The sequence below is a fragment of the Tachypleus tridentatus genome, chromosome 13 (genome assembly GCF_004210375.1).
Source record: "Tachypleus tridentatus isolate NWPU-2018 chromosome 13, ASM421037v1, whole genome shotgun sequence".
In the NCBI taxonomy this organism is placed as follows: Eukaryota; Metazoa; Arthropoda; class Merostomata; order Xiphosura; family Limulidae; genus Tachypleus; species Tachypleus tridentatus.
The window spans coordinates 71,303,163-71,447,341 of NC_134837.1; the positions used below are offsets into that span (position 1 = coordinate 71,303,163).

The 144,179-nt window shown below is 32.4% G+C and overlaps 6 protein-coding genes across 17 annotated transcripts in view; 4 read left to right on the plus strand and 2 right to left on the minus strand.

Annotated features, from left to right (window-relative positions):
* Nucleotides 1-2,076: 2,076 nt before the first annotated feature.
* LOC143236191 (putative flavin-containing monoamine oxidase A) lies at nucleotides 2,077-36,177 on the plus strand. Of its 5 annotated transcripts, none has more exons than XM_076474482.1 (12): nucleotides 2,613-2,747; nucleotides 11,209-11,286; nucleotides 12,078-12,165; nucleotides 14,624-14,801; nucleotides 18,400-18,672; nucleotides 19,937-20,026; nucleotides 20,175-20,268; nucleotides 20,540-20,640; nucleotides 27,114-27,299; nucleotides 31,910-31,996; nucleotides 34,199-34,299; nucleotides 34,949-36,177. In XM_076474482.1, exons 4-12 carry the CDS (start codon nucleotides 14,640-14,642, stop codon nucleotides 35,217-35,219), a joined length of 1,365 nt encoding a protein of 454 aa, XP_076330597.1. In that variant the 5' UTR covers nucleotides 2,613-2,747; nucleotides 11,209-11,286; nucleotides 12,078-12,165; nucleotides 14,624-14,639; the 3' UTR covers nucleotides 35,220-36,177. The 5 variants fall into 5 exon arrangements, with proteins under 5 accessions (XP_076330595.1, XP_076330596.1, XP_076330599.1 ...); XM_076474483.1 differs by lacking the exon at nucleotides 2,613-2,747 and adding an exon at nucleotides 5,052-5,177; XM_076474480.1 differs by lacking the exon at nucleotides 11,209-11,286 and having other exon boundaries at nucleotides 2,077-2,747.
* A 1,833-nt stretch (nucleotides 36,178-38,010) lies between these two features.
* Nucleotides 38,011-57,014, minus strand: LOC143236193 (ADP-ribosylation factor-like protein 6-interacting protein 1). Its single transcript, XM_076474485.1, has 6 exons — nucleotides 56,863-57,014; nucleotides 53,243-53,391; nucleotides 51,803-51,922; nucleotides 46,814-46,931; nucleotides 42,914-42,998; nucleotides 38,011-39,776 (listed from the first exon to the last, which is right to left on the minus strand). Exons 1-6 carry the CDS (start codon nucleotides 56,923-56,925, stop codon nucleotides 39,661-39,663), a joined length of 651 nt encoding a protein of 216 aa, XP_076330600.1. The 5' UTR covers nucleotides 56,926-57,014; the 3' UTR covers nucleotides 38,011-39,660.
* A 16,104-nt stretch (nucleotides 57,015-73,118) lies between these two features.
* On the plus strand, nucleotides 73,119-88,492 carry lwr (ubiquitin conjugating enzyme lesswright). Of its 6 annotated transcripts, none has more exons than XM_076480613.1 (7): nucleotides 73,119-73,257; nucleotides 74,840-74,908; nucleotides 76,162-76,245; nucleotides 76,791-76,863; nucleotides 79,241-79,350; nucleotides 85,415-85,494; nucleotides 87,893-88,492. In XM_076480613.1, the coding sequence occupies exons 2-7, from the start codon at nucleotides 74,843-74,845 to the stop codon at nucleotides 87,957-87,959; spliced, it is 480 nt and encodes a 159-aa protein (XP_076336728.1). In that variant the 5' UTR covers nucleotides 73,119-73,257; nucleotides 74,840-74,842; the 3' UTR covers nucleotides 87,960-88,492. The 6 variants fall into 6 exon arrangements, with proteins under 6 accessions (XP_076336728.1, XP_076336731.1, XP_076336732.1 ...); XM_076480614.1 differs by lacking the exon at nucleotides 73,119-73,257 and adding an exon at nucleotides 73,288-73,442; XM_076480615.1 differs by lacking the exon at nucleotides 73,119-73,257 and adding an exon at nucleotides 73,517-73,674.
* Nucleotides 88,493-98,334: 9,842 nt separating this feature from the next.
* LOC143240851 (uncharacterized) lies at nucleotides 98,335-106,209 on the plus strand. Of its 3 annotated transcripts, none has more exons than XR_013021999.1 (3): nucleotides 98,335-98,507; nucleotides 102,792-103,970; nucleotides 105,228-105,364. XR_013021999.1 is itself a non-coding variant. In XM_076484030.1 (3 exons), the coding sequence occupies exon 2, from the start codon at nucleotides 102,820-102,822 to the stop codon at nucleotides 103,900-103,902; it is 1,083 nt and encodes a 360-aa protein (XP_076340145.1). In that variant the 5' UTR covers nucleotides 98,335-98,507; nucleotides 102,792-102,819; the 3' UTR covers nucleotides 103,903-103,914; nucleotides 105,228-106,209. The 3 variants fall into 3 exon arrangements, 2 of the variants coding, with proteins under 2 accessions (XP_076340145.1, XP_076340144.1); XM_076484030.1 differs by having other exon boundaries at nucleotides 102,792-103,914; nucleotides 105,228-106,209; XM_076484029.1 differs by having other exon boundaries at nucleotides 102,792-106,209.
* LOC143240850 (integrator complex assembly factor BRAT1) lies at nucleotides 104,500-124,141 on the minus strand. Its single transcript, XM_076484028.1, has 10 exons — nucleotides 123,800-124,141; nucleotides 119,225-119,527; nucleotides 116,390-116,804; nucleotides 114,127-114,231; nucleotides 113,050-113,263; nucleotides 112,471-112,621; nucleotides 110,221-110,303; nucleotides 109,513-109,717; nucleotides 108,474-108,652; nucleotides 104,500-106,093 (listed from the first exon to the last, which is right to left on the minus strand). The coding sequence occupies exons 1-10, from the start codon at nucleotides 123,960-123,962 to the stop codon at nucleotides 105,224-105,226; spliced, it is 2,688 nt and encodes an 895-aa protein (XP_076340143.1). The 5' UTR covers nucleotides 123,963-124,141; the 3' UTR covers nucleotides 104,500-105,223.
* Nucleotides 124,142-136,781: 12,640 nt separating this feature from the next.
* The window catches only part of LOC143236180 (uncharacterized), a 14,422-nt gene continuing 7,024 nt past the window's right edge, over nucleotides 136,782-144,179 (plus strand). Inside the window, exons 1-4 of the mRNA XM_076474467.1 lie at nucleotides 136,782-136,884; nucleotides 139,140-139,283; nucleotides 139,553-139,720; nucleotides 141,359-141,694. Coding sequence (XP_076330582.1) covers nucleotides 136,782-136,884; nucleotides 139,140-139,283; nucleotides 139,553-139,720; nucleotides 141,359-141,694 — 751 coding nt within the window. The remainder of the gene's footprint in view (nucleotides 136,885-139,139; nucleotides 139,284-139,552; nucleotides 139,721-141,358; nucleotides 141,695-144,179) is intronic.

The window sequence follows — 144,179 nt, forward strand, 5'->3', positions numbered from 1 at the left end:
TACACTGCTAAATTAGGGACGGCTAGCACAGATAGCCCTCGAGGAGCTTTTTGCGAAATTCCAAAACAAACAAACAAAAGAAATAAATTTGATATTAAATAAATAAACAGTGTTTTAACTCCAAAATCTAATATCTTTCATCTTTATATTTAGTTTAAGATTTCAAAGTGTGGCTGTTGTTTTGAATTAAGCACAAAGCTACACAATGACCTATCTATGCTCTGCCCACCACGAGTATCGAAACCCGGTTTTTAGCGTTGTAAGTCCGCAGACATACCGCTGAGCCACTGGGGGCAAATGAGAACCCCAGTGTTGCATTTCCCGGTTTTACCGTAAAACCGTTAGGATATTGTTTGTTTTGAATTTCACGCAAAGCTATTTGAGGGCAATCTTCGCTAGCCGTCCTTAATTTAGCAACTCTTTTACCATCGAATAGTGGGATTGTCTGTCGTACTATAACGCCCCCACAGCTGAAAGAGCGAGCATGTTTGGTGTGATGGGGATTCGAACCCGCGACCCTCGGATTACGAGTCGAACGCCTTAACCCATCTGGCCATGCCGGGCTCTAGAATGGTTAGGATATTTTCTTTGTTGTCACAAGTAACCACACGGAAGAATAAAAAAGAACAATGAAGAAAAAATTGTAATATCAGTTAATCATAATTTATAATATGTGTAGTTTCTGTAAACAGTGTTTTTGTTTATATTTTTATGTGAAACAAAATAATCAAACCTTATATAATTCTTTTCTTCAATGCCATTCTTTTGATTAAACTAGATAGCTTGATCAGTTTTAAATTAAAAAAATGGAAATTATACTTTAATGTATAACTTTAAATATGTTCTAATAAAGAAGAATAAGCCTAAAAAAATTATGTAAAAATAAAAAGGATCCCAGGTTACAAGCTATAATTTGGGATATAAAATAAACCCTAGGTTTTTGAGGTGAATGTTGAGTTAGGACCGAATTTGCGGTGGGGATACACCGCCTATCAGTCTTAACCTCCGTTCGCCAGTCTCAGATGAAGAAATTCATAAAAAATAAATGATAAGAAAGTAATAATAATAAAATAGTCGAAGGAAATAGAAGTTAAGAGACCGAGATGTGGGTGTTAAAGCTCACAACATCCCATATCTATATCACCCTTCACTGCCTGCACACAGTTGTGGTGAATATGGCTGCTCTTCACAGTAAAGAAGAAGAAAAAAAACAAACTCGAAGGAATAAGGTACTTTTACTCGGGGTAAGTAAGATAAACTATCTCCTGAAATTGGCATTCTGTTCATGTTTTGCTTGAATGTTATGTATTAATCTTCTAAACATAACTTTAAATATATATATATATATATATAGCGTAGTTTTAACTATATATACACTCTGAACATTTACTGTTTAAGTTGGCAATGACCAGTTAAAACTGGGCACATTTTTATGCTGAGAAAACACTGTTAAACACTTTTATAACCTTCAAATCGAGTATTGAACAAAATTACGATGTCATAATCTCCGAAAGTACACTTTCAGTCGGATAAGACATATGTATTATAAATACAGTAGGAATGAAAAATGCAAACTGTTTTAATATTATAAGTTTACTTAGGAACGATAAAACACATAAAAATTAATACACGAGCTCTTTGTGAATATCCTCATAGTTTGAATTTAAATTTTTTGCAACGTTAACAGGCTACGCGTAATTAATTTTAACTTTAACTAGCTATCTGCAATTGTTTTTAATTAATGCCTTCGTTATTAGTAATTAGACTCATAAGAAGATAATTCGTAAAGATATTTAAATTAAAAAAAAATCAAGCTGTGAAAGAGTGTAATATCAACAAATGTTAAATTTCATCCTAATATTATCTTTAACGTCTGTTTTATATAAACTCTGGGACCGGTAATTTATTAGAACGATAACTTCACCATTAAATTGTTTTCTCAGCATATAAAGTTGTCTAATTTTAAGGTCAACTAGTACTACACTAAATACATATATCAAGAGTTCTAGTTTAGTAAGCGTCTTAACACACCGTGTTAGGCCCGGCATGGCCTAGCGCGTAAGGCGTGCGACTCGTAATCCGAGGGTCGCGGGTTCGCGCCCGCGTCGCGCTAAACATGCTCGCCCTCCCAGCCGTGGGGGTGTATAATGTGACGGTCAATCCCACTATTCGTTGGTAAAAGAGTAGCCCAAGAGTTGGCGGTGGGTGGTGATGACTAGCTGCCTTCCCTCTAGTCTTACACTGCTAAATTAGGGACGGCTAGCACAGATAGCCCTCGAGTAGCTTTGTGCGAAATTCCCAAACAAACAAACACACCGTGTTTAACACGGTTGGTGATATGTTATGTTACGGTTTTGATGGTTTGTCGTATAGAGAACATTTAGTTGCTTAAAGTCGTTGGAATGCGGTATTTGTTTATATACTTGTTTATATGATGTATCTCAGTAGGTAGGCAACTGTAATTTAAGGACGTTGATTCCAAATAACACAATAAACTTTTGCATTTGGTGCCAATCACTATTATTACTAAACTTATCAATTTTAATATCAAACAAGGACAAGGGTGAATAACGCACGATCACGCTAATAAGTTATTTAGTAATTAGTTGAACACAGAAAAATGGCGTTGGCAGAACAACCAGAATTTGATGTCATTATTGTTGGTGGTGGGATTTCAGGTTTAAGTGCAGCGAGAGAATTATTAAAAAGAGACAAAGATTTGAAGGTTTTAGTTTTAGAAGCGAAAGGTTAGTAGTACCAATACAGTATTCTTACGTAACTATGAGCCCTACTAATAGTAGACGCGTTTTTGATCTGGTTTAATTACGTATTTATAATGCTAATACTAGGAATAATGTAATGGAAAATCAGCCTTAAAAATTACAATTATTGTGAATTGTGTATACCAAAAATAATAATAAAGTAGGATGTCAGGTAGAAGTAATAACATTAATATAATTTAATGTTTGTGACACCTGTAAAAGAAAGTAAAAAAGGCAGTGATGTTATCCAGCGCTAATATTAATAATGGTGACCGGAAATAGTCACAGGAAAAAAAAAATTGTTTTAACACCCAATCGCAATTTAAAGTGAGACCATTAAAACACTTTTAAGCTGTTTATTTATTACAATAATAGCATGATGCATAACACTATATGAATAGTACATGACATACATTAGTAACACAACTTACACAATATCATGGCATTATGTGTATGTTGAGTGATAGTCTCCATTAATATTCGGAGTATTATGGTTCATGATCAATGATTAGTTTAACTTGACAAGTATATTTATATATAATTCAAAGTCAAGTGAACTTTTTAGATATATTTCAGTTCAGTAATTATATGAATGAATGGAATAATTCAGTAATTTCACTTTTATGAACTTAAGTTTTAACATAATTTTTCAATTATGTAATAATTTTCAGTAATAGTAGTAATACTAGTAAAAATATTAAGGCAAAGGGCAAAAAAAATGGTTCTGCAATTATTTGTAGTACTGCTAAAAGTATTAATAATACTAATAGGGTTAATGACAATAAATAGTTTAACCAAAACATTTTGTCTATGTCAAAAATGGCGAAGATAGCTTAAAGAAACTAGGTATAACATAATCTTAACACAATGTTTAGGGACAAAAAGGAACCTATTGGTCTATCTCAACTGGCTCATCTATTAACCTAAACTAAAGGTTATTTTGCTCCATCTTGGTCATACTATCCATTAAATTAAACACCAAAACCTCAAAACCAGTTCTTGTCATTCAGATATATATATTAAGCTTGTCCTGAAATTAACTGCATCCATCACACCCAGAGGTAACCAGTTGCCTGCTTGTAAGATAAAACTTTTAGTTGAAGGTGATTTTTATCCTACTTAAAATTGCATCCCTCAAAGGCCCTACATCAATCCTAATATTTTACTTATCATTAATGTATTTGAAGACATCCTTACAATTTATTCTTATGTTTTCAGCCTTTTTTTTTTCCCTAAATTTTGCATCAGATCAATTCTCTTGATCTTTGGTAATTTTGCAAATCTCTTATCGTTACAGTTAATTTAGAATTCCAATACGTATAGGACTTTTCTTAACCCAGGGAAGTATATATTCCAGCTACAGTGGATGGGCTAATTTTATCCCTTGTATTCTTTGTGAAAAAAAAAAACATCTTAACTTCCCACAAGGAACATGAATATGTAAGTTACTTCACATAGAGGTTACTCTTACTGGTGGAGAGGTTTTAACATGGAACAGTGCAACTCACATTAAAACACATGAAATTAGGCTAGTAACATGCAAGCCTCGTAAATAGATACACAAAGAAAACAGCTATTCTGTTGCAGGTGAATATTAATTTGAAACATAGTCGGTGCATAAATTTGGATGTAAGTGTGTGATGTTGAGATCAAGTAAGTTTATAAATGTAGACCATGAATATCTTGGTATTTCTGTTTTAACATCATTTCCAAACTCAACTTTTTGCAACAGTATATAAGTGGTTAGTTTATAGAAAGGTTAAGGAAGAGCTTAGCATTAAGTGTACTGGACCTCAATTTAGTTTTCACTAAAAATTTAAAAGGACTCGCACAACAAATAATGAAGTTATAACATTAATTGGTGATGGAAAATTATTCTTAAACTTTTTAGTTAAGTTTAAAGAAGTGGGTGATTTTCTGTTGCTGTTTTGATAATCAATGAATATTTTCATTTCTACTCACATTCACAATAAGTAATCCCATACTTCCTGTGTGGATTATATCTGATATATAGCTGGCTAGTTAGTCAAATTTATTAACTAGTTAATTGATAATCTGATTTATTTATTGCATTAATTAATCTGTTGCTACAATGCTACTCAAATCCTGTTAGCAAGAACAGAAAAGCTTAGCCAGTTGTCTTCCCTCTAGCCAACAGTTTAAACTTAGTGGTTCATAGCCTTATAAGCATGGCCATATCAAAGACAGGATGGGCAAGTTTGAATAGTAAGTGTAATAATAATAGGAAACCATAATTTTGATCACCTGATGATTTTCATGACAGTTTGTGCCCTCATGGCCCAGCAGTATGTGTGCAGACTTACATCACTAGAAATTGGGTTTCGATACCTGTGGTGGGCTTAGCACAGATGATCCATTGTGTAGCTTTGTGCTTAATTCAAGTCAGTCATAATGGTTTGTCATAATTTCAATTAATGAAGTTAAGTGTAATTTCAATCTATGATGGTGAGAAAACCCACTTGTAGAGAAAAAATATATATGTAAAAACAGCTGGTGTGGGTTGAGAAAATGTTTTACGTAGAAGAGAGAACAACGTTTCAACCTTCTTCGGTCATCGTCAGGTTCACAAAGTTCTCTCTTCTACGTAAAACATTTTCTCAGCCCATACCAGCCGTTTTTACATATCTAAGTGTAATTTTTGCATATAAGTGTAAGTTTTACATATCTAAGTTTAATTTCAGTTAATCCAATTTATTTACCTGACACTTATTGATACAGTTACTACACATAGGTAATTGATTATATCAGTTATTGCATTAAATCATCAGTTCTACTTGTATAGATAAAATTTTAAATTTTACAAACTTCAGTTCATAATTATGAATGTATTTTTGTGGTAAGTATGACAGCATGTGGGCTTATATTTACCAAGGTAAAGGTGCTCTTTCACATTTGATTTGGTTTGTGAGGGGAATAATATTTGGAGAAAGAAAATCACACATTTGTTAAAAAATTAGAAGATTACCAGCTATGTTTGGAAATACTATGACTACTATAAAGTCTGGTGGAATAGCAGTGGGTTTCAACTTTGCAATGCTAAAATCTGGGGTTTGATTCCCTGTTGCAGATATAGCAGACAACCCACTGTTACTTTGATGTAAAGCAAGCAAACAAATTTAACTATAAAACTTCAGTTTGATAACCAATAATAGGTGATTATCACCTCTATTTACCACTTGGTACTTGATAATATGTTGAGCCAACAACACACAGCACTAATGTTTTAGAAAGAATTTGAATATTTTTTTAAAATATAAAGAGGAATTGTTAGTACTGTAATTGATTAACAAAAACAGAAAAAAAAAAGGTTGTAATGATAAATGGTTGATGCATAACTTTGCATGTTAGATATTTCTATGACTGGATTTTTTACAGTAGGTGTCTTTAATTTCTTGGTAATAAATTTCAATAAATGAACAGCATACAGTCTACTTGTTTTAAAGTAATATATGTTCAAAATAAGTCAAATGTATGTACAAAAATTAGTTGTGCTATTTGTTATCACAGTTACATCCAGAGCTTTAAACAATTGTCTGTTTCTCACCAGAAAGAGACAATTACTGTAGAACACCATCTGATAAGACAAGTTTTTCTTCTATATCTGTGTTATTACTATACAAACTGTGAAACTCATATTAGAAATCACCCTGTATGTTCTTTATATGTAAACTCACAATCATGCAGTCTAACTTCACTTTTGAACTACACAACAGGTGATATGTAAATGGTTGTATAAGCAAACCTCTAATAAATTAATGCTTTTAAAAATACTAAATTAACATTGCTGTTTTAAACTCTCTAAATCATAACTCATATTAAATTTAAATGGAACAGTCATGTATATCTAACAATAAGCCCTTCTTCAGGAAAAAATGTTTTCAATGTTTTTTACACTATATACAAAGACTGTTTTCAGTTCATGTACAAAGTTTTTTCACATAGTCCACACCAACTTCCAGTTCTATTGTTAGTCCCTGTAGCCTTGGTAGTAGTCTTGATCTTGTATTGTACAAGGTTTATCTGTGAAGACATCTGCTTAATGGCACAATAAATCCCATCTCCATGCAGTGGTTTTATATCTAGTGGGTCATAATTTTCTATGTCTTTGTCACTGTCTTTTTGTTCTGTGTCTATGACAGCTACACTTACCATGTCCACTTGTGCCTCAGTATCTGCACCTGTTATGTCTTCTCTTTCAAAGTACATCTTCATCAGTTTGGCATGGTAGATTTTGGTCTTCCCATCCAGTTCCATGTTATTGTCAGTTCTGTTGACCAATTCCTTTATTTCAAAAGGTCCTTTCCACTATAGGGTGAGTTTATTGTGGTTTGTAAGTAACAGAACTAAGACCTTCTGTCTGACCTTGAAACATCAGTTCTTGGTCATCTTATCCTAGAAATGCGTTTGACTGCCTTTAACTACATACAAACTCTCTCAAGTGAATTAACAGGTCTGCTCCAGTTGGTTTCTAAGGTCTAACACATACTTGCATGTGTTCCTCACTTTCAGCTTTTCTCCTGTGTATAGTTCTTTAAATATCTGCATTGTACCTTGTACTGTTCTCCACTACAATAACTCAAAGGGTGAAAACCCTGCATTTGTTTGTGTGGCTTGTTATTAAGTAGACAATATTGTTTGAAGCTACCCATTTCAGTCACATGGTCTCTTTTGGCACCTCTTCTTCTTTAAGATTCCATTGACTCTCTTACAAAGTCCATTATATCTGGGTTTGAACATTGTGGTTAAAAGTTGCCTAGTGCTGATGAATCTACACAATACTTGCAACATTTGTGAGGTAAACTTGGTTTCTTTGTCACTCACGACTTCTTTTGGAAAGTTTACTCTGCAGAACACTTCCAGGAGGTCTTTTGATACTTTCTCTGTTTTTGTGGCTTCTAGTTAATGTGTTGCGTAGTGGACTATAATCAGGTGTTAGTGGTCCACTCAAACCCACAGCTACTCTGCTGAACAGCCTTTCTGAGAGAGGTATCTCACTAAATGGTACCTTGGCTACCTTACTTCTATGTATTATCCTGTGGCTGATATCATATGATGTACAGAATCTGGTTATATCTCTGAATGTCTCTGGACAATGGAAATTACCAGTGATTTTGTCTATTCTTTTTTGCTTGTTTAACTTCTTACATATAACTGAAATGATAGATCCAATACAGCACTCTCTTACAGTACTCTATTCTATAAGACCCTTTCTCTTTGTTTTGTACTCTGCTTTCTCTCAGGCATTGTTTAAAAGTGTCTGGAGTAAAGAGTCTTTCTTCTGTACTTCTTTAGTTCCTGTAAACCCACATTTGGGATGTCACATTTTAAGACTTGCAGGGGCTTGATGTCTTGCTTGCTTTTCTTGTACTGTAATGGTGACTAGATGCTTCATCCATCTTCTTTCTGTCTGCTTCCTCCAAACCTCTACTACCTGTTATATGTAAAGACACCAATTCATAAATAGCTTCAAGGTCTCTTTCACAAAGTATAAAGTGTCTACCTTTATTTTTGCTCTGGGAAACTTTCTTATTATTTCAGCAATCAAAATATGCAGAGATGTACCTATCTAGTAATCTGGTCATCAGATACTAGACTAGTTCTCACTTTTGCACCAAGTACCTTTTGGGTCTTTCACTTTCTTGTCTTGACATAGCCGTCACCTTCTGGTATGTTGTGATTTGTTGGGACATCTCGATGTGTGTAACACACTCCAATCATCACTGGCTCTGTTTGCTAACTTGAACTGACCATCAATTATGCACTGTTTAATTACGAATATATGGCACTTCCTTCTTGTGGTGAATTTTATGAGTTGTATGTATTCTGTTTTTATGGCAGCAACATCCATGGTGATAGTCACTCTTTTCTTGTTTGTTGCCAGCACCAACTTTGCAGATAGCTCCAGCTGCTTTATGTTAAGATTTCTGCTGTTGCTTGTTGGTGACAGACTTATGCTCATTTGCAACATTTCCCAAGTTATAACAAGTTAAATATGTTAAATTCTTGTTACCTTTGGTGGTATCCTCTTTTTGGTTGTCTTCCCCTTGCTTTAAATTTAACAGGTTATTCTTCGACTTGCTAGTTATATGCCTTGGGCTTATATTCTGTATACTGTTCTGCCAGCTTGATCATCTCATCTACATTTTTCTTTTGGTGCTCTCTCCTTTAAGAACAGTAATATGACAGTTGAGCACATGATCATGGACTGTTCATGAATTAGTAAATCTGCCAGTCTGTTAAAACTATTTTCACACTTGGCCATGTTAGTCCATCTTGTGAAGTATCTCTGTAGATGTGCCATAAATTGAAATGAAATAGAGTTTCTCCAATGTCAGGTTTGACTTCTCAGAATTTCTAGTGAAACTTTCATTAGTGAGTTCATAAAATTTCAGCAAAGCCACTTTTATCTTATTATAATCTATGTTTTTTTCTGATGTCATACTTGCACACACTTATAGGGCTTTTCTTGTGAAAAGTGGGCTGAGAAAAACTGTCCAGTGATTTTTGTCTCTGTTCTGAATGTGTAGATCTTTCATATCTCTACAGGAAAGCATCCAAATCATTTTTCAGTTCATCAGATTTTGGCAGCTTGGGTTGGCTTGCCCTGACTTCATTGTTATTCTTGGGTCTTTCATCCTTCTGTTGGGTGAGTTTTCCAATCTCATTTATGCTCTTATACTATTTCCAGTTTCTTCTCTCTCTCCTTTTCTTCTTTCAGTTTTTCTTCATCTTTTCATTGTATATGCTCTTCTCTCTCTAATTCTTGTTGTTTAATCAACTGTATTAGATTCCTATCTTTTAGCACAAGTTGCTCACCTCTATCTATTTATCAAAATCAGTCAACGTGATTATATAATGTGATTGTAATTTCTACACTATTTTCACCACAGCTACAGTTGTGTGTATAAAGGCTAATTTCCACTGTCACTTGTGTCTTCTTTCACTGCCATTTACTACTGTATAATCCTAGTTGGCTCACCAATGTCTTATTATGCTACAGAAAGCCCTTTACAACTTGTATTACTGTAGTTTCTCTCTTCCTGCTGTAAAGTAAACATAAAAATTGGGTTTAACACTATTTAAGTTTTTACTTCAAAAATTAAACTTTGTTTTATTTTACCTTCATTCTGTTTTATGAATTTTAATAATTTTACTTTAATTTTAACTTTTTACCATGTGTTTGGTGCAGATATCATAGTTGTTTTGCACCATAAAATGCCAAACCAACTAACCAATTTACCAATGTCAAGTTTTTATAGTAGATGTCTGTTGTTGAAATGATAGCCAAATGTATGTACAAAAATTTGTTACACTGTTGGTTATCATAATTGTATCCAGAGCTTTAAATTATTATCTCTTTTCTGTAAAAGTACACATGGGTAGATTTAGTTAGAACACTGTTTGAAAGGACAAAATATTCTTCTCTGTCTGTATTATCACTATACAAGCTGTGAATTCACTTTATAAATTGCCACTATATGCTATTTATGGCTGAATACACAGACATGAGAATTAACTTCTCTTGTACGTTCACTTTCACAAACTTTCTTCCTCTTTCTCTCTCTACATATATACAGGCAGAAAGTTTGTGAATATAGGTATATACACACATGCACATTGCCTGACTGAGGCCCAGAACCTTCTATAAACTAAGAAATATTATGATGAAATAACACTCACTTGAAGAAAGGAGAAAATTCATAAGGTTTGAGTAACATGATGTCAGTTCATAACAATGGAACTATGCAACAAATGACTCATAAAAGGTTATGTAAGCAAACCTCCAATAAATTATCACTTCTGAATGTACTAAATATAACACTTATGCTTTAAATTATCTAAATCACAACTCTTCTATTAAATGTAAAACAAGTAGTCATGTATATCTCACACTGCACTACATGGAGAGATAATATTTGGCTAGAATATAATTTAAAGAGGGGAAAGTTATACCACAGTTCAATCCAGAAAGAAATCCTTGCAATGAATGTTTTGCAAGTTTAATTTGTGCTGTTGAGGTTACATACCATGCCAAGAGTATATCTCCTGTGGCACTCATGTACATTCTTCTAAAACAGTGTGTGAAATATGGAGGTACCAAGAATGTTAGGCAGATAATGATTCCAAAGATGCATAGCAGAGGAAACTGGAACAAACATCTCAACTTAGTGCTCAGTTAGAAGGCAACTTCAAAGCAAAATATTGACAGAGGACAAGAATATTTAAATATTATACTATTACATCAGGCCAATGTTCTAGTTCTTTATCTCACAATTTACTTCGATTTCTGGTTTGAACTGTTAAACCCTACCAGTTAAAGAGGGTGCAATACATAATTGAGGCAAACCAAGTGTCAACTTTACATAACATTTGCTGTGATACCTAACAAAAGATTATTTCAAATTTATGACCCTTCTTTGTCCAGGTTAGAAGAATGTTGTAACAGTACGAAGACAAATTACCTGATCGTACCTGAGTAAAGACATACATAAGTCTGGAAAAGGTACAATATATTTCTAGCCATAACACTTCTTTTTGCATTCAGTTTGATCAGTTTTAAACTTGATGGTCACTTCAAGTATAGTTATTTTTTCCTCATAATTAGAGGATAGTTTTACCTCATATTGCCGTTCACTAGTGTATAAGATACACATCCTGTAAATACAGTGTTGTTGGGGACTGTACTGGCTACTAAGTGTATTGTTATCATCTTTTTTGCTTTTGTTCTGAATATTTGTTTTTTAACAAGTTGATTTATTCAGACCTTAACTTACATCAGTGTGAATTTGATGATACTGGTATTATGTAAGTTGTAAGTATAATGATACGTTGCTGTTGAAACTGATCCATTAACTGCATTTATTCAGAGTATGGTGTCACTAAAATATAATTTGTTTAAGACATAATACATTATAAAATCTTGGTTCTTTATTTATTTATAATGGTGGTTTTTACAAAAACAGCAATTTAAATGTAATAATAAGAAATTGATATTTTTTTTGGTACAAAGATGTTTGGAGAGGAAATAACATTCTGTTCTTATATGACTGTATTAACTTGAAGTGTTAAAAATATGAGGTAAGTGGAAGTTTGTAAGTATGTTGGATCAGTCATTCAGTTGTTAACACAGTTGTCTTTGGGTTCACAAACATTTCTTTATCATTAGCATGTAAAGTCCTTTTCTGTTAGTAATTTGTGTTTAAGATGTATTACACAGGAGTTATATTTTCTTAAGGTTTGATTCAAGATCTGTGGCTATAATTGTTGTTATTGTCACATGAAACCTTTTTGTAGATCGTGTTGGGGGGCGTACACTGTCAACGACTTTGAAAACTGCCTCTGGTTATGACACTTGGGATTTGGGAGGTCAGTGGGTTTCCAGGTAAGGAACAAAAGTACAGTAATTGTCACAGTTTTATGTTACAAATTGTGCGAGTTCACGTTTTGATATATGTCTACCATAAGCAATATATTTTCTATTAATGTAGCTTCACAGACATGTACAATCCCATTAAGATATAGAATAAAAGAAAAAAAGAAGTATCCTACAATTATGTTTTTCAGATAAACCAGTGATAAACATTAATACCAAGATAATCATACAAAAACTAGGGTGGGTGGGTGGAGGATGCATACATTTTTAATGTATCTTAAATTGGAATGAATCAAAATATTTGTAAAACAATATTTGTTAATGGAGAACTGCAACCAAAACTTAAACCTGTTAACACTAATAATCATTTCTATATCTCGGAATGTTTGTTTCCTCTCTCAAACAGACCATCCAATGGAAGGTTTTTAAATCCTTAATGTAGAACATGTGAATCAAATAATTGCTAGCTTCATGTATTATTATCTGTAATCCAAAGATAGATACCTAAAATTGTTTATAAACCAGATATTTATTTAAAATCATGAATAACAAAAGGTGGGGTTTCAGACAGGAAACACACCTTAATGTTTACCTCTGAACTTTGAGTTAGTCGACTCCCAGGTAGTGTTACCTATCTGAAAACTAGTTAATATTGTACATGAAAATATGAATAAAATTCACTATAAAGTTATTATTGGAGAAGGTCTCTAATTTGGACTTAGTGAAAATGGGACATTTTTAGTTTTAACTTTTGGTAATAATGTACTTTTTTCATTAAGGGGAATTAATATCAATTTTTTAAGGGGAAGTAGTAGGAACTATATTTAAATAGCAGTATATAAAATAACCCTTTGGCCAAGTCTGTGGCTGTTATGGAACCCAACAGGTTATATAACTGTTAAATCATTTATGGACATGTTTCACTTGACAGTAAAATCATGAAGGAAACTCACATGAGACTTTTACAAGGTTTCAGGATACAGTGTTCACATTTGTTTTCTTTACTGTCAGAAACATTGATAGGTTATTAAATGTTGCATCGTCCAAGCGTTTGAGTTTTAAATGCAGCCTACAGGATTGGTTGACTAGAAAAAGCATGAAAAGACTTCATGCAGTTAATTGATAGAGACTTGGATAATTGGGTTAGGAAAACTGATTTGAATGTTAGAAGTACAAGTTTAGAAAATTGAATTAAAATAATTGGAGTTAGAAATATTAACATTGGAAGTCAGTATCCAAAATTATTAAGAAGAATAACTAAAGCTGTGGAATAACGTGTGTAGTAACTTAGAAGTTTCATTACTAGGAATTAAATTTTTGTAGGATAGATATAGTGGTATGTCTGAAAGGGTACTTTATATATTTGTTACTTTGTTTTTTCATGGGTGAAGGTCTGGTCTCTGTGGATTAAATGCTTTTCTGTCACTTTACTTGTATATTTTTTGGCATTCAAGTTTACTGACAAATTTGATAACAGCTGATTTGGATTATTTTTTAAGCTGTTTAGATTATCAGAGAAAGACTATCATTTACTCTAAGCTTTTTTTTTATCACAAAGCTAGGGACTGTCTTCTGGATCACAATCTTTTCCACTAAATTTGTTCTGTAGACAAATAGTGATACAGAATTTTCTTTGATTTTAATGTACAGTCATGAGTACATGATTATACAGAAGGGCACTCAGTAAAGCACATACCTCCATTACCCAGTGGTGATCATGTTTGGCTCTCAAGAGATACAAAAATGTGTTTGTACGTCTATAGTTATCAATGGACATGGACCGTTTTATGCAGAACAATGAGGAATAATATTCTACATTAAGTCCACCAAGTTTTATTAAAATCTGATTATGTCTCATTGAATTATAGAGTAAACACAGTGTGGAAAATTGGTCCCTATCTTAAGAGATAGGGATTTTTTTTTATTTACATGACTTTTGATGTAACCTTGACTTTCCAAAAACTAACCACTTCTTAGTTGGGTCATAGTTCAAATTTATATCAACTTTTGTTCAAATTCATTTGGCCATTGCTGATAAATCTTGCTGACAAATACACAGGAGTGGAAACGTAAGCTTTGAACATTTTCATTGGTGGAGGTAACTAGTCATTTCATGGAACTGAAATTTCTCAAACCTGCTATGATGGCATTAATATAAAACAAAGCATGCTTTTATCTGGATTAGGTGATGCTTGAATCACAGGAAGAAATATGTGGACATATCAAGTATCGAGTTTATGCTTTGTTTTCATTCTGTTTTATTTATTTATTAGTATGAGCAAATAATAATGAACATTTAAATGGTAGGAATATGTTTAATTTATAATTAGAATATTATTTGTTTTAGATGATTTTCTTCAGTAACAGGGGCTCATTTGCATATTGACCAATTTATTAATATTAGCAGTGAAATAAGAAAGCAGCTTTCTATCTCTCTTTAATATAAGTATTTTGTTTTGTTATACAGCACACAAGTTAATATCATGGCTCTGATCAAGGAATTAGGCTTAGACACTTACCCACAATATTCCCAAGGTACTAAGATAGTACAACATGGCAAGAGAGGAGGGATAGGGACATACCAAGGAACTATTCCAAGGTTATCACTTCTGTCTCTGTTGGAGATTCATTTCTTCATAAACAAGGTGCTAATACATTCTTTTCTCAGACTTAATATACATATGCTTTAAAGGAGCATTGCAGCTTTTGTTATTATTTCTTTAAATTTATATATTTATTCACTAGCAGATGTAGTATTTGTTTTTGTGTAGTTTTATAATAAATTAAAAACAATATTCAAAAATAGTAATCTCTATTTTTGTGAAATGTATTTTAAATATAGGTAACAAGTTATAAACAGAGTTCAAAATGAGTTTTTAATCGTGTGAATAAGGATGCTATTCTTAAGTTAATGGCTTCTGTTTTTAACACTTTAGGAGTGACCTGAACTTCCTATCACACTGTATAACTAATGCATTTCACATTGTATCATGTCACTGCTTGACCTGAGTACCTGCAATGGTGACTCATATAGAATGTGATTTCACATTTCTGTTAGTTACGTATACCAAATGTTTTAAGCTAGTTTACCAGGAAAATAACCACAGTTGGAAACAGTGATTGACTGCTAATTATTTTACCTGTCACCGTACAAAAGATATTCATTGTTTTCTTAATAAACATGCTTTTATTTGCGGAAGGGAAAAAATGTACATGCAGTCAAAAATATTTTAATATATTTTATTTGTTTTATTAATGTAATATAAATTTTTTACATATATAGCTGTGACATCATAGATTTGATCTCCAGTTACCTAACATTGTGTAAAATGATTGATCCTGTGCCACCAGTGGTCCAATGGCAAGGTGTCAAGACACTTTTACTGCCATTAATTTGTTACTTTTTCCAAACTGACACAAACTGAACTGTAGGTGTAACTGTTTTTTGGACCCAGAACTAATTATGAAACACAGAGTGCATGTATCATTTGTTTTCAGTGTACATTTCTACTAGTAAAGTGTGGCACTTGTAACCTGAAAATAAAATATTCTTGGCATTTCAAATTGTATCTAAAAGTTTACGTCATGATGTAACATTTTTCTTATTACATACTTTACTAAAAAGATGTTTAAATTGTTTTAAACACTATCACATTAATCATAAACTACAAACAAATCTCACCACCTTCATAATATTATGCTTTGATGTGTTTTACATTTTGACAGTAAAATAGAAGGAGTTTATAGCCAGTTGCCTGTGACACTCATAAAAATGTTTGGTTTTCATGTACATCAGATTAACTTGTGGTGTCTGCCTCTGTTGGTCAACCAGTTTCTGAAACAGTCTCTTACTGGTACTCTCTAGATGCTGGTTTTATTTTTGAAGTGTGATTCTATTCAAAAATAGGTAGTTGATACCCAACAAATAGTTATATCATAGGAACATTTATCTCATTAGAGTTGTTGATACAATTTATATATAGATACAGAAGTTTTACCAATGGTTTGTTCCAAAGTTTGACAGTCTTGTGTGTAATTTATTATTTGTATTACTAACATTGTCTTATTTAAGTACTTCACATATTACAGTAGAGCTTTTTAAAGTTGTGAAGTGTGATCAACTAATTGGCAGGTGGCAAGAGAATACAAAATAGTTAATATCTGCCTGTCTATTTTGTTATTGTTAAGTTGTTGTGTTATGATTGCATATAATGTTTTTGATAAAATAAATGAAGACAACATGCAATACTCAATACTCATCTTCTTTCACAGAATAATTAATTTTAACAAAATTACTTTATTAGAAATTTCAACTTTTTCTGTACAAAAGGCATGTAATGTTTACTGAAAAGTTAAATTTTGTAAAGATACATATATCACATCAGACAATCTGGTGATACAATCACATAGTGGCTTCACAGTATGGAAAATTGTATCACTGTATCCACAAACCTTTAGTATATGCCATGTATGGTTATCAAAGCTTTTAATGGGAGCAAACTTTTGACTATCTTCAGCCTAATAAATAATGGTATATATACAAGTTCATGGTTAAAATGCATAACCAACAGCATAAATGTTTATTGTTGAGACAAAGTCAAAGTAATGAGAATGTAAAATATTAAATTGGTAAAAAAGTAAAATGAAAATATTTAGCAATCAAAAGAAATTTGAAAAGGCATCAAAACAATTTGTTTCAAATATGGCTAAAAACTTTAAAATTTTTTACTATTTCTGTGTAATGTATACCCATTTTGTTTTTATTCCTGTATAAGTTTACCATTATTGAATTGTTATTGAGTTACAATAACTATAATTTTACTGTTATTTACACCATAGCAGGTTTGTATGCAATAGTTTTATTGTTGCTTATGCTTTAGTGAGCTATACATATGTTACAGTTCTACTGATAGTTGCACGATATAGATTCAACAATACTTACATTATGTTATGTATACCATAGGTCTACTGTTGTTTATATCACAGAAGCTGTATATACCATTATTTAACTAATAGTTACATTATGGTGAGTTGTGTATGCTGTTGTTTTACTGTTAATTACACAATGATGACTTGTGTATACCATTGTTTTACTGTTACTTACATTATTCTGAATTGTGTATACCATTGTTTTACTGTTACTTACATTATGATGAGTTGTGTATACCATTTTTTTACTTGCAACATAGTATGTTATGTATACCATAGTTATTCATTTATACACATCATAGGATTTTTATATACTATATTGTTTTTGTTTTGCACCATGGTGAAATTTGCATGGCACAGTTTTGTCATCATAAAATGTCAAGGTAGCTTTTATTAGTTATTGCACTGGCTAAAACATACCTTAATATAGTGTATATTTAGTGTTAATTAATTATAGGATTGATATTTCCAATGTACCTAATCCATAATGTTAAAATTAAGCTTTCAGCTTTACTTTCTTGTATTTGTGTTCTGTGTTCATTTTAACAACTAACTTGATATTCAACTCCAGTAGGTTGTCTTATGTGATCCCAAGTATGTGTAACTTGTATCCATTGTTTGATTTCTAAAGATCACAAAGTGAGTAATTTTTGAAGACAGGATTGCTGTCACTCTGGGTTTTAGTTTTCTTCTGTGTTGGTTTATGAAATTACATAGGTCTGATGAGTTTATTTAGAATATTTTTATTTAAATGTTACTTTTTAGTTCTGGTCTGTACAATTAATTTACTTTAATCAGAAGTTTGTGTGAAATATTATAGTAACAACCATCATATAATATATACATTATTTCAGTAGTTCTTTGTTAAATGTTCATACTTAAAATGCAATATTAATAAAACTTTGTGTAATAGATCTGTGTCTGGTATATGGTTTCTGAAAGGGTATTATATTACTTTTATTAAAGTAAAATATAAATGATTTATCAGAAATAGATTACTTCATAAGTTGAAAGTTGAAGCTTGGCTTTACTTTAGGGTTGATCCTTTACTTCTCTATATGTTTAAACATTTTCTACTCTTCATTTACTTTTCATGACTTTATGACTTTACCAGAACCTGCTAATCATCACCAGCACAGTAATAGCACCTGTTATAGTGAACTTATTAAGTAATTTTTGCCATCTATTCAAAGCTGTCACGTTGACTATGTGGACTTTTGAATAAATAAATTAGAATTATTTGAGCAGTACAACCATTTTTTTCCCCATAAATCATAAATATTTGTTTTTAACTAAGTATTAATTATTCTTTAGCTGAACAAGATTTCCAGAGATTTTCCAGTTGATAACCCTTACCTATATCCTGAAGCACACGCTCTTGATGGAATGACAGCAGAGACTTACATACACCAGCACTTGTACACTCGAGCAGCTAGGGAAGTCTCAGAAGTTGGTATTGAAACTGTGTTTGGTGCTTTGTCAAGAAGTTTCTCAGCCTTACACCTTCTTAGATGTTCTGCATCAGCAGGAGAAATTAATCAGTTACTTGAAACGACAGAAGGCTCTGCTCAGGAGGCAAGGATCAAGGTGAATTTTAAGCGAACTAGGAATACTGTCTAAATGAAATTACTAATTACTTTTCTTGATTAAGAATAAACTGGTTTTAAGAAAAATAAATCATCCAAAGGAAGTATACTAAGCCTACATTTATTTGAAAATTGGAGTGTCTTAGCAATTTATTACAACTGTTAACCCTAAAATTCAGGCATTTGTTTAAATCACTTTGCTAAGCTAACATCTGTGTAGTGGCACTTTTAAAGAATTAGAACACTGTGGTGACATTAATATTCTTCTAATTAATGAATAGATAAAATTGTAATGCATACACTATTATAGACTTTATTAGTTATGGTCAACAGCTATTTTATATATAAACTAGCTAAAGCTATGAGGGTTCTGCTTAGTAAAGAAAAGAGGACAGTAGAGTATGTTTTTTAAATTATTTCAATCTTCTCTCTCTCTCTTTTTTTTTTTTTACAAGAGAGCTATTTACATTTATCAGTTTACTGTATATTTATGTTCTTATGTTTTTCAGAATTTTAATTATAGGTTCATATGGGTATAATTAGTAAAAAAACTTCTGTTTGGTTGTTAATATCTATTCTTCATCAAAACATGAATTTCAATGAAGAAAAGATGACATAGAGCCCTTTATCCCATGATTTGCTATTTCTAATGCAGCAGATTAGTTTCGCTAAATTCACGGCTCATCAGTACTACTTGGTAGAGTAAAGCAATACCAAAATTAAATATCAAATTGGGCCTCATATGGTGATAAAACACGAGCAGTTTGGAAAAGCAAGTAAATATAGTAGTCATCATGTTAGAGTGAAATGCAAGCAGTTTGTTTGGATGTAAAGTATAGTCATTTAGTCACTGCTAAAAACCTAAAATATTTTAGGCATTAAATATTTTCTGTATTAGTGGTGAGTAATGGACTATAAATCAAAGCAAATCCTACTTACATAAATCTTATGGAGTGATATATTGTAGTTTGTTAAAACTGTTATAGTCTTTTTTTATTTTATTACAGTATAAACATTTTGTGCTAGAACACAGTATCTCAAATGTAAGGATACAAAAGAATAAAATGAGAGTTGAAATGCTGATTTAAAATTTGCTCGTGTGTTGTTGTTAGGAACACTGAACTTTTTAAGAGTTATTACATATTTGTTACCTTTCGTATCACTCAAACTGTTCAGTCAAAATTTAAATCACACATTTAGCATCTTGTACAATTAGAAGCCAGTTAGAATACTTTCATGCATAATAAATAGATTTCTTTTTTTAGGGTGGAACTCAACAAATTTCAAACCTGATTGTCAAGGAAATTGGAGAAGATAAAGTTCGTATTTTAGAACCTGTTACAAAAGTTTATCAGGTATGATTATTTTGATTATGGATTTAGTAGTGAAATAAAAATTTTGTAATTGTTGGTGAGGTATATAAAATGGCTCAAATTGTACTTTTTGCAAATAGTGTCTTTGTATTTGTTTTTAAAAAGTTAAGATTTATTTTATCTCCATCAGATGTCACAGGAGGGCTACGTAGAAGTTATTACTCAAGAAGGAGTAAAATACAGTTGTAATCAGTTGATAATGGCAATTCCTCCTCACTTAAGTGGTGAGTTTTTATCAAGTCATAACATTATTTCCTTTTTGTTTGAGTGGTGCATTTTTGTCAAGTTATAATTGTGTTTCCTTGTTTGTATGGTGAGTTAATTTGATTTTTATAAAGCATTTGTAAATATTTAAAATTTTTTAACTGATGAAGTGAAGCTATAAGTTCGACTCCCTAAACAAATAAAACAGGTGATATTTATCAGGTTAAAATATAACTTGCTTTCCTTAAAGATGCTCTTTAATATTGTTAAAGAAAATTCTTTTTTTTACAGCAAACATCAAGTTTGAACCACCTCTTCCATTGACAAAGATGGAACTTTTTAAAAAGATGCCTATGGGAAATATTGTCAAGTACATAATCACATATTCAAAGGTTGGAATTGTAATTATAGAACATAACTTATTTGTCTTTAGTGTAGTCTGATTGAGTTACAGAATTCCTAAACATTTTGAACTTCTCACTAAAATATTCATAAATTTTCCACAGCAGTCCCTCTTAGATACAATTAACATATCTGCCATAATAAAAAAATTATTTGACAGGAAGTCATAATTGAAAGGATCAATGATGAATGGCTAAATTCAAGCTGTGCCAGTTGCTGTTGCCAAAGGTTGAGCACGATGGTTTATGTACTGTATAGGTAATCAGATGACATAGCAGATTGGTATAATAATAATTATGATGGATAACGGTTCTGTAAAGATAACTTAAATTTGTTTTGTTTGTGTTTTATATTGAATAGTTTATTCATCAATCCCATTTATTTCGTAATTCACAACATCTCTATTTCATAAATCATACATCTATCACATTCTCATCTCATACATATAAGATTTGACAAATTGTCACTGAATCTATTTCATAAAAAGAAATATTCCATCTTTGTTTGATTGAACAGGATGACTTTGAATGTTCATGAGTTTGGTAGATATGATATTTATAAGTATGTTGTTTGTTTGTTTTCAGCAAAAGTGAAATCAGGTGTTTATGTTTTTGCTTTTCTTGAAACATTGTCAGACAGAATCTATTTTTTATCTCAGAACAGCTGGTATGGGTATTAACACTTTTACTGATAACATGAAGATGATCTACAAAGGTCAAAATGTTGTTCTCTCCTTATCAGTAAAAGTGTTAATACCCATACCAGCCGTTCTGAGATACATTTTTATTTCAAGTGTGTTTCTTGTCATCAAGTAGAATCTATCTTTGTACAAAAATGCACGTTATGTGTCATATTTAACTGCAGGTTAACTACAAACTGGGAAAATTAGTTACCTAACTCGTGCATCACATAACATCTCAAGAAAGCTCTAATTCTGACTGCTGATTGAGTGATGAGGGTTTGGGTCATGATGTCATTTTCCTGTCCAATTGCACACTACTTATCAAAACATTTGTGTCAACTGCTGTAATCAAGAACTAACTGCTGTTGGAAGTAATTATTTTTCTTTTGATGTTGAATAATTGAGATAGAGATTCTCATATTTGGAAGAATTTCAAATAAAATATGAAAATTTCCCGGCCCTTGCATTCTATTTCATTGTGTAGTAGAGTATATAATTACTCAACCATTATGGATGTCAACAAACCACAGTTGAATCACCAGTGATTCAGATTATAGTAGATATGTGTACATGTAACATCGAATAAATGAACGTGAAACAAGCACAAAATGTTTGTATTTTTATTGAAATGAAGAAAAGATGCTATAGGAAGTTTCTTGTCTGACTTTCTCCTTATAAATCATGGTCATATACCATGTTTGTCAGGAAGTCAGATCAGTGTAAAGTCATTCCGTGCACAGAAACAACTTTCATTTAAAAGGAAGTCATTATTTGGAAGGATCATATCTTCCAGGGCCTACTTTACAAGTAAAAATTTTAAGAACTAACTTGTTGACATGATAGTATCATTGTTTAGTGTTTATGTTTGCTGTTAGGATGTGTTGTTTTTTAAGGTGAAAAACATTAATGAATAAGGTGTTGTAAAAGTGAAAATAATATTTGTGTAGAAGTTTCATGTTTGTCATGTCACTGTTGTATTTACTATTATTATTATTTTTAACTTAATATTATATGTTTGTTTTTAAAATTAAGGGAGAAAAATACATAACGTTAAAAGTGTGTCAGTGATGGGATATCAGAGATGTTTTGTTAGGTACAGCTGGTTACATTACTTATGTGGTGGAGCTCTTGTTCCATGATAGACATGATGGGATATCAGAGATGTTTTGTTAGGTACAGCTGGTTGCATTACTTATGTGGTGGAACTGCTGCTCCATGGTGAACATGGTTTGAAGAATTAAATTGTGTTTGTTTATCAAGAAAAACATTTTAAAGTTATTATTGGTGTGTTTGTGACTAACGTGGAAAACAGGATCTCTGTTATCTAGATATACATAACACAGAAACCAGTTTACCATCATAGGGAAGGATGTAGGTAAATAACACATTAAAACTCTATTAATGCGTACGATAAGAACCAGACCAAAGGATAATATGACACAAATTAGGGTAAGCTACAGATTATAGTATGGAAAATTACATTTGTCTTAGGTTTTAAGACACCTGAAGAAGTTAGACATGCAGAATGATAGTGATATATCCAGTTACATGTCTTGTTTTTTTTTTGCAAACAAACAATAGAGATATGAGTTCTGAAGCTTATAGTATCCTACATCTGTGCCACTTTTCAGTGTCTGCAGCAACTTTTGGAAAGTTGATTTGTGTAGAAAATAAAGAATAGACTTGAATCAGCAGGTTATTAAAACAGACCACATAGAGTGATAAATAAAATTTATCTCCTACAGTAGGCTTTCCAATCCCAAAATAGTCTTAAAGTTAGTGAAACTATTAAAGAACTGTAGATATGAGGTCACAAAGTTATATTGTTATACTGAACATATAGTATTCCCAGCCAGAGTTCTTAACAGTATTACCTAATGTCCACTCTTAACAGCCTAAAGTAACATAACTAAGTCCATCTATGTAGATGTGACGTGGACATAAATGATTACCAGTCAAGTAGTTCAATACATTAAAACAACCAGGAAATATATGAAGTTTAACTAGTGTTATAAATAATGTCAATTATAGGTTTACAATAGTTATTTTTTGTTAAAATTTAAACAGAATATTCATATTTTTGCAAGAAAATAAAATTATATGATTTTTTTAAGGTAAAAATGCTCAGTCCTACCAAATATCTTATGAACTAAAAGGTTAATATTAGTTTATCTTTATTTAAAAATGTTTCAATATTTTAGCAGCTAAGAGAATATTACTATGAAAAGAGTGGAAATACATAAATTAAAAGGAAAAATTGTTTCCTTTTATCAAAAATAATATTACAAGAACCATTACAAATTGTAGTATATACTTTTAAATGAAGGACTTGAAATACAGATGTAGTTCATCTCTTGAGTGATCACCAGGTTTTAAGTATGTGTACTTACTTATGTGTGAATTACTTTTACTATTCAGAACCCAAGACATGTTTTGTAACTCTTCACATTATAACACGTAACTTTACGTTATTAGCTATGTTCATGAAGGATATGTTTTCATGCCTGTCAACAACATTTCTCAAATGGCTGAAAGGATTTAGCCAATGACTCAGTTTAGAAGTGATTAAGTTTTGAGGGTCAACATCACAGCAAGGTCATAAAAATCCAAAAACTGCTTATCTGCTTGTATAGGGACCAATGTTTGCTCCATAATTCACTAAAAAATTATTAGATTTTGATAAAACTTGGTGGACTTGTGTAGAACACTATTCCTCAATATCCTGCTGAAAACAGTCTGTGTACACTAATAATGATGGACATACAAACTCATTTTCATATCATTTTGAGGGCCGAATATGATTGACACTGATTGGTGGAGTTATGTATTCTTTTGAGTGCCCTCTTTAATTATAGTTTATGTTCTCCTTGTGTAACTTTTTTAACTATATATGTATGTGTGTGCGTGCGTGCGTGCATACATGTAAAGCAAAACTTGAAAAAGAACATTCCGTTTATTAGGAGGTAGAAAAGTGCTAACAGATTTTCTGGAAAAAATTACTTTTAAACATTCCTTTGACTGTTATAATAAATCAATGTTAAATATTACTTTTAATTATATCATCTTACAAGACTATAGTTGCTTGACTTTGGTTCTCACAGTTTGGGAACAGCACAGGATTTTATATTTACCCCTCTCTGTTCTGAAAAAAAAACATTAAGTTTCATCTCAGTGCTGTAAAACTACAAAATGTGTAAGTTATTTTTAAAAGCAAATCTTGGTGACTGCAAATAAATAATGGCTGAATGAAATGCAGTGTTCCAAACATTAATTAGCATTTCACATGTTCTTGTTGCATCTTTAGTAGATGCTGTTCAACTAGGTGGTAAGTGCATAGAAAAAAATTTTCATTTTGGAAAGAAATAAACAAATTAAATATTTAAATTGAAACAAAAAAACAGTTATTTTCACATCATTTTTTCAAATTCTAGTCATTTTCAATATTTTTATGGTCCTCATGATTCAAATGAATCAGTCAATGTGTGTGTGTGTGATAAACCAGATAATAGCTTTTTTCTCCTAATACTTAACCCTTGTTTTATTTTAATATTTTTGCTTGATTTTTAGTGTGATGGATATAAGAAACCTTTTAGGTCTTTCTTTTAGTGTGAGCAAAAGAGGATTAAAAACAGGATTTCATTTGACTGCTCATGAACCAGTTTTAGAGGATGTTGGATAGAGACCTAGCCAATATTTTGTACTTGATAATTGACACTTGTTTCAGCTCATAACCTTTAAGTGTTCTGTCCTCCACAAGGTAGGTCTCACAAGTCTTCAACATATTAAGAAAGAGAAATTGTCAGTGACATTAGCTGGTAATCTGTTAGGGTGGAACCTTTGACTGAAAGCCAACTTTTATAGTAATTCTGACTGTAATTTGTTTCCTTTTTGGATTTTTACATTTAAAAATGCTGTGAACTTTTAGTGTAGTGTCATCTGCTAAACACCATGTTGGAAGTGATTTTATAAATGGGGTGTGAGGAGAATCAACTGATTTAGTGTTTGTCATATGCAATATCTTTGATTTACATGCATACTTAATTTATGTGATATCTGATTTACATGCATATTTAATTGTATGTGATATCTTTGATTTACATGCAAATTTAATTGTATGTTAATATATTTATGCAAGTCTTTCAAAATGACAAAACAGAAATATCTTTGAAAGACATCCTGAATTATCACAACATTGAACAACTATTTAAAAATGAAAGAGTTGATTTATACATGATGTTGACAGTTTGATTATTAACTAAACAAAGAGAACTGATAGTTGTGCATGAAGTGTTTGGTTTGTAAACTGGTCAACTTAAAAGGTCCTGGAAAACTGCTCAGTGCTCCTGTAAAAGTTCTGGAATTTTGTTAACCCAAAAGTGTGGGAACAATTACTTTAGCAATAAGAAATAAACGTAACTTTAGTGAGGTTTGTTTATCTATTAATTTTTACTAAAAGTAAAAATTACATGCATACTAAAAATCTTTCTCTTTACTAGTTATAAGAACTTTAAAGAAGAAATTAATAGTATGTCATCAACATTATATATCCAGTGTCAACAAAGTATTTTACTTATGTGGTAAATTGAAAGACTTACCATCTATCTATGGTAAATTGAAAGACTTACTGTCTATCTATGTTAAGTTAAAAGATTTACCTATTGGTAAGTTAAAATACTTACTGTCTCTGTGTACGTATGGTACATTAAAAGACTCTTTGTGTAATGGTACATTAAAAGACTCTTTGTGTACGTATGGTACATTAAAAGACTTTATGTACGTATGGTACATTAAAAGACTCTTTGTATACGTACGGTACATTAAAAGACTTTGTGTACGTATCGTACATTAAAAGACTCTTTGTGTAAGTGTGGTACATTAAAAGACTCTTTGTGTACTATGGTACATTAAAAGACTTTGTGTACGTATGGTACATTAAAAGACTCTTTGTATACGTGTGGTACATTAAAAGACTCTTTGTGTACGTGTGGTACATTAAAAGACTTTGTGTACGTGTGGTACATTAAAAGACTCTTTGTGTGCGTGTGGTACATTAAAAGACTTTGTGTACGTGTGGTACATTAAAAGACTTTGTGTACGTACGGTACATTAAAAAACTCTTTGTATACGTACGGTACATTAAAAGACTTTGTGTGCGTCTGATTTTATTAAAAGACTTTATTAATGCGTATGGTACATTAAAAGACTTTGTGTACGTATGGTAAATTAAAAGACTTTGTGTACGTACGGTACATTAAAAGACTTTGTGTACGTATAGTACATTAAAAAACCTTCTGTAAGTATGGTACATTAAAAGACTCTTTGTGTACGTATGGTACATTAAAAGACTCTGTGTACGTATGGTATATTAAAAGACTCTTTGTGTACGTGTGGTACATTAAAAGACTGTGTGTATGTATGGTACATTGAAATACTCTTTGTGTACATGTGGTACATTAAAAGACTGTGTACGTATGGTATATTAAAATACTCTCTGTGTACATATGGTACATTAAAAGACTCTCTGTGTACATATGGTACATTAAAAGACTCTCTCTGTACGTATGATACATTAAAATACTTTTGTCTGTGTGTGGCAACTTAAAAGACTTACTGCCCATGTGTTGGAAGTAGAAAACGTCTACATGCAATTTTGAAGTTGTAGAGTATCTATTGCATTATGTTTATGTTTCTCTCCTAACTTTTAGGATTAATAGTGTTTATATCATTTATCTTAAGATAAAAATCATTGTTTTATAAAGTTGGTTTCACCTCCATGTTTAGCCATTCTGGAGGACAGCAGGTTTTTCTGGGGAGATCGTGACAGATGGACAAAATCCTGTTTCTACAGTTGATGATGTAACAGTGGGACCTATTGATATTGTTATGGATGCGACAAGTGAAAATGGGAATGCTGCATTAGTCTGTTTTAGCTCAGCACACCGTGGGCTAAAGTGGGCTTCAGTTGCGGTAATTTGATGGATAAACTTAATGTAGACATTTGTAAACGTTTTAGGATGTATCACTGAATATTTAGATTGCAGTTAGATTGTGACTGTTATTTTACTGGATGTTTAGAATGCAATTAGATTGTAACTGTTATTTTTACCCTATGGTGAAAGTGTAATACTAGATTGTCAAAACAAGACTTCATATTTCTATCTATCACTTTAGAAACTCTTTTTTTATAGATAAAAATAAATTAGAAACCTTGTCAAATCATAGGAATGTGGTTGAAAGAGGATATGGCAGAAGGTATTGGCCAGTGAAAGCAAAAGGTTATGGTTGAAGTTGGAAATAGCTAACTGGAGGAATTTTGAAAATTTTTGTAGTTTATATTTTGTTTATTGGAGCATCTTTCATCCAAGTTATAAAAGCCAAATTTTCAAATGAATATGTACTTTATGTTTGTGAAGATGGAACTAGAAGCAAGTACTTTAACTCTTAACATATGACATAAAGTTTATGGACATATTGGTCAATATAGGCTATCATGTAATCTATACTAAACCAAAACTATTAAATAAATAAATTTCAAAACATACTTACCATCTTCTGATAATATAGCTGTTTCTCGATTTCCAGAGCTTCCATTCTTTGCCCAGCAAGACATTGAAAACATTTGCTCTGCTCTGTTATACCCCACTCGAACGCCTTAGGCAAATTCTAATTTGCAAAACTCTACCAGCTTCAGTGCATCCTCTTTCTAAGTACTGTATATAATCACCTCATTCAGATAATGTAATCACGTTTTAGAGATATAAATTGACTTACAGTGGGGAGGTAGGGTGGTAGAGTATCATTGGAGGTAAGTTTATTGGAAATACATTTTACATTTAGGAAAATGTTAACTTATAAAGCATATTTGCTATCTGATGACACTATGACTAGAATTCCTCACTGAGAAGGAGGAGGGGCCAGTGGAAGCATAATCCATACAGAAATCATCTGTATAGAACAGGAATATACTGAGATAAAAATGGCACAAGAGAAGGGAAACTGCACTGGAAATTTACTGGCAAAACCATGGTCTTAATAAATGATGTATTTGTGAAATGTACAGTTGTCTTGTTTTTAACTCAATTCCATAAAAATAAACCTTAAAGCTTGTGAGTGAGTTGAGCCATTTTAAGTGGGAATAAATGTGGGGGTGTCCTAACTTTTTCCTCAGTTAGAATATGCATTTGTGTAGAATTACATTTACAGAAGATCTTGAAAAGTATTTTCTTCAGTTTTAATTGTATAGTTATATTCCTATAATCTCTCAGTGTTGTTGAAATTGAGATTAAATATCTATATATCCAAACATGTTACAAAAATACTCAGGCTTTCATAGGGTGTCCTAACTTTTTTACATGACTGTAGTTATCAAGCTTTATCTTAACACTCCTACGAAAAGTGGGGCCTAATAGGCCCCAGAGCAACTTGAAAGGTTATTAATATTAGGCTAATAATTTTGTATTTAAATGAAATTGCCATTTAAATCCATTAATGAATGGATTAACGAGATTCCCACTGTCCCTATCTACTATCTAGCGAAACCACAGCCAGGGGAACGGGCTTGGAGAAATCAGGACTAGAAACGTCTTTTCGTAGGAGTGTTAAACACATAAATTTACTGCATCTACAATAGCCAAAGGTGACACATTCCAATGGCCAACCACCCTCTCAGAAAAATAAAACTGTCTTAGCTGAAAATGACTCCTACTCAGTTAAAATTTATACTTGTGTCCCCTAGTCCTATTATTTTCACTTTTAAATATGAAAAAGATGATACATTAATACTATCAGTTTTCTTTACAATCTTAAACACCTGAATAATATCCTCTAACTTCTCTTTTTTTAAAGATGAAACAGTTTGAGGGATTTAAGCCACTCCTCATATGACAATCCTTCCATCCCAGATGTCATTCTAGCAATGCACCTCTGAACCATTTTCAAGAATTTAATGTTTTTCCTAGGGTAAGGAGCCCAAGACTGAACACAGTATTCCAAATGTGGTCTAATCAGTGACCTGTGCAATGAAGTTATGACCTCTTTAGACTTGTATTCAGTATTTCTATACAAAAATTCTATTTTTTCTACCACTAGTAACAGCACACTTCTTGGATAGCTTAAGTCTGATTAACTATTACACCAAGATCTCTTTCCTTCATAACACTGTTAAAGTTGTTTCAATTCAAATTATACGTTTAATTGAAATTATGATAACCCACATTTGTTATAATTAAAAAAATCTGCCTTTTATTTACCCAACCATCTAAATGATCTAAATCCTTTTGTAAATCAGCAGCATCCTCTTCACAACCAGCATCATCCAAGATCTTGATATCATCAGTCAGTTTAAGTAACTTATTGACCATTTCTTCATCTGTGTCATTGATGTAAATCAAAAGGGTAAAGGTCCTGAGACTGAACCTTGAGGTACCCGCTTGTGACATTAATCCAGTTTAACTGAAATCCATTTGTAACAATCCTATGCTTTCTTCTATCCAATTTGCTAACAAATCCCCCATGCCTATAGAGACACTTTTTTACAAGCCTTTTGTCAGATGCTCTCTGAAAATCCAGATACATCTAATCTATACCTTTATCCTTATCTACAGAGACAGTAATGTTTTCAAAGATTTGATGATTATTCAATAAAATTCTAAACTTTGTTAAATGGCTTTGCAAAGCATCTTTTAATCCTTACATGTGTTTGTATACACATTTGCACACGTTAAGTATTTATACTATAACTTTTGATGCAGTGTGTATATGTTCACAAAATGTGATAGATTTGTAGTAAAGGTTGCAAGTATTTCATGTATAAAAAGTCATATTTTTTAATTAAGTATTTTTACTAAAGATTTGTTTGTGAAGATAGTCTGATTCACTACTAGTCAGAGTGTGAAGTGATTTCCATATTATTGAAAAACTATTCTTCATCCAAAAAATCTCAAATATTATTTATGTATTATATAAAATCTCATAAATACATTTAAGATGTTTATTTGCAGTGAGACTTTATATTTTGTTTCATTTTCTCTACCCTAACTATGTGGGTTCTGTCAATTTGACTGACCTCGTAACCACCACAAAAAAATTAGAAAATAATTACAAATTATGCTTTTTTCTTTCTAGAATGAACTACATAGGACAACTCATGAACACAAAGGTTTAGACTAAATAACTTAAATCTTGTAATGTTATACATTTATATATGTTTATTATTTTTATTATATTGACCTTTCAGTTGTGCCTGGCTAATGTAGAAATTGCAATGATGCAGTCTGTACAAGATAATTTGGATAATAAGAATTTTATTACATTTTCCATGAACCAGGGAACTATTAGACAGTTATAAGACAATGAGAAAAGTGAATTTGCATATAAAGCTTGTTAATAACTATTATAATAACAAACAATAGGGTGATTGTGAATATTCTATAATAAGATTGCTTGCTTAACATAAACTGATTTGAAACTCAAGAAAAGGGGCTCACCTTTATTGTGGCTGATTTTATCAGTGTTGTTACATCCTGTAGAATTAGTTAGTTATTAGTCCTAATTCACTAGTTCTTCATATCATTACTAAACAAGGCCAGATGTATCTCGTTACATTTGTTTACAATATTAGCAATTCTATGAATGGGGAAAATAAAGATTTACAAAAGTGTGTAATATAAACTATAGACAAATGTTGCATGTTACAGTAATATTAAAAGGTATGTCAATTTTAAAAAGGTATAGTTAGCTTCAATTGAATCGTTATGCTTCAAGGTGCTGATCAGAATTGTAGGAGAGAGTGTAGGAAGGATATTGCATTAAAGTTTGGATTAGAATGGGAAGTGAACCCCTTAAATGGACTTCTAATTGTCACTAAAATAATAAGATTTTTGAAATTTTTATACAACTTCAAATATACTTAGCTAGCATGTATAATCAGACCTTTCTCTTTTTCATCCTGTGATGATGCAAGGAGCAGGTGACATTAATAATTGTAAATGAGTCTGTTACTAGAAATAAGAGGAGAGTCATGAAGGACATTGTTTGTACATTCTTGTAGTTGTTTTCTTAACAGGAAATGCTTGTTACAATTTCAGCTTTGTGATAGCTAGTTTGAGGCATAAATTCACATTTAAAAAGTGTGATTGTAAAATGGGGAACAAGTAGGTATACAGTTCCATGGTAAAGTGTGTATGAAACATCTCTCCCTATAATACACACCTATGTATAAAGGTTTTTGCTGTAAAATAACTGAAACAGTTTCTGTTTCCAGTTGGTTTTACTTGTTTTTGCTCTGAGATAACTAGCTTCAAAAATATTTAAATAATAAAAATAAGCTTTCTTTTAAAATTTCTCTTTGTATCAAACAGTAGCACTATTAAAGAATACAAAATTAAATTATACATATTTATTTATTTTATCAATAAAATGATACATGAGAAATTTTAAACTCATGGTTATAACTGTTAAGAAATCAGTATAATCAGATACCTATCTTCATAAATTTCAGTTAAAGATTTAAAGAAACCGTTTTTAAAATTATATAGATATTATAATTTGGCTTTCAGAGAAATGTTGCTTTTTTGCAGGCATTCAAAAGGAAAGAAGCTATTCTTAAAACTTTGTCATTTTTTCTTGGAGAAGAAGCACTTTCACCTATTGATTTCATTGAAAAGGTAAACATTCCCTTTTTTTTCAAGTTTACTCTCACAATCTTTTTATTTATTTTTTAATTCTTGTATTTTTGAAAATTTCTTTATGTGCAATCTTGTTTACACATGTCAGCCAGAAATTAGACAAAGAACATTAAAAGCAAAATATTGTTTTCATATCAAGTCTACAATGGTTTATTTATAATGTTCAGTTAACCTTTTAGGCCCCACTATTTTTTTTTCTCCATTGTAAATCATTATGGTAACAAGGTTTCCTGAAGGTACTCATCAGAATATATAAAAATACAACAGTGATAAATGCTATCATTAAAGAGAAAGCATAGACAGAAGAGAGTACACTGGATCAGTTATGTATGGACTGCTTCTGCCTGTTGAGTTGAGACAAGTTTTGAACTGCTGGAATAGGTCTTCATCAGGTCAAATGTGGTGGGTTGTAGGGCATGATATTGAAGGATGGCACAGCTTTGGATGAGAGCTAAAAACTCCAGTTTTTCACTCCCGTAAATACATTTTTGAGTGTTATGTCGAACTTGGATGTTATGTCTTGTATATATTCTTTTAAGTTTTTAACTCAATTTTGAATTGATTTCAGTGGTCAAGGCATTCGTTTGAAGTTTTGGTTTTAGAACCATTTTCTTAAAAGGTTTCTAGGAGTTATTGGTTGTAAATTACTTTTATAAACATAGTTTTTTTTAACTAAATTTTATCTTACACTTTATATGCACAATTAGAAAGAAGCTAATGATTCTCCACTTATCAGAGAAAGATTGGATAGACTTTAAATGTTGATGTCTATAAAGGTTACAGATTTGACATTAGCACAAACATCTAAGCTACATGTTTAATACAGTTATAATTATCAAAGTTACAGATTTGACAGTAGCACAAACCTCTAAGCTAATTGTTTGATATAGGCACCCATCTTCTGTTCTCGATTATTTGATAGTTTATCACATCATCTACCTGTCTTGTTTGTGACCTTTTTCATTTAGCTATAATTCCATCCTTTGGGCTGAGTCTGGCCCAGTGGTTACCTTTCGAACTGTGGATCGTATAGTTGGTAGTTAATATCCTGTTATCACAAGAAAAAAAAAAGAGTTCTGCAGTCTTGTGCTGTGGATGCATTATAAGTGTGCTAGTCAGATCCCATTGTTTGATTAGACTAACCCAAAGGTTTGCAGTGGGTGGTGTTGACTAGCCTAACACTTGATAGGTAGTAATGGCTAGTAGAGACAGCCTTTTTGTAGCTTTGTAGAAAATCATATGTTGGGTCTTTAACAGATTCAATTTTTTCCAGACAAAATTTACTGTTGGTGATAATTTTGACTCAATTTGCATTACATGTCTGAACCTAAGTGGCTTTGAGATGTTGAAATATTTTCATACTTTAAGCAAGAAAAAAATGAAAATAGATTTTCTCTTCATTCTTAGTTAACTGATTCTACTTCATATTTTATAAAAATTTTAAGCTTTTGTGAAATATTGAATGGTACATACTATTCATCTCTAAAATCAAGTATTAAGAGTTTGTTAAATAAATATAGGCAGAAGATTAAATCAGTAGAAAGGTAGTTAGTGTAAATACAGTGGAACATTGTAGTTAGAGTAAATACAGTACAGAGGTGAAATTTTCTTAGAATGTGCTGGTACTGGATACCAGAAATTATTTTTCGAGACAAAATAGTATCGGGACGTATTTGAGTTCCTTTTTGGATGTGAGTGTGTTCTGTTACTCCATTGGAAAGCATTTATTCAGTGACACTTATTTCATGTTTACACACAGTGTTCTTTTCTTTTTAAAAACAGGTCAACTTCACTCAATGAGTACCTGCACTTTTGTAATTTATTGGTAACTGAGGTCTTGTTATTTGGACCTAATACATCTAATGGGTTGCATGTTCATGAAATAAAATTATTATTTTTTGTCTTAGTTGAACTGGCTTTTATTAAAAAGTCAGAAATGTGTATTTCTAATTACAAATGTTTATGAAAGGAAGAGATCAAACCATCTAGCATAACTCAAACTTTGCAGACTGTTAAGAGATAATATTCATTCCTACTGTATTTTTAATTTTCTAACTAAATATTGACTAGTGAATCTTTCATATATTTATATCTATACAAGATAAAATTGTCAACAGATTGGATATATATATATGTGTGTGTGTGAGCACGTTTGTTACCAAGTGAATGGATTTGTTCCAGAACTGGGCACATGAGCCCTATACAGGAGGCTGCCCAGGAGGGAACTTTGTTCCAGGAGTAATGGAGTTTGTGCCCCTGCACTTGAGGTCACCTTTTAAAAGGTAATATTTCTCTGGGTTTGAGGTTTTGAAACTTATAATATTTCATTCTACTTGTTTAACATGTAGCTGTTCATTTGTGGATTTGATAAAATAAACATAAAATTGTTTGGGAAAACTTGACAAAGCAGCTTAATATACATGGTGTCCCAGAAGTCTGGACCCTTCAGGGAAAATAGCCATTTTATTCTTAAAGTTAAACACATTTCAATGTCAGTTGTACATATTTTAGGAAATAAAATACCCTGATGGTACAGTATATGAAGACTTAATATATGTATGGCTGTTAATGGCATGCAACTTGATCAATAAATAAATTGTATACTTTCCTCTACGAGTCCAAACTTCTGGTACACCCTATAAAAGGCAGGCAAATGAAAGAAATAAAAACCTTATTTATTAAATGCAAAATCTTTGTTTTTATAAATGGATACAATTTTTTAACTACATAGTCCAGATTTTTAATGAAATATCAATAGGAAAATATAATCCAAATGACGTGTGTGTCAGTGTATTTTACTTTGTCACATAGCCTTAATGTATAAATTACAATATGTCTGGGTGTAGTAATTATGCTCTGGCATTATGAGTATGTTTAATAATAAATATATTTTTATTATTTATCCAAAAATTTTGTATTTCTGTCCATCAGTGTCCATTGGGCTGGTACAGAAATGTCAACAGTTTGGATAGGATATATGGATGGTGCTGTAAGTGCAGGCCAGCATGCTGCTCTGGAAGTCCTTCGTGTCTTACGTCCACTTCTGCTCACAGCCGATGAACTCAAACCTCATCCCAATTCTGCCAGCAATTATAAACCTTTACAGAAGTCATTTAATGCAAAGTTTTTTGGTTTGCTGGTGGGTTTAGGCATAGTTGCTGTTGCTGTGGTGATTAAAACTAAGCTTTCATTCCTTGCATAAGACTTGGGTTTCTTAACAAAATACCCAGTTGTTGGTTTTTATATTAATGTGAAAATAATGAAAATACTTGCAGGAATTATTGAATACAAGTTCTATTTTTTATAAGTTTGTTTGCAAATGTTGAGCGTAACAGATATATAAATTTAGTTTTATATCACTTTTAAATGTTTTTTATCATTGCAAGTATAGCTGGACTTATACTGTGTTTAGCTAAATAATGAGAGTCCACTTACTAGCATAAACAAGAAATGTTAAAAAGTTACATTAAAACTAATTAAAAATTGTTATATTATTCATATATTCTATATTATTCACTTTTAAAATACAATGGCTATGACTAAGTATTTGAGATTTTTTAAGTGAGATGGTTAAGGATTTATATAACAGGCATAGTGCCCACTGGTGCATACATTTTAAATCATGTTATGTTTAGGTTTTAATCTAATTTCAGCTTGTAGATAAAAACCATCTGCATTGGTATAATACAGTATCACCAAATCTAACCTCTCAGTTGTTTCGTGTCAATGTTGTGAAGAAAGATATTAAAAGTACTTTATCACACATTGCATCAGAATAATAAGTTAAACTCAAAGAAAATTTGACATTTAAGCTTTCAAGTACAAGTAGTACGAAAATTCTTGCACTTTGAAGTTTTTGTGTATGAAACCAAAGGTTCACAAAAACCAAGTATTTTCACTGAGTAAAGAAGGAACTTGAATTTATTTGCCAAATCTTGTATACTGAACACTTTATACCTTAGGTTTTTTTCTTAAAATGTTCAGAGGATAATTGGCACCCACTGTGATCTTCAGTGACCTGAAACTGATCTAATTTTCATTTTGTGTAAACTGTTGCTTCAGACAGTAGCAGTTTATGATGTATTGCCTAGCTCTGTGAATGATTCTGGTTTATGCAGTTTTCTGTGATCTAACTTAATAAAATTTATGTAGTCTCTGAATTTGCTATACCTCAGTTTTTTTTGTTTTTTTTTTTTAAATATCAAACCATTCCACTTGGTACTGGATGCAATGTCTGTTCTGGTAATTTTGTCTTTGTTACACCTCAAAGTAAACAGTTCTCACATCTCATTTGCTACCTAGCATTCATGTCTACCTAGTTTATGTAGGGTGATGCTACAAACTACACTTCCTCTTGTAATTTTTAATCTTATCAGAACCCCAAGATTAATCAACTGAAACATGCCCAATTTACATAGTATGTGTCACCATAAATTGTGTTCATAGAATCTTTGTCAACATTTTATGAATATTTTTCTTAAATTATATTAGTGATTTGACCTAAACATCTGAAAGTACCCAAAATAATCATTGCAAAATCACTCAATTAGAAGCAAACAACAGCCAATTAGAGCACTTCCAATCAGAAGATAGTTGCTAACTGAGAAAAACTTACTTTCCTTTGATGGGACAGAAGTAAATTTGTTTTACAGCTATAATTTTCTTTATTTTTTATACCATATTCCAATGATAAAAACAATTTGCCATAACACTCTTTAACATCCAAGATAATAATTTTGTAAATTTTAAATACAATTAGAAGCAAATCATGTGCTACCCACACCAGGTAAGGGAACATACACAGTTACATAAAACTACAGTTTTATTCTAACCATTGTAGCATACAGCTCAGTTCAAATATTAGAGAGGATCTGGTCTAAAGATGAAACAACAATAATTAAAGCTCACTGGTTTATAAACTTAGTTTAAATTGGTAGCCATCCAAACCTGATAGCAAAGCAACATCATCTGAGTAGAGTTCTTCCACATACTTTTACGAGTGTACAGCATAAAAAAATTGATATTTTATGGCTGAAGATGCCATCTTGTTGCAAACGTTCATATGTTACAGAAGTCTTTTTTTTTGTTACCAAAACATCCGTTGTGTATTTTTGGGATCACTCATATGTTTAAGGTAAATAGCCTCAGGATGGGATTTTTTACATTTATTGCAAGTAGACACTGTTAAAATCTTTCATTTACCTGAAGTATAGTGCAGAAAAACCAGGGTTAATGCTCTTGCAATCACAGTGCTAAGTGATACAACTGAAAGGCCCCTAGTGGTATAACAAACATCTTGTCATGCCTTCACATACAATTACATAACAATTTTCATAAGTGAATTTGAGCACAGTTTTCATTTACCATGAATGAAAGTGTATCTAACATTAGATCACCTAGTGATATACCAGATAACTGTGTGTGTGTGTGTGTGTGTAAAAGTTAGGTTTCCTGGAATCTCAATTAGGTTATAATTTGTTCAAACACACTGAAGGAGTAAAACTTTCAAAATGTGGATACCAACCATGGATTTTGGGTGCATTCATTTACCAGTGACTTAATAAAATGTGATATACACACTTTTGAGAGTTTGTATTACACTACATGTATATGAAAAGTTTCAAACATGCGAGCTTCAATCTTTTGTGATAAGCATCAGAAGAACCCAGTTAGAGTTGGAAATAGTGTACTACATACGATTAGGTGCACAAACAACTACTAGCAACATGATGCAAAGTAACATCAAATAAAATAAAACTGACTTTCACAAGCAATTTCTTTGCTTTGTATATAAACCATATCATGGAACCTATAGTGATTTAAATATTAATACAATTTTAAGATTAGGTTAGTTGCAGGTTGTGCTTTTACTTTTTAACATCTCTACTGAACGTTGTTTTGTAATGACCTACTGTAGCCATCATGTTACACATTCACATGCACACAGCTAAAGCTACTCAGTTTTAAACCATTAAACACTTCTCAAAAACAAATGAAGCACAACTGTTTTTATTCACCTTTTACATGAGTTAAAATAAGGAATTGTTTCAATGAAATACAGTATTTTTACATTAAAACAGTGCACTGATACCACTGGGATTTCTACAAAGGTATAATAATTGTTTTTATTTGACTCGTAAAGCTACATTAATTTTGTCACATTATTATCTGGCATAGTCATTTAATAATGCTGTATTCGGCCTTGGTTATAATTCTTTTACAATACTGATTTTAAAGCTATCAGTTCACCAAAACTATTAATATAGTTACCATTCTTCATGTACCAAGTTCCAAAAATATGCAAGTTTTGATATCATAACTGAACATATCATGCCTGGACACAGTTTAAACCTATAAAACCTTATTACATTTTCTGTATAAAAGTTCAATAAATTATGCAAAAAATATTTTTCAATACAGAATTTATATAGCAACTTAATATGTTGTGTAACAACACATTAGGCAAGTGAGGAGGTTCAGAGACCAAAACAAACATTAATAACATTTCTACTTTATCACAAGTATCTAATGACAACAAACTTTTAAGTGCTTAGAAAAACCTGTGTTCACAAAAGTGAGACTAGATAACACAGTTATGTGGACTCAGCAAGGATTCTGGTTTTGTTTAAACAAAAGCTGTAAAACATTAAATGAAATAAAAAGCTCTGACACCTAGCTACACAAAAATCACTAAATATTGTAAAGACAACAATCTTTTCTTCACTAATTTACTGTAAATAATTTGAGACTTACTGGTATATAAATAAAAAGTGAAAAATATCAGTAGGGTATATAACTTACACTATGTTTAATCATCTCCATCTATGCTCCTATACCAATTTAGAAGGTAGCTTAAAGAAATACACTATTACGTAATGTTGAACATTTAAAAACACATTCTTAAGTTACAATTTTTAAATATTACATAATCTTTAATTATTTCTTGAAATAAAGGATGAAGTTTAATAATTTAGTGGAAAAATGATATGAAATCTGGCTTTGCTTCTATAACATTTTATCAACAAAAACATGGTTTTTCTAGTCTTTGCAGTTCATTTTCAAAACAGCTTACAAAAGTCAAAGGAACTAACAAAGTTATTCATTTAAATTCCTTAAGAAAAATTCCTAGAATGTTTTTAACAAACCATTAGTTCTTGATTGGAGACAAAACAAAGCTAAGATGACAAAATTCCAACATTCCGATTACGATGAGAAGGACCCTTCGCATAGGTATTACTAGTATGAAACAAAAACCAAGACTGACCAGCATATAGGTCATTAATTTATCAAGAGAAAGGGTGTACTTGTGATGTCTATTTTGGTGAAATATACCTGAACATGTTTTAAAACAACAAACAATAGCTGTATAGTGCAACTTCTAAAAGCAAATTATTAACATTTAAAGTTTAATTCCAAGACAATTTTTAGTGAAGAGTCAAAGTTTATACTCATGAAGCTAGACACTTGAAGGATAAGCCTGAATTTGCAAAACAGCTTAGCCCTGATGCTATAGTTACCACTATTACAAGCACAATGATTTTGATGTACAGTAGCTGGCAAAGAAAATATTCCAAGCCCCCTGAAACCCAGAAATGCTGCTACACCAATGGTTGTTCAAGGCAGAGCAGCAAGCATCCATCTTCTCAGTTCCTTTTCAATTTCTGGCCAACTGTGGTCTTCAGTTGCTGTATGCCTTCAGTGACATACTTATCAATTATTCCATGATGCTTCAGTCCTGGATACATCACCACAGTCAAAGCTACAAAACAGAAATAAACAAATCTGGTTAAAGCATAGGTTCTCAAACTTTCATAGTACAATAACCACGTAAAGATACTGAATACCTTAATTCACTACAAATAACATAGTTTTACTTATTTGAACTTGTCAGTTTTGCTTTATATTTCACACACTTTTGGTCATTAAATAATTTGACATATTTGCTAAAGGTATATGAACTTAGTAGTAGTCCGTATAACAAATTTATAGTAATAAAAAACACCTAATAGTTTATAGTAATACTAAAGAGGATTACAAACTGGCCAAATTAAGCCTTTTCTCTTGTCATGTTAATTTTTTTTACAATAAAACCACAAGAATGTTACTCTTAATAACAAATCTCTAATACAGAAACTTTCATATCATACATTTTGTTTTCAATTCCCAGATATACAATTTTAAAAATGAAAAATGGGTGAAATGTAAATCATTACCACCTCTCATGTTTTCAAACTTATATTTCAACACTCACAAATAACCATTTTTAGAGATTCTACATTTTAACATACTATTTGGTTGAAAACTAAATGGAATTTCCAATCAAAACAGCCACTTGGAATGATTCTAATCATACACATTTTGTAACTTAGTAAGGATTGTTATCATTTTTTATCAGTGAAATACAATTAATCAGTTAAATGATCAGAAAATTAAATGCAACTTGTTTAGTACCATGCTAGCTTTCTAGTGTAGTTCCATCATACACAAAGTTGTTAACCCTCTTATTACAGGTAGGTGAAGATCTTTTGCAGTTACATTCAAAATTTAAAATGTTTTATTAATATATACTAGTAAGCTTAGAATCAACACAGAGTTAATAAATCAAATTATACAAACTTTTAACTTAACAAAATACTTAAATAAATCCTCAATCTCCTATTATAAGAAGATAATAACATTTTGTTTCTAGGTATTGCACATCTAATTTATTTACAAATTCTCTCTGAAGCACAGAGATTAATGTATATCACTAAATATAGATAATAATAATACAAAGTATAATTTTTATAGCCTTCAGTCTTTGTTTATGAAGACAAACTACAATCAAGGCCCACTTATTACACACAACTGTCACATACTTTCTTTTACACGTCAGTAATTCAGTCACATTTTATACCACTTTAACCAATAAGAAACAAAGTTTCAGATTATCAAATGGTATGCAATGTCACATTGTTTTCAGTAGAAGTACTGTGTTTCCTTTCCAGTTTAAGAGTCTTAAAAAGTTAAATTTATTATACTTACAAGATAAATACAGAATTGGAAATTAAAAAACAACCACCTACATTTAGGGATAGTAAAAAAGTAAGGAAATAAGACTGAAAATACTGGAGACATTACTTACTCAAACTACAAAACCTATTCAGATGAGTCTTTCCATAATCAGAGGTCAAAGGGCATGTCATCACATTTGTAGATGTACATTCAAAATCTTATTGAACCACTGTATTGTGAATGTATTCCAATAAGTTTGGGATCAAATTGTAGTTGTGTATGGTATGTTGAATGTAGTATCAGTTCAAATTAGATATTTGCGATGCCCACATACAAACCCTATAGTTTCTTATGAATTACAAACTCAAACTAATACTGATAAGCTATCTATCTTTTCTATTTGCTGAAATATTATAAGTGAATCAACCATGGTAGTCCCATCCATAATATTTGCTTATGTACACCTATTTTACTCTGACATGTGTATAACCAATCAATTAGCTCAATGTCCCAAGCTAGGTCATGTCAGCCTCCAGGAAATATTTATGCAGAGATACCTTTCTATTCATGGTGGAATTGAATAAATAGGTTATGGCATTATGGAGCTAAAAAAAAACAAACTAACTACACTTCTTTTAAAACCCAAATAAAGTTTAGTTGTACCTGATAAATTGTAGCAGAATTCTGTGGTACTGATATAGTAATTTGCAATTGTTGTTATTTCAAAATGCATATATAAAACCTGAAAATACTGTTTTACATCTCAATACATGAAATTTGACAAGGCTTAGCAAATTACTACAAGCAAAGAAATGAGTAGAAAAGTTTATAAGAGATCATTGTTTTCTCTAATTTTTATAATACACAAACATGTATAATAATTGAAATGTGACTATTTTGCAAAATACCAGTCCACTAAAACACAGATGACAGGCCACTTTGTAGAGGCCAGTTCTACATTACTGAATATAACATGATTGCATGTTCAGGGAGTCACTGCAACTTCTTTAATGTGGGACACTATTGGAAGGTCAATAAAATAAATAGACTATATATACACACAGCTTTATAACATTACAAGATTTAAGCTACTTAGACTAAACATGTCTTTTTATGTTCTAATGTATAGCCATTCTAGAATAAAAAAACATTATTTATATCCATTTCCTAATTTTTATGGTGGTGACATAGTTGGTCAAATCAACCAATACAGATGGAGATACAACAGTTATTTTCTAAAAAAAATGTTTGATAATTATCTGAAGGTTACAGAGATCTCACAGATAAAATCTCAAAATTTTCTGATGCATAAAAGTATTTTAAAATCATAAAATCAAAATTACTTTGCATGTTGGATAGTGAACATTTGAAAAAAAAAGCAAATAATTAATTAAAAATCCTTAAATCTCATTTTAATAATCTGATATTTTGTGTATGAATGTTTGTAACATTTACTTATCTCTAAAATCTCATGAATATATGTGTACATTTTAAAAAGTTACAGTAATACTGTTTTATGGTTACTTTCCGGGAATATAGACTGAATGGAATCAACCCACCCATGGTAAATAATTAACTTTGCACTCTGAGCAGTCAACACTCACTCCATATATTCACGGAAAAATCTTTTTAGTAAAAAACTAAAATAATTTGTTCAGAAAATACTTGCAATGCTTAATAAAATCTAGTCAACGTTTCTGAAGAAACAAAGTTAGAGGATATAAACTGTTATGGTTATTTTGTGGTCAAAGTGTGTAAGAGTTCAAGCTAATTTATGATAAAAAAGTAAACATCAACTGAAACTAAGTTATTAAGCTCAGTCAAATATCAGCCAGTGAGTACAAGATATTGTGTTACTCAAAGAAAGATTAATTAAACCTCAGATAATATTTATTCACTCACCTAACAAGAATGTGAGGAACAGATTATTTACCAGGCTACTTATCCAAGCCAAGGTCAGCAGAAATGTCAGCATACTCACAAAGTACTGGAAATACAAAATTCATGTGAACACCAATAACTATAAATTACAATTTGAAATCATTTGGTTACAGGGTTGGAGAAAGCAAGAAGTTGTACCTATTTTAAGAAATAAGTTTGGTATACTTTCCTCTTGAAATATGTTAAAAAATAAAATCTACATTAACTGTTGATATATGGTTAAAAAAAAAGAATTTTAATTTGTATTAAATAGTATCACAAATCATATCAAAAACAGATAAATAATAAACCTTGAAATTAACATTAACACAGATAAATGTGAATTTATTGAAACAAAATTTCATATTCAAGCTCTAAAACAATACATGATTAAAGTTGGAACTTGAATAACTGTTAAACAAAAATTTGAAAAATTTATTTCTAACAACCATAACCACTTTAGATTTTTATGAAGGTCACACAATATTTCAGAATTCAACTAATACTCCTCTGTAGCTTAAGTTCATTGCAAGCTCTACAAATTGTATAAGATTTATTTTATTTAACAGAGTTTTCAATATTTTAATGAAAATTAACAAAAAGGCAAAAATAAAAGCTACACAACTGATCCATAATTAATACAATATTAAATAGTCTATGTGTCTTTCTTGTCTGACCCTGTACCGTTTTCTAGCAAGAAACATAACATCTCTGGAACAATTTTATAGATCATTGTAAAATGTACTACATTATGGAAGTTGTTAGAAAAAATAAGTGAAAAACAAATGAAGGATATTACATAAATAGAAAGGAAACTAAAGCTAAACCCATTAATTTATTTTGTTGTGAACTCATATTTCACAAAAACACAAGTCAAATCATTTCACTTTTTCAGACCACTTAAATGATCATTATTTCATGTGTAACATTTAATTTCTCTCTAAAGCATGATGCAACAGTAACTTTGTGTTTTCCTTTAAAACAGTTTCATTTAATAATGAAAAAAAAACCTTTTAATATACTTCTTTCCATATAAACCATTACCATCTGATATACCTGTCAAGAAAGTGTCAAACACTTTTGAAGGAGAGGTGGAAAAATATAATTTACATTACCATTACATCCATAGAAACCATTTCTTTGACATCCTAAAACAACTGTTAATTAGTTATTGATGAACTAGAATTTGTAATAAGCAAAATCCTTAAATTAGCAACATAATGAAAACATACAAATCTCTAAAAATGGTTTAGGTGGTGACGAGTTAAACTTACTATCCTTTTTGTACTGAAATAAATAATGAAATTATTTCTTATTTCAATCACCTAGATTTGCTTTTGACTAATTGATAGTCATGCACCCATCACTACTGTATATTGGATATACAACTTTCTAACTGAGAATAGCTAAAGTTAAAATTAACAATGTGACCACCATGCTCTTCACATTGAAAGCCACAATTCCCCAAGAGTGAGTATTAAGCCCAACAATATACAACCTCTTTGTCAATATCCTATTACCTTCCTTAAACCATACACCTGTGTCTCGATATACAGATATTACTATCTGGAATATTTTTAGCAGCCTGCATACTACAACTTGTGCAGCAAGTGGTGTTGTAGCTCTCAACCTCTCAAAATCCCAAGCTACAGCCTTTTCAAAATAGGAAATAAAATTACTAATCACAAGTTCAGACACTGATCAAGTATAATATTCAGTGCCTGAGAAGTGAAGTGGGTTTTCTCAGGGTACTCCTGTTGTCCCCCCATGGCATAATTTTCACTGGATCTTAATATCTCCATCCTGAGAAGAACCAGTCCACTTCATATTCAATGTTTAAATTACATTTTTATGCATTAATTCAACCAATGCTACTTAATATTTTGCCAACAATTTAATAAATTAAAGCCTTTGCTAGTTTTAGATATATTTATCACTTATCATGAATCAATAATCACTTCAGACCCTAATTAACATTTATTTATACAACTTATGTTAATCTTGAACTGGATATCCTCATGACATTCATGGTTCCTTCAATCATATCACCTGCAGCCTGCTTCATCAACACAGACTTTTTATATTTCAGTCTTCATGTACAGCAAGTAGTCTCTTTTCATTTACAGTATCAACCTCTCTTTCTTTCAATGAACTTCCTGTCTCCAGCTCTCCACTGTCTTAGTTTACTACATGGTGTGAACTTACCTTGTTCACCTTACTCACCAACTATACTTGTGATCATTCTTGCATCTTCAAAAATAACACTTTATCAAAACATTAAAAAAAAATGAAAACTTAAATTTCTTTACAGCCTTGTTCGCTGTTTCTAGTTTTATGTGAGCAGGGCAAATAGAAAATTATAGTTTCTGACTGTCCTTGGTTATCTTTAAGGCCCCTTCTGGACCTGAAAGTTTTCAAACCAAAATACCTATCAAGTTATTTTACATGTACACACCGATTGTTAGGCATGATAGGTCACATGTGCTGTATACATTGTACATCAGCACGTCTTCAAGCTAAACATTTGTTTTCCAGGCATTCACAGTGTTAACATTTCTGGACTATACACAGCTGAAGTGTTCATAAATTTGAGAAACTCTATTCGTGGTTTGTCATAAGGTCTACTTGGTTAAAAAAAATTTTAGATGAATCTCTGCAGAGTCAAAGTTTTAATTAAATGACTTTTTTAAAGGAGTCATAATAACTGGTGTATTTGACCAAGACTTTGTATGCTGTATTCCCAGCCAACTTTGAGTTCTAATACTGAAAGAAATACCTAACAAGTGGAAGTTTATGCACTATTACATTCATTCTTACAAACAACCCATAGTATAGGGTCAGTTCAAACACATCTAAAAAAACACTGATGTAATGTTACATATGCTACCAATCATGCTTTGCCAGGACAATGTGTTATATTCAACAGTACTTAATAAATTCTACATTTCATAAAAAGATAATAAAATGTCTGGGAAATTTTAATTTAATGTCTACTTATAATGGTCTAATAAAATCAACAGCAAGAACTACAACCCTCCACCTCTCTGTCAAGAAATAAAACCTATCAAAGTTTTGAATTCCTAATATTTTTTTTTTTTTTTTTTTTTTTAATAAATAAACCTCAAACATCAAGGGGAATTTTAAATCACACTAACTTCATACCAAACTTATCTACATTCTTATGAAACTAATTACCTATTTAAAGGTATACATCACAATAAAAAGGTACATTATATACAGAAGAGACTAGACCTTCATAGGTAACCACACTTCTCTGCAGAAACTCTGAACTTTTTTCCTAAAGAAATAACTATAAAACCTCTATTTGATTTCACTCCATACTTAGATAAATGGACACAAGCTTATCTGATCTCTTTTTTATCACTAAACTATAATTTTCCAACACCTGTCTTCACTGAAGCACCTTGATTATGCTTAGAACTTAAGACTTTACAGCAATTACAGAATGAACTTGTTTTAACCTTTAAGAACCTACAATTTCTATCCATCATTGTTAAGTATTGCTGCAATTGGCAGTTGTACATTGTTAGTAACTGAGGCTTCAAAATGGATTACAATCTTGTACAACAAAGGGAATTCTTATCCATCTCACAGAACAGGCACTACTATATTAACAGTTACAATGAAAATAACATACTTATATTACTTTAACCAACATTTTTATTCTTGCTTCATATTATAAACAGTTATGTTTATCCCCATGGTAAAGACACACACTAGGTCTTTATCTAACTTTCCAGGATTGCTTTACTATAACATTCAAGTCTCAAAGAGCTAACATGGGATGTAAAGAAGTTTGTTATGTTAAATTACTACAAAACTTAGTATGTCTATATTATAACAATAAAAAAAAAGTGTTACCACATTTGGTTTTGAGTCCCTCAGTTGCAAGAAAGAGTCCCACAAATCACAAATCTGCTTCTGTGCCTCCACGATGGACTCACAGATCTCTTCATACTTTTTCTCTTGTACTCCTGTCCTGTAATGACAGTTTCAGATTTACTCTTCATACATAAATTGAACATATCAAAATATTATTTCCAAGACAAATTAAATTTATAAATTTTATTTGGTTATATTTTTAACTACAATGTTTTTGTAAAATAATTACAGTCCAGTACCTGTTACATTAAGACTTAACAGCATCTCAGATTATAAACCATTAGGTAGGTTATTATTTTGATGCATTTTAAAACAGATTGCAATGTTTTTAGGTGTTGTTTACTAGTATGAAGTTTTTAGTTACTAATACATCGTAAACCATTCTACTTGTCCCACGAAGGACTGATTCTAATACGTCGTAAACATTCTACTTGTCCCACGAAGGACTGATTCTAATCCGTCGTAAACATTCTACTTGTCCCACGAAGGACTGATTCTAATACGGTCCCACTGATTCTAATCGTTCTACTTGTCCCAAAGGACATTCTACTTGTCATTCTACTTGTTCAAAAAGGACTGATTCTACATTAGGTTACCCAAGTGTAAAACTATACATCTTCATTAAAAATGTAATTACAGAATATATAGTTAATAAGTTTGTATCAAAAATTAGTGAAGATATTAAACGTAAACATTATATAATTGTTAGCTGGTTAATTTGAAACAAAAATAACATCAACACTTTAATTATTGTCATCACCTGAATAAGAAACTACACATTTTCTTTTTAATCACTACCATAGACTATACTGATGTCTACCAGTAAACTCTGTGGAATTACAATAAAAATGTTTCAAATTTCTAGAAGCAATTTAAGCTAACCTACGATTTTATTGGTTAACTTAAAGTAGATACTTCACACAGTACCAGAGTTGAGAAAAATAAACTATTCAACTAAGAATTATTGTAATGGGGAGAAGCTGTGCTTTCAAAATGATGCAAGGAAACAGACAATGACTCCTTACAACACTTTTCTACTTCATGTTTTGAAATAGTATTTTGGCAATGACACATTTCACAAGTCACACTGTTGTGAGGTCACACACATTTGTAAAACTTTAAAAGAAAGTTGATCATATCCTAATCTGACTGAGAAATAGTTGCCAAATGAGTATTTTAAGACTATTCTGAAGTGACATTTCTTAATATTTAAGCACTACATTGGGTGAGCTTTAAACAAAATAGTGTAAACTTGTTACTAGTCGTTCTGATCCGATTATAAGATCATAGCGAGTTATCTATATTTTTGTTTTTCTAACCTTGGCCATTGAAAGGAAATATTTTTGGTACTCATCCAATATATTTAAAACTGTTATGCATCTTTTAGTGGGACAGTGTACAGAAAGACAGATTAACTGTCAACCACAGATGCACACACACATTCATCTATAAAACCTTAGTCCTATGCAGGTCAAATTTTCCATTCAAAAATGAGAAATTCATTTTTACCCCTAAACATCAATGACTAATGAATTATTAAATTGTACTCATGTAATCTAGTAATAAGTACAACTCCTGTTGTCATCTTATACTGTGATTTTCAAATCTGAAGCACTCAATTATGATTTTTTTTTCCTCCAATACAAAAACTACAAATTTGTTAAAACATTTGTGGTACATTTTGTGCAATTTAACTAATTTTTAGTGCAAAAAATGAAACCTGTGGATTTGACAGGCCTTCCTCCAGGAAGTAATGAAACTTTACCATGTTGGAAATGTTTTAGGAAAGTATTTTGGAACATTTACCTGTACTTATATAATGATGTATGCATAAGTAAAATAAAAGAAGTTGCATATTACACTTAAAGCTAAAACTATATTTTTAAACACAATACATCCATGTTTGATAATTCAACCTGCAAGTCTAAACTTCATTAGTGATCAGAGGAAATAGAATACACAGAGAAGTTTTGAGTCATTGATTAAGAAAGATAACTAAGATCAGGTGGCTTGATTATAAAAGAGACATTAAGAAAAAGAGAAATGAATAACAATCAATCAAATATCAGTTTCAACAGATTGTGTAGCTGGTTATACAATGGGCTAAATGACAATTGAACAAAAAGTTATGGACAAAGACTTTATAAAAATCACTTGCAAAGGATAACAGATATAAGAAATAACTGGACACAATAGATGTTGACAAATGGGGAAAAGACTGAATGCAGTGAAGAGCCTTCATAGCTACCATATAAACCACTTGAGATGTGGAAAGGATTAATTACAGTGCTTTTAATGTGACTGATGCCCTGAGTTTAGAATGACCTTACAGTTGAAGTTGGTACTGTATTTATAGCATTCAAACAGTGAGATGATTGTCCCAGCCCAGATGTTGATACATCATGTGGTGGCTTTTATCTTGTGGCTCACATAAGCAGTGCCAGTCTTAGTCATGGTGGGAAACCTGACAAAGTGCAAGACCCCTCAGAGTATTTAGTTATACCAAAGTTTTAAAATAAACAGTAAACATGTACATCTCATAATAACAAAGCCTTTCAATGCATGGACTTTGAATGTCTATTAAAAAATTGGAATATTGTCTCATCTTGACCAAAATTTCATTTGATGAAAACCACAAATCTGCTACTGTACTTTAGAAGTTCACAGTGAAACAAACAGAAGATAGAAAGATACAATTACCTTACTTAGGCATGCTACTGTTATATATATCAAAATATACCTGGAACAAAACATTTTGAAACAAGCTTAGTGGTGCATAAAATCATCTTTAATTTTGAAAATTGTCCAATAGAATATTGTGGTATAGTCCTTATCCAATTGTATATAGTTTTGAGGTGCTGCAAATTAATCTTCACAAATCACTTAAAGTTATTATGCATGTCCTCCCATAGCAAACTGCTCTATGCAACTGCCTTGCCTTGAGGTCAGCTCTACAGGTGACGTATGTTTACATAATATATGATATAAAAATTTGACCTGAAAATTGTTTTTATACAACTTATGATACCTTCTATTTATCATTATACAAAATTTTGCAAGCTTCCAGTAAGAATTAAGTCATTTACAGGCAAAAAACAAATTCTTAATAAAGTATTTTCACTAAAATTTCTTCACGAATATATGGAGTCAAAACATTAACTACTCAGGAAGCAAAGTAATATTTGTGTTAATATTTAAAATATACTTCATCTGAAAAACCTAAATTTTATTTGTGTAATTAAAAAAATAAACTTCCTATATAAATTTCAAGCATTTTTTTCAGTAAAACTATATTTGTTATTTTCTGTACTCTAGCTATTAACATTGGCCAATTTGACCGACTTTGTAACCACTAAAAAATTTGAAATAAACCTCAATTACACCCTTTTTTTCTGGAACAACAAATTGTAACATGATGTTATCCTAAACAGCTATAAATTCATTACAGTATACATCTGTTTATACTCAAGTTTTATTGTTTTACTGCTCTTTGAATTGTGCAACTAATATTCTTACCACACAATTTGAAAGTCACTGAACATGCAACTCACGTTACCCTATAAAACTGCATAATACATTGGCAACTTGCAATTATATCTTGTAAATATATAAATATCTCTTTTTATTGTGATTAATATTTATTCTACCAAATCTACCATAAAAATTTTCTAGTTTTCACATTATACTTACTTTTATAATAAAAAATAATAAATACACATGAAAGACAAGAAATGAAATATCTGTGTCTTCTTTTTCTTCACTATCAACTGTTTATGAAACTTACCCCTACTTTTTATACTAATCGTACTACTTAACTGAATGTTTTTATTCAATTAAATAATACAAAAATATAAATAACAAAAAACAGCATGCAACAAGCAGACAATGTCCAACAACTATCAGTTTTTTTAGCTTTCTAACTATGCAAAAAGAGCCATTAAGAATTCAGCTAAGCTCACTGATTTGTTTCCCATGGGAATAAAGTTTAAACTGGAAGTAAAATAGATAATTCTCTGTACAGCAAAGTTAAAGAATATATCATTTGATATATTAAAACTTTGGTTTCCTGTTGCTTTTCGATATTAAACATCAGAGAAAACTATTAACAATTTACAAAAGAGAGGATACGACAGGTGGGTCTGAGCTTATATTTTACTGTTCTGTAACCAAGATTGAAAGCTATAAATATTATGCATTGTATCAGCAATGACAACATTATAAGTAATTTATATAAAATTTCATATCTCTTGAGTGATGGTAAATTATTAGAAAAGAAGGATACCTAGACAGTAAACTTCATAATTCCTATATAAGGGAACATTCTGAAATTCCTTAAAATATTCTCTTATAAAATTAAGAAAATAAAATGCATATAATATTAAAACTTGGATTATTAGCTACATTTCTATGTGTCAAGTTTATTTATATACCATGATAAGAAAGCAGTTTAATTAAATTTTGAATGTAACTCGGTGAAAACTTGTGATGTGCAGAAAAGGATACACCTATGGAGAGAGTTAATTCTTACCTTCTAAAAACATTTGTCTTTTCCTTGCCTGTCTTGTAGTTTCTTCTCCTCTTTAGTTATAGAGAAGTCACCAGCACACAATTTGATACAATACTAGAAAGTGCACTCATACAACAAGAACATGGCACTTGCAAACCACATTTCCCAATATTTTCTCTAAAAATCATCTCATAACCTCTTTTACATTTTCTTCGTTTATCAGTTTACCAAGGTTAAGCAGAAAAAAAAAAAGTTAACTTGCCAAAAATCGTCCAGTTATTGGATTTCTTTAAATTTACTTTGATATACTTGCAAAAAGTACTGTAAAAACCATATGTATTATGCTAATAGTGTTGAGTAACAGAAGTGACACTCACTTTGTCAAATACTTAACAAAACCTAACAGCCTTACTTATAGATCAACTGCAAATTTAAAACTAAAGAAAACCTCTCTTACTTACCACTTTGCTGGATCAAAGAAGTTCACAATAACAATGGGTACAGCATAATCCAAGAGGCAAGCAATAATACCAGTTACAGCAAGGCTAGTGCACACAGACGGTTCAAAGTACCACAAAAGACTAAAATAGACAAATTAAAAAAAAAAAAAACAGGTGAAGAAATATTCAAACTAACAAACAGACTCGTAACTAGAAATCCTCAAAATAAATGTTAACCTTTTGTCTTCTAGTACACACACACACACACACACAAAAGTCACAAAAATGAAATTTTAACAAGCCATTCTTCTAGTATAACCTGACGATGACCGAAGGAGGTCGAAACGTTGTTCACTCCTCAACGTAAAAAATTTTCTCAACCCAAATGAGCCGTTTTTACATATATAAAACTGGAGATAGTTTCATGCAAGTAATTTTACAAATTCAAGGTGTGGAATTCTGAAGATTTGTAAATTGTAAAAGACTTGTGTAATAGGAGGTATAATAATGAGTCAAACCATTATAAATTACATGTATTCTTAGTTGCTTTTTTTTAGTTTTCTTGGAGAATGAACTATTACGATCTCCAGACAGGTAAACACCCACCCACAAAAGAGCAAGTTATGATTTCACATTGACACTTGAATAGAAGATGCAAACTTCCTAAAATTGTCTACTTACTGGTACAGAGGCATCAGTTTCTTAAAACAAACATGTACAAATATTCAGTAAAATATACTTTTTTTTTAAAAAACAACAATCAAGAAAATCAGCTGATTCACCATGCTCAGAAGTTTTACTGTAATACTTCAAGATCTGTCATTTCAAACAAAATAACAAACCAAGACTAGCATTCTCACAATACAGTATATACTAGTGTACAAAACCATTTATATTGAGTCAATGGTTCAGTTGGTGCTCAAGACTTTAGTACATTTTAAAAACCCATTCAATGATAGCAATAAATTTACAGCCATCATAAAACTAGATTAATGCTAAACATGCACTTAAAAAGATGGAATACTGGAGAGAGATACAAAGAAAGAAAACTATATCAAAAGCAACATGGGAGGTGTTAAATATACAAGTCTCCCAAGATGCAAGAAAATTTCTATAGCTAAAAGATGCTTTGAAACTTGCTACATTCAGAAGTTCAGCATATACCTTTGGCTCATGTTTTATTAAACAATATATTTCATATTTTCACCTTAAAAATGAAGAAATTAGTATAATAATATATAAATAGGAATTCAGATAAACCATTGAAAAGGAATATTTTTTTTACCGTTTTATCTTTTTTTTTTCAAATCCATCCAAGTGTCGTAACTAATTAAAAAATGTTGACTATTAATCAGAATAGTTTTTACAGTAATATGCACAAACCACATTTAAAATGAGTTACATTAATATTCATTTGTGATCACGAGTAAAGATAACATACGAGATACAAGTGAAACTCACATAAATATCAAAGTAACCACACCAGCAAGAACTGCAGGGAAATAGTACTGTTTCCAAACCAAGAATGAATGTAATGGTACAAGTACTTCTCTCCAGCTCTCCAGTCTTCGTTTAATGTCTTTCACCTGGTCATCTCCACTGGTAAGACACTATCAAGAGATATTATTGCCTATACTTTTACAGAGAACAAAAAAATTATCACTTCTGTAACACTGAACTGATGATTAAAAAAAATATTAAATCCAACTTGAATAGCATATATGCATGAATGTTGGTCTCTTACCACAAGAAGGGTGTCAATATTATGGAAAAGGTGTACAGACAGTCTAAGAAACAACAAGTAGACACACTGAGAGTTGAAAGGAAATTTGAAAAATTAAAATTAGGAATAATAGTTCCGTAAGCTTTTAAAGATACAATACAAATTATTTCTCAAAAAAGTTTGTTAAAGTTAACAGCTTGTAGAATTAGATCAAATGGCATCCAACAAATCCACTTCTACACATGTTAATATCCTTTCAGTGATCAATGGACCAAAGTTACTCAAACAAGACATCATGATGCCATAAACCCATCTTTGCACATTAATATTCATTCAGTAGTCATGTAATCAAAACTACATAAAATAATAAAAATGAGTTCAAAAACTATATGATTTATTCATCACACCTAAACATTCAGTAGGTTTCAGGTTATTATCGACAATAACACCTATAATGTATTCATTATTCTGTCCTTCTTTTAAAACATTTCACACTCGAGTGTACAACTTTATATTCATGAAAGTTACTGCTTCATAGTCTAGAGTATTCACTAAGACTTTTGAAACCATTAACAGGTTTATCTTCTAGCATTTTTGGATCACCAAAAAATTTTAAAGGCTAATGAACAAAAATATACACACAAAAAACAAAAACCAAACTCTTAAAGGACTCCTTTGGTCACATTTCTCCCAGTCAGAGCAAGAGAGAATCCTCAATAGCTTGAAATTATTTTAGACAAGTAAATTGAGCCACGAGACTTTTTTACCCCTTTTTATCAGTTATATTTTTTGTGTACTAGCAATACCAAGCATGGGGTATGTGTATACACAATTTGATTTTATTTATCCTCACACTGAACTTCATTTAGGCAGGATTAGAATAAATTAATCTGTGAAACCTTGGAAGTAGTCAGATATATCAAAAGAATTTGACCTCCTGAGTTCAAACTGTAACCAAACTGGTCAAGAAATGACAGTTACAAGCTAAAAGTTTAATTGAAAAAAACCAAAAACTCAGCCATTCTATGAGCAGCCACATTGTAGCTACAAATGCTCATTTATTACTCTTTCCTATGTACCAATAAAACTTAAAAACAATCAAAATAAGATTAGAGAATAGAGATAAGTTCTGAAATTAAAGATATACAACAATCAACCACCAAGATGTCCTTTTCCAACTAAGCCTATTCTTCCCTACCACAATGTATTTAATTAAAACACTAGAGTTTCTTATGGTAATGCACATGAAAATTCACAAATCAACAGCAAACTATATATGTGTATTGGAAACATTGAAATAATTATTCTGATTTCAATTAGAATTATAGGAAAATATATTAAGTTTTAAATAAAATGTTTGTATGTTTTGTTATGATTATTAAACATGAGGAAACTGAAAAGGTCTAGTTATTTATATGCTTTTATCCTCATGTTATTTGGGTGCTTTAACTTCAAACCCTCCACTATTTTTGAAGTCCATGAAAATTTGATTTTGAATATAGTGTCCAAGTATAATATATATTCACATACAAACATACCACTCCATACTTACAAATTTGTCAGTGGTGCTCATTTATATACCTATTGAATAAACTGTCTTTAAAAACTACAAAAAAATTTAGAAGCAACTCATGCAAGTTGTTCTCTCTCTCTGATATATGCTAGGACAACCATTACGATTTTACAAAGGTTCACTCAAGAACTTGCTCTGTCTGTTTCTAAGAAAACTAGAAATTTGATTGGTTCTTGTCTTTTAAAATTCAATTTAACATGCACCATGACTCACACTCAACATGATTAGGCTACCTCTAGAAGATTTATCTTGTATGCAATCACGCCTACCGGAGCATACAGAACATTCACCTACACAATGAATTATGTCTCTGGCATTTACTTTTGAAGTTGGAAGAAAAAAATAAAGGAAAACTTGTACTCAACATTTACTCACTAGTTCTTGAAGAATTTGAAATTATGTATGTTTCTGTGTGTGTAACATACCTAGTTATTTTTATCATAAAAAATAGAAATACAAAAGAAAGGTTATTACAAGTACTCTGTATGATTCATTGTAGTTACTCAGATATATAAAAAAAGGGATTTGGTAGGTACTTCAAATATTGAAAATTAATGTTTGTTTGACACTAAATGATTGTTATGTACAAGTTCAAACTACATCTACACTGCCAAAGCCAACAGTCATGGGTATAGAATTGTTAGTGGTAATAAAATTTTCTCAAACTACCCCCCCTTTTTTTAAAGTAAAATCTTCAGAGATTTACAAAACCTTTTCACTATAGTTTATTCAAAAATATTACCATACTTTAACATAGTATGAAAATGTCACTTTTGTTTCTGTATATTAATATTACACTTTTATATTATTCTGCAAATCAAGTATCATTTTTCTTTTGATTTAGATGTATATTTAAAAAGGATTAAATGTTATATAGGTTATCTAACATTATGTATAATGCAGTGAATAAAAAACAGCCATTACATTACATTACATAATAACTCTCATACAAATCAAATTTTTATAGCAGATTCACAGTAGGCTATATGCTGTCTGATACAAGGACTCAAACCCTGGTCCTAATGTTTTATGTTTGTTAACTTACTGCTGTCTCACTAAGGGAGATCAAAATTGCTAAAACTGTTCAAAAATATTATATTTTTACTTTATATACTATTAATTTCTAACATATTAAATAACCAAGGCTTAATTCTTCACTAAAAATGGTAACTGAAATTGGAATTTTGGGTAACAATAAAAAATAAAGAAACACCAAATCAACTAACATAACAAGTTAGGGCTGAAATAACACTTCAAAGAAGGCATAAAAATATGTGCAATACAAAATTATCAAATGGTAAAGATTTAATATTGTTGACACTTATATATATACAAATCCTATCATTGTAACAACTGTAGTCTAGGTTTTGATGATGTTATGTTTAGAAATTTCTCTCACAGACCCTGGAATTGGAAAAGAAAAATGTAACTTTTAAGTTCCAATATAATTCTGTGGAATAATACTACGTCTTCCAGAGATCTATCCTTATATCTTATTGCCCCGAGCTAAAAGGCTTCCTTCTATTAATTAGCATTTAACTTAAGCACTAATGTTAACAAAGAGACGGCTTCTAAACTGGAGTCTGCTGCAGAATTAGCTTTTCGCATAGCGCTGCAGAGCCTAAATGACAAGGACACGAAAGGTGATAGCTTCTCTTTTTTTATGGTATGGCAACCTAAAGCACTTAAAATAGATTTTAGAAGAGCAATAACTTTAAACATTTACGTACATAAGTTTTAAAAGAAACTGCGCCTATAAAATTACATTAAAAACTTCTAACTTACATCCTCTGTAGCTTTATGGGTAACGCCCTCGCTACCAGAAACACAGTCCACCTCGTCTGCCATTTTGTCATGCAACTGTTGTCTAAGAAAGGGCAGATCGATCAAATATTCATTGCCACACACAACAAATAAGGGAATATTAAGTAATTGCATAAGTAATTGCTTTAATTTTAGTGATTTGTTTGGTCAATAATTATCGATAAGAACACAATAAACTAGCAGTAATATATAGAGTTTAAATTTGTGTGTGTATGTTTAACCATTTTTAATTGCCATTATAAAAGTTACTAAAACGTATTTTATAGATTTTATATTTAGTAATAGTGGAAATATTTTTCGTTTATTTTCATAAATATTTTCACGTTTGTTGTTTATAGTAGAGATACATATTGTGTTATCTGTGTTCTTCCCTACGACGGGTGTCGAAAGTCGATTTCCGCGGTTTGAAACAGTGAGACATTCCGTTGATTCACCGGGATATACATTGCTGGCCAAAATCTTAAGGCCAATGAACATAAAGAAAAAATATGCATTTTGCATTGTTAGACTCAACCACTTATTTGAGTAGAGCTTCGAAAGATGACAGTAACAAATGTGAAAATAAAAAAAACTTTTTTAGCATTCAATAGGGAAAATGTGAACACTATGAAATTAGCCAAAATACCAGCTGGTCAAAACTTTAAGATCATGTCAAAAAGAAGTCCTAAACAGGGTAGGAAATGTCCAACAAGAGGTCTCAGTAGTAAGGTGCACGGCAGTCATTGCGAATAACTACAAGCTTTCGCTTTGGCATGGTCGATATAAGCGTTTGCAGATGCTGGCTCGAATATTATAATACTAAGTGGTGAAGATGACTTCACAAAAATCATGCTCTGATTGGAATTGGCGTCCATTTCTATAGACTTCCCTTGCTCTCCACCCCAAACATTTTCAATGTGGTTCAGTTCGAGCGAACACGCTGAATGGTCCAAAAGAATCACGTCATTTGCCCTGAAAAGTCCTTTGTCCTGCGGGCATTGTGGATTGCAGCGTTGTCCCGCTGAAAGATCCAGTCATTTCCACACAAATGAGGGTCTTCAGTCAATAAGAATGCTCTCTCCAACATGCCAGTGTAGCCAGCTGCTGTTTGACGCCCCTGTATAAACTGAAGCTCCATTATTCCATGGAAGGAGAAAACACCCCAGATCATGATGGAACCTCCTCCACTGTGTCGTGTAGAAAATGTCTCCGGTGGGATATCCTTATCGTGCCAGTAACGTTGGAAGCCATCTGGACCATCCAGGTTAAATTTTTTTTCTCATCAGAGAACAAAACCTTCGTCCGCTTTTCTGCGTCCCATGTTTGGTGCTTCTCAACAAAGTTTAACCGAACTGTTTCGCGATGTGGAAAGAGGCGTGGTCTTTGAAGACGTTTACGGTTTTTAAAGCCTTTCTCTCGAAGATGCCGTCTTATTGTTCTTAAGCTACATTCTGCGTCCGTAAGGGCCTTAATATGGTTCGACGATCGGTTAGTGTCTTGCCGGACAACCTGTCGAATCCTCCTGCTCAACGTCGGCGAAATTTTCTTGGGCCGACCATTTGAAATTCTCGTTCTACCCCTCAGGGTCTTTTAAGAAATTTGCAACAGCAGTTTTACTACGCCCAATCTCACCAGCAATAGCACGTTAAGAGAGACCTTGCTTTGCAGCTCGACAATTCTGCCATGTTCAAACTCTGTCAACTTTTTTGTTTTTGCCATGTTTTTACCCAATGTATCACTATCACATAAGATGTCAGTGGAAGATGTTGACAACGCTAATGCTTGAACACAAGTGACTAAATTTTGTTACATGTTCACTGATTAACGCTTCATTTCAATATGGTCTTAAACTTTTTTGCCAGCTAGTATTTAGGTTAATTTCTTAGTGTTCATATTGTCCCTATTTAATGCTAAAAAAGTTTTTTATTTTTATTTTCCCTTTTTTTATTTTCATCTTTCGAAGCTCTACTTAAATAAGTGGTTGAGTCTAACAACGCAAAATGCATATTTTTTCTTTATGTTCATTGGCCTTAAGATTTTGGGTAGCAGTGTATTAAGTTTCTCTGTTTTTTAATTGGCTGCTAGTTAATTATGGTTTGTAGTAAAGAATTGTTTGATTTCTCTGTGCTGAGATATTGTATGACAATAATAGATACATAAAACTAACATAAGTATTTTCTGCGACTATTTTAATCAATCAAAGCGTTGAATGTGAAGTTGATTATGAAGAGTATTTGGGCTTATATTAAGTCCGATCTCGGTAGAAAATAATTATGCAATTGAAAGCTTTAAAAATATCAATTCTGTCATCTAATCATTAACAGTGAGTTATTAATTTTTTACGTTTGTTGTTATGAGTATCACTGAGACTTGGTTGTTTTGAACATTTTTAATGAAAAAAATTATTTACTAGAGACAGAGTACTGAAAAAGGGAGGGAGTAGTTTTATATGTGAGGAGTAAATTGCATCTTATTAAGTTAGAGCATATTAAAGGAAATAGCAGTGAATTTGGGTTAGTGTTACTGGATATAAAGGGAAAGTATTGTAACTGGGATTTGTTATAGATCACCAGGTTAGAATTCAGACGTTAATAAGAAATTGTACAATGAGATCAGAATGGTAGCTGAAATAGATGCTGTTATTATGAAAGATTTTAATTTCAGGGATACTGACTGAGAAAATTTTGTGTCTGACAGTGAGGGGGTAGATGTTTGGAACATCTTCAAGATATTCTTAAACATCAACTGGTAATGGAGCCCACAAGAGAGGAAGATGTATTAGAATTAATATTGGGATCCGATGTGAATATCATAGGCAAGCAAAATGTTTGGATGATGATTTGAGCCTTTTAAAATTATAGTGAGGAGCTTATATTGGGAAATTATGAGACGGTAAATTTGTTAAATTATATATTCTCTTCAGTTTTTACAAAGGAAGATACAAGTCTCGTGCCTCAACCAGAGCATTTAATGCATGTAAAAAATATTGATGTAAATGATATCACTTTAAGTTCTGAAACTGCAAGAGAAAAGTTGAGAATCCTCAAAAGTGATAAATTCCTTAAACCAGACAACTTTTAACCTATAGTATTAAAGAAACTTAAAGATGTTATTTGTGAACCAATAGCTAATGTTTTTTAATAGGCCATTAAGCAGCGGAAGAGTATTAGAAGATTGTCGGTGATGACGAGAAAACCCACTTGTAGAGAAAAATATATATGTAAAAAACGGCTAGTTTGTGTTGAGAAAATTTTTATGTAGAGGAGTGAAAAACGTTTCTATATAAAAATTTTCACAACCCAAACCAGCCGTTTTTACAAATATATTAGAAGATTGGAAAATGGCTCATGTTAGTCCAATATTTAAAGGAGGTGATAAGTATTGTCCAGGCAATTATAGGCCAGATTGTCTTACATCAATAACTGGAAAGGTTTTGGAGAGTATGTTTAAAGATACAAGTAGTTAGGGAAGCTCTTCTACATCCAAAGGATACCACCTTATGTTGGTTTGCTTCCTCAGGTTAAGGGTAGTCAAAGGCGTCAATACTGACGTCACACTTTCGGTTTTTGCCTCTGGACAGCGTCTCGCACACAGTGACCTCGAGGGAAGATGTCATGAAGGAGGATTACCTCGTAAGTCCAAAAACTGCCATCAGATAGCGAGTCATTAGGAACGCGCTGCTAGACTGCCATGATATGCAGTCATGGTACAATGACTCGCATAATATATGTCTCAACATGTCTATAATTAATCACATTAAATCACTAATTTCTTGATTAATTATATTTTTATGTCCTAAACGGATGAGCCCCCCGCTAGTACAGCGGTATGTATACGGATTTACAATGCTAAAATCAGGGGTTCGATTCCCCTTGGTGAGCTCAGCAGATAGCTCGATGTGGCTTTGCTATAAAAACGCACACATACATAAATGGATGAAATCTTAATTAAAACTTATTGTTTAAATATCAACCAAGCGACTAAAGCGAAACCATATAGGCATAAGAATTTCAATACTACAATACTCACCCCATGCTTAATTAATATACTATAACATTAACTTTAAGTAAGAAATAATTTACAGATACTCTACAATACATTATAGCATACCCTTCCACGTATGTTATAATCCTTTACACGTGTCCAATACCCACCTTATCACCAATCTGAAACACAATCTTCACATTTTTCTTACACACCACTGTACTCATCCTCTCGTATCACATTTCTCAGTTCACATAATCACATCCTTAATCACTGAGCTAAACATATACCAATGAGAAGATTATTGTATTCACCACAGTCGCAGATGGGCTGTTCAGAACACCCTCATAACTCTTGTTCCAATAGCAACACTCTGAACTAAAACAAAATCAGTTTTTAATTATACTTCTTAGAAAACGTTTGTAATAGGCCTATTATATTTTAAAATAGAACATTCTTTATTTAGCCCTTTGGGGATTTTCAAGTATGAGAATAGTGTGTTATAATAGTATTCCAAGTACACATTACTCGCCATAGTTATTTCCATTTACAACATAATAAATGATGTTACAACAAATTGTTTACCCGAGTGGAGTTGCGATCAATATTGAGCATGCGTGTGTGTGTGTGTGTGTGTTTTTTATAATAAAGCCACATCTGGCTATCTGGTGAGCCCACTGAGAGGAATCGAATTCCTGATTTTAGGGTTGCATATCCGTAGACTTGCCGCTTTACTAGCGGAGGGCAATATTGAGTGAAACATGTCGGTAATAGATATGGCGAATACAGAATGGTTGAAATGTTGTCATTATATAGTTTTCTAATTCTGGAAAATCGCTAAGGGGCTGTATAAATAATGTAATTTTTAAAATATGATAGACCTAATACTAATATCCTATGACAGGTTATAATCATGGTTCGCCATCTTGTAAAAGGTGTTTACACCATGTAGTGATCTTTATTATGAAATGAATAACCTTTAATAAACGTTCCTCACTCATCACTTCACATTTCGACGCTTGTTTTTCATTACGTCAAAAAAATCTTCACACCAAAAGAGTTAATTGGTAAAAAAATTAATTGAAGATATTTACAAGTTTTTAGTAAGTTTATTTTAAAGATTTCCCCAAATATTTGTTTTCTTTCTGTTAGAAGCCAGTTTCTTTATTAATAACATTGTTAGTACTCATTATATGAGAATATTTTTATATGAGCTTGTGTTTTTTTCTTATAGCAAAGCCACATCGGGCTATCTGTTGAGTTCACCGAAAAGGTATCAAACTTCTGATTTTAGGGTCGTAAATCCATAGACTAACCGGTGTACCAGCGGGGGACTTTTATATGAATGTTTTACTTTTATGCCTTCTATATTTCACTTTCATAAAGTTGTCAGTTAGTAAACAATAATTTTTATTTTTAAGCAACTTGTCAACACTTTATCCATGTTTTCTTTATTTTATCTTATTTATATTTATCTTTATTCGCCATTTTATGGTTTCATTTTTTTTTCTGTCATAGTAATTAATATAATATTTTTCCAAATATTCTTTGGGCGTTCATCAACCGTACATTCTGGAAAAGAGAGTTTTGTAGGACTAAATATCTACATTAGAAACTTTCGTGATAAAAGTATTTGGATGAATACATTAATTGCAGACTCCACTTTGTCGAAGTGAGTTAAATGAACAGTAAAGAATTTATATGTAAAGATTAGATAATACTTTATTAACGCCCATGAATTTGTATTAATGGTACAAGACGAATTAAATAAAGCAAACATGAAATATTCTTCTAGTTTTAGACGTCTTCTCATCATTTATTTGTAAAATTACTTATTTTTTGGGCCGGCAAGGTGAGGTGGTCAGGGTGTATGATTCGAAATCTGAGGGTTACGGGTTCGAATCCCTGTCGAGATAATCATGCTTGTCCTTTAAGCTTTAGAAACGTTATAATGTTACAATCATTCCCACTATTCGTTGGTAAAAGAGTGGCCCAAGAGCTGACGGTAAGTAGTGATGACTAGCTGTCCTCCTTCTAGTCCTACATTGTTAAATTAAGGATGGCTAGCGCGGATAACCCTTGGGTAGCTTTGCACGAAATACAAAACAAACCAAAACTTATTTTGTAGCAGTATTCCAACCCTGCTTCCTGCTTTAAATTATGTCACAATAATTAGATTAAAACATTGTCGCATTGTTGTTAATAAATAGACTGATTTTTTAAAATGAATTTTAACGATGCTTTTGTCTGTATCACAGCAATTAAAAATAACGTTTAACACCAAAACCAAAACCGTTGACTAGCAGCTTCTGGTTGGATATTATCCCCCGCTGGTACAGCGGTAAGTCTACGGACTTACAAGGCTAAAATTAGGGGTTCGATTCTCCTCGGTGGATTTAGCATATAGCCCGAGGTGGCTTTGCTAAATGAAACACACACACACACACACTCTGGTTGGATAAATTGAAGATGGTGGTTGTGAACTGAACTAATTCGAAGTTAATTCATTAGTAATGTTTTATTAGACAAGGTAATAACTTATATTAAATTGTGAAAACATCGCGGATATCAACGACAAAGACTGTGAAAATATCGAATATCAAGTTTGAACATAAATTTAATAACTACTCATTAATTTTCACGTAAATTATGTCTACATTCTATGTTGTGGTAAACTGTTAAAATTCATAAGTATATACCTTAAGCATGGTTACAAGTCTACCTAATCAACATTTATACTAAATAATTAATTCAAAGACCAAACATAGATCGTAATTAGAGCAACAGAAACGTATATTTTGCCTCCTACAAAGTATAGGGTTGAACAGACGTCAATGGAAACCTATATTTGTGATCCACTACAGCAATAACAGTAGACCAGAATGTTCTATACTCTGCTAGTTTTATGTTGAAATTGAATTCCATCCAGAGTGTATTTCGAGTACCGCGAACATCAGAAAAGCAATAAGACAGCACATACTCAAGACACTACATGAAATGTTTTTTTTTTAATTTCTCGCAAAGCTACACGGGGGCTATCTGCGATAGCCGCCCATAATTTAGCAATGTAAGACTAGAGGAAGGCATCACCACCCACCGCCAACTCTTGGGCTACTCTTTTACCAACGAATAGTGGGATTGACCGTCACATTATAACGTCCCCACGGCTGGGAGGGCGAGCATGTTTGGTGCGACCGGGATTCGAGCCCGCGACCCTCGGATTACGAGTCGAACGCCTTAACACTTAACACACTTGGCCATGCCGGGCCATTTTGAAATTGTCATTGGATTATTTTAGAAGTGCCTAATTTAATGCAATGTAGTAGTTACATTATTGTAACAGGTGCTTGTCACACTTGTGATAATAAGAACAATATCACAATCACAGTTTGGCCTGTATGAATAATGTTAACTTATGTGAAGGTCAACTGCAATTTAGACATTTTGTTTTGGTGCTACTATGACCATTCAATATCCAGGCCGCGGGTTTGCTTTGTTCGAGCGCGCGATTCCCGCCTCGAACGCCTTAAGCGTATGATCACCGAGCCGCTGACCATGGTGTGCGCTCTGCGTACGGCTAACGATCGGCTCAGCCCGATCGAGATCCAGATGCCAGCTGCACGCCACACCCACTCCGGTCACTCCCATTAGCTGCCCACAGTTTTACAACATGCCCTATTTGTAATAATGAATTATTAATCAGAGTATGATTTTCCAATGAAAATTGCATTGAAAATGCTGTTCAAAATAGCACACCTTTCTGAAATGTACCTTGGTATTTACATTATTATAATTTAACATCTATACTTCATATTGATGGCATTTTGGGAAGCCCCTCCACAGTTTACCTCAGCCCCCCCCCAACGAAAATATCCTGGCGCCGCCACTGAAAAGTATGCAATAAGTTTCTAAATTGTTCATAACTTCTTTCAGACAGTTTTCTGTAGGACATTTAATATTTCCTTTTCACAAGTAAGTCATACATATTATTTAAATGAGACAATTATTATGATACTACAATGAAACTCTTTAATATATGATACTGGACAAACTTTCTTATTACGCGAGAGGAATTTTTATCCTGTGTGCATGTAGATTTGCAATAGGGTTAACGATTTTACATTTCGCCTTCGTTTCCCATCACGGAGTATTTTATTTTTCTCCATTATTAAGGAGTAGATATGACGTCATGAATACACCACAGGAGGATCTAATGCACTATTGCCATCTATATAAATGTAGTAGTATTGTCTGTTGAATGCCCATGTGAATACTTCACAGGGTATGAAGATTCATTGGATCCATGGGGAAATACACATAAATTTTAATTTTGCATTCTGCAGTTTTTACGAGTGTTTTTGCAGGCTTTTTTACTATTACTTCATCCATTTTAATGGACCTTCACCAAATTTGTCATGAAGGTTTGTTGGGTCCATGAGGAGATACATACAAATTTACAGTTTCACATTTTGCGTTTCGCTTTTCTTTTATAACCATTTTGGTTTTATATATATAAAAAAAAAATGTATATAAAATGAACCAACTTTCCATGTTCTAATATAACCTTTCATTAATCATGAATTTACATAACTTCCGTCCAGGGTACAGGTAACCAAGCTAGTAATCAATAATCATCGTACAGTTAAATATGATAAATGAACGACTTACTCTTTAACTTTACTATTATTTAAAAAAATACAATACATACAATTTTGAGACTAAGAAGAATATTAGGAAATCACAATCTGGACTACAAAGATCATCATTGTAATTAGTTGTGTATACATGTACAACTATACTGTGACGGACAATCCCACTATTCGTTGGTAAAAGAGTAGCCCAAGAGTTGGCGGTTGGCGGTGATGACTAGCTGCCTTCCCTCTAGTCTTACACTGCTAAATTAGGGATGGCTAGCACAGATAGCCCTCGAGTAGCTTTGTGCGAAATTCAAAACACAAATAAACAAATCTTCACGTTTTTCTAAGAGACAAATTGACAAGCTCATAGCGTGATAACCATTGATATTTACAAATAGCACAAACTGAAATGAGTGTTGATTACAAAGGTTAAATTAACTTTCATAAAAATATGGTGCAGTTAAACAGTTCTATCCAGTGTAATATGGTTTTATCTAAACAGTTAAGAGGCCCCGACATGGCCAGGAGGTTATGTCGCTTGACTCGCAAACTGAAGTTCGCGGGTTCAGATTCCCATCACGCTAAACATGCTCACCTTCTCAGCCGTAGAGGAGTTATAATGTGACGGTTGATTCCGCTATCCATTGGTAAAAGAGTAGCCCAAGAGTTGGCGATGGGTGGATGGTGACTAGCTGCCTTCCCTCTAGTCTTACACTGATAAATTAGGTAGGGCTAGCGCAGATAGTTCTCGTGTAGCTTTGCGAGAAATTTTCAAAAAATAAACAAATAATCTGAACAGTTAAGATCGCTGTTGCCTGCTTACAGTCACCTGGTGGCAAAGTGGTATGTCTGAGGACTTACAATGCTAGAAACCGAGTTTTGATACTCGTGATGGACAGATAGCCTATTGCATAGTTTTGCTCTTGACTGTAAACAAACAAACAAGTCTTCTCAAGCTGATTAAACCTATATATATGTAAGTTTGGTTTTCCTTCTGTAATCTGACGTCATACATATAGTTATGTTTTGCCCCTATAAGTTGATGCGAATTATACTGTTAAATAGTTTTTGCCGTGTGTAAGCTGACTGATTCATACAGTTAAGGTAGTTTTTGCCCCTGTAACCTTATGCGACCGAGAAAGTATAAGTCGTTTTTGCCACAGCAAGCTCATAAAACCTATACAAATAAGTTAGTTTTTGTCCTGTAAGTTGACCTGACCTATATAGTATATAGTAAGCTGGTGTGACGTATACAGCTAAGTTAGTTTTTACCCTTTAAGCTGATTTGACGTATACATATAGGTTAATTTTACCCTGTAAGTTGACGAGACGTATACAGTTTGGTTAGTTTTACCCTGTAAGTTGATGCGACCTATTATACACTAGGTTAGTTATTTGTCCATGTAAGTAATGTCATTTATACAGTTAAGATAATTTTTACCCCTGTAACCTAATATTCAATTATTGTATGAGAAGTGCTTTGCTGAAGCGGTTTTGTGTTGGCCAGGCGTATATAACACACGTGTTTACAGGTGCACGTGTGTAAAGGTCGTCCGGTTTCTCCTATATATGTATTTCCATATGTGTTATAAATGATAAACTACGTTTTTCATGTGGCACATTTGGCCTACTTTGTTTCATCTGGTGTAATATTGTTTTTTGAACACATTTTATTTGTGAGAATGAAGAGCAACCTACAAATTCTTTCAGTGTTTTACCTGTTGTTGTTTTCGTGTTATGTTATTGTCGGTTGGAATTGTTCAATGGATTTACGAATCTTGGTTGTGATGATGTTGTTTATGAAAGAAATGTTCATTGAGGATGTGTTTTTGTGTGTGTGTGCTTGTTCTTAGGGGCTGTTGCTGTTGTAATTCGTTTGTAGTTTGTTGGACTTCTGAGTATTTAAGACAGGGAATATTCTCTGTTGAGTTCGAACATATATATTTACACATAATAATGATTTTATTTAGTTTACACGAAACACATAGTTGTTTGAGTAGATAGTGCATGTGTTTAGGCTTCATATCCCCCTGCTTATTAAAGGCTTTAGGCTCGAGCCAATCCATCATTGAACTACAGTATGAATAAAGTTGTAACAGTTTTGTGCCTACCCATAACTGACTGGACAAATATTCTTTGCAAATTGACATGGAAAGATTCTACTGACGATGTCGTTTAAAAAATCACTTTTACAAACAAAACTTGTATGAATAAAACGTTAACAACATTGTCAATGTTGATCCCAGTGTAACCTCAACTTCTACCACGCCTTATCTAGCCGTTGATTTCATATGTATCACACCTATAACAGTAACATTCATTCCATCTGATCCTTTCAATTGCTTCAAAGGTCGGAATCCAAACTGGTCACCACAAGAAAATCTCCCAATCCTTGATACTATTATCGATCACTGTTGTGCTAAAATTGACACTACTGAATTCATTACTACTAATACTAAACCTAACCTCTTCAAAGATGAGTTATTTGCTCTATCCACCTCGAAAAACCGCAAGGATATCGTAATCAAACCAGCAGACATAGGTGGTGCCGTTATTGTTTGGTGTAAAAATCATGAGGCGAACAAGCAGCTAAATGACTCCACCTTCTACAAACCTCTCTATGGCGACCACCTTCCCCGTTTTCATAAACTTATCAAGGAGAATATAGAAGAATTTATAAAGTCTAACCACCTTCTCCATTTCGCTAAAAATCTCATACTTCAACACCCCAAAACCGCCTTTATCTGCATACTACTCCAAATTCACAAAACTGGATTCTCTTTGCCTTCAACAAACTCGTGGAACTGATTATTACGCACCTTCACAGTATTTCCAATCCCTAGTAGAAACCTCTCAACATTTGTTAAAGATGATACTACTCATGTCCTTAACCTGTTAAATAAGTTTGGCTCTGCCACCTCCTTTCATTGTATTTTCACTATGGACATTCAATCTCTATACACTGTTATACTACATTACTATGGAATGATTTCCCTTTAACATTTTATTAACAAAAGGATAAACTTATATCCCTCGACAGATACTATACTTCAGCTGACTGACTTGGTACTGACTTCAAATTATTTTGATTTTCACGGAAAACATTTCGACAGTTACAAAGTGTTGCCATGGGAACAAAATGGGTTTATGCTATTCTATCCTTTTCCATAGTTATGTAGAATAACAACCTTTTACCCACAAATTTCCTGCTTTTTCATCAGGTACATCTGCGATATTCTTGGTCTTTTCACTGGACACGAAGGCACACTCGACCTTTTCTTTCATGATACCGAAACTTATCACCTGCCGCTTAAAGTTACTTCACAAATTTCGAGTCACAAAGCTAATATTTTAGATATCACTACTGGCATTTCTGTATCTACATTTACTACCAGTGTCCATTACAAACCCACTGACAGCCATATCTATTTACATTTTAATTATTTTCCTCCTCTCTGAGGACAAATATATTATTCCTAAGGGATAATTCCTACGTTTGAGACGTTACTTCCAAACAACGCTGACTTCAGGCGCAAACCAAACGACATGACTGGTTAGTTCAGGTACCAGAATTAACCCGACAATACCATTGAAACGGCTAAACTTAATATATGCAGTTTATAACAAGCTGACTGTCTCCACACTAAGGACAAACCAGATAGAAACGGAGTTCCTTTAGTCTTTACATATCATCCTTTAACCAATCACACTAGCAGAATTGTCCAATGTAACCTTAACCTTATCAAAAAGGAACAAAACATCTAACAACATTTTTTACCACTCCACTCTTAATTTCTTTCAAAAATGAGAGAGCTTTGAAAGACTGTCTAGCGCATTCCAAATTACAAATTAAATCATCTTTACTTGCATAAACTAACTGAACTCGTCTGTGTGGACGAACCATTTACCTTACATGCGATTATATCACCAACTTATTGACTATATCCAGTTGCACCTTTACCTTTCACATAAAAGACCAATTCATCTGTACATCAGAGTGCATAAAGTATTGTATTCACTGTACTAGATGTAAACAACTTTTCACCGGCGCAACTATACACAGAATTAGGTACCAGATTCCGTGAACATCTCTCATTTGTATGCAACAGCACACCTTCAACCACCCAGTTCCCAAATACTTTAACTATCCAGATTACAACGGAATTCGTTTTATTACACACTCACCACAATTAGTATGATCGCGAAAGGAAAGAACATAAATTAACATTTAAACTAAATTATTTTGCACCACGTGAATTACTGATTTGTTTTTACGAAATTAGAGCTTCCGTCAATATCTTTCTGCTACCCCAGATAACTTAACATTAAAAACACGCATTCCCTTATCATTATTATTATTAAATTCCTATTTTATAATTTTATCTAATTTATGTTTATTAATTTTAAGGTTTTTTTAAAAAAAAATTATATCACTTTTAAATAGAAACCAAGTGTAAAAGAGTTTATAGAACCACGTTATTAACAATGAACTTTCTAACAATACTTTTGTTAACGTGCTACACGCTGTATGTACGATATTTAGGATCTCTTTATATTTGAACCATTCAATGATTCTGTCTTAGCAGTTTTCTATGTAACATGGTTTACAAGAGCTTCAGTCCGAAACGTTGCGAATATTAATTAATTTTGTTATAGACGTGTGTTTTACCGATTTTAAACATTTTTTTCATTATTTTTTCATGTCTTACAGTCTTTTTTATTACAGGTAAATCAGTTTTTGTCAAGGCCCAGCACGGCCAAGCGTGTTATGTCGTGCGACTCGTAATCTGAGGGTCGCGGGTTCGCATCCCCATCGCACAAAACATGTTCGCCCTTTCAGCCGTGGAGGTGTTATAACGTGACGGTCAATTCCACTATTCGTTGGTAAAATAGCACCCCAAGAGTTGGCGGTGGGTGGTGATGACTAGCTGCTTTCCCTCTAGTCTTACACTGCTAACTTAGGGACGGCTAGCACAGATAGCCCTCGAGTAGCTTTGTGCGAAATTAAAAAACAAACAAACAGTTTCTGTCCCTTTAAACTGCTACGACATATACAATTATTTTCGCCCCTTTAAGTTGGTGTGATTTATACAGTTTGGTTAGTTTTTCCCCTTGTAATCTAGCACAACCTATACACTTAAGAACGGAATAACAGTGCCACTTTACTGAATGCTATTATGGTTGTATCAGAATGCTTTGGTGTGTCAATTGTGGTTTGACTTATAGCTGGGTTAAAACTTGGCATGATATGGGTTCATGGGTAGGATGGACTGTCTGAGATGAAGTCACTCTAGCTGCTACAACAGGTTTCTACCTTTCTTGTGACTGGCTCAAAGTTACATCTTGGTATTGTATCACAGCAGAAACTGCCTCTTGTCAATGAGAATATCCTTACAATCCACTGTGGCCATTGCAGGTTGTAGATTTTCGACATGAATGGTTATGCTTTCTGTGCCACCCCTCTTCTGAGCAGTAATTTAACCTGATTGATTACACTCTCTTCCACTGAGTCAAATATACAGTTCAATTTGGTATTTACTCTTTCAGAGTCCCAGAATTGCTCCTTATTTAAGTGCTTGATGGAGAATAGGTTCAGGCTACCTAAAACTAAGAACTAAGCAGCTTACAAATCTGTTCTTGAATCTAACATTTTAGGCTGTTATCTGTGTGAAATGCTCCAGAAAGCAGTCAAAATTCGCATTTGCTGTATCTTTGAATGTCAACATTCTGGTGTTGTTTGTCCCGCTCATAGGGTATTGTGACCATAACTATATGCTCCTCTTAGTAACTTCAGAGTCACCATTTCAATGAGTTGCCCTTGACATCATGAGTACAACATGGTAGGAGCTCTGAGGGGCTTGAACTGTGACAAAAGGTAGGCTACTGTTTCTGAGGTTGTAGAATAATAAGGTTGGATTAGCAGTTCAATCATTATTTTACTTGACACCAAGCTCATTCATGATTCATGGCAGTATATTTCTTTGTTCAGGGAAGCTCACTCCTGTCCTGTTATACACCCACTTTTCAATTTAGTGCTTGTTGTCTCAGCTACTGCTTAAATGTCTATGTTTGGCAAATATTGTCTTCCAATATCACTTCCAGTATGGAGAACATATAAAGATCACTGCACCCAGTCTCAACCTCACCAGATGCTACACAGCCATGATTATTCTCATTTGTCTTTGTTTCTCTAGCAACGAGATTAGGGTATAAATACTTAGTGAGGGCCTAACACCAAGTAATATTTGGGAATGTTAATAACTCATTCTTGCCTCTATTCTGCTGGTTTTACGAACCATAATGTTTTATTTGGATAGGTGGTGGTACCCCTGTATAGCTAGGGCTCTAGTTAGCCTTTGCTTTAATCTGGTACTGACTGAGGTAAATCCTTAGGGAAATAACATGAAAAGCCTTTTTTGGTGCACCAAATATAAGTGTCTCTTCTTCCTCAGTCGTTGGTTTTAGTGAGATAAAATCCATATATCTACATAGGTTTGTAAAACGTCCTATGTTCAGAAGATAATTTCTCCTACAGCTAAAAACTCCCCCTGATAAAATTCTACCATAGATGGCCAACTTTTCCCCTTCGTTCTTAGTTCTTCTATTGTGAGCAAAAACAAACAAGGTATTATTTATTCGAAAATAACAAAGGAAGTTTGAACGAAATCGAATGAACAGCTTTATAGGCCAAGGGTTTTGTAAGAATTGCACATATACAAATAATAGGTTTGCGGGTTTGTTTTATAATAGAGCCACGTTACCTATCACTCTTTATTTGCTGTGATACTTCGGAGAATCGATCCGCGAATTTTAACGATATAAGTTTGTAGAGTTTATGACGTTCCAAAGGGAGATCAGAATTTTTTTTCTTCTTTTAACAAGAGACCACAACGAAAAATAAATTAAGAATTGTTTGTTATTTCGCGCAAAGCTACACGTTGGCTATCTACACTTGTAGTATAACACTAGAGGGAAGACAGTTAATCATCACCACACACTCCTAACTGTTAGGCTACTCTTTCTACCAAGTAGGATTGACCGTAACGTAATATGTCCTCACGACTGAAAGTGCAAACATGTGTGGTGTGACGGGGATTCGAATCTGCGATTCTTAGATTGGGAGTCGAGCGCCCAAAATTCAGAAACACTATAATATTTCAATAGTAGAGGGAAATGCATAGTTTATTCACACATGTTTCACAGGCAATTTGCTATTATAAGAAGCTATGTTTGTTTTAGAGTAAAGCCACATTGAGTTATATATATATATGCTCTGTCCACTGCTGGGATTCGAAACTCGGCTTTTAACATTGCAAATCTATAGACTTACCAACGTTCCACTGGAGGACTTAGCAAAACCTACTGATAATTTTTAATTTAATATATTTTTAATTTCACAAAGGTCACTCTTTATTCGTATAATATAATAATTTAATATTGCAAATTATTCTTTTAAGTAGTATAACCTCTTAAATGTTTTATACCGTTTTAATATCATAATTTTTATTTCTCTATTTATATAAGTTTTTACAACTATTAATGTGAAGTATTCCAACGGAAAAAAACGTAAAGCCAAATCTTTTTTATAATTGTGATTTCAATACAAACATTGAAAAACTGTAATATTTTTATTATTTTAGATCGGTATTATTACGTTTATGATCTATTACATTATTTCTAGATAATTTCTGTGACGACGCCCTAGTGGATAATTCCTGTAAAAGGAAAAAAAGAAAAAGTTTTCTTACGAAAAATTGTTAGTAGATTCGTTTAAAGTATAAATTGAAAAAAAAAAGTTATTTGTATATAGTTATTTCGATGTTGTTGTGCTTAAGTTTATAGTGTTTTTAGTATAATGTTATAAATCTTGATAATTCGTATTGTTATGAAATCAAACAATTTAAGTTTTAGCACAACTTCATAAGCAACTTAGTTCTGGTAGTAAGTAGTATGAACATAATGTCGTTAGTCTTAAGACTTATCAATAAATAAAGACTACTACTAGTGGTATTTAAATGATAGTTTTAGGTTATAAATAGAGACTAGTCTAATATTTAGAACTTGGAAGTTAGATTGGTTCAAAATTAGGTCACTGAATATGCTTTTATTTTAATTTTCTTCTGGTATTTTATACATGGTGATACGCTTCAGCTAGCTCTGACTACTGTTGTCGGTATGTGTAGTATTCAGAAAGGGTTATCTCATCGCATAAAGAATGAAAGTTGTAATAAGTTTCGGTTAATTACGTTTCAAACTCCCTACACACGTTAGTGACTCTTTAGGCATTTTGAAAACATACTCTAGTAAATTATATAACACTGGCTTTCAACACTCGATCTTCCATATATTTTCACAGTGGTTAGATGCCTGGCAGCAAGAAATGATTTTTCAAATACTAGATACTTAGCAGTCCAAAAATTTGGATACTGATGAGTTACAATCACCTCTTATTTGACTTAGAGAAGGAGTAATAGTAAATTATGAGACAGGTAGATCTTCAAGCTTGATGAAGTGATCTAAATAAAACTCTTGCACTGAAAAAATAAACATCAATCATCATTCTTGTTTAGCTGCTACTCTTTAGAAATAAACTGAATTTTTTTTATCTATGATGAATGATAATAAGTGTGAAAGAATAAAAAAAAATGTATGCTTAACACTTTGAATCTAGAATTTGTAGACCAATATTTCATGTAGTTTGATTACAGTTTGTTCTTGAACTTCAAAATTCTAAGTTATATTTGTTTACATGGAAACAGTTTTACATCAAATCTCTGGTCCAAGAGGAATGAAGAAAATTTTTTAATATCTTTTTACACTAAAATTGAAAATAATAGATATAATTTTTAGTGATAGTTCAGATTTTTTAAGTACTTAAATGTTTCATATTACATGATTATAAAAATGTCATCTGCTTGTAATTAATGTCATGTTACAAAATGCCATCTCATCCTTCAGTGTTGTAAAAATATCGGCCCAGTAATATTGCAGTAGTGATATATGTACTACAGTGTAGTTGGTTCTTTGCAATTTTCACGTATTGTTTATCAGATTTTATTATATTTTAAGCAAAAATGGTTTGTTTGTAATGATTATAATTGAAATAGTACAGAATTATTTTCCTAAAGGCTGTGAATTTAGTTGTCTATGGTAGAATTTACTGAGTATATTGAAGAGTTTGCAAGTAATGTGGTTCAGTTATTTTATTTAGTATTTTCTCATTTGTAAAACAAACACTTGGCAACCCCTTACATAGGTATAATTGTTCTTATAATTTTATGCTTATTGTGATATATATACAAATTCTCAGTTATTAAAGAAAAAATTGATATTTTCAGACAATGTCTGGAATTGCCATCGCTCGACTGGCAGAGGAGAGAAAAGCCTGGAGGAAAGACCATCCTTTTGTAAGTTAATATCATAAATTTGAAATGATTTTTGAGTCGGTAATTAAATATCAGAAAAGGTAAAGATGTCAGTATTAGTTACTCTGAGAATTGTTTACAAATTACAGTAACAACATTTGTTAATAGAAAGTTATTTAAATAATTGTGAATTATTATTTATAAATGTGAAATATAACACAGTATAAATTTAGCCAATTAAATCACCAGATGTAGTAATAATGAACATAGATAATGACAACTTTTTATTTTATATTTGTACACACAATTGGATAATTCACAAGTGCACCAATAGAAACTCCTGGTGGTTAGATGACACTTATTTTTACAGTTCTACTGTATGAACTGTACAGCTCTTGTTTGTAAAGCTACAATAATGCATGAAATTACTGTACTACTGTTAAAGTAGCAGTGAAACAGTTTAATATTTTTAAGGCTATAAATGACTGATTATTGGATGGGTATTACACAGTTATGTCTCTCATCTGGAGCATAGAGATACTGAATTAACATTGTAATTTCTTGAGTAAAATCTTAATTATTAAAGAAAAGAGTAAGACTTCAAAGTGTAGAATAATTTTTGTAAAGTATAGGTGCTCGTAAAACAATAATGTATTATATTTACTTGTGATACAGTAGTTTTTTCTAAAACATCAAAACTCTTTACTCCACATTATATAGTAATTATTTGATGAATTCTTAAATCTAACCACATTTTCTTATATATATATATATATATAATTTCTTTTTTTTCTCCAGGGATGAAATTTAAAAAAATAATCTATGGTGTAATAGTCTAATGTATTCTTTGATTGGTTGTACCCTCTGCTGTACCTGCAGTTTTTTTCTGTTCATAGCTTATCAGTATAGCTTGGGTTAGCAAACCAAAGAAATACCATTAGGTCTCTTATAAGGTGAGGTAAAAGACTTTGAAGCTCAATAGATGTTATAAACAGGCTTAGTCAAGAGACAAGTGTTAAAGGTCAGCTTAAAAATGTAACTTTAATGTTTAGCACAGGGTTTTTATTGGTAAAAAATGTAATATTTAATAAATAAATATGAAAAAATTATTAGCAATCTGTAATCACATCAGTCTCACTACATGGATGAGAACTAGACAAGTGTAAGAATTAACATGGCTATCTTTAGTCAAAACAACTTGTAAGAAAACAAACTTGTAATGATTAAAAGTCATTGGTTCATCAATAACTTCTATAGATATACATTCTAGTAAACTTGAGATTTTAACTTTTTAGGGTTTTGTTGCAAGGCCAACAAAAAATCCTGATGGGACCTTGAACCTTATGAACTGGGAATGTGCAATTCCAGGGAAAAAGGGGGTATTTTTTTAAATTTGAATTAAAAATGTTTTAATTTGAAAATAAAATTTTTAATTTTAACTTATATTTGACTGTTTTGTAGGTGGAATTTAGCATTACTTCCTATCTTACTGAGATTTGTTCCTAATTAAAGCTGTAATTGCTACCAGAAATTTTGTAAATATTTCATTAGTTGTGTAGTTGTGAAATTATAAATTAAGACAATATAAAAAATTAGCTGTGAAATATCAAATATTTTAGTTACCAAGAAAACTTAATATGTAATTCACCTCTTCATGAATAAAGATTTGTTTACTTCATATTCTGTACTCAGGCTGTATTATTTACATTTTTTTAGGTTGTCTTCATTTATGCTCTTATCCTAAGAGGATTTTTTACATTTCCAAACAATTTAATTTTGATTCATTAAATCCACTAGTAGAGAAACTATTAATGTAAAGGAAATAAAGTTGTAAGTGTAATTTTTGTTTAATATTACATATGTTAAAAAAAAAATAGAAAAAGACTTGTGACTGTAATAACCCTCGGGTATTAATGCCTTCCAGACTCCTTGGGAAGGAGGTTTATATAAATTACGAATGATCTTCAAGGATGACTATCCTTCAACACCACCAAAGTGTAAGTTGCAAGAACTTTGTCTGTATGTTTGAAATAAAATATTTAGCCAACTGCAAGAAATGTATGTAAGCCATTACTTCAAAAACTGTGAACAGTAGTTCATGATAAACATTTGTGATGATGGTTTGTTGTTTGTTTTTTATCTTCCTACAATTTTTCATTTTATGTATTTTTATGTGCTATTATAAGTTATGACTGTGTGTATTAGAACCATGTGAATCACTAATGCCATTACACATGACCCCTCACTCCTATATTTTCTCTTTTTTTATCCACATATTGGCCAAACTTGTATGAAAATCATAACTTGTGTAGCCAAGCACTTGGTCACATGACTTATAAGTATCCACCTACACTTCCATAAACAATGTGGTTCCTATGGTTGTCTAGTGGTTTACCAACAAAATGCACATTAATGTTAATAAAATAAAATGCAATGTCATGTAAATTGTACTTCGTGTTGGAAACATGAAGGTGATTACATTGAATGAATACAATATTTTTGTTTTTTTCTGATTTTATTGCCAATATGTTAAACCCTCCAGCATGCATTACTTATTCTGAAAATCAACAAAGTTTAATTAGGTTTGGTTGCTTTCAGTTTGGTTATAATGTTTTAGTTCACCATCATGCCTTATATCTACATCTCTATTGGCGTGTAATACAACTTATTCTGTACTAGCATAAGGTAAGACTGTTTGCCAAACTGTACACACTTGTACTCATAACACAACTTTATACATCCAAAAAATTATCATTTGACTAAAAACAGTTGTCTAATCTACTTATTTTAAGTTGTATCTTAACAAAAGTATTTAACTTTGGTTAATATTAAATAGTGTGAAATTTGAAAAACCAACAATGTGCAGTAGTTTAAGTAAGAGAGTTTCAAGAGTTATAGCAATAGTTGCATTGTGTTTTTAATGTGGTATTTGTTTAAGTTGTATAGAAAACAATAAGCAACCATTTACTTTTCACCATCAAAATCAGTCTATCTAAAGTAAGATTTAAAACAAGTGTTTTTTTTTAACAAAACATTTAGTAATACAATGGTTTTATTATATAATGGTTGATATTTTAATCTTCATTTAATTGGTGTAACATATTTTCAGTTATAAGAAGCACATTTGTTCAGCAGTTATAGCTGAACAAAGAGTTAATATTATGTAAAATAACACGATGTTTCATGAAAAGTTCGTATTTTGAAGAATTTTTACCAATTGGTGTTCTTCAGGTTCAGTTGGCATACAGGGTCGCGTCATTCTTAGTTTGGAGTGTTGCCTTTCAGACTTCAGGTTGAGGAGAGGGATTTGTCCATTTCAGTGTTGCTTAGCTTTATATATATATATATATATGTTGTAGTTCAAATGCCCTAGCCACAAATGTGGGATTTAGGAACCATGGTCCTATAATTCTGACCCAAAGCAGGGAGACCCAAAGCCTGGCCTATAATGATGATAGATCACACCAAATTCCACCCATCTCACACAATTTAGGTTCCACATGAAGAGCATACCTGATCTGGATGTAATGCAGTTCTCCACTATGGTACTAAACTTCTTTTGGCACACTCACAATCTATGCAGACACCTTTTGTATGGATAATGTCTTCACTGACCCCTCTACCTTATCAATGTAAGTTTCTAGTTATAATCTGATGGAGGTATATGTATTTTGGAAGTTAACACTTTCTTGAATCTAAAATATATTTCCAGTAATACCTCCTCTTACCCACTCCCACCTTTCCTTCCCACTAAGAGCTGATGTTAGAGACTGTGAATTGGACAGTCTTTAGAAAGTGATAATATTATCTGAATGAGGTGCTTATATATAGTACCAGCATAGAGGGCACACAGACATAGGTGGAGAGTGTTATGTCACAGATGTCACTAAGGGGAATTATTAAGTGAGGAATAAAAGATTAGAGCAAGCAAGAAATATTCAGACCATTGCTTAGATGGGCAAAGGAAGGAAACCCTAGTAGTTGTGTAATAGCTGTTGTGTGAGGAGAGGCAAGTGTTATTGGAAGTGCATTTTCAATCTAAACAAACATCAATTTTTAAAAGTGGCAGTTTTAACCAATTACATTTCTGATTATTTGTTGTCCAACTTTTGAAAGTTGAAGGTTATAAATGAGGTATCGATGGATTGAATAGAAGTTTGTGATTGAACCTTGATTAAGAATACAAATAATTTAACTGTTTTAGTATAATAAAGTTAATCAGTTTACTTGATGAACCACTGTATAGACAGGGGATTTGCAAATAAAATTTAAATATGTTTTTGGATGTTTGTAAATTAATTTTTAAACAATGCTTACATATGTATTTTAGGCAAATGTCATTATACTGTCCACTTCTTTCTCTATTTCATACAGGTAAATTTGAACCACCTCTGTTCCACCCTAATGTGTACCCTTCAGGAACAGTCTGTCTGTCTCTATTGGATGAAGAAAAAGACTGGAGGCCTGCTATAACAATTAAACAGGTAACTTTAGATGAAGGCATGAAAGTGTTTACCAATTTTGAAACATACTTTTGTTTTTATAGCATAATTAAATTAATTGGAGGAAGTTATAGGTCCATAAATAGGGGAAAACTTTCCACTTGAGTGGTGATAGCCATTCAATTATTCAGCTTATTATTCTTTAATGTCCATTTGTGGGCAGCCTTGTGTCATAACTCTTTCTATAATAGTCAGTCTAGCCACTTTTTTTTTATTTTCAAGATATTAAGTGAGACTTTGCACTTGTAGAAATTTAGTGAAAATTACAGCTTTGTGGTAACTACAAATGAATTCAGTATTTTGTTTTATTACAGGCCATTTTAAATTTGTATTATTATAAATTCTACTATTTTATGACTCAATAAACACGAGTATTTTAATATTTAGTATGATCTATTTTAAAGTAGTAATGTTTTTTATAAATAAATTAAAATTGTAATGTTTCAGCCAGTAGAAGAGAGCCTTCTCCATTAACTTTACCCACACTTCCTAGGCCCATTTGAACCAAACTTGTGACCATTTGTGCTTGTTATAGTTGATATACTAATAACTTCTAATATATTAGGTGTATCTTCACAAGATTTGGTAGACTTTTGGTAAACATTACAAGACTTTTGCACACAGTCAAATTTTTTTATTAATATTTTTTGTGAAATTGTTGATTATTTTTAAATAGTACAAGACCAGAGTGATTTTCATTCTGAGATTAAAAATACTTTTCTTTGCTCAAGAATCTCGTATTTCACTCATATAACCTCTAGAACCTCTTAATCACGAGGTACCCTGCGAGTTTCAACTGTTAAACATATCTCATATATATTTGTGTTCATTTTACTTCCAATATCTAAAGTTAAACCCACTGTAAATAAAGTTGACTTCACAAACCATCTCAGCGTATGTTTAGCCTGCAGTTGCACACAGTACCTGTAATACAACACCCTCGAGAGCAAGAATGCGTGTGCAAAACAGAAAAGTGTCATTCATACGTGGCCTTGCTCCAAGAACATAATATTGGACTAAGTGGCTTATGTTTTCTACAACACTTACAGAAGAAACTTCTAAAGGTAATGAAATTGGAATGTGTGAAAACATTTATTATGCAATTCAAAGCTGGCCAAGCGTGTTAAGGCGTGTGACTCATTATCTGAGGGTCACGGGTTCGCATCCCCGTCGCGCCAAACATGCTCGCCCTTTCAGCCGTGGGGGCGTTATAATGTGACGGTCAATCCCACTATTCGTTGGTAAAAGAGTAGCCCAAGAGTTGGCGGTGGGTGGTGATGACTAGCTGCCTTCCCTCTAGTCTTACACTGCTAAATTAGGGACAGCTAGCACAGATAGCCCTCGAGTAGCTTTGTGTGAAATTCCAAAACAAACAAACAAACAGAAGCAATTCAAAGCTGCACTGGTTCAGTAAACATTGCAGGTGTTTCAGTACTACTTCTCATGTATTTGATGCCTGTTGAATTTTGCAGCATATGTGTATGAAAGTGTTATTTGGGCACATATTTGTAACATTTACTACCCTCTGGTTTTAAAGTTGTCAAGTTGTTAATGTGGTTTTAAATTTACTTTGGTTTAGACAATAACACAAATGCAGTAGGCCTAACTATGTATTGGCCTACAAAAGTATGTTACATAAATATACATATTATGTACTCAGGAATGTTTGAACTTTAGTTATAATTCTTAAAACATAGCAAGTAAATGAGTAATGCATTGAAAAATATTGATTTTTGGGTATGTACCAGTGTTATGAAACTCTGCATGCTGGCATATGTGCTATCCTAAGCCTTGTTTAGACTTGCAAGTGGGATGTGTAAAGATAAAGTTTGTAGGCTTCAAGCATTACCTTTTGAAAAATAATAAAAGATATCAAATTACAGTATTAGTGTCCTCAAAATCTCTAATTTAGTGTGGTTTCTAAGTCAAGTATATGTGGGTTGAAAATATCCCATTCCTATTCAGAGTGATGACTTGTTGATCACACATCTACAGTTTTGGCAAAATTCTTTCTTTCATCTTTAAGTCACTTATAAACAACTGTCAGAAATGTATAGGGGAAAAGTCTCTCTCTGTTGGATATAAACTTAGTAGTATGTGGTACTAGTTAAGAACTTTCAAATGATTGGTTTGAAGGGCAGAGCCACTCTAGTGGATTTGTTAAATATATTGATATCTCAGCAAATCATAGAGGTGGAGGTTCTTATTTTATACTTAGCTTTTCTGTATCTCAAATTCAAATTTCTAATTCGTAAGATACTTGTTACATGTTTGGTGGGCTTAATAAAATAGAAACTGAGCAATAAGGCAGCTGAATGTGTTATGTGACATACAAAAGCCATACTCAAAACTATTTTTACATTTCCTTTTCAATTAGGAAATTAAAACCTCTATAAATTTAAATTATAAACTACATTTTGATACCAATCTCATTAATGTAAGTTTTAAAAATCTTATTTAATAAACAATTTGAAAATAACACTAAATATCATGACGTGCATTTTAACCCACAGAGGCTGGGCAGGGGTTAAAGTGTTAAGTCACTACATGAAGATGGCCTGCTCCAATAAGTTAAAGTTTCAGTTTTAACTATGTAAAAAACTTTTCAACTGTAAAATTGACCATGATATTAATTCTACCTTCCCAGTAGGATCTCCAACTCTTAACTCTAATGCCTGGATGGATGCATTCCAACCAACTCAAGGATAAACTTGTGACATCTAATTTAAAAAAAATAATAGAAAATAAACATTTAGACATTTTTAAGTATGTTGAAAAAATCTACTTCAGGTTTAAAATACATTTATTTTATTTCATAGATGAAAATGTTTCAAAAATCAAAATTTTGATTTTTATGTTGATTTCTGCAAATTTCCAACAAACCTGTTTTTGAACTTCCTGGATGTTTTGTTGGCATAGTATAGTACTTGTAGCTCCTTAGGAAGGAAGTCGTTTACTTTATTGCTAATGTGTTTTTGTAACTATAATGAAAGTGTAGTTTTATTGATTTTTTAACCAATCAGTTTCTTTACCTTGGTTGTCATGGTGAGATATAATTGCTTATATCTTTGTTTCAAGAAGTTGTAGACTACATCATTAAAGCAATTTTTCCATTCTTTTGAACTGTAGAAGTCAAACTTTTAGCTGAGTATGGAGTTACATAAAGATAAAAACAAAGTGGTTAAAAACTTAGATTGGTGATGTGTTGCTAGAAATAAAGATACTTGTGAACAATTTACCCTACAGTTACAGTCATTACTTGTTTAAAGCTGAGAATGTTTTCTTTCACCATAGCATATCAACTTTCAATTCACCCATTATGACAGATCTTGTCTGTATAAGGTCATATTAACAAATATAACTACTTGAATGGTTGAAGAAAGGCACTGAAAATAAGTGTATAAATAGGTATAAAACTTACTACATATTTTAAGTGAAACTGTAATTAACAGGTTTAAAAAATGTTGGCTTGCTTGTAATATAGGTATGGTAAACAAAAGTAATTTTTTGTGTACATACATTGTTTTTGGAATCAAAGCAGAAATATCATATATATAGTGATGTGTGTGTGTGTGTGTGTGTGTAAGATGTATATAGGTATATTTAAGATATATATGCATGTATGTAAAGTATATATACATTAGTGCTTAAAGTCAACAACAAAAGTAGAAATGTTTGTTTTTTAATAAAATCTTTACAAATTTCAAAGCTGAAATTTCATAAAGTTATCACATGGAAAAATAAACTTTATTTGTAGAATCTACATGATTTGTAGGAAGTAATTCTAAAGTTTCAGTTTGTTAGACCCATTAGTTTTTTTACTTCTTGTAATGCAATAAAACAAATCATATAACAGGTGCACACAATTGACGTACAGGAATTTCGTAAAGTTGAACATATTAGTATTGTTCATAAATACTTCAAGATACAGTGATAGGTTTCACATTGTTATTTAACAATAAATTTTTAAATTTTATTATCAAACAAATTACAAGCATTATTAGGGTAGAATTAATGAATGTATTTTAATATAAGTTGGTTTATAAATATAACCAACAAGTTTACTTTTTTTAAAAAGATGTATAAACAAGTCTGTTTTAAAATAAATATGGTATTTATTTATCACCTTAAACACTAAGGTACAGGGTTTGTTCTCTACAATGGACACAACACAGATAGTCCATTGTACAGCTAAAACAAGAAATGAAAACATAATTTCATAGTTATTACTCAAATATCTTCAAAATTAAATGTAAAAATTAGTACTTGGTACTGAAGTCAAATGTCAAAAGTTATAGTTAGCAAAGAGTAATGCCAGTGAATAATGATTGCTTTGGAATGTGTAGCAAGTAAAGTTACTTCAGGTAACTTATAACACAAAATCAGCTTTAAGTGAGGTCTGAAATGGATTAGTTAATACTGTACCACTATATTTTACCTCTAAGTAAAACATTATCAGGTATAATTTATAAAGAATATTTTGAAAATGTTAGTTATAAAGGGATATCTGACATTGTCTAAAGGATATTCATCTCATAGAATTATGGGTGGGGAAGGAACATGGATGTACATACACTGCTGTTGATTACGGTTGTTTAGTTCATCTGTAGTTTTACTCATATTTGTTTTGTTTCCTTTTAGAACCTTAGTCTTGTAACTTGATGTTGTAATTGAAAGTAAGAGAAAGTGAAAAACTATGCTGTTAACAAAGTTTTAATGAAACAGTAACTACTAATATTAATTCTTCTGCATGAGCAATAGTAGACATGAGGGGGGTTATAATTAGCAATTCCAATAATTTTGGTATACAAGTTTAAAAAAATTGGAAATCTGTTTTGGAAGGATATAATGCTCACTTAATACTGATAAAGGAAATTTTATGTAAAGGATGAACTTTTCAGCATATAATGTAATATAGATTAAACCACCACCTGGACCTTTTGATCTTGCATCTCCATCAATTTCAAATGTCTGTCAGTGTGTTGGAGTTATGCTGTTTTAAGGACAACAGTAATTTTCTCATCAGACTGTGAAATAACTCCAGTAATAAACCTGATGCAAGAATAATAATGAAATTCATTAAAAACTCCAGAATCAGAAATAAAAGGTTTAACAGATAAGCTTTACAACGACAGAGAATGCATTAATGAATTGCTGAATAGTAATAATCAGTGAACCTATGTAGAAAGTAGAATTAGAACTGTAAAAAAATCATAATTTTAAACATTTTGAGAGTCTCTCCTGTGTTTATGAACATGAAAGAAAAGACAGCTATAGCATCAGTCTTCAAGACACTAAGATTGTAAACAGCAAAGATGCACGTGAGAGAAAAATTAAAGAAACATGTTAATCAGTGTTAAATATATGTCTAAATGTTGTCTGAGTTTTAATTTAAGCTTGAAAATGTCTTGAGCTGAGGTAAAAATGTTGTGTTATTATGTTAACAAATAATTTATTTTCAATTTCATATTTACAAGTACTGTATGTAGCACTAATGCAGTATTATACATATGTTACCAAATTGTACATGTGTATCCAAGATGCCATATTTCATATTTTGACAGGGCATAATGGCAGAAATTTTGAACTTCACATAATAAAATCATTGTCAATTAACTTTATTTCTTTTCTCTATGTTTTTTTTTTTCAATATATCTATCTTAAAAGGTGAGTCTATTTGATGAAACTAGTCAAAGCTGAGACAGAACTATAAACAGGTCATCTGAACTGGAATTAGTGAATGGCCTGCAAACACGTATTGTCTTGCCTGTTACTACAAAATGCACATACACAATTTTTTATTATCTGTTTATTCATTGTTTGTATTTTTAATAAAAACAAACAAACAAAAAGAATGACCTCCGAGCCATTTTTTGTATTGTTTGCACGGTTGAGGAACTACTTGTATATCACCTAATACTTCAGATGTATTTTAGTAATCATAATTCAACATCTAATGTGTTTCTTATGTGATGAAAGTTTTTATGTTATTTGTCCAGTGTTACACAGTATTTAAAGTACAATAACATTTCTTCCATCACTTCAGATCTTGCTGGGTATCCAAGATTTGCTTAATGAACCAAATATTAAGGATCCTGCTCAGGCTGAAGCTTACACTATTTATTGGTAAGTTGGCTCCTGTTGCTGTTTATTGATAAGTTGGCTCCTATTGCCATTTATTGGTAAGTTGGTCTCTGTTGTTCTGCTTTAATTTTCAAGTTACCAATTTCCTCACATTTTGTTCAACATCAGTGAGGTAATGTAATATATGGCATACAGTTCATTCATCCTAGAAACTAACAAGATGTCACAGTGGAATCATGTTATCAGAATCACATATATTAATGTATGGCTCATGAGGTTTTGTAACTTGTACATTTAGCTAGCTTCCTAGTAAAATTTCATCTAAGTTGTTGTCAAAAATTAATTGTTTATCTTTATTTTAAAACACAGATAATACATAAACCACTAACATAAGATGTCCCAAGACAACTATAAATCGATATATTTTCTAACTAGGCTGTAGACAGAATAAACCATTCAGCTGTCAGCATCAAGTTTGCTTGCAACACACACATCAGTCACTTCCTCTTAACTATCTCTTGCCATCATATTCAAAAGGATGGTTGGAAACTTCAAATAGAAAATAAGCTCTCTCTATTGGTTATAAATGTATGCCAGATACAATCACGTGGTTAGAACTAGATAGGTAGGACTTCTGTTGTTGGCTGAGAAAACTTATTTATCTTGCTAAATGAAAAAGTTAGAACACCAAACATTTAACCTTTGATTATTTATAGATTGTTTATATTAATTAAGCAGTGAAGATGCTATGTTATTGAAGTTATACAAACTAAAAGGGTGATTTGAGAACACCAAAGTCAAGATTGGTATTTCTTAAAATTTACATCATAGAAAGTTTTGAATTGTGAATTACAGTTTGATTTTGGTCTTCTGCATGGATTTGATAATAAAATTTTGAATGTAACTGTAAAACATCAAGGCATTCAGATTGGTCAGGATGTATTTAAAGGGTTAAATGTTGTTAAATTTCATTCTAGCTAAACAACAAAGCATCTTCCTACTTGATTAACAACCAGTGTGGTGATGGTGTTTCAACTGTCGTAAAGAAACCTAGGACCAACATACATAAACGTAAAACCAGTATAATTGTGATGCCTTAAGAAGGCTAGGTCTATCAAACTCAAATACATGTGTATGAAGCCAGAAAATCAGTGTTTCTGTCTGTCTGTCTACCTAACTGCTTCTAACTCACTGGTACAGTTTCAGCTAAACTTTGTCAGCTGATAGTTTGAAACAAGAGCCATGTTACTGGGGGTTAACAACTCTCCACCTCTATTATTGCTGTTATTGAGCAGTTATAATGTTTGACATAAGTGAATATTAACTATGTTCATAGATGGTGTCCTTTCACCAAAAAAAACTTTATTAAATTTTCTATAACATGAAATACACATAGTGTGGGGGAGGGGGAAGAGCCACACAAACGTTTTGCATATCTCAGTGTGCTAGTACTCTCTATGGAAGAATACAGTGGGATATAAATGGCTTCCAATGTTACAGTTATAGATAAACTCAACCAAAGTTTCTACTCTAGCAACCATCATAAGGTTGATATACAGGGCTGTTTTTTTAGTTATACCCACTTTTTACTGTGGCCTTTCAACTTTGGCCTGTAAGACACTTCTGCAAGAAGTGGTTATTAGTTAAGTAATCATGTGAGACACTGTGGAAAGACATTAAGAGTTGGGTGTTGAAAGAGGGTAATAGAAAGTACAACTATCACTACTACCTCTTCTCATGAAGTCATCCTGACCATTACACATTATACACTGTGTTTTAACTGTATGTGCATTAATTTCTTAAAGCTTACGTGAAACTTTTGATAAGGTAATACTGAATACTGTAATAAATTGTGTGAAAGTTAGGATTTTTGTGTTCATTATCATAGGACCCACCTCTATATTTTTTTTAGTTCATAACCTCAACAAAGGATGGGTACCTCCACTTGTTTGAAACAAGTATTAAAAATCCTATTTTTCCTTCAGTAGTTATTCAACCTTAGTATGAGTGAGTAATTTCTTCTTAGCCCAGGTAATGACATTAAACTGTAATAACATTTTAAGGTTTTCAAGTCCCTTAAGGTGTATTTTAATTGTTTGTAGGTAGTACTTCAAGATATCAATCATAGTTTATGTACAATTAACTTTTTTTATGATCTGATCTTGCTATATAAATTTGTGATTACCTACAGCATAATAATAGGTTCATTTAGGTTATTCTTGGCAACTAAAGGGTCAGATAAGGAATATGTGTTTCTCTGCTGTAGAATTATCAATGAAATTTTAAAAATCAAAAATCGATAGATACAAATGAAATTTTAATGGACTTGAGCAAGTTCATGTATAATTTTTTTTCACAGTATTACATCAGAAGGGCATTTACTTAATAAATGCTTAATTATTTCTGATAGCTAATAGTTTTTATTTGGTATTTCCTTTAGTCAGAACAGATTAGAATATGAGAAAAGGGTTCGAGCACAAGCTAAAGCTATGGCTCCACAGGAGTAGTGGATGAAACTTCAAGACTTCATTATTGTTGAAGATAATTGTCCTAAATATGTTCCAGTATCACTTATTTACAGTTTTCTGTGAAATGTCAGTTTTACTAAAATTATTTGTATAAATCTTGCATACACGTTTACATAGCTAACTTTATATTGTAATATCAAATCTTATTTTTATTCACATTTCTTTTCGTGTATCAAACTTTTTTTTTAACAAAGAAAATCATACAGTTCACAGTGGATGTATTTTAAACTCAGTGTGCTGTGGGAAAACATATAATGAAAAACTTTCAATTCTAACATTTTCTACCCTAAGTGTATTGATTTGTTTAATGACTTAGAATAGCATTCATTTGGTTTTTATATCTTAAGAATGTGTCTAGGTTACCTTGTTTATTTAGTGTTTTTGTCAAGTGCTTTCTCGTGTGTGTTTGTGTGCAGATGTGTATATATAAATATTTATATATATAATCAATCTTAAGTTGTCTAATTTCACTGTGTTTTAGGTGGAAAATAAAAGTTGTCTTTTCCAATAAATGTTTGTGCTGTAATTCTTATGGTTCTGCTGGTTTGTAATGAACAATAAACAGCATCACAAGCACTGTGTTTTGTGGGAAAAATATCTTAGTTTTTACCAATAATTTTGTCAACTGTGGCTACCATACATGAACCAAAGATATTTTTATAATGAAAAAAAAAGTAAATATCTTTTTTTTAAAACCAAAACATCTATTAAAACATAGGTATAATCTCCTATAGTGTTTGATATTGTAAATAACTGATTGTTCATGCTGTTCTTAAGATGTTATATGTTACTTTGTTGTAACAGAATAAAACAAAGACAACTACAACTATGGTCGACACAAAAACAATTTAACAAAGTAAAACTTTCAAACAACTAGAATACAATTTTAATCACTTGAAACAAAAAAACATAATCTGTGCCTGACCAAGACAAGGCACAAATGTTAATAAATAGTACAACTAAAACCTCAATGTTATTAATTTCAATAAATGTCAAAGGAATTAGGAAAAAGAACCAGGATAAAAAAAAACCAACTAATTAACCAAAGAATATCAATGTTCCAAAATGACTCGCTTCTCAAGATCAGTAATGATATCAAACAATAATTCTAACAACCTCTTGGACTAACTGGTTGAGGTAAAGGAAGAGTTCTTATTTAGTGGCTAGGTCATGAGGTAGCATCTCATGTGACTATCTATTAACATAAATCTATATCGTCTTTCACAACATTAATATCTGTATGTCACCTCTAGAGTAAGCTTCTGTCAGCTTTATAATACATACATACTCAAAATGCCCCCTAGTAGCACAGCGGCATGTCTGTGGATTCACGCTGCTAGAAACCGGGTTTTGATACCCGTGGTGAGCAGAGCGCAGATAACCCATTGTGTAGCTTTGTGTATAATTCCAAGTAATCAACAAACTCAAAATAAATGTGTTCTAGCTATAACTAAAAATTCATAGTTGAACTAAATGGAACAAGAAATAATGACCAGATGGTTAAGGCAATCGACTCGTAATCTGAAGGTCACGAGTTCGAATCCCTGTCACACCAAACATGCTTGCCCTTTCAGCCGTGGGTACGTTATAATGTGCGGTCAATCCCACTCTTCGTTGGTAGAAGATTAGCCCAACAGTTGGCGGTAAGTGGTGATGACTTGTATTGCTAAATTAGGGACAGCTAGTGCAGATAGCCCTCGAGTAGCTTTGTGGGAAATTCAAAAACAAAACAAACAAAGAATAATAAATGATCAGTAGAAAAATATAACAAAAGTAGAATTTGATATCTCACATTGTCATTCGTACATTAGGATTTAATTCACAAATTAGGTAATTTGACTCCAGATTATAATTTTTTGAAACATTTTGCATAATATGACGCTTTTGTAATTGTCTTAAATACATTTTTAACAGTTTTTGAGGCACTCGTAAAGTATGCTGTTGTATTAATTTAATTGTGAATAATATTAGTTGAGACGTATAATTTCTTTTGTAATGTTTTCTTGGTTAAAAGCAATATCTCTGTGAAGAATTTTATTTACTTAATGTGGTTCATCTATAAAATGGAGAAATGTCTTAAAAATATGCTACTCCATTTGTTGATTGATTAATAACCGTACCAGAAGTTCCTGGAAAGTATTTCTTCCCTTTTGAGAGTGGAATATAAAGAGTTAAGAAAAATGTTAGACATCGACAATGATGTTGGGGGTATCTGTAGCAGAAGTATTTGGTTTAGTTTACAAAAGCAATGATGTAAGAAGACTTGAACCTGCAGTGTGGGTAACATAATTAGTAATAGAGGTATATGTGCAGGGTTCGTGAAAATATTTTGTTTAAAAGAATAAATAAACCCAAAATTATGTCATGCTGCATTGTAGGCTACAGAGTGCATGATTCTTCTAGTTGTTCATAGCGTCATATTTTACTGAGATCATGACATAAAAATTGTAAAGTTAAGCATCTCTTATATGATGTAATTTTAGTGTCTATTGACTGACTGACTGATTAACAACACACTACTGTACGGTGGCATGAATGATTAAACCAGCTGACCCCTCCAGGCGGTTTTTCAGCCCACTTTTGGGTAAAATAGGAGGAGGCAAAAATCTAGAAAAGTTAGTTAAAAAACAAAGTATCCAAAAAGGTACGTGAACATAAGTCAGAGATATCTTAAGTAGAATGAGCTAAAACATTATTCTTACTAATAATAAAAGTTCACAAATAATTAATAAAGTTGACTAGAAGTAAGAATATGATATATTTATTGTGAAAATCAGTAAAATGAGCGAAAATAATATTGTAGAGAACCAATTAAACATCACAGGTTTTGGAATTCAAGCTAATTCCTCGAGTATGAACAACACTGTTTTAATGGAGGAAGGCTTATTTCACATTAATTAAATATTTATGACCTACTCACTTAAATACCTGTTGAAGAATCCGCAAGCGATTGCGGCCCTATATTCCTTGATGGAATCTAATGGTGATAACTAACTAAATATTTATGATTGTTAGAATGCTTCCTAAAAGCAATTTGTCCAACATATAAATTTATGGATAAAAATTTTCGTAAAATAAGTTAAATGGTTTCACATTAGTTTATGAGGTTAAGAAATGTATATCAATTTCTTCTTCCTCTACTTTTCCGAAGAGAGATTCTCAGTTTCCACCTTTCGTTCTCTGAAGAGTTGGCCAGGGCATTGTCCTTATTAACCAATTGAGCCCTCTGCGAATAGTGTGTACATAACTGAGTGAGTCTGTGAGTATCGCTTCAAAAATAGGGATAGCTACTACAGAAAACAAACTTGTTATTCCAAAACCAGTTACTCCTTACACTCCTTAAAAAGCCAATTTAAACTTATGTTTAAGTGCGAACTGCTATAGATGTCTCTGACTCCACCAGATACCGTTTCCCTAATTTTATCTTTGTTTTTTTCAAATCGAGTTCACTCCAAAACAAAAGTGCGTCTTCCAAAATCGCTCGGCTCATCGTGTTTCTTGCTTTGTTGGGTATTTAAATTTATCCTATCCTCCAGAAACCCTCTGTCTTTTCACGATGACAAAGTTTATACAAATATATTTATAAATTACTAAGTAAACGTGTTCGTGATCTACAGCATTTCAATTTTTCATTCTGTGGAGCGCCTGAAATTATAGTAATATCCAGTTTCTCTTTAGATGGCTCTAATTTCTGCTACGGCGAATCCTGGAATGATAGTTCGTCATCCAAATGGCTCAGAATAACATCTGCTAACATCATGAATAAAAATAAATGAACTTGCCGGTCGTTTCACGAAACATTATTAACTTAAATGAAATAAAAGCTTAGATTTCTGTAATTCGAAATGGAGTTAAATAATTAATCCCTGCTAGGTTAATAAATGTTTATGACCCATAACACGTCCTAATTAACATAATTCCAATTAAGAAACAGTGATATTAAGAAATAATTGGCGTTAAAAATGAAATCAATATTGAAGTGTTACTTATGTATTGATTGTAGTACGAATACGCTGTACTTCGTACTTACTGGGATAATTTAAATGCACGTAACCAAGTACTACTTATTTTAAATATTTTAAATAACACTCTGGAATCGAAGATATCTTTGAAAAGCACTTTATTTATAAGCAAACCCTATATGTACCTAAACAGTATGTACTTTTGTTCTGTGATTTTTGTTCGTTATTAAATCGTTGGCAGGTGCTCTTGTTCATGAACAGCAAAAGCACTGAAAACTTGGCTACCAATAATGTGAAAAGGGTATAATAACTTGGACACGTTGTTTTCTTGCACATAAAAGTTAAGAAAACAACCAAAATAAAAAAAAAAAGATCAATAAAAATAATTTTTATCAGGAACTAAAATAAATTTTGTTTTGTATTTCTTTGAAAGGCTGAAAGAAATAGTTTAATGTGTAAAGTAATAATGCAATAAGATACCGCAAGTAACAACTCTTCCTACATCTTGTGTTTAATCTAATTCGTTATTATTTGTTAAATATGCACGTAAGCTATGTATTAAACACGAACAAAATCACCATGACTACCAAAGTCTTTCAGTGAACCTTAACCCTGAAAATTTCCCGTTATTTCATTCATTATCTGTGGGATCCATAAATTGAATGATTTAAGTTTTTGTCTGTTAATGTATGTATCGTAAAGAACTGGCCAATAAAAACTGGGTAAATCCAGTTATTTTATGTGTAGAATGGTTATATAAGGTATTTTTATTTACTTTTTCGTGCATAACTTTTCTGTTATCGGGGATTTTATAACCAAGAATGCCATGTACCACCTGCGAAAAACAGAACAAAATTAATTACATACGAAATGTTGTGGATGATCCACAAAAGTGCAGTTACTAATTTCACGAGGAGATATTTCTAATGAATGGGTTTTCTAGAAGATCTGAGAACAATTCTTTGAATTGTGCATACTATAGGTTAAATTTCTATCCCTTAATAATACAATACTGTTTTAATATATTGAACATTGTCTCAATATATCACACTAAATTTGTTAAAACTATGCAACTGGAGTAATTTTATTTTGTAGAAGTTTTAATATAGTTATCAATAAGAGAAATCTCCGTAAAATCAACTATTTTTATTATTATTAGAACTGAAAACTATTTTATGTCGATGACTTGCGCCACTAGGAAGTCAGAATGTTGTGCCAGTTACCTGTTTTATTCTCTATATTGATCTTAACTACCAACGCTACTGACCTTATTCGTTTTTAAAACGTCCTCGATGCAGTTTCGAGTATGTGAGCCCATTGTGTTCTCCATAAACGTTTTTATGTCATGAAACGCAGCAGAAATTTTCAACTCTAACCTTCGTCATCCGCTGTACCAGATTTAAGAATAATATTGTCAGTTACGTAAGACAGTTCCTTGTGCTAAATTTATCCTAAGATTAATTTATTAACGAGAATTTAAACTCTTGTAGGCCTACAACATCAGTCTTTTAATAACGTTTTAACTTCGCTATTTTCCAAAGCTTGTTTAAAAGTCACTTTAGTAGTATTATTACATGCAGGAGCTAAATAAACTTCAAAATGAACCTTGTCTCCACTTGTTGTTAAAACATATGTGGCCAAAAGCTGAAGAGTGCGCCCCCTCATTTTTTTTTTTTTTTTTTGTCTAGCCCACCTCATCAGGAAGAGGCTTGTGCCGAAGCTGCTTCCTTAATCGATAAGTGAAACAAGGAAACGATTACTATCCCATCCTCATTTATGGATGTAAATTAAGAAATTTCCTAAATACGATTATATATGTGCAAATATACACTGCTGGCCAAAATCTTAAGACCAATGAACATAAAGAAAAAATATGCGTTTTGCGTTGTTAGACTCAACCATTTATTTGAGTAGAGCTTCGAAAGATGAAAATAACAAAAGGGAGAAAACGTTTTAGCATTTAATAGGGAAAGTGTGAACACTATGAAATTAGCCTAAATACTATCTGGTCAAAAGTTTAAGACCATACCAAAAAAAAGTCATAAACAGGGTAGGAACAACAAGAGGTCTCAGTAGTAAGTTGCACAGCCGTCATTGCGAATAACTTCAAACATTCGCTTTGGCATGGTCGATATAAGTGTTTGCAGAAGGCTAACTGGAATGTTATTCCAAGTGGTGAAGATGGCTTCACAAAGATCATGCACTGTTTGGAATTAACGTCCATTTCTATAGACTTCCCTTGCCATACATCCCCAAACATTTTCAATGTGGTTCAGTTCGGTCAAACACGCTAGATGGTCCAAAAGAATCACGTTATTCGCCCTGAAAAAGTCCTTTGTCCTGCGGGCATTGTGGATTGCAGCGTTGTCCCGCTGAAAGATCCAGTCATTTTCACACAAGCGAAGGCCTTCAGCCAATAAGGATGCTCTCTCCAACATGCCAGTGTAGCCATCTGCTGTTTGACGCCCCTGTATAACCTGAAGCTCCATGGAAGAAGAAAGCACTCCGGATCATGATGAAACCTCTTCCACTGCTGTGTCATGTAGAAAATGTCTCTGGTGGGATATCCTTATCGTGCCAGTAACGTTGGAAGCCATCTGGACTATCCAGGTTAAACTATTCTCATCAGAGAACAAAACCTTCGTTCACTGTTCCACGTCCCATGTTTGGTGCTTCTCAACAAAGTTCAACCGAACTGTTTCGTGGTGTGGAAGAAGGCGTGGCCTTTGAAGACGTTTACGGTTTTCAAAGCCTTTCTCTCGTAGATGCCGTCTTATTGTTCTTTAGCTGCATTCTGCGTCCGTAAGGGCCTCAATCTGGTTCGACGATCGTCTGGTGTCTTGCCGGACAGACCGAAAATACATCTTCGAGATGGATACGAAAACTTCGGATGTATTCTTCAGAATGAGGTTATGGACAATATACTCATCAGAAGGTTTGTTTTGTTTTTGAATTTCGCGCAAAGCTACTCGAGGGCTATCTGCACTAGCCGTCCCTAATTTAGGAGGGTAAGACTAGAGGGAAGATAACTAGTCATCGCCAAACTCTTGGGCTAATCTTTTACCAACGAATAGTGGGATTAACCGTAACATTATAACGCCCCCACGGCTGAAAGGGCGAGGATGTCTGGTGTGTCGGGGATTCGAACCCGCGACCTTCAGATTACGAGTCGAACGCCTTAACCCACCTGACCATACTGGATCTCATGTTTATTAGTATTTCAGCTTCATGAAATTTGTAGATTGTGAAATGGTTCTTTCGTTGTGGGTTGGACGACAACCACCCAACTCGTAACAACGAAGGTATGCATGAAAGTAATTATTCTAAGATTTTTGATGATGTACGCCTATGTTTGCAAAGGTTTTGCAGAATATTAGTAAACATTACAAGGCTTTAGTTTAAAAAAATCACGTTAGTTAATTAAGTAGATTATGATACTTTAATTAAAGATTAAAAAAGATTTTTTCAGAATGTTGGCTATACAACATACAGAATAATTTTTATGTTAATTGTTTGTTTGTTTTTAAACTACTTGCAAAACTACTCGAGGGCTATCTACGCTAGCCGTTACTAATTTAGAGGGAAGGCAGCTAGTCATCACCACCCACCGCCAACTCTTGGGCTATTCTTTACAAACGAATGGTGGGACTGACCGTCACATTATAACGACCCCATGGCTAAAATGGCGAACATGTCTGGTGTGACGGGAATTCGAACCCACCATTCTCCGATTCACAAGTCGAACGCATTAACCCACTTGGCCATGCCGGGCCCTTTTATGTTAAGGTTAAACATTTTTATACGTATGAAAAAATTTTCAAATTTTACATGTGAAATATTTATAACTTCGAGATAATTATCAAATTTCTTTAAAGAAAAGCTTTCCATTTTATCTGTATGTTATTTTCACCATCAAATTAGAATCTCTATATGTGTTCGATAGATTTGACCGATCTTGTTACTGTCATAAACATTTAGGAAGTAAATATAAATTATGCTTGGTTCTTCCTAAAATGACTACAAATTTTAAATCGAAGACACAAATATTTAATTTAAATATATTATTTAATATTTCATTTCATACATTTCATACATTTATTATTTCTGTTATATTGACTTTTCAGCTCTTGCTGGTTTAGGTTAAAGTTACAATGACTCTGCGCACGTACACTTTGGCATCTTTGAGAAAACTGGCGAAAAGTTAAGCTTTTTCTTTAACAGTCTCAAGTACGACGAATTAGCGTCACAGATAAACTCGAATTTCCATCAAAAGAAAAGCTTGGTTGTATTTAGAAGTATTTAAAGTGGCACAGAAATTCTTCTACTTTGATGATTCTTAGTTTCCGTATTTTGAGAGATACACGAAAGATCGCGAATAGATATTAATAAGCGGTACAGGCGTTGTTTTCTGAGAACATGATTGAGAAACTACAGGATTAGTGTTCGTGATTTAGATCGTGGTTTTTAGTGCGGGTAGAAATAATTTGTGCATACCTTCTGAAACAGCCTCGAAGATAGAGAGAGCCTAGTTATCTGGGTTGTTAGTAGAGAAAACATTAGTACAGATGTTTGTTTGGGAGAAGTTCATTACCATTAGTTCTGAAACATTTTCAGCCAGCGTTAGTAAAGTCAAGGCTACTGGAGAGAAGAGATGCTAATTCTAATAGCGTATCAGAAAGATACAGTGAAATGGAGTGGTGATCCTCACATCTCCCGATGGGACAGCGGAGAATCTTCAGATTTGAAACGCTAAAATCAAGATTCGATTCCCCTTGGTGGACACAGCAGACAGACCGATGTGGCTTTGCTGTAACAAAATAAAAACACGTTTCACACATATGTCTTCTTGTACAAGCAGTTACAAAACAAAGGGAAGGAGAGGGACTGTTGTAAGGTTACGTTATCTTAATAGCCACCGAAATGGGTTGTGCTATTTAGAATGCAATGGGTGTTATTTTTAATAAACATATGTAAATTAGTACTACAGCAATTAAAGTTTGTATTTGTATATTCATACATGTATAAATATTCGTATGTTGATGCACAACCAGGGTTTTTGTTACTAGGTGGGAAGTATCTCCAGGTCATGAAATCTTTTTGTAAAAATTCGTTTTCTTTATTAGGCTTAAAGGTACCTCTCCTAATCCATCGGTAAAGGAGGTTGTAACCCCCTCAGAATCCAGCCCTAGCATGTGGAAAAACAACAACAACTACAGGTATTGTAAATCAGTTTTGTAGATTAATTATACACATTAGTATAGTGGTTTGACTAATTTGTAAAACAATTATTCGAATGTATCACGACAAATTACTTACCAATATATTTTTTTCCACAGATTGCAAGGCCGAGTGACCTAAACACCAGGTCATGCCAGACCTTCAGGTTAAAAGGTCAAGGTGGATACATTGTTTTATTTTTAAAATTCATTTTATGTAATTCCAGGTTTTTACATCAACGTTTGAATCTATGCCTATAATTTTGTACTTACCAACTGACATGTTCGCTTATATAGGTTATTATAAGCATGAAATATTGAGTCACTTTACAAAACTTAAACAGGCGCAGGATTTCCCAGTACTGGATATTCTTAGAAATGTAAATATTTATATGCAAAATGAACCGTTTTAACGGAATAATTTATCACGTACATCATTGATTAGTGTAATTGTTGTACATCACGCTAAACGTCCCATGTTTTTAGAGCAATCTCCGTTAATTTCTTTGTAGCTGGAAGAGGCCTAGCAGTAAATTTGTCAGTGTGTGAATCCAAGGGTCTCGTTGTCGCAAAAACATACTCCCATACTTTGAGTCCCTGCATGAATTATACGAATGAGAATGATATTGTACATTCAGTTAGGGTAGCTCAAAAGCTGGAGTATGCTTTTTCCTGACAGCCTTCTTTCTAGCATATCAGTTTGTATTTTTAGGAATGAAGTATACAAACCAAAACAGAGGAGTTACACGGGTCAAACTTTTTATGAAACACATCCTGTACGTGTATCGTATAAGTTTATGATTTCAGTAAAATCAATTAAGCACTTTTGCTTTCAATCAACGGTCCGATAACTAAAACGTTTCTGTCGCTGGATATGAAACGAGTAGGGTACATGGTTAAAAATATATGGAGTCGTAGGTGTCACTAGCGATGTCATTATTGAAAACGCCTGACACCTATAATCAACGTGAATTCCGATTCAACGAATTTGTAACTGACCTTAAAATCCGCTTGGCTCATATCCTTTAGAAGAATGCTTTAATTTATCATTTGTACAATCACGAGCGTAGCCAAATTCTAGTACTAAGTAGGTTACCGGGTCAACAAGTATCCACCAGCGTGAAGATGGGCCGGTGAAAGACTCTTAATTCTTTACGCATGCGTAGATCAACAACTAGGTTGCCTTACGTTCAGTGAGATAGCAGCCTTCACAAATGATGAGTGTTGGAACATATTACTACCAAATACCATTTCGTGAATGACGGTGTTAAAAAACACGCAAAGGTTTTAAAGAAAATGAATAACTGAACCTTTCATTTCGGATCATAAAATCATGTCCCTATAATAAGGTAAGTTGTATATAGATGTATAATTTATGTATATGTAAACATATGTTAGAAAAATAATTTTAATCGAATAAATGAACCATATTGAAAAAAAAAAAAACTTATATAAGTTACTCCCGAAACAAAAACTTATTCGATTTAGTCAAAAAGCATTTCGATATTATTGTTATTATTTAATGTGGATATAAAACAAATTAAGACTTTTTGCCTAAACCAACAAGTACAATATAGTACCTCGGTATGTTTTAACTCTATTTTTGAAACTTTCAAAACTGAAAGAAAGCATGCCCCAAATTTATTAAAGTGTTATGAACTTTGTTTCGTTAAGCTGAAACTTAATGAAATAACTTCAGCACGTGAAGCGATGCAAAAATAAAATTAATTCATAGTATCTTCGATACCAAAAAATAATGAACCAAGAATAAGTTATTAAACATTTCAAATATTGATGGTTGATCCCAAATTGTTATAGCTCACGATAAACAAATATATTGTCATCTTTTTTTCACGGTTATATCTTGTTGGCCTATGATTCGTCAAACCTATATATTCTACTGATTTGTTTGCCCTTAAACACAAAGTTACATAACGGGGTATTTGTGCTGCCCCCTAGAGTGGTATCGAAACACGATTTATAGCGTCATAAGTATAGAGACTTTCCGCTGTCCCGCTAGGTGGCGTATCATGCCGAATCAGTTACGTAGTTTAGAACAATTACCATAACAGACCTTATTCACTGAACTTTTTAACTCACAACCGTACTTTAAGTTAAACCAGGTTATTTACAACTTTAAGCATGATTAGTTTTAATTGAAAAATAAACCTAAACCACAAGTTATATTTTGTATTTTATGTAATAGTGCTGAATATCCTTCCGTTGTTGAGTGTTAAAAAACAAAAACAGTAAAATCTACGTAAATTTCATGCAATATTTTATGCTTACTGCTAAAATTTATATTAAAACAAGCTTCCCGCGATCGAATTAACTTAGAACAACAACAAAAGAACAAGAAAAATATTCCCTAATTTTTTTACTTAAAAATTACACTACCACCGACATTTTTAGTTTCTTGTGCAATAATTAAAACAAAGAAACCTCATTTTGTAAATAATAAATACGGCTCATCGACAACCCCCATGTTCTAATATCAGTGTAAGGGTCTAGGAAACACTTTTATAAAGTCTGTTTTATCTAGTAGCGAAGTATCGGTTGACTGTTGGTTAGTTTTAACTTCTATCCATCCAGTTTGTCTTATGATAAACACATTCAATAACCCAAACACTAAGATAGTTTCATAAACACTCGGTACATTTTTATCACTATACTGGCATGTTTAATTGTGAGGATCCATGAATACAAAAGATCACTGGAAAAAAAGTAGCCCACGTGACCCAGGCAACAGTACGCAAAACAATCGAAAAGCATCTCCGTCTGGAAACAAGGCCATCAGGGTACAAGGTAAGGTTTCCAGTCATATCTCCCGCTCAATTATTACATAACTCAAACAACTGGAAAATAAAATATATTTATGTTATTCCGACTCATGAAATAGGTACCAGGAACTGTCAATCACATACTAGATGTATTATGGAAAGTTTGCACGGAGGAATGGTTACATTGGAATGACAGCCTTATAACAAATGGAAATTATGTTGTTGGATTATTGACAAGATGTACAGTCATCACACAGAGTACAACTAATCACAGAAACATGGATTGTAATGATTTGTTTTACGAGATTTGATATAGTTAGTTGAGGGAAAGCATTTAATCACACTCACAAAGTGCAGAACATCAGTTTTTAATGGCATTTTAACAAGGTGAAAGTTTGTTTGTTTTTGAATTTCGCACAAAGCTACTCGAGGGCTATCTGTGCTAGCGGTCCCTAATTTAGCAGTGTAAGACTAGAGGGAAGACAGCTAGTCATCACCACCCACCGCCAACTCTCGGGCTATTCTTTTACCTATGAATAGTGGGATTGACCGTAACGTTATAATGCCTCCACGGCTGAAAGGGCGAGCAGACTCAGATTACGAGTCGCACACCTCAACACGCTTGGCCATGCCGGGCCTAACAAGGTGAAAGATACGTAACCTTAGCACTAGTCTTAATGTGGCACAACAACCACTGACCTGTATTTGTCTAGACTGTTACGATGTAACGAGGCTCCAGACTAACTAATATAATATACTCAACTTCTGTAAATTATTTTATTGAAAAATTATAATAAAATATGGGCTATGGGATAGACTTTACCGATCATTGAATTCACCCGTAAGCTCAAAAAATAACCACTGATATGATAACCCTTAAAATTAGTTTCAAGATCATTTTTTTTTTATACACAAGTTTTCACCAATAAAATTTTAATTATTGTGCAGTTTTCTAAATTAAGAAGTCCAGAGTGATTTGTATAAACTGAATCAGTTTACATCAAATGCTTGAACTGATAAAATCGATATATTACATTTACTCAGTAAGATTAGTTCTGTCTAGTTTAGAATTCAATGAATTATTCAACAGTGTAATATCATTAGTCTGTAGAGATTCAAAGCGTATTTATCCAGCATTAGCTTCAACGTGAATGACCCAAATGTCAAGTATGTAGATTATTTTGTATCAGAAAGGGAAGATGAACATGCGCATCCTATCATCAAATATGAGCAACGTTTATGGCCAATCCTTCACTTAATTGAAGTACTGTATTGCCAATCGTAAAATATGACCATGTGACACAAGGTATGAACCTGTTTTCACTAAAATGCTCACACTGATTTGGTCCTCTTCTACGTCTGTAGTTACGCACAGTTCTTTTCCAATTTCATGGTAGAATTATTGATAGGTACTGAAAATGTTACAAAAAGATATATCTCACACTGTGAAATACATTTACTGCACAAGTCTGTGGTTAAAAGAAGTGTGAAATGTTCTGGCATTGTACTCTGTGTTACGTCGAAACATTTGTATTTTATAGAAAAAGAGCCAGCTTTCTCATTCTATACACTGGGAACATTTAATTCTGCAAGTTAAATGGTTTACTTAATTATGTACTAATGCAAGATTCTATCAATTTATTAGTTTTTTTTTGTTCCTCTTCTTTGTATTTGCACCACACAATCTAGTTATTTCTTCCTTCTGTGTTCTTATCATCCTCACTTCAGCATAAGCCAACCATGTGCCCAACCACACCCAGTTACGGCTAGCACAACTGCTTTTAAAATAAATATTATGTTAGACAATTACTTAAAAAACAGAGCATTAGAAACTTCACAATGTTGGCTTTGTCAAGCTGAAATATCATACACCACACTACTCATGTCTAGATTTATTGTTGTTGGCCTTTCAGAACAAAATTATACAATGATTACCTATTCATCATGGGGAATGAAACTAAGGATGTTAGAAACGTAAATTTAGAAAATTACTTTCGAGTTTGGGGGATCCAGAATTACACCTTATACTCTAAGGTAGCATGTTTCCAATAAAATGTCAGAACAACCTATGGTAATATATATATATATATGTACTAGTGATTATAAAAGGACTTAAACACCATGAACGTTGTAAAAGGCCTAACTGTATTCCTTTGGTTTGCTGATCGAAGCTGTGGTTATGAGCCTTAAATAGGTGAAACTGCTGTCCACAACAAAACGTAGGGCCAATCAAAGAATGCACCTGGCCTCTATGTGATAAATTACCTTTTCAATTTTACTGCTGGAGAGAAAAAGAAATTTGCAACACACACACACATACATATTATATATATAAAATCATTAAATAGTTGGTCCAGTTGGCTATTTTCACCATGCCCACAACAGGGGTGAAACGTTAGATCATTATTACCCCATTAACCCTACTGGTGAGTTTTAGTGAAGGGGGATGCACTATGGTTCTTCTAACACAAGCTCACATTCAGTATTAACAAATGACCATTTCAAGTATGTTGTGGATAAAATATGCAGTCTTCAAAAGTTTTCCTGTATCTAACACACAAGAATGTGTGTGCAAAACCTGCAAACTTTACTCCTACTGGTTTATTTCTGCAGATTTTATGGCACAACAATGAATTACTGTATATACTATATATATGTATATACTGAATTGCTGTATATATGTGTTATTACACGGGTATTGAAGTAATAACTACTTTGAACGTCTTAAGGAACAAATAATTACAACCACACTTTTCCCAATTATATCTCTATTATTTAAGGCAATTTTTTTTTATTAATACTATTTGCACTCTGAATATATCATATATCAATGGCTTTCTTTTTGGTTTTCAGGTTATGAACACCTGTGCCAACATCCCTGATGAATTCCAATGTTTCACAAGAAATGAAGTTTAACCCAGCAAGTAGTGTACTCTACAAAGAACAACCAACTATGTTCTCACCACCCCTTTTGAAGAATGACATTGGTCACTTCTTTCCTGCAAAGCTTGCTCAGGGCCTTGGAATGGCCAAAATTCTGTGTGGCACTATGCTAACTGTCCTTGGATCACTGGCCATACTGCTATCAGCCAATATGGCTGACATAGGAGGTGGGTTGTGGACAGGGTTGATAGCGTTAACGGCTGGTATCTTTGGAGTAATTGCTGGAAAGCATCCAAAAAAGGTTGTCTGTTTAATTGTTTTTATGTCCATCTCCATGTTAAGTATTGGTGCTACAGGTGTTTTTATTATACTCACTGCTACTGGGCTTACCCATGACATTCATGCCCCTGCAGACATTTACACTAATAGTAATGGAAACCCCACTTCTTTTTTGGGAAATATGACCTCCAGAGTTCCAGCTATTGCTATGAATGCCATCATGCTGTTTCTTGCCATCCTGGACTGTCTTCTATCAGTTGCTTGCTGTGTCATCAGTGCTAAAGAGGCTTGTCAGTGCAACATGTCATTTTCAGACCCAAATTTCAAAGGCCCAGACTCTCAAGCCCGAAGAGAACGTCTATTCATCTGGTTGAAGCAACAAGCATTTGTGAAAAAGTTAGAAAAGACACAGCTACCCAAAGAAAGTTTTTCAGAAAACACAGACAAATCAGTTCCACAAGATAAAGGAAGAGAGTTTCAAAAGTCACCTGTATTTCATGAGTCAGTATCAAAGCACAATTCTTCCAAATACAATAGCCAGTTATCAAGTATACAGCACCAACACCTAAACAGCTCAAGGCACTCACTTCATCCAATGCAAACATTATCCTCCCAACTTCAAGAAAACTCAAAACATTTTGGTGAACCCTACAAGGTACTTAAAGGTTTCCAAGTGAAAACTATGATAGGAGATGTTGACAGACGATACGTGCCTGTAGATCGTTGTTTCTCTGTAGATGTTTCTAAAAAACCAAAAGAGAAATGGTACCATGAAGATATACAGCGTACACTTTCATGCTGATCTATTTTAGTGGCAAGTAACTTAAATTTCTGTTTATAAAGAAGACTATTCAGTCAATCATTGTCATGGTTAGTAGCCTATACAATCACCTAAGTCTAATAATTAATTAGCAAATAATTTGTTCAATTAATTGGTAATTAATAATTACTAACTATTACAATGGTTAATATCCAACCACCACTATCTTACAATAGGTACTAGTTAGTCAAGTTGATTTACTTTGCCTATCGGAAACTATATAAACGTAATAAGTGTCAGCATAATGTGCAAAGTCTTTGATATTCTCTAATATAAATGGGCTTCAAAAATCTGTAAATTAACACTCCTGTAATAATCAATAGGACTTTAGTGAAATTAAAAAAAAAAAGAGTAAACCTTAAATTAATGAGCTGTGCTTAATATAAAACATGTAAGAAGACTATGTTTTCTGTACAAGTAGATTTTTCTCTCAGAACATTTTCCATTTATTAGAACCAAATCCATTCTAACCACAATGCTGTAGTTGCACCAGAAGATATAAACATTTTAGTAAGAGAAGAAAACGTTTGTTAAGAGCATTATTTTGGTGAACTAATTAATTAAACTTAAGCTGATAAGTAAAATAAAACAATTTATTGTATATTGCATTCTTAAATCAAAATTATTAGTTATTATAAATATTGACTCTCATTCTTCTGAAAGATCGGGCTGACATAAATTATTCCAAAACGATTATATGCATTAAATATACTGTACCATAACTTTTTCAGTAATTGGTACTCAGATGGTTTGACACAAAGGGAATCATTAGCAAGAAAATTATTAAATATAAAGTAGAAATTAATCTTAACACAGATTAAGATTTCATTTTTCATGGTGCAACTGTCAATGTTGTTGGCCAACTGGAACCACTACTGGATTAATGTGACATTCTAATGTAAATAATACAAAATAAACATTACTTTTAAAAGCTCATCTTAAAACAGATAAACTAGTTAAACTTCAATTGTATTTGTAGTACTGAATGCTTCTGTTTAATACTGATTTTTATTACATTAATATTACAAATTCTGTGCCTGGTTAAATTATTAACTTTTTTCTTATATTATCAAATTATTATTATTACTGTATATCATTTCTGGGTAATGTATGTTCATACATAAACATATGAACTTTGTATCAGAATTAAAAGTTCAATAATGCTTTGGTGTTTAAGTTATAATATCCAGCTATAACTCAAGTATTAGTTTAAAATATTCTTTAATGTAAAAACTGGGATTCTAGGTTTTAATACTATGTAACTAGAGGAGAGTCTGTATCTATTAAAGATTCTACTTCTATCTCAGTAACAGTCTCTAGCTTCTGGGTCATCTTCTTGTGTTCCTGCTTTACAAGATGCTGCAGCAAGAATGTCATCTAGAAGAGAACTTGGATTGTCTGCATACAACTCAGTTGACTTGGATGTTTCCAACAAAACTGAGTTTACATGGTCAGCCCATATAACTTTAAGGAATTCCTGCCAACTCACTCTCGGCTGGAACACTTCAGAGCTATGGACTTTAACTTGGCTTAAAGAGTGAGAAAGTTTATGTTGCTGTGTCGAGGTTTCTTGCTTTACTAATGCCACATGTAGCCTACTGATATTGTCCATGTCTAGAATAGTTTCAATAGCAGTTTCTCTACAATCTTTGTCAAATATTATCTGACTTGCAATACTGGATTCTTTTCCAAGGCTACAGGGGTAATTACTTGTACTTTCAGTGCAAGAAAAGTTTTGTTTACCATCTCCTTTCCCAAGGTCACTTTTATTCATCACTTCAACTGCACATCCCTCAAGGTTCTGGCGAATGTTTAACAAAACAGTTGCTGCATGATGCCGAACTGCTCGGTCTTGATCATCGAGAGCCTCTACTAAACAATCTGCAAGTCCATGTGTATAAAGACAGTAAAGTTGATTTTCAAAAGAAACAACAGGAGACTGAAGGTTTTTTTCCACCAGATGACACCACAGCTCTAGGCTTCTAATTTTCACTTCCCAATCTAAATCTTTGCAGGATGTCCTCAGTAACCAACAGACCATTGATTTACAAGTGCTGTACATATTACCAAAATCTTTCGTTAATAGCAAACCCACAGTTTCAACCATTGCTCGTTTCACAAAGCCATCCTGGTCAATAAAAGCTGAGGCTATCACTGTGGTGATTACTTTTTCCTATAAAAAAAAAGAAAAATAGCTTACTTCATAATTTCAAAAATGTTCATACTCTGCTTGTTGTGTCCTAGTTTAAAGTTGGTTAAAAATAATAAAATGTATCTTTTCAAGTATATGAATATAGTTTGTTTACTACATTTACACTGACTACTGATCTGATATTAACTTGGCAAATCTAATGTATAAATCAGGGATGAAAACAACAAATTAAACTTATGGCTGATCCTGAATCCCAGCCCCTAATGTCTGGGATTCTGGAGAAACAGGTGGCTTCCAGAAGACAGAATGATCTAAATGCCCTCTGGTGTATTTGTGGTTAATTAACTATTCAATATCTACAAGTAGGATGACCAGTAAACAAGATACTTTTACGACTTTAATTCTTGCTTCAGTGATTAAAATTAAACACCAGCTGACATACAAATGTTTATAATTGCAATAATTAGACCAGTTAAGTACAAACTTGGCATTTCATGAAAAATGACAAATGAGGACAATAACAGACACTAAGAAATATGTCTCAAATAAACCACTATGAGCATCAGAAGACCAGAACTTTAATCCAGTATCAGACACTACTTTTAGTTTCAGAGCAAGTCTGAATATAGACTCTCAAATTCTAATATGTAACATGGCTTGATTTCCATGTGTGAAATACATGTAATTATGTAATTAGATTTTAAAATTACAATCTCTCAGTCCAGCACTGTGACAAGTTCAAGACCATGCAGGGAAAGCAACTAGTCATCACCACCCACTGCCAACTCTTTCACCAATTAATGGTGGTAATAACTGTCACATTATAATGCCTGCAACAGCTAAGAGCGAGCATGTTTGGTGTGGTAGAAACTCGAACCTGCAACCATTAGATTACAAGTTAAGTGCCCTAACCACCTGGCCATGCCGGGCCATATTATTATTATTATCATACTAGCTACACAGCATTTGCCATAGCAAACTGCTTACATTAATTTAAATTGAATTTGTCTCACTAAAACTTCATGTAAAAGCTCCCTAACACTAGCTTTAGATTAACTTCAAGTAAATTTGGAACATTCTAGCTAAAGACAGTGCTCTATAATTTCTGAATGCCAAACATTAAGTTTGATCCCTGGAAACAATACTTGAAATAAATCAATTTACACAGGAGCAAATTACTGAACTGTCATTTACAGTTTTTTAAAAGGCAGATAAGGAATATCATCCACAAACATCTGCCTATCTTCCTAGATTTTGCATTTCCAATCTTCTCATGTCCATCGATTAGATTCTAATTTTATTCCATTATGAGTTACAAAACTGGCATTTGAATATTTTGTTCATTTTCTTAAAAAGAAGTTGACAAACATGTTGACTTCTTGGGTGTCTGAAATTTGTGGACTCAATAATTTCACCATCCTGTGTATCACATAACCTAACAATCAATATAATTTTGAAATCTGTTACATTAAATACATTTGTAATTTTTTTTTATATACAATTGAAAACATAAGTATTTATTTATTGAGAACAATTTTACGAATTTTGTATTACAGTTGATCCCCTAAATGGTTCCATGGATCATGTCCAATGGAGAAAAATTTATATAGTAAACAAAGGAGTAAATGTGCAATCATTAAGCCTACTTCTACACTGAACTTTTTCAATCATTGTTATTTCTGAGGTGTATGAATATCTTTGGTTTTAAAAGGCATTTTATGATTGGGCAGTAGTCCACCAATGAGACAAGTGGAAGAAGCCTCACATGTCAATTTCAGTTTAGCATAACAATCAATACATATTGAATGTACCATCATCCCTTCCTCTTACAGTTTTGCTCACCAGATTTAAATGAACTGAGTGGATGGCCAATTTGACATCATAAATTATTAAATATAGCTAAAATATTTATATTAAAATCCTAATTTATATTTAAAATTGTTTTTATCCACTAAATTATTTTTGCGACAACTTATAATTACTTTTTGTAAGTATTAACTTGAAACTATTACAATTACACAATTATTCATAATTATTTAAAATGATTGTATTGGTCAGTTCTCTGCAACACTTAATGACCTGAGAATTCTTTGAACTGTCTCAGATAGTATTCTGCCAGTTTTAGTAAACTCTGCCCTAATGTTAACACAATTTCCTATTATTCAATGTTTCTTAAATAATTTCATTATCTGAAGGCGAATAAATTCAAAAAAATTGATAAAGTGCTAAAAAACGAATTTATACAAATGAGATTGTTTTTCCAAAATGAATTATTAAGGAATCTGGTAAAATATTGTGCACAAAGTCAGTTTTAAAACTTAAGCCAAATACTTTAAACATTTGAGTATGCTTTATAAATGCCAAATTTTAATTTTTAAATTAATTAAGGAAACATCGATACCTCAGTTAAGGCATTTTGTGCCTTCAAGTGACACCAAACTGTATTATTGCAACACATCAGGCCGAGAGTGCGGATAGCAGAAGCTTTCACGTAACCTTCTAAATAGGAGTTTATAACCAACTCCCAAGTAAAGGAGATAAGATAATGATGAAGTAGCCACTCCGAATCCAGTGAATAATCTACACAACAAAAATAAATGATTATACATAATGAAATAAAGACACCTGGACAACTTATTTGTAAACTGTTTTAAAACCATGGTCTTCTTATTTTGTTGCTTAATTTCACTTTATCATTAAAAACAAAAACTCAGTAACAAGTTGAAATAAAAATTTCTTAAAACAACAATGTAGAATGTCAATAAAAATATTAATGTCATATTTAGTTAAAACAACAAGGCTGACATACAGCAAACTAAAAAATAGTAACACCCAAATGTACAACTACAAGTAGTAGTATGTATTCAGATCTCATAATGCTGTCTGTCATAGTTTGATAATTCTGCATTAATAAATTAATTATGTGACAGTTGAGGCAAGCTAGCACAAATGACAGTTAGAATTCAGGTCTCTAGATATTGACTGTCTCAGTTTTAAAATTCTGCCAATGTTTGCCACAGTAACCAAATGGAGATAAACTAACACAAATGGCAGTATGGACTCAGACACTTTCTGTCACAATAAACCAACGAAGTGAAGACTGAGACCTGCAACATTAAAACCCGATACCACATTTGGCAAGACCAACTGCCCAATCAATAGGTCAAGAAGGCTTCTTAAGCTACTAGTCCAGTCTCAGTTTTTCTTTGAAAAATCCTTGAAAGTTTATAAGCAAGATGCAAGCTGTATTAGAAAGGTTTGGGCAGAATGTAAACAACTGTGAAAAAACGCTAATTTATTTTGAAAATAAATAACCAATATGATTCTATAACACCACTTATAGAAATGTCTAAAATACAACAAAAACTAGCTAAGGATTATAAATATAATAAAGAATTAACTGACCTACCAGTATATAAAAAATGTGAAACGGTTCTTACCAGTAAATATTGAAACCAAATCTCCAAGCAGTTCAAGAACGGTATCTACTATTTCCCATCTTGGATCCATTATCCTTTTACTGAGAACTCTACCAACTGAATCCAATGCATTACTTTTGTGACAAAGCTTTGAGATAACATCCTGAGATGTTACAGAGTAGATTTTAAACACAGATTTGATTACTTTTGCACAGTCACTCAGTTCCTATTCAATGGAACAAGTGAAAAAAGAAATCATTAGTGTATGTGGTTGTGACATTACAGCTTAAATATACTAGTGTCACACAAACACAGTTTAACATTTAAAGCAATATACTGGACAGAAGAGAGAACTTGAAATAAGAGATTGGGTTCTAGAAACCAACACTGGATCCCATTATTTCATTTTTTACTTACATTATGATTTACAGTTTTTAATGGTGAACACAGACTGAATAGCTTCAAATGCACTATAACAAGAAACTGAAACTGACACAAGAATAACTTCAAAAGAAACATTATCCACAGTTTGATATTTCCATTATAATGTCTTATTGTAATCCTGTCATATGACCTAATGCATCAAGTTACTAATGTTATATATTTACCAAACACAAACCATGCAATTTGTTACATCAGGTTACTAATGTTATATATTTAACAAACACAGACCATGTGATTTGTTACATCAGTTCACTAATACTATATATTTAACAAACACAGACTTACAGCTGGTGTTATATCACAACTCTCCATCACTTTACAGCAAGTCTCTAGCAACTCTGATATTTCTTCCTCTTTTTGTAAGATACCTGAAAAAGAAATTATGAAGAAAATGAATTATTCTTGAAAGTACAATAATTTATTATCAAACCAATACATAACCATATCAAACTACTGAAGATTCTGTCTCTCAGAATGGCTGGTAAGGGTTTTAACACTTTTACTGATAAGGAGAGAACAATGTTTCGACTTTCCAAAATAATCCTTTTGGTTAAAAAAGAAGATTCTGCAAACACATTAGCTGTTTTTGGAAGGATGTTAATCAGTTATCCTTATAAAAATATCTGTATACATGTGATCATTCCAAATTAGTTCACTGGGAGATCCATACTAAAAACATGGATAAATTTTACGCCAGTGAAGGTAATACTATTGAATGAAATAATAAAATTCTATCTTTCATGTACATAAAGTATTAAGATGTAAAACTGAGTTTGTAAATCGATACAAATGCTAAATATTTATTCAAAAACACAATAACTTGTGTTAGATGCATATCATATTTTGTAGTTTGTGCTTCTTAGGATAAGAGGAAGGTTATCCAACATAGGATCAGATAGTTTGAAAATCAAGAGAAAAAATATATTAAGACTTGTGGTTTCTTTTAAAAGCATGAACATTTATTTTATTTAGAGTATTAACACCACTAGCATCAACAAAAGTGAATGCACTTTTAGAAACTAGCATTTAAAACAATATTTAACTTGAACATATTTTTTTGTTTTATATAATCAAAGTTATGACCCATCTATGTAAATATGTGTTATTAATAGTACTAATTGAAAGTTCTTTTCAAATGTTTTACAAAAGATGAGTATTTTTAAGCTTTGGAACAATATCTCCCTCTGCTTGTGATATAACATCACATGAAACTCCTGTAAAAACAGGAACAATGAAACAGTTCCTAAGTATTTAACATTTTTGTTTAAAAATGTTTTCAACAAGTTTCCTGACTATTTCATATCTTTTTATTACTTATCTTTATTATCTTTTTTAACCCATTCAATAACACATAGGCCATGATGGATTGTTTTTTTCACAATCAAAAATCCAACAGTAATGTTGAATGACAATTAGTTGGTTTATAATACATGTTGTGTATCACTTAAAAATAAATTATTAGCAGAGATAAATTAATACTGGATCAGATAATTATTAAAAGTAACATGTTAAATATTCACTATTTGATTTGTTTACCTATAAATATTTGTTAGTAATTTTCAGTATAGAGGAAAATAGATTTATTTACAAAATAACAAATGAATTTATCTGGGTCTCCTACAAGATAAAGGAGACACCAGATGTATGTACAAGTAATATGCTTGTATTTGTCTGTGTGGAACTTCTCACAAATGTCTTGTTCAAACAATGCTAATCTCATATCATTACAAAGATCTTCGTATAAGGAATCTGGGTTGTGTATTGGTTTCTAAATGCAGAATAGCCTTATCTGAATATTTGCTTAGTCAAACTTTTCAGTGGAAAGAGTATGGTATGTGATGGCACAATATTGTCATCACATGGCCATGAACTTTCATTTCAACTTTAGTTGTTTTGTTTTTTAATTTATTAGCAAAGTATTTCAAACAAAACACTAACCATTTGAGAGTTCCTTAAAAAATGATCTTTATATTAAATATGATTCCTATAGGTTTTCTCGACTTAAATAAGTCAAGAATATGCCTGTGTAATTCATTCAAAACCATACTGTTATCACTTTGTGAACACACATTCAGAAGTTCATATGTATTCAGCTACATTACAAGTTTACATTTAATTTTCATTAATGTAGCTTAAATTGATTTCATAGACTGCTATAAACACCTTTTGGCTACATATTTCCTTTATTACAGATTTTATTCTTTGTACCAATTTGCAAACCCATGTCAAACACTAAACACTAAACTTTCATAATATGGATACTTAAGTGCCACTACTTTATTGTTTATTTTACGTGTAGTTCTATTAAATAGCTATGTACATGTAGTTTCATTGAATAAAGTTACATTTATGCAAGTGTTTGTCTAACTGCATAAAATACTTAAAAATAGATCATTCTTTATCAATTTAACATGCACTCGCTGTATGAAAGCATAACTTTAAGGTGTGTGCTAAAATGGTAGAGTAGCAAAAATTTGAGCATGAAAACTAACTCAAATGTTTTGCTAGTCACAGCTGGTAATATCAGTAAATTACCTTCTATATTAATTAAGGAAGCTAGGGTTTCTAGGAGTGCTCTTTTTGTTTTTTTACATCCTATGATGCGAGTCTCACTCGATGAGCCATCCTGTTTAGGAACCGTAAGCTTGACCAATTCTTGCAAAATCTTCACACTTAATAAAATGTCCTATAGAGATTGAGAAAGAAATTATATATATATATACAGTTGTTCATGAATGAAAGGAAATTCTGTGTTATAGTTTCCATCTATTTTAACAGTACAGCATCAACAATAAGTGTTTATCTTAAGATGATTCTATAATTGCACTTAATGTCTATTTCCATTTTTTTGCATAAAAACTATGACTATTTGCTTAGTCTGTTTAATAAAATAGTAACATGAACCAAATTTATATGGTTTTAAGATTATCTCTTAAATTTTAAACTGTAACATTATCAATTTAATCCTGTAAGAACAATTTACTTCATTATCTGGCATTAAAAAACAAAATCTGCAAGTCAAATTCTGGTTCTTAACGAATGTATTCAAACATGCATTTTCTTCAATATTACCAACAAAAATGTTAAAAATGACAGTAAATGGACATTTCTTACACTGTTTTGTAAATTGCTTTGAACAGATTTCAACAGATTTAAACAGAACATTGTAATCTTCCTACAAGTAGTTTTCTCTCGTAAAACATTTTCTACCAGAAATTCTATTCCATGAAAAGGTTGCGTCTTCACTTCAAATGCACCAACATATGCAAGAGGGCTGACCATGATGTAAAACAGTGGCGTACTTAGATGAGTGACACCTAGGGGCATACTACAAAAACATTCAAGTTTTAAAAATATAATATAAAGGTGCTGAAAACAACCACATGTATTCTTATGCGACTGAAAAATAGTTAAACTAAATAAATATCACTGACTTTAAGATTATTATGTTGATACAAGTTAGTAACTAGACAAAATAAAGTAACATGAATTTCATGCAGTGTTACCACTTTATTTATGAAGTAGTTTATGTAAAAATTAAAAAAACAAATGATACTTGAAAATGTTGAAAGAATTAACAAGGGTTAAATTCTTATTTTCAAGAATATGCAGTTTATTAGAAGGCTAAATGATATGAATTTTCTTTTTATTTGATATAAAATAACTTATAAGCACCAGAACAGAGAGGATCAGCACACACTGCCCATACCCTCATAAATTCCAATACATTTACAACTGCCCCAAGCTGGATTAGGTTTTTCACCCATAAAAATGACTAACTATAAACAGATGAAGATATTAAAATTTTTTTTAAATCTTTAAAACTGGTTAAAATTAATATACACCACATCTTGAGCTTCACAGTACAAAACCAAAAACAAACAACCACCCTAATTTTTACATAAGATCATTTATGAGGGAGTATATTCCACCCTCCACCCCCAGTTTCCATCTGTCTTTGGCAGGAGTACTTCTAAGAGGTTGATTTACTTCAAATTCTGCCCCACCCACTTTAAGTTTTGATTCCAGAGCCTGTGCAACTATAGAGATGCACAGTGAACTGAAATATCCATCCAAGCTAATTGCAATTATTTACATGACTGCAGAAAATATATACATTCAAGAAATTATCATGTTCTTACTTTTCAAACTATTACTTCACATCACACATGAAAGTTGCAGTTTACATACCATTTCAGAACAGCAGCAACTAAACACAACAACACTTGTAACTGGTTCTGTAAGACTAAAGTTGAGACTATGTGTGTTAGCTGGGCTTTAAATTCAGGTATTTTGCTGCAATAAAAACAATAAAAAAGCAGATTAAACATTGTTAAACTGATAAAAAAATGTACATATACAACTGGAATGCATATTTACCCAAGGGATAAGGAATGAAAGAGCAGATTTCTTTAGATCGGTAGAGGTATCAACCATATAAGTTACTAGAACTTCCATCAAGCACGTGGTGAAAAATAACATTTACAAAAGCCATTGACAAATGTATCAGAAGTAACAATAATAAATGCATATGCCCACTGAACTAATTCAATGGATGAGAATTATTTATTTCAATGTTCCTTCATTTTAAATAGTTGATCTTATTTCAAGAAGTGGTCTTTGCTACTAGAACATTAAACTAAAAGGGAACATCTCAAATATATTCAATAATGCCTCAAGTGAATAATACCTTTTATTTATTTTAGTTCATCTGTTCTATCTTATGTATACAGATGGAAATAAAGGTGCATTATGACATTTTATAGTGCCATTCAGTGCAATGTTATGCACTTGGTGAAGTTTGTGGTAGAGAAGAGTTAATACCAGACATTATACTGGGATATTGAAAACAACTGGAGATAATGTATTGCTCTCAACTCTTAAACAGCAGGAATGTTGTAGGTAGCAGATTCAATTGATGATGGCCAACAAATCTGTGTGTGTGTGTGTGTGTTTCTTCTATTCTTTCACAGTCTAAGTCAGGCCAGCATTGTCAATTCATAGACAGGTACTTTTGTAATACATCTGGGTTTATGGTATACAAAAGATTTGTACATTTTGTTATAAAGATTTTTAACACATTTTGCTTAAAATTACAAAGTAAGTTCCATGATGAAACTTTGTAGAATGGATGGAAACTGCCTGTTGTGGAGACACAAGTGTAGAGGACGATGTTTCAAAAGTCTTCTGCCTTTTGTCTTCAAGTCAGTCGGAAGACTTTAGAAATGTCATCCTCTACACTTTTATCTCCATAACAGGCGGTTTCTGTCCATTCTACAAAGTTTCATCATGAACACTCTACCTAAACAATCTATCAAAGGTTGGTTCCATTGACCAACTTCATACACATTTGATTAACATACACATTCCAACATAAGTGATATCATAACAATAATTTGGAAATTTTAATAATAAAACCTTCATTAACAGTAACAGTTTTCCGTATGAGAAGAGAAACTTATTAACTTCACAGATGATTGTTTGTTGAATTTTGCATAAAGTTAGTTGAAGACTATCTATGCTAACTATTCCTAATTTTGTAATGGCAGACTAGAAGATAAATAGCTAGTCAACGTAATCCACATCACCAACTCTTGGACTATTCTTTTCCCAATGAAAAGTAAGATTAATTGTCACATTATAATGACCATGTGGCTGGAAGGACAAACATGTTTGGTGATTGGATTTGAGCTTGCAACCTACAGACTGAGAGTGCCCTAACCACTAGGCTTATCACACTAATGAAAATCACAATAAAAAATTTACAAGTTTGTACCTGAATTGTTACAGACATATTTTAAAGTATTGGTTTGCTGGTATTAGTGTGTGAACAAACAAAGAAACAATATCCAGCCTTCTAACAAATTTGTCATCATAATTAATTATCAATTTTTGAATTTGAAAATATAATACAAATTTAGTTTCAGGTTTTTGGAAAATATCCATTCATTTCACGTACTATACATTACTGGAACAAGGAGCTATCACACTACAGAGATAGTAAAAGAAATCTTCAAAAAATAAAACAATTGTACAACAATGTTGAATAAATAATCTTATTTGCAATGGAGAAATCAACTCACATTTCACTAGGAACATCATAGAACATAAAAATATGTTTTCTTGTAATGAAGTAAAACTGCTTCAAGTTGCAAAGCATGTACAAAATGAAACACTGATCTAGGACTAACTTAAAAGTATGCTTCATTTATAGTTGTTTGACAAAGTATATTACTAATTTTCTTTTTTATTTCACCATTTGTTCAGTTGTTTTTTTGAACAGCTTTCTTGTCGTGTAAAATAATTTCATATTTCTGCTAGAAGAAAATTTAGATTTTATATTAAGTTTAAATTGAGACAGTTAATTGTCACTTTCCATCTTATTTATATCATAGTTTGTTAGAGTGACTGTGGAAAGTTAATTTGGTGATGCATAACAAGTTATTTGACTAACCTTGGACAAGTGGATAGAACCAATGCCACCAACTCAGATAATTTACATCGTACATTTACATCAAGTCTTGGCTGTAAAAAATTCTGAATGAGGAATTCATCAAACTTGTATTTATTGTTCAGGAGTTTTAAAACCTCTGTTTCTCTGTCAAAAACTCCTTTTAGAACTGCTATACAGCTTATTAGCATTCCTTTCTGGCTTTCTGTAATAGCATTTTCTCTTGGACAGGTGATATGTTGTAAAACAGCTTCTATTAGTTGACAAAAACGTTCCTCAGAAGGCTTAGCTGTCTCTGTGCTAGAGCCATAGCCATGATGATAACTTTTAACTAAACAACTGACGATGAACAACTCAGCAGCCCTACTAACAAACAGACTTCTGTCTGATAGGCAGGATAGGCCAGTATTGTGAATACCTAATTCAAATAAATACATTTTAATGTTTAAGACTACAAGTCACATTTAGTAGAATATTTGGATGTTGTATGACAACTGATGTAATCAGTTCTACATTAATGATTAAGTTGCTTTCTATTGCACTCATAAGATGGGTGTCCAAAGAAAATAAATTATAAAAACTAAAGTTATTATGGTTCATATAAATACATAAATAATCCATTTGTTTTGTTGTACACAAAATCAAATCACCAACAGATAACATATCAAAAGAAAATTGAATATCTTACTTGTGCAATAAACTTTTTGACTTGTTTAAAATCACTTTAGTTTAAAAAAAAAACATTGTGTATGCAATGTTTAATAATTGACAAATACAGTTTGACAGTTATTTTCAAAAGGTACTAAACAGATGTATTGTAAACCATACTTCAACTAGTCTTACTGTTGCAACAAATATAGGAATGAACTAACTGAAGTGGTTTTGAACATTAAGTGACATTCAGTACTTAGCTGTATTTTTAATCTCAATGTTTACAGAAATACATATATTGTTGTTTAACCAGAAGAAAGTGTGAAGTATGTGATGGATGTGGTTTTAATATTGGTAGTTCCTTCTCATATTTAGGGAATAACTTCATTAACATTTAAAATGAGTTAGGTTATGATAATTAACTGAATAATTAGTGCATGACTCAGCCAGTTTGTCTATTGTTAGTTTATGTTCTGGTGAAGACATGAAAATGTGATAAAAATTAACAAGTGGAAGTCCTGTTTGTCATTAGGCCTATTGGTGACATAAACCATGAAATTTGAATAAAATATTTTTGTTTATCATTAAGTGCTCTAGACTTTTCATAATTATGTTTACTGAACAATCCAACAGAAGACCAAATAATATCTGTTATCCTACAACTTGTACGCAATGTACAATAAACTCAAATATCACTCTTATGATAAGAAACAAATTATCTACTCTATAGTACATAAACATCAAACAGCAAATCTTTTAACAATGGTGAAATGAAAGTTTACACTTAAGAGTTTAGAGCAACATACTTAAGATGGTTACCATAATACTCCATATTATGACCTGAGGGGTATTTAATATTAATGAAATATTAAAGTAATCAAGGTTCAGTGGTTCCCAACCTTTTTCATGGTATAGTGTTTATTTGATGTTAGTTTTTTCATAGATTTTCTTTTTCCTTGTACCACTGGTCTACTTGATTACCACCACCACTGGGGATTTGATTAACAACCAGTAGAAAGTCCCTAAGCTTGAAACATCATTATGTACCTGATAAAATATAATCAGTTGGTAAGCTAGCCAAATATTTGTCTGTTAATCCTAGTAAGCATTGCTATATCTTCACTGTTTCAGAGGGTGGGCTGCTCTGCCCATTTTCTTCATATTTAGCAATCTTTACTGCTACATAACCTAGTATTAAAAATGCCTGTACTACTCAATTCAAAATCTATGGCATTTACCCACTAAGATCCTGCTTGGAAAACTGAAATGCCTATTATATCACTGATTAATGGAATAAATCTAATATTTGCATTGCTGGTTATGCTTACACATGGTTGTAAATGACCCCATATATATAGTGTATTTTTCTCTCTCTCCAGTACCATAAAAATCCTATGCAGTATGCTTGTGGCATTGTTGGAACCACCACTTCTCAATTCTACATAAAGCAGGATACAAGGCAGGAGAGTTGTCATACAGCATCAAGTATCACAATGTAATTAAGTGGAAGAACTATCTATGATTACCATTTCTCTCAGTTTCTGTAATGGATATTTACCTTACCTGGTAACATCACCAAAACTTATACCAACAAAGTCCTTTGAATCTCAACAAAAAGTTATAGAACTGCCTAATCCTGAAGTAGGATAAAAGATGAAATCCATGAGCTTCTGCATGCAAATGTGCCTCTTCAAGTAAACTCCCTTTTTCAATCAAGCTTGGGGCCTGGTGAGTGCTTAATAAAGCATATCATTTAGCATTATATGGATCATGTTGGCTCCCATACAACCCACCACTGGGTCGTGATAGTCTTTCAGCAAGACCCACACAGCACATTGGGGAGTACTGCTCTATTTTCTTTTTAAAGAGCCCCTTATTGGCTGGGACACAACGGCTACAAATACACTCTTCTTAAAAGTAAGTAACTGTAAAATGACTAGTGGGCCTTGGAAAGTATCAGTAAAATAGGCTTGGGAGCAAATGTGTTAACATACATAAAAATCTAGTCAACAGTTTGACTGAAGGAAATTTTATAATGTCTTCTCTACTAGGTAAGGTGTATGTAGTGCACACTCAAGTTGAAAAAACAAGTGAGAAACTTTACTATTGTTTTCTTTAAAAATACATCAATAAATAAAACCTTCAGACTATGTATCACTAATAATGATAAACATTTTCAACCCTTACCACATTTATATATCCACTTAAGTCCCTCCTCAACTAATGAGCATTTGTACATGCATTCCAAGAAAGCAGCTCTGACTACAGCATCAACTGTAGAAATCTTCTCATTTCTTGAAAATTTCTTAAGATCATCAAGAAGTGAAAAACTGTCTTGACTCTCCAGTATTTGAATGAAGCCATTATCCTGAGACAATAATCCCACTATCCTGATGGCAAGAGCTTGTATTTCACTGGAACTACATTCTTCCAGAACCTTATGAAGAAACTTTACTACATCTGTTTTGTTAATTAGGAGCTGATATGTCACTACAGGAAAAATATTAATAAATACTATATACTTTTTTATATTATCATCACATTAAAGTTTCTTAAAGATTATTTTAAAATAGTTTAAGAAAGAGGAAGACAAATTCAATGCTGTTTAAGTTCTCATAAATACAGAAAATATACAAATATCAATCCATAAAAGGTAATATACTGGTAATAAAATACAGATTTGTACATTATTTGAAAACACAATTTTTTCCCCCCACTTTTAAAGTATTTGCTATTTAATTTTATTTGCATAGTCCATTTCAACAGACAATTTTATTTTAGTCCAAATAAGAAGCTGTCTTCACATTTTCCTTCACAAGTTTCCTCTTCACCTGTTTACAATATAAGCAAGGTGATAAAGGACTGTTTAGTTCTTTAAGACTGTCCAAAGTTTTCAAAAATAAGCAATCAGTGTATCAAAAACAAATTTTCTGTAGCCTTTCACTTGTATGCACCTACACAACTATTATTTAAATCAAATAGCAATGTAAGTTGTATAATAAGGTAAGCCACACCAAAGAAACCATCTTGAGCAAGAACACACCCGAGTCTGAACTTTCAAAAATTTAATTTAATATCCCTAAATTTAAGTTTACATTTCTCATATTTTCACTCTGTAGTGGTGTTTTCAGGTGCACTAAGACTATAGCTACTTGTAGTCAGGGCTGGCCTGAAACAGATTTGAAGGGTTAAATAACCCACTGCAAAATGTTTGAGGCCCAAAAATTGTAAAAATTTAGAAAAAGTAATGAGCAAGGAAGAAAACAGTTGTTTATAATGAAAGTTTGTGTGTAGGACTTAATATTAACATTCAATGCTGAAAATTTCAACTCCAGATAATATTTTATATATGTGAAAACTAAATCAAAGAAATGTTTTCAAATACGTTTGCTATAAGAATTTTATTAATTTTGTCTGGTAATGTGGTAAGTGTCAAAGGACTGTTTTTGAGACTAAAGTTGATTAAAACATTTTTGCATCCCACAATAAGACAAGAAATATTAAATGTTCTAGCAATAACTTCTTCAGAAAATGTAATGGACAGAGAAATTAATATGGAGAAAGTTAGGAAAGGTTTTGCCATATTAAAAACTTGTAAAGTTCTATTTTCTAAAGACATTTATTTTTTTAGTAAGTATCATTTGTGTATTCTGTATTTCGAATCTTAAGTTAAAAGAAAAATTGAAAATTTTGTTAAGTACAAAAAAAAATCTGGAAAAGAGCAAATTTTTGTGTTTTCACACACTTCCATTTTTGAACTCAAACTGGCACTTGTAGTTTCTGGACTAACAATAGCTTATAGAGAAAACTTCATGCAAAGTTAAATCAGAGCCTCCTGACTGACTGAAATGAAATTAGAAGTTCCCAGTGCAGACAAAAAAAGTTTTAAACAAATCACCTGTTGCAATGGTGCCCACACTTTATTTCGTGTCAACCACCTTTTCAAACAATTAATTCTTTTTTGTCTACTTGTGTCCCATACAACCTTTTTTGTGTACATACTGTAAATGTAATTTTTCCATGTTACTATATTACTTATTGGTAGTATTATTTGTTCAGTTTTTTTTAAACCTCTATTTTTTAAATTGGTATTATCAGATATAATTTATATTCTTCTGTGATCATAGCTACATACTTCCCCTCTCCACAAGGAGACATACCCCAAATTTTCTCAGTATCATGACATTACTGAGCACAAGTAGATAAAAATTTCAGCTGGACATGTTCAGGAGATGACAGACAACCTTCATACTAGAGAGCTCTCAACTTATAAGCTTAACACCAGACTAAAAGAAATAGTATAATATAAAATACTCTACAATAACATCCTATTCAGTGTGAAGGTGGCACCTTCTTCTGTTTTGGTTATTTCAATAATAAATAATGGAGGATGTACCTGCAAAGCATAATCTGTCATTACACCACCTTCCTTTAAATAGTGTATTCAACTATGCATTTCTACATCACTATTTCCTATGAGAATGTGCATGTGATATCAAAGGGGAATGATCCAAAACAACAGGTGACTGGTGTAAAAACAGTTTAGCCAAAATTTAGAATAATTTCTGTGTTATCTAAACTGAGTAAACTTTAAAAATGCCTTTGTGTGAAGAATTTTGAAAATTCTTGGTGAATATAAAATATTTCACCTCCTAAACTAGAAAGGAAACTCAAAACTTTTAAATGAAAGGAAACAAAAATATGCTAACATCAAATATTCTGCATTGTCATTCAAAAAATACTGATTTTTCCATTTTTAAAACAGTTATGTCACTTTTAGTTCCTGTATGTCCCTAAAGACAATTACAAATCTAACTTTCTTTTCACAACTAAACCTTCTTAAACTATGTACTATTTTAGAAGCTCATCTCTTCACTTTTTCCATCATAGTAATAATATTCTTTTTTTTTTAAAAAAAGAGACTTCAAAATCCACATAGTACACTAAATGTGAAACTACCAGTCTTATACTAGGTTACAACAGTCTACTTTTAAATTTTAAATTGAATGAAGTTCAGAATATTATGGTAGAATGGTTATTCCAATCTTTAATATTATGAAACTCAGGTTATGTACTATTTACATTAATGCACATAGACTTGGGCTCACAGTGGAAGTAACGAAGAGATGGTCTTATAGTGATCCTTAGTCAGAGTTATAAATAAGAGATTTATGAATTAAGACTTGTATTTTTTCTGGAGTGCACAAGAACTATGAACAATTTGATTCAAGGACTTAAAATTGTTATAGTACAGAAAATCTATACAAGAGTTGAAACAGAAAAAAAAATGTATTTGTGAACTTGGTAATATGCATAGCTCTGGGCCTTGTAAATGCCCAAACTTATTTAGCAAAAGCATTCTAATAATATTAGTTATGAATATGCCAAATGTTGCAGCTGATAGTATGGTGAGTGTTGCTAGTTTAAACTTTTGTTGAATAAGTTTATTTGATGTGAGTGTTACATTTAGTATAACTTTGGTGCTTCATTTTTCACTGGAAAGAGGAGTGTATAACTTGATATATTAAATTGCCTTTCAGAAAAAAGCAATTCTGGGATTGCTACTGTAGTTGTTAAGTGTTAACTTGTGTCTGCAGCATATGTTCATGCCACATTTTGTAATTACAATGAGCAATGCAATGGTTTTATGTATATATAAAAGTAAGATTTCCAAAGTCTTTAAAAACTGTCAGTGGCTTAGAACAATCAAGAATTACCAGAAAACTTAAACATTTTCAAAATTAGGAGCAGGTAACTATTAAATCAACCCTGGGTCTAATATATATTTACATAAACCATAATAAATGAACTAAAGCACTTTTTATGCATTGAAGTAGTGTGTGGCTGATGGGTAGGACAAAGTGCATATGATGTACCACTGTTTAGCATCACCAGCACTGAAAATCCAAATTAGTTCAAGGATTCTAGATTCAGGTCATGTTTTCTAAACTAAAAACAGGCATGTTTCTTTAAGTTTATGTTAAAAATCAAACATTAAGTAAACAACAGATGAATAATTCAGAAATGGTACAGGCAATGCTTAATCAATTTAAAAAAATAATTATACCCATTACATTTCATTTAACAATTAGCTCATGATATAACTATCTCACTGTTAAAGAATAATATATTTTGTTGATGGGGCAAATATCTAAAGCATGCCCTGTCATGTGCATGAAACTATTAACTTAAGTAATATTACACCATTAAAATCTAAACAAAACACATACATTTATCAAATTTTTTATTACTATGCTGAAGTATTACACTCAACTATCAGTACACTCCTATAATACAAATGTTACACGAATTTTATATTTATGTCACGAGTAATTAATACTAATAACAGTATCATAAAAGTAATTTGCCCATGTCATAAAGGGCTACAACTGGAAGCACTACAAGGTGGGCAAAGAGTTTGGGCTTTCCTCCCCTCAAACAAAGATAACACGAGGTGTCAGGTTTAAAGTGAGAGTGACCAGGCTTTTTGTCCACCCTGTACAAGTCACTCCAACTAGGACAAATTAGAACTAGGTCTTAACTTCCACCTTCCAGTTTCACGTAACTCTTATCTCAAAATAAATTGAGAATATTAAATTACATGGGAGTATCTTAACACATTCTGCATGATATATTCCACAGACAAAGCTCTTCCTAGCCTTGAACCAATCTCTTTAATACCTATGAATATGGTACCTACTTAAATTAATACCATTAGTTATTATCACAGCATCATTATCAATTACTATATATTTCACTTACGTAGGTCTTGACATTCTGAACCCATACTCGAAAGAAAACTGAAAAACTTTTGAAGTAGCGTATCATCTATATCTTCTCTCAACTTTTCAGTAAATATTACGCGAAATGTTTCATTTACTTTTGATAATAAAATGTCATTAAGGTCAGTATCACTTTCATACATAGTGCAAATCTGTTTTGTCTTGGTCAGAGGCCCAGTTAACGTTTCTTACAATCCTCTTGTCAAATTTCACACTGTGGAGAATGTATTAACACAATGTTTCGGGACAACAGGGACCCATTAATATATCTCGGATGCTCCGCCTTCTAAACTAAAGTAAAATTAACACACAAAAAGGTTTCAATACCCGTAGTTGATAGAGTATAGATAACCCATTGTGTATCTTTACGCATAATTACAAATAAACAAACTCATATAAAAACAAATTCGTAATACTAATATAATTTAAGTTCTATATAACTACTTTAAGGAATCTGTATGTAAAATGAAAACTTATGAGCTATAAAATTTTTTAAATACTTCAAGATATCTTAGAGGCTTTAAAATTTTCCGTTCATAATATGAAGAATTTCCGACATATTATTATATTCAATGATTGGATAGGCCTGTGTGCAAAATATTTAAAAGTGGGATTTTAATACGTGATATGTAAAGCCAACACGTGCAAAGCAAAATCGGTTGTTGTTGTTTTTAAATTTAGCGCAAAGCTACTCGAGGGCTATCTGCGCTAGCCGTTCCTAATTTAGTAGTGTAAAACTAGAGGGAAGGCAGCTAGTCATCACCACCCACCGCCAACTCTTGGGCTACTCTTTTACCAACGAATAGTGGGATTGATCGTTACATTATAACGCACCCACGTCTGGGAGGGCAAGCATGCTTGAAGCGACTGGGATTTGAATCTGCGACCCTCGGATTACGAATCGAACGCCTTAACACGCTTGGCCATGCTATGCCCACAAAATGGGTATTCAAAGCAAGTTAATGTTACGGGGTCTCATTCGTTCGTTCTTGATAGTTACTTCGATATAGAATTTTTTAAGGCAAAGTCTAAAAGGGTGTTCAGAAGCTCTGGGCTTCTCTTCACCCCGCCCTTGATATATGTAAAAGTTTAACACAAACTTGGAGATTATTGAATATGTAAGGTGACGTTCTTCTCGAAACAAGCATGAAGGGGATCTAAAAATGCATTGTCTAGAATAAGATATGGGAGAAACTGGAGTGTCCTGAAAAAATACACTTTCACTGATCAGGCGTCGAAAAGGCTACCTGACTAAAGCCCATATCTTGAAAGAATTGGTAGGGTGAGAGATTTTAGAAACTTTGTAACATGAGAATGGAGGAGTTAGGCGTGGAATGATCTTAACAAGACATAAGGTTGCCATGGGATGGTCGAATGAAATGGGTTAAGACGGAACCAATAATATTTGCTGAAGGAAGGCTGAAGAGGTCCAGGGGCATGCAACTATTTCAGTCCAAAAATATTACTTCTTCATTGAGAACATTTAGTTATGTATAAAACGTTAAACACCGTAATCAGTTGCGCTATAACATAACAACAATAGAGGGTTCGGCCGAAGCACCCTTTATATGTGCGTGTTCAAATTCCTTTTCTGTAATTTTCACAATTGAAAACGTAAGTAGATGGCAGTGTACTCATCTTCTGGTTAAGAGCTGGTTTTCATAGCTTAACGGTAAGATATTCTTCCATTATAAGATGGTATTATTCCCTAGATTGTGGAATGACGCATTAAAAGCTGAAGGTAGACACAACATCATGTTAGGTTAGATAGTACTTGGAAAAAGACTGGTAATGTTGGTTTTAGCGTTTGTTGTAGTGTTCTTTGAATCCACTGCACAGCTTTGGGGACATGGACTCATAAAACACCAGCGAAGTGTTCAGTGGATGTTGTTTATCTTTCAAGTTAAGGAGAATTTCTAACCAAAACTATTTTCAAGGTATATTCTAACTAACTTTGTGGATACAGCTATTTCGTCATTTTTTTCTTAATAATGTATGTGTATGAAATAGCACTTAAGTAGGGTGTGGATTAGTTGGAAAAGACAAGGGAAATAACTTCCTTCTAATGATTTGTTTAATATTCTCAATTCCTGTTTCCATAAGGTTGTGATATTCTTATTATAACAGGAGTTTACTTTAAAAATTGAAGAAGTGAATTTTCAAAATGTTTTTCTTTTTGTTTGTCGATTTTTAGAAGAGCTCTGCAAGGAATACATGTGCTATGTCCATCGCAGGGTATCGAAACCCCGATTTTAGCGTTGTTTGTCTGTAACCTTATCGATGGCCCACCGAAGAATCTTTAAAATGTGAACAATGAAAGTAGGTTTATGAAACACTTTACTGGTAAGTATATCTCGAATACTTAAAATATGAACACCAAAGAACGAGAGTTTGTTATTCTGTTGATTTCCAAAAGTAAACTTGGTAATGGAAAATATATCATTTAAAAACAGGTGGAATTCCTTGACTGACCCACCATTGTTAAATAAACAAAATACAACTGTTTAAAACGTCCAGGATAGGATTGTACACAAGCTTTTTCATATAAGCATAGAACAAAAATGAGCAAAATCATAAACAAGGCTTAAGCCCCATAGCTGCTCCATTAATCTGTTAACAAAACAATGATTTCTACTATCAGCATCCATTTTCCAGAAATGTTACATGATAATGTAGTAAAATTTATGAAATACTCTTTGCACTGACTTAATAAAAATAAACCCCTTAATAATGCCACTTTTTGCACTAAAGAAAATCAGCTAATAGAAATTAACAAAATATTTTTTTATTAAAATAATGACAGTTAAGTATCTTTTAAGTTATTATCTTAAATGAAAAATAAAACCTTCAGCTACAGAAATGCAAAACTGATTAAACAAAGTCTAAAATCAAGTTAAGCAGAAAATAAACCGAAAATAGTTAAATGAAACCTACACATTCATAACTTGTAACATGATTTTTATAAATAAAGAAATTAAAGCGAATTGCGGAAGCTTAACAATACAACTGAAGAGTTAAAACAAAAAATAATAAAATATTTTCAGTGATCTTTCAGTGTCGTTGCAGATTTTCTCCTGATGATAGTAGTGTTATACGATCTCATCGGTTTTAGGTTGACCTTTATGAGTATGGACCAACTCCATACAATATTGTAGCACTTCTTTTAATCGGAAAACTACAGAATTTGACAAGGAACGTTTATAAATGTCGAACATTACAAACAGTTCAACTTCAGTGAATTATTTTCGGACTTTAGTATGTTTACGAGCACATTAAATATCTTCGTCGGCAAAAAGTCAGCTTGTAAAATGTGTGAGGCCAGCCAAGAATAGATAGCTAGCTAGCTAGCATAAGCGAAGTATAACAGTAATAAATCAGAATTAATTCGCTTTTCGAGGAAATGGATTGTCGACGAAATATTCAGTTTTACATCATATGGAAGACTCAGTATAGTTTGTAATTTTGTAAAACTTTTGTATATAATCCATTATTTGTAATAACTGCTATCATAAATTGCACTGCTGTTTGTATAAAATATATTTATGTTAAGAAAAATTGTGTGTATAAATCCTGTTTGCAAATATCATAAACTTGATACATATCGACATTCAATTAATTTTAAATTGAAATTAAAATTTCAGCTATTTGAAATCGTAATACTTAACGTAAACTGGGAGCTTGTGTCCAAGATTTGAATTAGAGACAAAATTTGATCTAACTTAAAATTCAAATCTTAATTCAATTTATATTTATCAGTGACAACAAGATTTGATCACATCTGATTATAAGGAATCAGCATCCCTAGGAATCACCATCCCTCGAACAATTATAGAGATGTAACAGAAGTGAATTGATTTAAATTGTCACAGTTTCAGAATTAGCGGTTAGGAAATCATTGAGAAAAATGAACTAAAAAACTTATTATTGAAGTACTAGTGAATGACAATTTGTTGTCTGAGGAAGCATTAGGGAAAAACTCTAGTGTTTCCACTAGACAATGAAAGATGGGTGATAAAGATAATTTAGATACTCAAACATATCGAGCTTAAACAGGCCCGTATCAAAGCAGAGAAAGAAATTAGGCTAAAAGAAATTGAAATTAGACTGAACTCCGATCTGCCAAGCAAAAATGACAACTTTGAGCTCAATAGATATATTAAAGTACTAATATTTAATGAAGTTGATAAATATTTCCAACATTTTATGAAATTTGCCCAAACCATAGAATGGCACACCAAAAAATGGCAATTATTGTTACAGAGTGTTTTAAGTAGTAAAACACAAGAAGCTTATGCCGCACTCTCTATCTAGAAGATTTTATAGATTGTGAAAAGGTTAAATCAACTATTCTCAAAGCATACGGATAGTTTGTTTGTTTTTTAATTTCGCGTAAAGCTACACGAGGGTTATGTGCGCCAGCCGTCCCTAATTTATCAGTATAAGACTAGAGGGAAGGCAGCTAGTCATCACCACCCACCGCCAACTCTTAGACTACTCTTTTACCAACGAATAGCGGGATTGACCGTCACATTATAACGCCCACACGGCTGAAAGGGTGAGCATGTTTGATGTGACGGGGATTCGAATCCATGATCCTCGGATTACGAGTCGAGTGCCTTAACCACTTGGCCATGCAGGGCCTACGAGATACGAGATAGTACCGGAGGCTTATCGCCAAAATTTTCGAGGCTATAGCAAGCAAGACATTGATGGTGTAATTCTATGCATATTGGCAACAGTTTCAACAAACTACGACAATTATGTATGATTAAGGAATTTAAACATTGTGCAAGTGGCAACCTCAGAACTTACTTGAATCAAAAGAAAGTTGAAACACTACAAGAAGCAGCTATGCTTTCCAAAGAGTAGGTTTCAACCCATAAAACTACTTTTCACAAACAGAAGTTCCTACCATTTTAACAAAAAACTATTCACTCAACTAAAGCTGAGAGATCTTCTAAAAATTGAGCTCCTTTAGTTCACTATCTTCTGATAGTCGGGATAAAACTTTATCAAAATCATCAAGTCTTGTCTGCTATTTATATAAAACATCTGGTCATCGTGTATTCGATTACTAATGCTTAAAAAAAAGGGGGCAACACATTTACAAATACATTATATAGCTTCAGCTGTGAATACCTCTTATGTGATCATTGAAGAGATAGCTAGTCCCCGTTAAGTATATAGTACCGATGTCTACTCGAAATTAATTCACTCATCGTGAACCCTCGATAAGATATCAAAAAAGTTCTGAATCAGGTAGAAGACTCAATCTTGTTTGTAAGTTAATAAAACTTTTCTATATAAATAATTATTTGTAATAACCGTTATTATAAATAATATTATTCTTTGTATATTAAAATATATTTGTATTAAAAAGGAAAAATGTGTGATTCAATGTTTTTAACAAATATAATAAATTTCATACATATCGACATTCAATTAACTTCTAAATCCAAATTAGGGCTAGTTCAAATTACAAACGTAACATAATAAATTGGAGGCTCGTCCAAGATAAATCATAATACATAACAGCTTCCATTAATTAAAAAGCTTCCTATTGTCTCACCAGTTGTTAACTGGTATGATAGATCATCATCTCACCTGCTGGCAAAACAACTCTCTTGTTGGTGAAGATTGTCCATTAACATTGCCTTGTGGCTTGCCCTCGGCTCAGAGAAAAACCCCTCAATGTGGAGTAGCTATTCGCTAGCCTATCAAGTGACAAAATTACTGGCGAGAACTTTCTGTTTAGCCCGCTACTTCCCTTAGTATGGCAATAATCGGGATTGGGGAATGAATTCCACATGTGGCATATATCTGGGGGTTCACGTAGAAACTACCTCACTCAGTCTTGGACACATCAGCCTGCCTACCTTCCCAAATTACCCTCAGTCATGCATGTTCCAGTGCTGAGGCTAAGCTTCATGGGAAGACCTTTACGGATGTATAAGTTGGCCCACATTCCCCTCCCAGCTTCACATCTGCAGCTGATTGTGTAAATGGACCTTTGAAGCAATGGCAAAATTCCAAGATCCAAGAATGAAGTTCCTACAGATCTAACCACCATACTCACAGACTGCCTTATGTTTGTCCCTGACTTTTAATCTCTCAGATCAAACTTTTTGTGCCACAGGAAATTCCATTTTTACATTAGCACTAACTCAGAGATATTCACTGGAATGTACACTAAACTGGTATCATTTACCATCTTGAGAATACTACATATTCTGCAACTACTATATACTTTAGTTACTGCAACAAAATGTCAATTTCTTTGCTACTTTCCGATATTTTCCAACTCGTAGATATACCTCAGGTTACGTAGCTAGGCCTACTAATAGGAGGCTCTGAGATATCGAGTATAAAGTCTTTTCTTCCCACTTCAAAAATTAGAACGTCACAAAATAAAAGAGACACGAACTAAGTATACAAATGTTAAGTATTCAATAAAAATATAATGATACAAAACAACACAAAATAAAGTAAAGCAATACTGAGAGCAAGTACTTGTGTGCGATGATGTATAAATAAATATGAAGCACTTTGTCGTAGCTCTCACCAGTTACAAAATAACTCCTGTGATTTAATCTAAGTTAAATAAGCAAACCGAAAACATTTCCATTTTACAGTAAAGTACGAATAATCCAAATAAAACTTAGACGTTGTTGGAAGTCTAACTTTGAGCTAAATTTCGACTCCTTTGGAAACCAAATGTGTCGAGAATCGAAAATAAAATAAGTAAACAAGATATCAATACATTTTCTTAAGATGAACGTCTAAATTAAACACCCTAAGAACTCTAAACACTCTCTGAGCCTTAAACAAAAAAAAAAAAAGAGAGAAAATTAGCAGATACCGTCATTGAAGGACTGCTGAAAACTTGCAGATCACAAAAATCAGTAACAGCCTGAACTATCATGCTCTAGTGATAAACCTTGCTTTCAGCAGGATAGTAAATGCAGAAATGCCAACTATTTCAAATGACTGAGCGTAACTATTGTAGACAGAGCCCTTTATCATTTGCGGCTACTAGGCCTGACCAATGTCTCTAAGCTGTTTATTATTATTATTTATTACTGCTATAGATTGCTCATTTATGACTATGTGTTTTGTGTATTTAATAAATAAATTTTAAAAAAAATCTTTTGAAATTATGTCTTTTATTTAGTTCAGAGTAACAAACATACTGGTAAAACAACATTGAACATGCACAAACAGTAAGCAGAAAAAAGCCTTTGTGTAAGGACTAGTTTATATCATGTTTATGACACTTATTGTAATAGTTTTGCAGCTGTTGCAGCCTTTGTTTTAATGAGAATGTCTCTGGATGGTTGGGAGTTATAACAACATTGTCCATTTGACTGCATACACATCTTGCGGCCCGGCATGGCCTAGCGCGTAAGGCGTGCGACTCGTAATCCGAGGGTCGCGGGTTCGCGCCCGCGTCGCGCTAAACATGCTCGCCCTCCCAGCCGTGGGGGTGTATAATGTGACGGTCAATCCCACTATTCGTTGGTAAAGAGTAGCCCAAGAGTTGGCGGTGGGGGGTGATGACTAGCTGCCTTCCCTCTAGTCTTACACTGCTAAATTAGGGACGGCTAGCACAGATAGCCCTCGAGTAGCTTTGTGCGAAATTCCCAAAACAAACAAACCATTTGACTGCATACACATCTTGTGTGTTATAATACTGCTCAAAACTGGGGTGCTCAAGTTTGGTCTGAACTTGTTTTTTGTTTTTAGTAACTAAACTAAATATCCTTTCACTGTCAGCATTAGAATGGAAGATTGTAAGAATTCCAAGCATAACCCTACACAGAATGTCATACTTCTGGTTGCCATTTCCATCCTTAACTGTAGACAGCTGAACCCAAAACTTGTCAACATTCAACTGAAGGACAGTTTCTGAGAAAATATCAATTTGATAGTTCAAATATTGCCCTTCCAACTTGTCAATAGTGTCGTGTTCATATGTATTGACAAGGGCAGGATACCTGTCTGTGAAGAAGCGTAGAGAAAGGAAATCTTTGCTGGCTTTCAGTTTTGGATCAGCAACCTCTGCGTGAATCAGAAGTTCATCATTTAGAAGGAAATGTTTCATCATGTAATTTGTAGCTGCAACATAGTATTTCTTGACACTGGTGTAGAAGCTGATCAGGTCCAGGTCCTTTTCATATTTAACAATGTATTCCTTGGTAACATTTCCAATAGAAACTGCCTCATCAGATTTGTGTAAGGATTCATTATTTTAGTCAAGTTCAGTGATGTTGCCTTCAAGATATTCTGGCTTGATGTATCTGACAAGTATATTTTAACTTGTGTAATCAGAGTTCTATGCATAATGTGTATGCAAGGTTCTTCTCTTTGCAATATCAAATTGGCTTGCTCAAATAGAGGAATTGCAGACTGAAGAAAAAGACAAAATAACAAGTTCATTTTGTTCAAGAAAACTGTTATCTCATCTAACTTGCTCTGCACATAACTTTTCTTGGTTACTTCCTTCCTAGCTTTCGTTTTATTCTCTTTTTTTCATTGATTATCTCTTCTTTATTTCAAGGTCAGACTACCTAAACATATATTGAGTTATATCAAATGTTTCTTTTTCTGCTTTTGGAAACTGTTTTCTTGTGTCCCTGTGTGGCTGAGAGGATATCTTGACTGTGTCCCTGTGTGGCTGAGAGAGTGTCTTGACTGTTAAAGCCTTGCTGCCTGACTGAGTTGCACGTTTAGATCCTTTTGAATCTAGTTTTTCCTTTTCACAGTAAAAATACTTTTTCAATGGTTTTCACATGTCCAATATTCTGTTGAGGCACACCACAAGTGATAGCCATCTTGTGTTAACAAGTTGTAGAATTTTTCTTGTTTCTTTGTCATACAATCCTTAAAACTCTTTGAAATGTTGTTTTCTGCTAGCACTTTTGTCCAGAAAATAGTAGATATCTATCAATATATCAGAAACTGGGCAGGACAGTTCTCTGGAAGCTTTCTGGGCAGCAATATTCATGAGGTGACAGGCACAGCTCATGAAGTAAATGCTAGGCTGTCGTCTTGAGATGTGTCCCATCACACTTTTACCTATACCAAACATAACTGAGACATTGTCTGAAGAAAAACTAAGACAGTTTTCCCATGGAATTTTCCTCTTTGTCAGTTCGTGGTCCAAAAGCTTGAAAATATTCTCTCCCGTTGAAGCTTCTTTCCATTCCACCATTGTCAAAAGAGAACAAACAATTTTTCCAAGCAAAGGGTCAAGATATCGTACAACTATTGGATACAATTTTGGGTCACTCATGTCTGTGGATCCATCTGTGGTTAAACTGTAAACACTGTTAGTAAGTATGCTTGAAATCATTTTGTCATCTTCACAACCTAACATTTGTACAATGGCTGTAGTTTTGGTTCTAGCACAGCCATATGTTTTCGCTATATCAGAGTCTGGGAACATTTTTCTGAATAGATGCCCTGCATAATCGGCTACAGCTAGAGGTAAATTATGAGTAATGACGAATTGCGTGAACATCACTTCTGCATTTATGGTTTCATATTCTGAATTCTTACTCATAAATGTCGTTATCTGCATCGTTTTTGTCTTCGCCTCAGCCTTTTGTTGGTGAGATGCCGATTTTGTATGTCTGGAATAATCGTTTATCCTGCCATGCACCACAGAAAAATCGATGTGACAAACTGTACAAAATGCATGACTGTCACTGACTTTTGATGCAATGACCGGATACACTCTTTCCTAAATTTTTGATTCACAGTTTTGGTCCTTTTAAATTTGCTAGAAACAAGACAATCTGGTGAATTAGGCCTCTTTTTTTCATATTGTGAACGATCGCATTGGTGTTTTTATGCCGCTTAGAAAACGAGAAATACCCATCTACGCGAGCGCTGATTGGCTGACACGCACTGATGACGTAACTATGGATTCCCCCACATACCCAGTATGGAGAAGCAGCAGTATGGAGATTCCTAATTTTAAGGAAGGTAGACGTGATTAAAGGAATCTTAAGATTCACAGTCCATGTAAGTTAACCATTAAGCCTTGCCCATTCATTAATAGTGTCAAGAAACTTGAAAAGTAATTGGACTTAAAGGCTGTAGATTAAATACATAAGTTTACAGTTTATTTCAGAAACAGATATTTATTTTTCTTTTTTATGATTTATTCTCATGTTCTTCAGCCTTATAAAAATAAATTTATGTTTTGTAACTTCAAGTGGAATTTATAAGCATTACAAGTTGTCTTCTTAACACTGTAATATATTTATCAGTTAAAGGGATATACATGTATGTCTAATCGACGGTGTAATGTGATGTTAAAGTTAATTCTATAAACATTTAGAACACAGGTATGTTCTAAATATACGACGTTCTGTGAAACGTCAGGTGAGTTTACGTAAAATAGAGCTACTGTGCTACTTTGTACGAGAAATTTGAACTTTACGTGGACTGTAAACGTAGGCCTAAGCAATTTACAAAAATCTGAAGGTTGTTTAAACTTGTAGAAACGTTTGAAGGAAGGAAAACTAATTTCATCTTATCAAGTGGACTGGACGTTGATTTATTTTCACTTGATAATTTTGAAAAACCCACAAAGGAAGAATAAACTAGCAAACACTTCGAAACAAAAAATGTAATATGATGTCATAGCACAAAGTTCATGAATATGACATTCACTCTTATTAATTACATATACATAGAAATAATTTGCAACGTTAAAACTGAGAAAGAGAATTACAAAAATAATTTATGTAAAAAGCTGTACTATAGCTATTATGGTCCAGTGTGTGCAGTATTCAGGTATGTTTATTTTAACAGAAAAGCTTTTGTTTGTTTATTTGCTTTGAATTTCGCACAAAGCTACTCAAGGGCTATCTGTGCTAGCCATCCCTAATTTAGCAGTGTAAGACTAGAGGGAAGGCAGCTAGTCATCACCACCCACCGCCAACTCTTGGGCTACTCTTTTACCAACGAATAGTGGGATTGACCGTAACATTATAACGCCCCCACGCCTATCACAAAAGCATAATATATCCACAATACATTGCGTATCCAGGAAATGTTATGTAGGGAATAATTTCTAACACATATAACATACTTTCAAGTGATTCAGCAGTATGTTAGTGGGTTTATAAAGCTTAAAACCAGAATTTGGTAGGCCCCCCGCTAGTACAGCGGTATGTCTCCGGATTTACAACGCTAAAATCAGGGGTTCGATTCCCCTCGGTGGGCTGAGCGGATAGCCCTTTGTGGCTTTGCTATAAGAAAAAAAAACACAAAACAATACTTATGGTGGACATCACAAATAGCCCATCGTGTGACTTTACACTTAACAACAAACCCAGTTAACAAAGTAAAAAAAACAACAAACAAACATAAGTGGAAAAATGAACAAAATCTGTATTTAAGTTTTTAATTCTCCTGGAGTATTCATCAATACAGGCCTGGCATGGCCAGGTAGTTAAGGCACTTGACTCGTAATCCGAGGGTCGTGGGTTCAAATCTCCGTCACATCAAACATGCTTGCCCCTTTCAGCCGTGGGGGCGTTATAATGTGACGGTCAATCCCACAATTCGCTGGTAAAAGCGTAGCTCAATAGTTGGCAGTGGGTGATAATGACTAACTGCCTTCCCTCTAGCCTTACACTTCTAAATAAGAGATGGCTAGCGCAGATAGCCCTCGTGTAGTTTTGTGCAAAATTCAAAACAAACCTAACCAACTTACCTATACTGGCAATCTTCAATATTTGTAATTGACTTTAACTGGAGCAGATTGAAAAACAAAACAAAAATCATAATGATATTACAATTTTAAATCTCATCAAAGTACTGATTTTGAACTAAAGTTCTAGAATACCTATATTAACGATATTTCCTCTTATACATCTTCGAGTAAGAGAACTGCTCCGCTCATACTAACTTGTAGAAGTCTCTGTACCACTCATCAATATTAGTATGACCTCTCACCAGGAAAACATGATTCACTAACAAAGAAAAAAAGCCCAAGGAAACATCACATATAACAACATGTATGTATAAGTTATGAAGTTTTTATTTCTGATATACAAGGTCGTTAGTAGACACACTTAGAGCACTTGCAAGAAAATATATAGACAAAATTAAAAGAACTTATAGTTTGGTCTGATTGTTGTTAAGCGCAGAGCTATACAATGAGATGTCTGTGCTCTACTCGCCATGAGCACTGAAATCGGAATTTTAAGGTCATGGGGTTGCAGACACTAGGGGCCAAGAACTTACAGATGTGTCACAACAGCAGAATCCACGTATTGCACTAGTACATCACCCAAAGCATAAACAAATACAACAAGGCCTAAAACTAAAATTATCTCGGTGTCAAAATGAGAAAGTTTCTTGTTTGTCAGTATGAATCAGACGTTACCTAAAAATAATAATTTCTCATCAAGCTTTAGATAATAATAGCGAATTAAAAATCACATTCTATCTAATTAAATTATATATATATATATACACACATACATGTGGCACTACGGTTTGTTTGTTGAATTTCGCGTAAAGCTACTCGAGAATTATATGAACTAGCCACCCCTAATTTTGAAGAGAAAAACTAGAAGAAAGATAGTGAACATCCTCCATCGCCAACTCCTGGACTACTCTTTACAAACAAATACTGGGATAGAACATCGTATTAGAACGACTCCACAGCTGAAAGGGCGTTACAATATAATATTCCATCCCCGTACCATCAAACTTACTCGACCTTTCAACCGTGTGGACGTTATAATGCAATGGTCGTTTCCACTATTTGTTTGTAAAAGAGTAACCCAAGAGTTGGCGGAGAATGTGGTCACTTACTGCCTTCTCTCTGGTCTTTCACTGCTAAATTTGTGACGGCTATCATTGATAGCCCTCGTTTAGTTTTACGCAAAATTTAAAACAAACAAATAAACCCTTAAAGGGCGATCATGTTTGCTGAGAGAATGCGAGACTGCAACCTGAAAATTGCGAGGCGAGCGCCCTCTAAACACCAAATCATGCGAGACCCTACCTGGCAGTACAGGAAGAGCATAATTGTATTCTACGGTAATTCTTAAACACTATTGTTTCTTCTATACATTTACGAGTTGACAGTAAAAACATGCAAAAACTGTTAGTTTACATCTATTAACTTAAACTTATATCCATTATTGAAGTAAACTTTGAAAAATTCAAAGATAACTTTCGATGTGATTCTATTGATTACTTGACCGTTTGTAAATGTTTCGTCTCTTTGTGAGTCAAGTTTTTGGACTTACATTGTTTAAATCTATAGTTCAATACCTCGTGGTGGGCGTAGCGCGGATAGATCGTTTTATAGGTTTGTAGTAAGAATAGAAATAATGCTTATAGCCCTTTTATAGGTCTATAGTAAGAAAACTATAAGAGATATGTTTCGTTGCTCTTTGTCCATATTCAGCAATAAATATGAATATTTTATTTTATATATGTTTCATATAAATTAAGTGTTTTTGCATAAACGATTTAAGCAGTTTCCGTGATGAACATATGTATTTTGAAAGGTCGTCCTTTTCACCTGAAATTGAACCTTCAAGACTTTCTCCTCAAATGAACTTTGAACTGTACATTCCTGCCCATTTCTACTATGTATGGTTGAAGTTTTGATTGTATATGTATATGTGTGTGTGTATGTATATATATATAAATAATATGTATTATGTATTCCTAATCTATACATTCTATTACAGATCTCTGAATGTAATGTATATTCACAATCTAATAATTTTGAAGTTAAAATGTTGCAATTTCTGAAAGTTTCAACTCCTTAAAACTATAATTGAATGTGAAAGTAACGTAGTTTCTAGGAATTTAACCTTCGCATCTTGAATGTGTTAAATAAATAAACGTAAGGAAATATTCATGTTATGCGAGTGCAAAAGGCTTAAGAAAATGTTCCATTTCCGATTTATGTTGGAGCAGTGGTTCCCAACCTTTTTTATGCCCCGCACCCCTAAAAAATATTAATATCTTCTCGCACCCCTTACAGTAATTATTTATTTGAGAATAAAAGTGAAGGTGGCCAAAACAAATGTTATCTCGCACCCCTGGTTGGGAACCACTGTGTTAGAGTTAGAAATGTCTTAACTAATTTCCTAGGCCCGGCCTGGCCAAGCGCGTTAAGGCGTGCGACTCGTAATCTGAGGGTCGCGGGTTCGCATCCCCGTCGCGTCAAACATGCTCGCTCTTTCAGCCGTGGAGGCGTTATAACGTGACGGTCAATCCCACTATTCGTTGGTAAAAGAGTAGCCCAAGAGTTGGCGGTGGGTGGTGATGACTAGCTGCCTTCCCTCTAGTCTTACACTGCTAAATTAGGGACGGCTAGCACAGATAGCCCTAGAGTAGCTTTGTGCGGAATTCAGAAACAAACAAACAAGCAAACTTAACTAATTTCGACAACAGGGATCGCAAAAACTGATATGATAGTCATGGTGTAATATAAAACGTTTAGCAGTCAACTAATTTTATATTACGGCATGGATAATTAAACTCATATAAAAAGTTGGAATCTATACTTTGACATCGAACGTTTATTCACTTTATTTCTTTTAAAATAAGTTTATAAGGAAAACAGGTATACAATTACTTCCAAACTTAAGTTAAAATAATACGAAAACATCTGTCTTAGTACACCAGTCGGTTTTGAAGAAATCCAGAACGGAAGACTACTTTGAGTGACTTTGTGGCCATTATACAAATTCTAGCTAGGTGTGGAGTAGAGTTGACATGCTATGTTAAAAACAGTATGTCATGTTACACACAACAGTAGGGTTGACATGCTATGTTAAAAACAGTATGTCATGTTACACACAACAGTAGAGTTGACATGTTATGTTAAAAACAGTATGTCATGTTACACACAACAGTAGAGTTGACATGTTATGTTAAAAACAGTATGTCATGTTACACACAATAAAACTAAGAGTTTATTACTTTCTCTGTGTAATTTTGTCATTTTTACTTTTGTTTTGATAATTTAAAAAAATTCAATTTACCAGAGAATAACATTAAAAAAAAGGTTAATGAAAATACAAGTAGACTTAAACATAATGTTTAATATAAGTAATAAATTGAAAAATAATTTCTATCTTATCACATTCTGTTGAAATAGTAGTACCAAAATTAATTAGTTAGAAAAAACCCTAACTCAACAAGCACTTTAATCAACTCAAGTTTACACAAACACGTGGTAATGTGTGTCACACTTACACCCCTCCCTTCCATTCCTTTCTGTAAAAAATAAAAAAGCACGATGACAAACAGTATTAACATATGAAATTCAGCCATTTGTCTATTGGCTAGGGTAGAAGGTCAACAGTTCATGTTGACCAATGGCAAAGATCGTTATTACTTGAACCTGGCCAAGGAAAAAGGGGGCGATTTGCCTCCTGCTCTTCCTCGTCGATTGGTTAAAGTAAAGTACTATGGTACGCACTTGCTTTTATGATAGATCCTTGAACCCGTAGCACGTGCTGTTTACGCATTTGTAATTCATTAAACTGTTTGTGGTGTTCTATTACTATTAGTGCGGAGTCTAGAGCTGTGGTTTACTAGACTGTTTTGCAGGGTAATATTATTTTACGTTAATTATGTTATGTAGCTGTAAGTGATTTTCAGTGCTAAATTATAGTTAACTTTAATTATATAATTTCATTGACGTAGGTATGAGCGCTTAAAGTTTTCTCTTTCTTTTCAGATTTCGCTAAGAATTTTCACAAAACTTGTGACACGTTGGTTATTTTTCACAGCGATGCAAGAATGCATATGTCGGTGGCACCCCGTCGACATGACGTGATAATTGCTTCAACCCTAACTAGAATTTTATTCCTTGTTATTGTGACAAGTTTAGTTAACGGCTCAGAAGGTAATTAAGTATTTAAGGTTATGTTATGTAGGTTACTTTGTACCTAAAATCGATGATTCGTTATTATTCAGTGTTGGAGCATTTTATTAATATTTATTTTCAAAGAAATTTAAATTTAATTGTGAAAGCTATTGACTGTATTATATGTATAGTATATTAAAATAATATATATTAAACATTCACTTGTTTTGAAAGGTGTTTTGATTAAACTTAATAAACTGACAAGCTTCCAAAAATTAAAGCTGCTCTGTATAAAATGGTAATACTCTTCGTTTATAGTCATGTGGTGGCGAACTAAATCTTTATATCTTATAGTATCTTTATTATCTGAGGAAAAATGTATACTTGTTTCCACGTCTACGGGTTATTAATATTAAGAGTTTAAAGGAGGTAGTGTATATATATCTCGTCAAATCTATGAATGTAAGTTAACTCTTCATAATTAGTAATCAGCTGATATTTCAACGGAAAAAGGTGTTTTTTTTTATTATTAATTAAACACGTTCGTGTGTGAAAACGGTCATTGTATACGTCACAAAATCAATGAAGGGGTTACGTTTAGCCTAAATTTTTCATGAACTAGCATGCTTCAGGTGATGTTCTTAGGTTTCAGAGCAACTTCGTGGATAAATATATTAAGTTTTAAGGAATAAATTATATTTGTGAATAATATATTACATTATATATTGCATTCTTTTGACGCTTGAAGAATTTGATTCTTTGATTATCTTTCGTGAAATATTACCATAAAACGAAACTTTCATTTCGACGCTTTTCGAAACGGAAATTAACTTTGTTATTACACCAATAAATTTGGTGTGGCCTGAACAATCGATCATATTATATGCATACAAAGCAACAAATAAACGTAGCAAGAATTAAAATACTAACGCATGCCTTTTTAATAAGTACGCACAACATTATCACAAAGACACATTGAGAATAGCTATCATATTTCTTGAATTCGTCAAACAAAACAGCCTTGTTAACTTCTTATATTTAAGGCGTAAATTGATATCTCTACATACTCATGCTTACAAAAGTCTAAAGCTTGTTAAAATGAATTTGTTACAACCACGTATCTAAACATTTTGCGTTAAATGAAAGTAAAAATTAAATCTAGAACTTAAGATGGGAAGTTTAATAAAAGAAAAAAAAAAAGGACGCCAAAATGGCAGATTAAATGTCGCGTTGGAATTCATTTCAGACCACAACAACCAGCTAAAACCGGTACGAACCGCCTACACACCAGTGCTCTTTGACTTTTCATCTGTTATTCACTAATCCTACACTTCGTTATGTACTGAAAATATTCAAGTAATTTCTGTGTCAGATTAACAGAATTAACAGATTACTTCTATTGTGAATGCTGCAAGTGTGTTAAAATGTCTTCAGTAATAAAAAGGTGGAATTCTTCAACTTGTTAGATGCGCGTAAATTTCTTTCCCCCATTATGTAAATTGTCTTAAATATTAACAAATTGGTGTAATTCAGTACATGTGTAAATTGTACACATGACTTTTTCTTTTTTACGTTTGTGGCTGATATTCTGAAAATACCATGAAAAAAATCTTAATTTATCATTACTGTTTATATAAGAATTATTTTATATCTTTATCTGTTTAATTCTATCGCTAGATCTTATAAGTGGAAAATTAGTCGTCCAGCAAGATGGTAAAACTATCCCGAATAGTATGGTTTCTACCAATGTAAATACCACGCTGGTCGTGGTACTGAATGATATCAACGGGTATTTACAAACGACGAAGTTATCATTTGCCTGGATAATAGAGGACAAAACAATTGTGGATGTAGGTTCGAATTTAAGTTGCGTGTTTAGTACTCCAGGTAACCATACTATTCATGTCATCGTAGTTGCAAAGTTACCACCTCGTGGGAACTCGGAAGATTCTAACTACAGTGATGATGACATGTTTCGGTGGGGATTCTTCAGTGAGAAAATACTTGCGAAAGGTTGGTGGTTTAATAAGTAATAGTGTTGTTTTAAGCAATTGACTTTTGCATATAACTCAGCTAATTTGTTTATTGAAGCGAAAGAAACAAACTACTGTTAGTTTTAGAGCAAAGCCACATTAGGCTATATTTTTTTGTCCACCACGGAGGATCGAATCCCAAACTTTAGCATTGAAACAAACGACTGGCACTTACAGTATTTTTTTTTTTTCTGTTTATTATGCAAATATACTTTAGAACGTTATCAAAAGACTTACGGATACGGTTATTTGTTGAGAAAGATATAATTAGTTATACTTGAAATATACGTATGTGATTTGGAGCTACACACTTGATTAGTTACACTTGAAATATACGTATGCGACGTAAAGCTACACACGTGCAGCAAAATCTTTATTGAATCATTGCCAATAATGTTTGTTTTTCGAATTTCGCGCAAAGCTACACTAGGTCTATCAGCGCTATCCGTCCCTAATTTAGTAGTGTAAGACTAGAGGGAAGGCAGCTAGTCATCACCTCCCACCACCATCTCTTGGGCTACTCTTTTACCAACGAATAGTGGGATTGACTGTCACCTTATAACGCCCCCACGGCTGAAAGGGCGAGCATGTTTGGTACGACCGGGGCTCAAACCCGCGACCCTCAGATTACCAGTCGAACGCCTCAACCCACCTGGCCATGCCGGGCCCTTACCTATATATATATATATATATATATATATATATTTGAGATTGTTTGTATATCTTGGGACTACATAATAGAACAAAATTTAGAAGTTTGATGAATTATAAGAACAGGCCTTAGTGTTAACCCTCTCTATACTAGCTTGGTCATCTTAACCAGCCACGTAGTAGTAGTAATAATCACCAGGAAACCTTAAGTTCATCTGCACAATATTTGCTGAGTGTAATTTTGTGTACATAAAATGATTTTTGAATCAAGTGAATTTATGGAGTCTGTCAAAGTGGAAGACGACAATTTTTATATTAAAATGAAAATATTTTATCTACCAGCTTACAAATTTCTTTTTTATAGTCGCTAAAAGTACATAAAAATTATTCTCCGCCATAACACTTCACTTTACGGACTCTGCTTGACGTACTTTTTTTAACCATGACAAAAACGTGATACATCAAATTTCCTTTTTCTCTTTGTAGAATGACTTTATATTTTAAAAATATTGCAATTATTTAAACTAAAACATTGAGAACTCTATATTTTCACAACTATCTTCATTTACTTTTATTATTCTTTAAACCACGTCCAAGTACTGCGACAAAAACTAAATGTGAATAATGAGGTAATTCACAAGTAGTTCACAGGCAGATCCTGGTGAGGTTTTATATTTACATTTTGATATTCAATCTAACAAGTTTCCAATTTTTACATTTTGATTATTTTTATAACAAGAGACAAGGATATAAACGAGATTCAAGAAAGAGTACTTACGTTTGGTCTTTATGGTGGTCCGCCGATTTAACGTAAGCCTTTGTTGTTGTTTTTTATATAAAGATTGCACTAGCAGTAGTACTGAAATTGCAAAATAATTACAAGTAACGAGTTTTTCGTAAAATTATCTTCTAATGTGTAAAATTACTATACTGTCAGCTGATGAAGAGAAAACGAAGTAATCATTTCTTGAAAGATATAAGCATTTTATACAAGTTGTATACATCTTGAAGCAGGATTTGCATTAGGTATACGTTTTTAAATGTCGAACGTAAAGGCTGGTACCGATTTCACGGAAGCTTATTTTGATAATAAATTGTCGCTATAAATTGTAATGATGAACGCAAGTTATGTCGTGTTGTCGTACAGCATTTCCCATTGACTGACCTCACGTTAGCAGCGTACGTTTTGGAATGGACGAAAAAATGTCTTTAAGATCATCCATTTTTGCATAATTGTGGCAGTAAATATGTTGGATCTTTGTGTCATTATAATACAACAAAATCATCCAGTGACGAGACAGATTGCATGGAGGGAAAGATAGTAAAGAGTTTATATGTGGTAGTATATGTTGACCAATACAGTTACCAGCATAATAGGATAGGACACTTTTTATTGCATGGCATACTGATGAATAAGTTGCTGTAATTTCATAACACTTTTGCCCTCATTTCCATTACGTGATAAGGTTTAACACCATTGAACTTGTGCTCAATGACATAGAAATTGGGTACATACCAATGTTTTTGGACCTCGGATCCATGGAATATGGTTGAAATCTTTCAAGAAGTGACTGACTTTTGCAGTGCCATTTCTTCAAATATGGTATATCCTACCTCAAGAGACCTTTGATAATTTGGTGACAGTCAAGCATTGACTATGCCAAGCTATAATCAGTGACATTGGAGCTTATACTTTTCTTCTTCTGTTAAAGTAAGCAAGCAGTTCTTTAAGAGTTTAGATGGAGAAGACGAGTACTTGAGACTTCTGCATAGTGCATCTACATTAAACATTATAGGAAGACATTTTGAGCTAC

Excerpts from the sequence above, each read along its gene's own strand:
- LOC143236191 (XM_076474480.1), top strand. The coding sequence starts at position 2,621 with ATGGCGTTGGCAGAACAACCAGAATTTGATGTCATTATTGTTGGTGGT. Across the intron at positions 12,166-14,623 it reads GGAGGTCAGTGGGTTTCCAG|CACACAAGTTAATATCATGG; the intron begins GTAAGGAACAAA and ends TTTGTTATACAG. Across the intron at positions 14,802-18,399 it reads TTCATTTCTTCATAAACAAG|CTGAACAAGATTTCCAGAGA; the intron begins GTGCTAATACAT and ends ATTATTCTTTAG.
- LOC143236193 (XM_076474485.1), bottom strand. The coding sequence starts at position 56,925 with ATGGCAGACGAGGTGGACTGTGTTTCTGGTAGCGAGGGCGTTACCCAT. Across the intron at positions 53,392-56,862 it reads CCCATAAAGCTACAGAGGAT|TGTCTTACCAGTGGAGATGA; the intron begins GTAAGTTAGAAG and ends ATCTCTTGATAG. Across the intron at positions 39,777-42,913 it reads GTTCCTCACATTCTTGTTAG|CTTTGACTGTGGTGATGTAT; the intron begins GTGAGTGAATAA and ends TCTGTTTTGTAG.
- lwr (XM_076480613.1), top strand. The coding sequence starts at position 74,843 with ATGTCTGGAATTGCCATCGCTCGACTGGCAGAGGAGAGAAAAGCCTGG. Across the intron at positions 74,909-76,161 it reads GGAGGAAAGACCATCCTTTT|GGTTTTGTTGCAAGGCCAAC; the intron begins GTAAGTTAATAT and ends TTAACTTTTTAG. Across the intron at positions 79,351-85,414 it reads CTGCTATAACAATTAAACAG|ATCTTGCTGGGTATCCAAGA; the intron begins GTAACTTTAGAT and ends CCATCACTTCAG.
- LOC143240851 (XM_076484029.1), top strand. The coding sequence starts at position 102,820 with ATGAATTCCAATGTTTCACAAGAAATGAAGTTTAACCCAGCAAGTAGT.
- LOC143240850 (XM_076484028.1), bottom strand. The coding sequence starts at position 123,962 with ATGTATGAAAGTGATACTGACCTTAATGACATTTTATTATCAAAAGTA. Across the intron at positions 112,622-113,049 it reads AAAGCAATTTACAAAACAGT|GACATTTTATTAAGTGTGAA; the intron begins GTAAGAAATGTC and ends CAATCTCTATAG. Across the intron at positions 110,304-112,470 it reads TTCCTTAATTAATATAGAAG|GTATCTTACAAAAAGAGGAA; the intron begins GTAATTTACTGA and ends TTTCTTTTTCAG.